Source organism: Glycine max, chromosome 17 (assembly GCF_000004515.6).
Source record: "Glycine max cultivar Williams 82 chromosome 17, Glycine_max_v4.0, whole genome shotgun sequence".
Taxonomy (NCBI): domain Eukaryota; kingdom Viridiplantae; phylum Streptophyta; class Magnoliopsida; order Fabales; family Fabaceae; genus Glycine; species Glycine max.
The window spans coordinates 39,128,802-39,237,765 of record NC_038253.2 but is presented as its reverse complement, the minus strand read 5'-3'; the positions used below and the strand labels follow the sequence as shown (position 1 = coordinate 39,237,765).

Sequence of the window (108,964 nt, the reverse complement as noted above, 5' to 3'; positions counted from 1 at the left end):
TTAATAAAAAAAAATTAATTAAAATAATTACTGCAATTAAAATAAAAAATTATTCTTAAATAATCCAAACATAACATTAAAAATACACAATATTAAAAACAAATAAATATAATATTAATTTATTCAAACTTAAATCATAAATAAATAAATTATAAAAATAATCATTTAATATAATGATTATTAAAGTTAATGTTGTAATCACTCAACAAAAATTCAAATTAAAAGTTTAAGATTTTTCAATCTCTAATAATCATCCAACATAGGGATATTTAACTACTCAAAATTTATATATATATATATATATATATATATATATATATATATATATATATATATATATATATATATATATATATATATATATATAACCATCCTTACATAAATTTATAGATATATACTTTTTCGTATTCAGCTCTAATATTACATGTAATTATCTATTTTATTTGCAGATATTTTGCAAGTACACGTAGGATTCAAATAAATTTTATCATCCCTAATGAACAATAACTAGGCCTCAACGTCACAACATCCATACAAATCAATTAGTTTATTCATAACACCAAGGAAAAGTAAGGGAAAGATTCGAAAAATATGGGCAAATTTGATTGGAGTAGTTTTTTTTATTGACAAAGTGTTAGTTTGATGTTTTTTTAACAAAAAAATTAAACTAATGACTTTTTTTTATTCCATTGTTTTTTAACTACTCAATTAATCTTATATTTTTATTCTATTAGAATAATAGAGCAATAAATTTTCACTCACCCATATATATGATAGAGTTCAGAAAGCTAATTTTAATATAATTTATGAGTCAGTATATATTGACTTGTATTTGTTTATAAATTAAATAGGAAGTACAATTGATATATTTAAAACAATAGTAGACACCTCTTTAAAACGATGTTGATGAAAGTATTTTAACTTCGCTTATCTACCTAATGTAAAACTTTCAAAGGAAGAGTATAATTTCACTAACTAATAATCCTTTTACTATTTGATCTTTAATTTTTATATTTTTTTTCCGTGTTTATCCTAATTTTTATTGATATATATCAAAAAACAAACCGACAAGACTATATAACTCCAACAAAAAGACCCTCATAGATTATTATATATTTCCTTTATGTGAAAAACTAATATATCTCGCGATATTGTAAACACTGAAGCCGAATACTCCTCTAGTCCTCTTCATAAGTTTACATACATAAATTTTGAAATTGAACTTTAAAACAATATATATTTAAGAAATCTGAATTAGTGATTTCTTTTTTACTTGAATTACACGTGTGGAATTTAATTTAATCTGTTCAATATATTATAAAATTTATAATCTCATTATAAGTTTTTATAGTAGATAATGATTTGCCCACGCTCCGAATTAAAAATATACTCTCGCTCTTTCTTTTTTTGAAAACCAAATATATAATGCAAAGGATATAGATATTACATTACTACTAATTCCCAGCTAGTGAGCTGAATCAAAGGCTTCTAAATTGGTTTGAGTTAATTAGGACGGAAGAAGCTCATTTATGTCACGTTGCGTGAAAGGAATGATATGTTGGAAGAAAATTGACTCGCTCATTATTAAAGTATGTTTAGACCTGCTTCTTTAATTAAGGGATCTGTGTCTTGTTTGAAGTGGCTGAGAGTAGCTTTCCATTTTTGTTTTTGGATTTGATGAGAGAATAACGAAAGTTAAAAATGTGCATCCAAACACCCTGAAAGATTCTATCCAATGTCTTTGTTACAAGGTTTATCAAGTGATTCTTGAAAGCGTAAGTATTTGATTGGAGATTTTATTTTATTTTCAATTATAAAAATATTATTTTATCATCTACTTAAAAAAATTTATATAAATGAAAATAATAAAAAAATATTTTCATTATTTTATACATTTTTTAAAATTAAAATAAAATAAAAATAAAGTGACGTTTTTAAAATAAAAATGAAAACACTTTTTTCTTAAATTGAAAAATATAAATATTATTTATATTTATATTTTTATTTCCTTTAAATATTTTAACATTGGATAAGAGAGAAAAATTAAAGAATAAGAAACTTAACGTATTTATTTTTCTTTTCTCCAATTTTTTAATTAATGAAATAAAATTTTTAAAAAATCTTTTTAAAGTCAAGCATAGTATGTGTGTAAGTATTAAAATACTATTATATAATTCTTCAAAAACTGCATAAATAAAAATTTATTCTCTATGAAAAAAAAACCAAAAAAGCATTATTATAAATATACACTTTTTTATTTTATTTTTTCTTCTTCTTTATCACATCATTTAATTATTGTCCATATTTCTCTCTCTCTCTCTTTTCCTTTTGTTATTTTTCTTTTCTTTTTTTGACTTCATACATAGGGTTTACAAGTGTGATCTTCCTTTTAATAATGTAATTTTGAAGTCATATCTTACAGCTTAATTTTAAATCCAGGGCGAGGGGCATAGATATATTCTCCAAATATTTAATTGTCAACCAAAGCAGAACGCCGCCTTAAGCAATTAGCAGCAGAAAGCGAGAAAGATTCTATGAACTTGGACAACACCAAGATTCCGCCAACGACGTTGGTGGCAGTTGGAAGGTAGGTGTGTCTGGTTTTGTAAACTAATGACTCTTATATTCTATGCAGCTGCTATAAACAATTTTTTTTTATAGTACTACCAAAAAAATACAGTAATTTATTCTTACATATTCTTTTTTGTCTCTATATAAAAAAATTTATCAAACTAATCCTTGCATATGTCCGGATCTCAATTTGATTGGTGATCCTGTTAATTTGTTATTATAGATATGACCCTTTAAACATTCTTAATTTGATTCTTAACATATCTTAATTTAAATCTTATATGTAAGGACTATATTATAAATGTGTTTCACATATAGAGATTACATTAAGATGGCAAAGACTAAATTGATAACTTTTATACATATAAGGGCCGACTAAATAATTTTTTTACATTTAGGGGCAAATTGAGCATCTGGTATATGTATAAAATCTAAATTGTACGTTTAACTTCTTTTTTTTAAGATTCAAATCCTCTCAAAAGGAAGAAATGCATTTTAGAAAATAAATTGTTTTTATTTATTAATTAAAAACTAATAATAGATATTATAATAAAATTAAGTATATATAATAAATTTTGAAATTAATTATAATTTAATCATTGCTTTAATAAATTTATATATATTAATATAATTTATTCTTTAAATGCAATTTCTTCTTTAATTAAAGTAGAATTTCTTCATTTTTTAGAGATTCAAATCTATCAAATTTCTACTGTGTGAAATATTTAGGGCACCGTATATAGTACAGTACTAAATAAGGGTAGAATGCATGTATAAATGTAATTGCATTTTTTTCTTTTATTAATATTCAGAGAGAGTATAGTAATAGACCACTCAATCGTATATTCAATTCACCAAGAAACCTTGCAAAGTGTTATCATAGTTAGGCATGACAACCACGCGGGGCGGGGACTCCCCGCTTCCCGTTCCTGAATCTTACCCTGCTTTCCGTCTTCTGTGATGGGATATTTTTTGCCTCGTTCCCATTCTCCGGCTCCTCGCGGGGACCTACGGAGATCCCATTTTACATTAAAAAATATAAAAAAATATAATTTTTTTTGTTTTATCTCAAATTTTCAACAATAATAAATTTAATATTTAATTCTAAGTTTAAAACATGACTAAAAATACCAAAATAAATCAATAATAATAATAATAATAAAATCATACAAGCATAAGAGCATCCAAGAAATATCCAAATACACATTAATGATACAGTATTACACAATAAAAACAATAAAACTAGCATAACATTACAAATCTTCATACAATAAATTAACATCATCATACTGAATCAAATCTTCATACTTTCATCCAAGTGCAATGAAACATCTTCAACAACAAACCTACACAATGAAACATGTAAATATGTGTTTAGAAAATATAAAAAAATCATGAATTAATATAATAAAATTTTAATACTGTTGGCATTGTTGTGTCTGCATCGTCAACTATTGAGCAAAATTCCATCTTTGATTTTAAGGAACCTAATGACACAATTATACAATCATTAAAATAAATTAATTGCTTAGAAGAAAAATTTACAAGTAAAATTAAATTTATTACCTTCAATCTCATTATCCAACCAATCTTGAAAGCACATCAATGCCTCAACAGTGTCTTCATTTAATTTGCTACGATGTGGAGTCAGAAACTGTCCACCAATGCTAAATGCAGACTCTGAAGTGTCCGTTGAGATAGGAATAGCTAGAAAATCTTTAGCAATCCTTTTCAAAGTAGGATACTTGACTCCAATATTTTTCCAATATCCCAAAATGTCAAAGTTACTAATATTTGATTGATTAAACAATACAAGCTCCTCCAAGTATAAATCCAATTCAGACTTAACACAATCACCAGAAGAAGTTTCTTGAACATATTTTAAAAAGTCAGAACTTCAATCAACCTTTCCACCATTATTATCCAAGCCAGGCATTATCGAAGATGAAGTGGAAATAGAAGTAGTCCTCTTTTCCCTAGATTGATATTTAGAAATCAAATCTTCTAATAATGTTGTCACCTTATTCAATTGATTTGCGTTTTCACTTCCATACATGAGAGGGAAAAAATAATTTAGCAACTTCATTTTCAACCTAGGGTCCAAAATAACCCCTATTGCCATGACTCCATTGATCATGCCCCAATACTTCTCAAACTTGGGAATCATACTGTCAGTCATACCTTGAATGGTGCTATTAGAAGAAAAAAATCCATTCATTCAAATCCAATCGAATTTCACACACTTTTGGAAAATAAACATTTGAAGTTGGATATTGTGTACCCGAAAATAACTCAGTAACTTTATAAAATATTTCCAACTTCTCAAAAATTTCAGTTGCCATTTTCCAATCATCATCACTTGGCAATGACTTATATTGAGGCTCTCGTTGAGTCAAACGCTTCAAAACTTCAAAATATGGCAATGCAGAAACAAACATTAAATAAGTTGAATTCCATCTAGTTCTACAATTCATCCTAAGTTTCTTTGAATAAGGAATTTCCAATTGTTCACAAGCCTCAATAAATTTTTCTTCCCTCTTAGGTGTTCCAACCCAAAAGGAAACATTATCCCTAATCTTCTCAATGGAATCATGGATAATTGACATTCCATACTTCAAAATCAAGTTTAAAATATGGGCACAACACCACATATGGAAGTAAGTCCCTCCCAAAATAAATGAACTACGTCCAAACTTGCTAAGAATTTTAGGAATCATTGCATCATTAGTACTACAGTTATTGTACCTTTCTATCTAGATTCCATTCAAAAAAATGTTCAATTATAATCTCTGCAAGAACTTCAGCAGTATGCAATGCAGGAACATACATAAACCTAAAATAAAATAATTATTCATCTTAAAACCAAGTTCTATGAATACATGCTAGTATAACTACACATATTACCAATTATATAAAATTAAAATCATAAAACTTTCAAGTGAATGATTATTTACCTCATAAGCCGACTTTGCAAATTCCAATTGTTATCAATGAAATGGGCTGTAATAGTCATATAGCCTTTGTCTTGATTTGATGCAGTCCACGTGTCTATTGTTATAGCTATGCGACTTGAATTTTTTTGAATTAACTTCATAGTTTTGGCCCTTTCACTCTCATAGAACTTTAGTATATCCAGCTTTAGTGTATTACAGGATATTACTTTGAACAAAGGTTGGACAACATTACAAAACCTTCGAAACCCAGTGTGATCAACCATAGCAAGAAGGTATTCATGCAATGCAATCATCTTTGTCAATTCCATCCTAGCAGCATCTTGATTAAAGGTATAGTTTACAACTAAAATATATTTGCCTCTATCTCCTACTGAAGATGATGATTGCTGAAGAGTTTTTAGTATTGGTTTCTTTGGACCCCTCATTGTTCGAAGTTTACAGGTTCTAATGTGATCGTGCAAATGCTTCGTATTTCATCTTGTATCACCACCAAGTTTCTTTTCACAATATTTACATATAGCTTTCCATTTTTCCTCTATTTTATTTCTTTTGAAGTGAGTCCAAGCAGCGGAAGTTAATCCTCTTTTATTTGAACTTCTTTCAACATCTTCAACTTCTTCTATATTTGGAGAATTTTCTGCTTCTTCCACTGGATTGCTTTGTGCGTCATTAGCAACTTGTTGTGTTTCTAATGAAGCATACTATTAACGGATGGATCAATAGGCGTACCCATTTTCTATACAACAAACAAGTAACAAAATTTACAAATATGAGTCATGTAAAATTGTAAATGCACAAATCTGACTCTTATTGCTAAATTACAAATTTTAAACTCAATGAATCAGTCAAACCAAAACATCACAATAAGCTAGCAGCAGAACAAAGAATTGAAAATACAACAGAAATAAATAAATAAATAAAACAGAGGAAGAATAATTCGAAGTTGCGAAACCCAGAAATGCACAGTGCAACTCGAAGAAGAAAAAGGTGCAACAAAGGCTTCTACGAGTTCACGGCTAAAACAAACATTAAAGAAGGAATGGTGAAACAAATGGTGAAGAAGGAACGGTGAAACGAATGGTGAAGAATCGAAGAAGTGAAGAGAGTGAAGACAATATTAAACGGTGAGTCGAACGGTGAAGAAGTCAAGAAGGAACGAAGGTGAAGCAGTGAAAAAGGAACAAAGGTGAAGAAGGAAGTCAAGAAACGAAGTCTGAATGTTTCATGCGATATTTTAGGATTTGGGTAATGTTTGTGTCTTTGTGACTTGTGAAATATTACTTATATATATGATAATTTTATTTTATATTTTTTACTAGTAAAATACTATATTAACCCTTATATTTATGTTATACATATTATAAGTTATGAGAGTATATAAGTAAAATTCTATATACGGGGACCCTGCAGGACGAGGAGCATAGTCCCCGCCTTCGAATTAGTTGCGGGAGGTTTTTCATCCCCATTTCCACAAAATTTTTTCACGATCGTAGGACCCCGAATGAGACAATTCCCATGAGGATCTTTGAGTTATGAGTAAAATTATCATACCTAATCATAGTCACAAAATCTCACGTTACATAAGAATTAAGGTCACAAATTATTTATAAATATTTTTTCCTTTTCAACCCACAAAAATAATCTTTATTAAAAATAAATTTGTGACAATCAATTATGTACTAAGTGCACAATACCTTAAATATGTAAAATTAAGATCACAGAATTTGAGGCCGGAACAAAAAGTTTCTTTATATGCTATTGTATTTTTCTTTTGGTGGATAATTATATGCTAATGTATATTTTTCAGGTACATGTGCATCATTAACTACGACTGACTTTTTTTTATTAAGAAATATTAGTTGTTAAAATTTTAATTAGTAATCACGACTGACTTTTTTTGGAAAATTCTTATAATAGTTTCATTTTTTTATAAGCGTATGATAGTTACGTAACAGTCAGTAAAATTGCTAAGTATGCAAATGATAATACAGAATGAGAATATTTCTCTTTCCATTTTATTATATTGTTGCTTTTACAAATTTACTTGCTTTTTCTTATCAATCGTATTTTTTATCAATTAATTTTTCTATTCAACATATGATATTGATACAAATTGAACTAACTCCTATTGAAAGTGGTGATTAATTCTCTTCGGAAACTATAAACTTACATAATATGAGTATTTTTTATTAACATAATTTATTTCACACTGAAAAATCGATTAATTAAAATTCGAATCTTGAATCATTTACTACATTGTGAAGATATTAAATTTATTTTAAAAATTTTATATTTTCTGTTAATATTTTCACCAAATAAAGTAAGAGAAATAATTAATAGATAATTTAAATCCTTTTAATTTGCATATTCACTTTGAGTCTCGTGTGAATAAAATTAAGATAGTTGCTTGCATAATTCAAATTAATGTGACTTATAAATGGTAAGGGTGAAATGTTATTTAATTTGAATATTTCAATAAAGATTACTACATTTTTTCTATGTGTATTTATAGTATTTTTTTTAATTAGTGAGAGTTTAGGAAAATTACATCTTTGTTTACGTAGAATTATATGTTTTCAGTTAAGACAATAGGTTACTGAGTTGTTCTCACTTTTAAAAAAGTTATATAAATATCTAAAATGTGTGCATTTTATCTTCTCTAATTTTGTACTTTGAATCTACTGTACCTAATTTTTTAGTCATTTTTATGATAATAATTATTAATTATTATTTTTTAAATAAATTGTCCCTTCTAACTAAAGGTTGAGACGTTCTAACTCTGAAAGTATTGCTCAACTTATGTATTTTTATTCAACATGGAATTTCATTTTCACACTTATATTTCAACATTAACTTACTATTGTCTAGAAAGCCATTGGGAACGGTTCAGAGATTAGCTACAATCATTATTTTTTATGGTCATGTTGTGCTCGAGCTCTATAAGAAACTTTCTTAACAATACAAGACTTTTGGGTTAGCCTCTTAAATAGTATTCACAGCCTAGTTTAAGTCGAGTGTCCTTATCTGCAACAATTATATGCACATTTTGTTCACTTTTAACTTTTTCTTAAATATCTTCTCTGGATCTATAAGTGATTATTCCTCAAATAACCGAATCCTGAATTGTTAATAAAATAAAAAGGAGGTTATGCTATCATGTGATTTATTCCTAATCTTACATGAAGAAGTGGAAAGTTATTAACGTGTAAACTAAAATTAGAAAATGTGTGCATCTGAGAAGGTGCATGAAGGTCCACGCGTTCAGCACAATTTAGTGATCACCATCACTGATTGTATCATGTGAAAAAACATCCTAGTATGAACACTAAAGGGTCGTCCTCGTTTTACTTTGCCCTATAACACGCAAAGTGAGTTTGGCCTAAAATTGGGTACCCGATCAATTTGCTAACAATAATAAGAGACGGTTTCTCTTGGTACTTCTTATTTTAATGCATGTGACTGCAACTAAGTAAATTTCACAATGGAGAGATAAAGATTGAATACCGTAGCAGTTAATCTGGAGTAAGTAATTGAAACGTACAAAGTAACACGGCATGCAAAGGAATTCATATTTTTTTCTTCTACATCATTATTCACCCACATGTAAAACGAAATTTCAGTTCCATTCCTTACCTAATACGCACACATGTGAAACGAATCAAACCATATACTATTGTTAAAGACACGTTGGCGTCTAGTATTCTTAAGACCATTTTTTGCATTCAATGAATGACGCGGCACAAGAACAATACTCGGAGGCATTGGAAATGCGAGAAAATTAACAGGGTCAACATTCATGTTTATTAGTATTGCATAGTGCATACAATAAAATATGTAAAAATAAAAAGTTTAAGTAATTCGAAGATAAGTAATGGCACGTGTTGTTCACATCAACACCGTTTGATTGCAATGTGTAAAATGCTAAACCTCGTTCTTATCTGAACCATACTTCATAGTTTATACACGAAACATCCTCATCCCCTCTGCACTGGCTAGTACTCCACTCAGTGTCGTCTACCTCCTTCCTTTCCAAATCTCAATTTTACTATATTTTTAATGGAAAATTACAGTGATTCTTTTTCTGAAACTTATTCTGATTATACTCAATATATATACTCACTTTCTTTAACGGAGTAATTTTAACTATTTTTTAGAAGAGATAAATGTAATCACAATTAAATCTCAAAAGTCTTTTTTTTTTTTTTTAAGGAGGGAAGGAGGAATAATAATTTTTTAAATAAGAAAAATGCCTAATGTCAATGGATTAGACCTGGAAGAGGTCAATGTAGTTTATCCTATTTTTAATCATTGACAGCAATTTCATAGAATATCAAATTTAACTTTTATTTATCTGCAGGTAAAAAAAAAACACCTTTTGTTTTTTAATGAAACAGATTCTTGTTTAGGAGTAAAAAAAAAAAGGGATGAGACATATACTTACATGCGTGAAGCGCAATACAATTTCAGTTACAGGAAATATATATAGGCACCATGCCCGTGTTTGATTCCGCGTTTCCGTGCATATTTCCATGTGAAAATTCAAAGCTATAAATACTCGTTTGGCCTTAAACGTGAAATTGACGTGATTTTCACATCAATTAGTTATAAAACCAAACAGGCTATAAGTCACTAACGAAGTTTAATTCTGCAAGTGGTTCATGATCACTAGCAGAACTTCAAATTAGATATTGAAAGTCGATATCAACACCTAACATTAGTATTAATTAAAAATTTAGAGTATAAATATAAAAATTAAATATATTTTATTGTTGTTGAACACTAAAACACATTTAAATACAAAGTAAAACAGGAGATATAAAGATTGATTCTGAAAAAAAAAAGATTTTTAATTATAAGGATTTGAATCTCTCCAATTAAGATTTTTAATTAAATTATCAAATTAATTTGTTAATAAAAAAAATACAAAAGTGAAGTGGTATTCATTGCTATGGGCAACAGAAAAAAAGGACTATATCATACCATCCATAAGTAATAAGTTGTTAGTGCGCAGTGTTCCAACAGTAAAAACGTGAACTTTTACTCTGTTCTCAATTCTCACGTTAGTAGAATAAGCGCTTTAATGCTTCCGTTAAGAATTAGGCTGCGAAAAGAAATACTTGTAAGTATCTCCTTGAATTTAAGTTAGAACCTTGTACCTAAAAGTAAGGTGAAAGTAAGTTTAAAACCTTGTACCTAAAGACTCAAGTTGAACTAAAGTGTTCAAGTGAAACGTAGATATTGATAGGTGGTGAAAGGAAAAGCTGAAAAGAACCGCCATGAAATTAGTGCAGATAGAATAAAGCACCGTAAACGTGAACTCTTAAAAAAAGGGGGATGAAGATGATGCTGAGTTTCACTTTTCAGTGACACAGAGTCAGAAAGATGCGCAAGTGGTTTGTTTCAACCGAAATACTAAAACAGAAAAACAGGCACTGCCACCACGAGTTGCCGCACTCTCCACGCGACTCTGCCGTTTCATCATGTCAAAAATTTCACGAGCATCATCACTCATAACGCAAAACCAAACCAGATCAAATAATTTCAATTTTCACAAATAAAATTACTAATTAAAATAAACAAATAAATTGAATTGAATTGCAAATCTGCCACTGTTGTGAAAGTACAACCTCAACCAGAGAACTGGGTCCGGTACGGTCCAACAAAACTTCCAAGTACTATGTACAAAATCAAATTATAGTAACTCTCAAAATTCTCCAAAATATATAGTCGAAAAATAAACTAAAAATTCAACGAGTTCATTGAAATTGGGGGATTTCGATCTTGGGAATGACGAAGAGGCGAGGCTTCTTCATGACAGGGTGAGGGCTCTCAACCTCGTCTTCTCCGACCTTGGTCGAAAAATCCGGAAAGGCCGGGATGTTGAGATCGAAGTCGCGGTGGTGGCCGTGACTGACAGTGTGGGTGGAGCCCACGCCTTCCGAGGCGACGGTGACAACGCTGTTACTGTTGTTGTTATTTCCGTTACCGTTACCTTCGTAGTGACAACGTTTGTGTCCGCCAAGGGCCTGTCCGGTGGGGAAGGATTTGTGGCAAATGGAGCACTCATGGGCCTTACCTCCGGAGGCGGAGCTGGTGGCGGCGGCGGAGGAAGTGGTGGTGCTGGGGGGTTGGTCTTCGGCGGCGCCGGCGAGTTTCCGGTGACTGGCCTTGTGTCCACCGAGCGCTTGGTAAGAGGGGAAGCTCTTGTCGCAAACGGAGCATTTGTAACTGAGCTTGGTGGAAGGATCTGGTGTCGGCTGTGGCTGTGGCTGTGGCGGCGGAGGGCTGACGTGGCGGTTGTTGACGGTGGTGGTGCCGCCGCGAGCGAGCATGATGAGGCAGAGGGCGAGGTACTCTTCTTCAGAAGGATGGTCGCGAGAACGCTTTGAACGTTTTCGTTTCGCCCATGGAATAGTTGGGTCGTCAAAGGGAAAAGATGGAGCGGTTGTTGTTGGTGAGTTGAGAGCTTCCAAAGCCATGTGTTTGGTATGAAATGATATTGAATATGATACTATGATCTCGAGATGAGAGAGAGAGTGAGAATTTTAGCTTGAGTTTTGGTTTGTGTTGAGTTGATCGAGTTGATTGAGTTTGGAGTGAGAGTGGGGAGAGGAGGGTTTATAAAGACGTGAGGAAATGAGGGAAGTTGCGTGACAAGTGGTGAGCAAGTAAGCGCGGTGTGCAAGCTAACATAAAAATAAAATATTTACTTTTTAAATAAACAGATAGAATACAGGTGGAGTAGAGTGGAGCACGTTTTTGGGTACATATTGTGGGGGGAATGAATTTCTCGGTGGCCAAGACTGACATTAAGATTAGGTCGGTCAAAGAAGTGTCACTGTGGGACTGAGTAGTGTTATTTTTATTTTGTGAGGGGAGAGTGGAGAAGGGACTGAGAACCAACGAACACCGAGTGAAGTGTGTCTGGAAGGAGACTGGTTCCAAATTCAAAGATGGTAGTCAAAATCCACAATAAAGTACAAAAGAGAGAAAGAAAGGTTAAGTTCTTTCTCTCTCTTATGTGTGTGTATGTGGAGTGAATGAACGCGGTCCAAATTACAAGAGTTCGTCTACAGCAGCCGGGCAACGTCAGGGATACTCAACCCAATGACTTTTCCTTTTCAACATCTTTTGGGTGCCGACCTTTTAAAACCCTCTACATTGTCTTGCAACTTGGAAATTTATCATCATGGATTGTTCCTTCTTCCTCCTTTGAATAAGTATCCTATTTCAAATTCTAAAACATATTTTTTTCTTATTTGAATATATCACCTTATGCATATACTATTTTACCTTCAATCCTTCGATATTCTCGGATCCTCTTTGAGATGAGGTCTATATATGTTTAATTTCTTCGTGTCATAGAGTTTGAAGTTAAGCGGCTTAATATCAATCAATTCTTATTGAATTCACCTACCTAAAGTCAAACTATATGATCCAAATACAATATTATTATATAACTTACTATACAATATTATTATATAACTTACTCTAGACCTAGAAGACAGGGATTATTGATTCTCGTGTCCTGGATAAGAAATTTATTTTAGAACACAAACCTTATTAATAGACCGACCCTAGTGATTGTTAGAACTAACAAGAGATTAATGTAAGCTTTATACGTGAAGAGATATATGGATTCTCAATTCTCATGTTCTTACAATTCTAGATGTTTTTCCGGAGGCTCTAGTTTGATGTCCAAATTTTGAGAGCCTTTTCGAATAGATGTCTTTCTTTTACCCAAATTCTAGATGGTAACACAATCTTTCGATGTCAAACCCAAGGACGATTGAGGTTAAGATATATTCGAACTATATAGATAAGCTAAGAACTCAAGAGAGTACATTTATTTGTATAGTTTTCTATATAATGTAAAAGAAAACATAAAAAGGTTAAATGTGGGGTGCTTGCTGCCAATTACATCACGCATTAAAAAAGAATGGCACCGCCATGAGGCTATGCTTTGGGTTGTTCCAAGATAGGGAAGGGAGTGATTGGAAAAGGAGGAACGAACCATCCAGATCACATGGGAGAGTTTTCTTATTGTGGGGTAGAATCTGTGCCAGCAAAAACTAGTGGAGTAGAGTTGTAGTGTGGGCTATATATTACCACTAATTTTAATTATACTTTAGGCATTCATGAAAGTGGAGCGCGTTATAGCTGTTTACTAATGCAGCAGGATTCGCGTAATTGTGTGTGGGAATATAAGGTAAAAGAAAAAAAAAAAACAAATTGTACATTTTAAAAAATTAAAATGTTTTGCATGACTGGTTACTAATTCGAAGAATTTGAAGATTGTTTATTTTGCATTTATTTTTTTACTTTTTAACCTTTTCCTTCCTCGGAACAAAGACCTTCCAATTTTCAAAAATAAAAAATCTAACTAGTATTAAACTTTAAAATTACAGGGTGCATTTAGTGCAAGTGTATCCTCTCATTTTTAAAAAAACATAAATATGTAGAATCATAAATTTGTCCCTCTAAATCGTCCTAATTTTATATATTTTAACCCCTTTCCAAAAATTTTACCACTTTCATAATAATAATAATGATTCATTTTTATTTCTTTAAAATAAATTGTCTATCTAACTTAAGGTCTTAGATCTATCATTGCATTTACATAAAATAAAATTAAAAAAAATTATTAATATCAGTTACGCATTTTAATAACTCAAATAATTTACTTAAGTTGGTCGATGTTAGTATCCTATACTATCAAAATGAAAGAAGAAATTATAAAATCGAATTTTTAAATTAAAGTGTAATAATTTTATATCTTAATTTAATACACGATAACAAAATTTAAAATTCAAATTCACATTGAAATTGATTAAAGTTAACAAAGTTTCAAAATTATGAGTATGGATCTACAAAGAGTTCATTTAACTTGCAGATCAAACGCACACTACAAGAAAAATCCTCTATAGAGACCAAAAATTCAGTAGGTGAAATAAAAAATCCCAGTCACTAGATCAATTAGAGACCAAATTAACAGATTCTGTAAGTAACTAATTTTGGAGACTGATATAGATACTGATCTAAAAACCAATATAATAAACACTGATTTAGCGACCGATTTTTTAATGACCACTTTCATTTAAGGTAGTTGCTATATACACTCCTAGTTTATACTAATACATTATTCCCTTTTCATTTTTTTCTCAATCCACCAAGCGAAACACACACACGAAATTGGAGACATGGAAGCGACTTCACAGTTCAAGAGTGGAGGCATCATGAACCATGTGGAGTATGATGGGTCTATAAGTGTCCATCTGAACCTCGTGGACGTCGAGATTATAACACATTCTGAGCTCCAATGTTGAGATCTTGTCGTCGTAGTTCATGTCAAACTTGTTGAAGACTTGTTTAATCTCAAGCGCAAGACATGCATGTAAGCACACTGACAAAGACTTGGATTGGGAGAGTGTGGCTGAGGGGATCACATCCTTTTTTTTGCTGTTGAAGAGGGATTTCAAACCCATCATGATAGAATGTGAATGTTGATGACAGTGGCAATTGGCAAACGACAATGGATGAGGGAATTAACTAGTTTGATTCAGAGCCTTTGTTCTTGGTTTCTTTGGATCGATTGGGAAGATTTTGTAAAGAGATTTAGAGAATAGTTGATGGTATCATCAATATTTTTCAAATGTGTTGCTATATTTGGAAAGACATGGAGGGGGACTGTTTGGTTTTCTTAATTATAAGGATAAGGAAAGTAAAAATAATCGACAAAGTAAATGAAACTTCAATTTATGAAAAAGTTAAATAAAACAGTTTATGTAAATTTAAAATAAAATTAATTTTAACTTGTAAGAAAATTGTGATTCATTTTTGTGATTCATTTTTGTCATTATAACCGCCTAGGATGTTTCTTCAAGAATTTCGAGATATCAACCAAACCTGAAATTGCCTCCGGGAATATCAGAAGTGTACTATATAGGACACGAAGATCCGGGGAGTAAAATCCTGAAATTGACCAAATCAAAAACAAATTACATACTTCAATGTTTCGGCTAAGTCGTTTCAAACCTATAGAAAACATATACCTGAACAAATTTAATTTCTTAATTTACTTTATTTATTTCTTTAATAAATATTTATTAACAAATTTATCCAAATTTACTATAACTCTAATATTTAATTTTGGGTTTTCAAATTAAGGTTAATTATATGAAAAATTTTCACTTGTAGAAAATTTATTTCTTTACCATGAATAAATATATAAAAAGCAAGAAAAAATAGAATTAGCTATCATGAGTTAAAAAATAATTAAAAATATAAAATCACATCTTTATGATCTGATGACTTTATGCGTCTACTCATTCTAATTTTCCTTTATGATCAGACGGGAAAAGGCAGGGCACAAGCACAACAAGTACCGGCCAATTTCTTTGCTGGAAAATTCCATGTTTTAGAATATAGTATCCAGAAAGTAGAAACTAGAAACCATATCATTTTAGAAAGCTACGAGAAGCGTCTAGTAATGTTCATTTACACGGGCTCTTTCTACCTTCCACGAGTGCCAACAATCAATGACGGCATATATATGAAATTTATGGTGAACATTAATGCTATGCTTATAGTTATTATTATAATTATATATAATTTTTAAACTATAACATTAAAAAAATAAAATCATAATATATGCAATGTGGAAAAATAATATAAATAAGAAAGATGTAAGATATAATTAACGCTATATTTGATAAAACTAACTAAAAAAATTAATTTATTAAATTACAAGTATTTAATCAAACTGACACTTAAAGAGTTAAAAAATAATAAAATTATGATTTATTTTAAAAAATAAGTAAAAAAATTAATAAATATATTAAGAAAAAAACATAAAAAAATTAGAAATTAAAACTTTTACGAAAATACCAAAAAAACTTATTTTCCAAACATTCAAATAAATTTTTTATATAATAAAAAAAATAAGAAGTTAGCTGAAATATTTTGTAAAACATAACCTAAGGCTACAAGTCCTTTAATAAAAGTAGAATAGTTAAGTTGTTAAAAAGTATTTTAAAATTTTTAAATACCATTAACTATATTATTTTTAAACTATACCATTAAAAATGGAAAAATAGTAATATATGAAATGCCAAAAAAAATAAACAAGATATATTATATGTTAGAAATTATATATAAATAATTATAAAAAAAATAATTACTTTTCTTTGTCTATCTGTTATAACATTAAACAATAGACAAAAAAAAAGGAGCTGCAATTATAGTTGTACAATGTTTCGTACTTTAATGATTATGAAATTTTTATCAGTAAAAAAATGATTATGAAATTTTTATTGGATAAAAATAATTAGTGTATATTTAAATTCATTTATTTTTTTGGAGGGAATTTTATACTTAGTATTTTGAAGATATATTTGTTTAAAAATGTTAATCGTATCTTTATGATCTCATAAAGTATAATAAAAACCGTGTCATATAAAATTTAACAATTATATATTGCTAATTATATTTAGATTTATTTTTCAATTTTACATACATAGTTTAAATAAAAACTATTTTATTTATTTTGACATGTTAATTGAATTCTTTTAATAAATGAACGAAAATTATGATTGCTATTGAATACTTCTTTTACTTTATAAAATGATATTTCAATATAATTTTAATTATATTTTAAAAAAATCCTTATAGACTTCATATACTTAACAAATTCTCTATCCACCGTATTTTCTTTCACGCGTAGAAATTTAATGTGTATATTATGAATAAATATATAAATTAAAATTTTACCTTTGTTTTAGGCTTGTATCTAAACTCCAAGCCCCAATTAACAACTTAATTGATTAGTGAATAAGTTGCTAAGCATTAATGAAAGAAATGAATTACTACCTTTGTTTTTATATACATAATTCATCTAAGACCAATAAAAATAATATTTAATAATTTAATTAACAATATCATATTTTTTTTCAAAAGTATCCATTAAATTAAATGATTTAAATATTATATTTAATAACACTACTTATTTTTTAAGAAATAATTTTTCACCAATAAATACGACTTATCTCATTAGTACTTGAGTCTTTATAATAAATAATAGTATATAGAAGAAAATTAATAATTAATATATTTAAAAGTAATAATATGTTTCTTTTATTTTTTAGAATAACAAACTTTTATTATTTTTGCCAAGATCTGTTCAACAAAACAAGAAGGCATATTGTTAAAACAGCAGGGACCAACTTAAAATTCAGTTGCCCTAGTCAATCTATGAGCACCGAATTTGCCCGTTTCCTTACAAAGCCTACACTTATATTAGCCTTGATCCTCAGAAGATTTCTACACTTAGAGACTATAACACCAAACTCAGAATTTTAGAGGGGAGTGTTTTCATTTATTTCTTATATACAGGAATGAAAGTAGTATTCTAATAGCTAGCAATTTTATTTTCTTCGTAGTATATACCTTTGTAATTTACAGTAGTTGTAGCCTTATTAATTAGCTTCATAACACATATCTAGAGCTTTTGGTTATGGCTTCCTTCTAGTTCTAGGGTTTTACAAATGCATACTTGAGAGCAACCATGAAGTAAACTTTGTTAATTTAAATACCTTTAACTGTTGAATATTCTTGAACCCTTACAATGAGAGACAGGTATAAGCCAATGTTTGTATTACATGCATCATGCATGCCTCTCTTTAATTTATTACAACAACTTTGAGATTATATTTTTCATTTATTTAAATTTTATAAAGTATTTTAATTATGAGACCTGTGTACACACACCACTATATAAGATATTTAGAACTTAAAGTCTAAAACAATAGAACTCTAGCTATATGATTATAGTTCACTTTTTGGCGTTCAAGAATTAATTTCTAGGGGTGTATGACATATTAGGATGCAATTTTATTCTGCATCTAAATATACATTTCGATCAAATAAAAATTTTAAATAATAATCTATCCTTTTTATGGGCATAATATATCCTTAAATTCAAAGGAATTGATGATATATAGATTTAATTAAAATAAAGTATAAAAAAGATGAAACCTATTGTTTTCTGAAATGTATATAAAATACTCAATCTGTATTAAAAAAATAATATCATACAACAAATAATATACCAAATGTGAACAAACATAATATTATGATGATCCATCAAAATTGCAAAGAACTAAATAATTTTTCAGACTTAACATTTTTGGATCTATATAATAAATTAGTCCAAACATCATTTACTTTTCTTTTTACTTCTGAGTACAATACACGTGCCTAAATATAATGTATTGACACATCCAATGATAATGGCACAGCACATTAAAAATTTAATGCATAATAAAAAAATAGCAATCCTAATGCACAAGACGTGTAGTGACAATTATTTCACAGATTATCAACAACCAGTCCCCATCACAATACCTCATTGTGAACGTAATTGCAATGGATATTAATTAACAAGAAAGATAATTAACAGTAAGAATGCTAATTGTTAAAAACAAAAGAAATGGCCATTTTCCACCGCTCCCAATATCAAGGTTTGATAGTGATACACACTAGCAAAAAAAAGTAAAAATACTATGAATTGAAAACTGAAAAGGATATTTTTTTCTGAAATAAATAATATATATATATATATATATATATATATATATATATATATCTATTAATATCATTTTCATTGTTAAAAAAAAATTATACCTGAGAAAGCGTAAGTCACTGCTTACCTAGTGTGTTTCTGGTCAATTTAAAGACCGCAGCCAAACGGCCCAAACCCAATCATATAATATATTACCGATACGGATTAGGTGAAATATAAAAATAACAATTTAATCAACTATAGTTAATAAAAAAAAACGTTTAATTCTCTTTGTAGAGACTTTCAGGTTGACAATGGACGATACAATTTAGTTTTAACAAGGCAAAACACGTTGAAAATTGTGATATTTTTTCAATTAGAAAAAAGACGAGGAAACCTACCTCTGTGTCCATTTCAAACATATAAATTATATGTAAACCATGCTGCTGCTTCTATTTATCACTTGGACCCAAAAGAATACAAAAAGAGATGATCTCATGAATTTACTGGGCACAGATATGTTACAAATTAATTCATTTTTGTTATTTAGTGACAATAAGCAATTGCAACTTGCAACTGGGTGAAAGGGGTCACCAACGGGGTTGGTTTTAGAGAAGCGATGGGTACACACTACACACTTCCCATAATGGGTAACGGAAATGGTGGCCTCTATTGAAGCACATATGAGGGTGACATTAGGTCATTGTCACCCTAGCCCAAATGCTACTATGGGCTGTGACAATTCCTATTATACCAAGCTGCCTTTCTTCTTCATAAGGCATCATTTTTATTCTCTTCTAATTTTGTCACATAAAAATTAAGTGCATAGTACGAATGATCAGTTTAGACTTGAATAAAAAAATAGCTAGAATCTTCACAAGTAAAATTTATTACTCAATTCAATCATATTTATAAGACTCAATTACTTAATTTATTAAAATTAAGAAAAATAATTAATTTAAAAATAATAAATGTGTCTTAAATTTAAATTTATTTTAAAAATTATCATTGTCATTATTCATTAATATTCATATTTCTCACTTTTCTAGTTGTTAATTGTCATTACAACCTATCTTTTCATGAGAGGTATTTTAGTCTAAAAAAATTAATGTAAGTGATATTATGAATTGGGCATTTTAAAAAGAACTAAACACCACTTTTAATTTAGGTCTTATAAATAAGATTGAATGAAGTATTTGAAATAACAAGGCTAGGGCTTAACAACTGTGGCACACTAAATTTATTGTGTGTTGTCAACTAAGTTATACTCACCTATTGAGTATGAGAATAATTGAAAATCCTACCCAATAATTAAAAATTGAAATACTAAAGTCATATTTGATGGTGGAATCATTATTAAAAATAGAAAAATCCCAGGAACACTCTTCTAATACATTCTTTTAAACATATTTTTTGCTATTTAATTTCATAACTTTATAATTGTCAATAAATCTTGGCCAACCATAAAGTGTCTGTTAAAAGAAATACGCTAAAAAGTGTGTTGCTAGTGTTTATATAAACTTTATGGACCAATAAAGAGGTTGTAGGTATAAATATTTAAATTTATGTCGATAAAACAATATACTATATCCATAAATAATTTTATTGGTATAAGAAAATGATATACATATTATTAGTGTAAACTCACAAACTATAATATTTAAATTAAATTTTAATTGACAAATCAAACGACTGACCTTTAACATATGATTATTTTTAAGAAATACTGAGTTTTAATGAAATGCACAATGCACAATGGGTTTTTTATTTGGAGTTTTGGACTATTGTTGTGTTGGTTGATAGTTGAGTGTCAATTTAATTGGGATGTTTCTGCCTTCACTTCACCATCACTCTAACTTTATAAAAAAAATGGGTTTTCTTAAGTTTGTAAGTAAATGGAAAAACAATGTATAAAAAATTGAAGTTATCAATAAAAAATACTGAAATATCATTTCTTACACTAGCAAATGCTTAAAGAATTTGTTAAGATGCACCCATTAATTTTTAAAAAAAAACGTTAGCAAACTTTTTTTTTATAAGAATACGTTAGCTAATTATAATTACATTTTTTCTCAAAATACATCAATGGTTTAATTTACTAGCATACTCTTTTTAAAAATATATAGGTTATGTTAAGTTGTTAACAAATCTCAAAATATAAAGCTTATTTAACATGGGATATGTATTATTTTCGTCTTGTTTTTTGTTGTGAAAGACAACACACGCCCGATACTATTCGCAATGGTCTTCCAGCTTCACGTGGATCTGGATAAGAACTTCATAAAACAGGTTTTGATTACAAATATTCATGAATTTCTTTTTCCAATGTCTAGAATAAGCTGACGCAATTACTATAACTCGTGTGCACAGTGCACTTTAGATTTGAGCTCATTACTACGATGTTCTTTGAACATGGGCAGTCCCTAAGTTAGAGCACCAAGGTGGCTTCCTAATCATTTAATGATTGTCAGTTGTCACAAAAGTCAGAAGGAGACGCCACGTGCAGTGATAAATAATGAAAAAGTGAAGAAATTGCTATTATTCACATTAGTCAATAATAACAAGTTAGAATACATATATTGCTGAATTTTATTTTACATATTTATTTTTTCTACGTAGTTGTTTTCCGTTTGTTGTTAAAAACGGTAAACGTGTCCTCTAGCCTCTTAAAGTGGCAGGGAGTTGAGATTGAGTCCAATGTCAAGCCCATTGTGAGCAAATGGTGCATACATCCATAGATCATCGGAGCTTAAAAGCTACACAGAAAAGAAAAAAAAGAGTTATAATATGATCGTACATTAACAAATGTCTCTAAATTAGAGAAAATCGCACAATACATCATTTGGGAGGAGATAAACTTTAAGTGAGATTAAATCTCAAAATAAAAAATTAATCTCATAATTGGTTAAAGACTGAAATGTGTGGAAATATTTTAAATTTTACTGGAAAGCGAAAGAGCTTAAGTATCAAGGTTATCCTAAAATAAATTAGAGAAAACAATGATCATTACCTTGATCTGGAGCTGCAAAAATTTCACGTAATTGACTGCCTCTTCAAGCATTGTGCTTATGTCAACCTACATTTACACGACCATCCATGAAATTAATACACAACTCCATTGAATTTGGCTTCCACTGACTTCAATATTAAAAACAAAAGTTACATTATATTTACCTTGGTTCCATTTGGGACAAGATTCTGTAGGATTCTTAGTCTCTCGTTTATTCTCTCTCTTCTTTTCTGCAAGATTCAAGACGTAATATATATTAAGTACCACACACAAACTGTACTAAGCAAGCACATCACATAAGGACAAAAATAAAATAAAATAAAAACTGATTTTGTATTTGAATGTGATTAATTAATTAATTAATTACATACCCTTGCATACAGACTTTGGGGATCTGTTGCTGATCCCCTACTTGCTCTTGTTTTCCCATTTGAGTTGAGAGCAGATTTAGAAGTGTTATCATCCTCTGACATGTTACTACTACAGCTTTGTCCATCTAATCCTGTATTAGTTTCTTCTGCCTCTTCCCCGTTGCTGGTATGTTTCTGATTCTTCTTGGACCATGTGTTTTTCATGCATCCTTGGCCCTGATCATGGAACACAACAAACTGTTACAAATTTCCACCTTCGGTGTAGAATAACTTAGTCCCAAATTTTAAGTCTTGATCAATTTGATCCTAAAAGTATATTAATATCATTTCAATCTTGATATTACTAATTGTTAATGTGTAATTTTAATCTTTGTTGTTGCAATTCCAAGGACTAAAAATAAACTTCATATTGTAAGATTAAGGATTAGAAAAACATGTCATTTGATAATTTCAAGGATTAAAATGATATGTTTATGAATTTTAAGGATAAAAACTGATTTGTGCTTTCAATTTTAGAAACTAATTTAGCGTACTAAGCAATTAGTTTAAGTGAAGAGTTTTTATATTTTCATTTAATTATAAATCGTCACTTAAGTTTGTTGATTTTTTATAGAATAATTACTTTAAAAATGAATCTTGTTAACATACACGGGTTAAAAAATTAAAAAGAAAATATTTATTATAAAATTTATAAGCACAAATAAAATTATGCACAACGTAATTTTAAATATCTCAATAGAATTCTTTTTACTTTTAAGTTTTTTAATCAATGTCCACTAATTAGCATTTGCCTTAAAAAATCACATAAAATGATGATTTTAGTTGGTTGAAGTGCATAGAAATTAAAGTATAATGCATTACTCTTCGAGAAATTAGAGACAAAACTTACATCTTTTGAAACACGAGCCTTTTTCTTTTGATTCTCAGATCCTTTGTTGATTTTATCTTCAGCAGGCACATCAAGCTTCCTTTTGAGCTGCAACTGCTTGGTGGGAAAAACAATAGGTTCCATTTGATTGCATTGAGAATTCTCCAATTTGTCACTCCCCACATCTTTATACAACTTGGCACTCTCTTCCGTTACAATGTCAGAAATCGATGGGACAAAAGAGGCAAAAAATTTCTCATCCATGGAATATACACATGCATTATTGTTTGCTAGCACATGATCAGGGTAACTAAAATAATAGTTTGCGTTACCCGGATTGGCAATGAAGACAGTGTCGTCACCACTACAGTTGCTACTAGTATTACTATAGCTACTTTCTTGTGAAATATACTGAGAAGAATTTGAGTTGTGATCAGCATCTAAAGAATAAAACATACACGCATTTTCACCGGCTTCAGGAGCAGCACAAAATGTGTGTTGTGTCACAATGTTCAATCCATCATCACCATCAAACAGAAGTGGAAATTGAGGTGTGAATAAATCATGCTCATGCTCCTCATCACTCGCAAAAATTCGGCGAAAGCAATCCCATTCTCCATCAGGGAAGGCTCCTACAGGTTCCATTCTATTGTTTGTGTTTAAAAAAAAAAGGCCAAAAGGGTTGGGTTGGTTGGTTATTCTTGTGTGGTCTAATGCCACTGCAAAGAGAATTGAAGCTCGAATTAAATGCTTTGCTTGGCATAAGCAAAAACTATAGACATATTTATACTCAATCCCAAGAAAAGTGTTAGTGTAAGCATTGACTTCAATTGTAAATGCCATTTTTTAAATTGTCATGATTGTGTCATGGATAGGTCCTAGTTCTCTGTAACTGAACTCAGGAGTAGTCCACTGAGGGCAAAGGACAACTCATATGGGACCAAGTTCATGCGTGATAATTTAGAATAATGTTAATTTTCAAAAAAAAATTATTAATCAGTGTCCTTAGAACATTATTAAAGAATTTTAAAAAATATTTATTGTAAAAATCATAGGATAATATTTAAAAAATTATAGATAATATAATTTTATACATTTTAATAAAAAAAATTAAAATAATTTTTTAACCAATGGATACTGATAAGCATTTTTCTAATGTTAATATTTCAATGGGTTTTAGACACCTTAAGGACTCAATTAAAACTGTGCTCGAAATGGCAACGGGGTCTAAGTGTTAATCATTGAGAGGTGACAAACCAAGATTAATAAGTGTGTTAATTAATGGTGATAGTGATGTAGTCAGAAGTTAGAACAATAGAGAGGGCTTAGCATGCGCGTTGTTGATATTGAAGAACGAACGTGGGAGTCTACAATATAATAAACGCAAAGAAATTCTGTCAGGCAATAAAAAAAAAATGAAGGTCCAAGGGCGGCCGGCCACACATCGTGGGATGAATCTCACATTCTTTAAAGTACTTTATGGACCGACAGAGCAACCGTGGAGAACGCTCTTTGTCTCCTAGGTGTAGCAAGCTCACCATTGTGCTTGAACTTGTGTATGCAGTGTATACACTAATGAACAAAACTTAGATGCAATTAGCAATTGGAATTGAATTTAGTAGACGGGATTAATCTCTTATAACATGGTGTTCGAATTTTTATTAAGAGAGATATTTATATTTAGTATTTAATCGTGTATTGGACAAACACTTTTTTTTAAGAAAGATCCTTATAGGACCTTGTGCTGGCAAAAGATTGAGATACTCTTTTTGCCAAGGTGTGATAAGTCAGTCTGTCATTGTGTCTTTCTTGTAATAGTTAAGCTCTTGACGCTCAAATTTTCCCAAGTTTTCCGTGTAATAGTTTGGTTTCCCTAACAATAGAGATAATGTCTACAAAATCACTCAATCGTCCAAGTCAATATAATAAATTACTAATAAGTGTTAAAGAATTAAATTGAACTTAAATCTCTACTATCAGATGGAACAGTTATTTTTCACTTATAACTCCAATAAACTAATTACAAGCTTGGCCAGTACAGAATAAAAAATATACTTAGATACAAATCCTTTGAAGTGTTTTTGGTGTTGGTCTCTAATTAGAACTAGAGTTCACTTCAATAACTTAACCTGATATTTAATGCAAAATATTTTTGTGCAAATAACTACGGTAAAATTTAATTTATATTAAAGAATAATATAATGCATGTTTGGGAATGTGGTGGAGGGACTTTCAATCTACATTCAGAGAAGTAACCCTATGTTACTTTTGTTCTATCTGAGCACATAAATTAGAATGAACGGATATCAAACATAGCTATATACGAATTGAATATAAAAAATTGTATCTAAGTTTTGTCCAGCAGTAGCAGGATAAGCTTGTAGGATTAATGTACAATCCAATCAATGGTTCCCATATCTTATTTATTATATAATGCCTTACATATCAATTTATTTTAATCTTGTTCCAGACATTATGCTGTAATATCTCACAGATCATGTCCTCTAGGCTGTAGGGCATTCCGAATCTACACTTCAATTCGCATATAATGGTTAAGTTGTATTCTAGGAAGCAGGATGATAATTTGTGCACCTCATATGCAAACTCATTTTCATCCACAAAAAATATTTTGACTAAATTATGATTAGATACTGTTATCAGTTTTAAACAATAATTTGAAGAATGTTTTAAAAGAATATTTTTCCTTTACCATTTACAAAGTATAAACCATTAAGTTACTAACCTTCCTAAGTTTAACGACAAAAACGGCACAGCAATTTGTGTTATTACTTATGAGGGCTTGAAATCCAATGTAGACAAAATAAAGATTGCCTCCTATTTATGTAAAATTTCCAATAATATATATATATATATATATATATATATATATATATATATATATATATATAGGTTTGTTAACATACTCTCATGTTAGAGTATTTTAGTAACCTACACCAAATTATTTGAATTAAAATCTAATTATTTTTTTGTGATAATAATTTTTTTTGGAACAATATGATAATTTAATGTTTATATTTTTAAAACTCATTTATTTTTTTCCCTCATTCATTTCTCTCCTCTTTCTAAATACTTTTTAATTTTAATTTAAAAATATAAACATTAAATTTGGTGGAGAAGAAAAGTAAATGAGTTTTAAAAATATAAACATTAAATTATCATATTATCCTAAAATAAATTTATTATTAGAAAAGAAATAATTGGATTTTTATCCAAATAATTTGGTGTAAATTAGTAAAATACTCTCCCATGAGATGAGATGCAAAGGTGAGAGAGCATCTTCGGGAAAAAGCATGAAAGGTTTTAAAATATTATTCTCATACTTGGCAGAGAGTATGATCTGGATGCGAGTTATATTATATTGATAACTCGACCCAGTGGAAAAAAAATAAAAAGAAAAAATTCTTAAACTTAGGAGCTGTTTAGTTTTAAAGACACTATTTAAATTTTATTTTATATTTTCACTTTTAATTACAATTTTTTTATATATTTTTACTATTAATTTCCCATATAATTTATAAAAATAAAAAATAAAAAGAAAAATAATGTGAATTTTTATAATTAAAAGTAAAAATATTTTCTCAAGGGAATAAAGTTGTTATATATATGTTTCACTATAATTTTATGGTCTATTTAGATAAATAGTTTAATTAATTGCTTATATTGAATAAGTGCTAATTCTATTATTTATTGGTAGGAATTAAACTTAGATACAAATAAAATTTACAACAATTCATATACATTACTCAATCAAGTTACCTAAATCCCTCATAATATAAAACTTTCATGTATATGTAAATTGTTCTTATAATCAAAGTAAAAATAGGATAAAACTATTCTTATGTAAGTTGTAAGTTATTTTCATATGTTATCCTGAACAATTAATTGAAATAAGCTAAAAATAACTTATGGCTATTTTGAACCTAGCTAGCCTATCACAAGTCCAACTCTATCCAATAGACCTAAACCGCCTTAATGTGGAGCCAATCAAGCTAATGCGCGAAGAACTATCCTAATTAAGATCTCAAGGAAGCCTCACCCCCCGTATCCTTCTACAAATAAGGATATCTTTCCACTATGGATAATAGATCATTTTTAGCTCTTTCTATCAGAGTCATCATAAGGAATGAATTGTAAATGCCACTAGAGAACATGTGACTTCAATCCCTTTTCAACCTCCTAATTAACTCTTGGTTACTTTAGTGTCAAAATTCTTGTAGGTAACATTAATACAAGAGGGAATCTTACTTGACATGCTACTCTGCTAGAATATGAGTAGTAAAGATAGAGTCATATTCTACATGTCAATACAAAAATGAAATTTATAATAAAAGGGAAATCTGTCAGACTTAAGAAATCGTGAGTGTTTAAGTGCTTCTATTCCCAAAATATCTGTTTATCTTTTTAATTTTTTCTCATACCCTCTCTATCTTTAAGTTGTTATTTATGTAAATTATTCAGTTTATATTCAATTTATTCTTTTACAACTAAATTGGAATTTTTCTTTCTATTTTAAAAAAGTTCTTATCATATTTTTTATGAGCTAGTATTCAATGTATATGTAGACCCAAGACTCAAATTTAATATTATTGGTTAAATTAGAAAAATTTTACGTCAATTAAATTCATGCACTGAATAATACATCAATTTTCAATATATTTTCATTGGCACTCTTTAAAAATAAGGTTTTCTTTTTAATTTATATCATTCTTGATGTTGAATAATAATATATCCATGCTTGAAAGAGTAAAAACATTTTTTCCATCATGTAAACACTTATCATGATTGGTTAAAGTATTTATTTATTGTATTTTATATTTTCAACATGATCTTATCTTATTAGTTTATAATAGAAGAATTTTATATTTTATTTTCATCTCTCTTTCCTCTCTTTTGTCTAGTTTTTTTTTCCATTAATTTCATAGATAATTAATTTTTGTCAAAAAATTTAACTAAATATCACTTTTAGTGGGATTTTATTTTTCAACTAATTAACTATTTTTCATCCACAAAATTTAAATTTAACACCTTACTTAAAAGATTTGAATCATGTTTTACTTTCAGTGGCATCTTGTCATTAAACACCTTATAAACATACTGAAGAACGTAAGATAAAAAAAAAAGTGTTAATTAAATATTATTTTTTATTTTTTGTAAAATATATTATTTTTTTTTATCTAATTACTCTAATTAAAATGGATGGTTCTGCCACTAGAACAAGCTCAAGAATAACTGACCTTGTGATAGCAATTATCTAAACGATAGAAAAGGTCAAGGTGTTAATTAAGATGAATAATTTTATTATCCATGATAATATATGATTAATGATAGGGTATAATATGTTTTTGGTCTTTTTAAAATTTCAAAATTCAGTTATAATTCCTTAAAAAAATTGTTCATTTTCCATCCTCCATTTTTAAAATGTTGAATTTTTTTGTCTTAAGTGCTATTTAAATATATATATTTCTCATCTCTTTAATAAAGGTTATCTAAATTAAAAGTGGTGCATTTTAAATTTAGAGATGAGAAAGTCACATTTCAAAATTAAAGAAGAAAAAACAGACAACAAATTTTTCAGAAACTAAAACTGAACTTTAGAAATTCTAGAAGAAAAGAAACATATTTTATTCTTAATGATAATATAATTAAATCTTTACACCGTAAGTGTATTATAGTTAAACTAATTAAAAATTATAGTCAGAGAGAACATTTTGCATGCACTATTTTGTTTACATTGAAAATCGATATTCCCATTGCTCCATGAAGAACAAGAAGTTTATTATCTTCCAACTCATTGACAGCAACGAAGTAGACCTCCATACGGAATTGACATTGCCGTGAATTTCTATATATCTCGCACCCCCACACCCTACAAAAGTCAAAGTTGTTAATGTATGGCCAAAATATTATCTTTGCGTTTTCCTCCAGCTGTAAGTGAAACCCTCTTTCGATCTCTACCACTGAATATAAGATGAAGCTACAATAATATACTAATATTAATTCTCTAAAATCATCATCTGTGTACCTACTTTTTTGCATTGATATATGTGTTCAAATAGAATCAAGAATTCCTGCCCGCTGTAAGTATTTATTGTAGGTTAAATATATCACATAGTTCACAAAAGAAATCAAATTAAACAATTTGTCAATGCCTTAATGGTTCCCACATTACATTACCACAAAGTATACTATATACATTACCAACAAGTTATTGAACTTGTTTTAAGTAGTACAAAATTTGATTTTATTAAATAAAATTTTGTGTTTGAATTTTATGAATAAAAAAATTAAAAATAAAATCTTACGATAGTCAAATTTTTCATAAAGATCAATCATAAAAAAAATCAGTAAATACTATGTGTCAATCACGATAATAACAAAAAATTATATATATATATATATATATATATATATATATATATATATATATATATATATATATATATATATGCATTGTGCATGACTGGGGATAATAATATCCACGAAAAAACTAAGACCCTAGCTGTGATATCGTACATAAAATTAATCAAATTGATGAAAGGATCGTACAAAGATTAATCCCACAGGTTACCTGAACAAAGGCAATTAAACACATTAAGAACTCTCAGTTCATCTATATCCATAGATTCCGCCGAACCTTGCGCTCCCATTCGTTCGACGCGTCGGATGTAGAAATGTTCATGTCCACATTTTCTTATAGCATTTGTCTTCAAACAAAGTTGGGTGAGGTCTTCGTTGCTCTTTGGAAATTGCACCGGCCATTGCACGACCTTTGGTAATGGCTTAAAGAAACCCTAAATCAGCCAACACCAAAGCTTTTTAGGAGTTGAAAAGGCCAGAGAATAAAATCTAGAAGCTCAAGATATAGGACATGAATATATATATCATTATTGGAGACCCTAAAAATCTGATTTTATTCCCTTTCCAAATTCTGTCTAGCTATTATGCCGTGGCCTCAAGTTCTAGTTTACGTTGTTCTTCAATGTTAGGGTTCGTCGTCTCCCAAATGCTAAAACGATATCATTATGTGAACTGTGAATTAGAGCATTTAACTCTATTGACAGCTTGTTATGTCTTATTAAACTACCTTACCAACCGAACTAACTTATATTATATAGCCTCTCGTCCACGCAGCGCATGCCACGTGACCCTATCACTGCTTTTCTAACATACTTATATTACTTAGTCTCTTGATTTTGGTCACGAATATATATAAACATAATGAATACTACTATACTAGTTATAATTTGTACAGATACTTTTTGTATAACTATGTCAAAAATTAAAGATATAAGCATCATGATTTATTAATTAATTGTCTCTTACTTCTTATATTCTATATCAATGGCCCAAACTCATATTTATTAGTAATTAATTATCAGTGTTTTGCTATATGAGTATGGACCAACCATTCCTTATATATAATACATAATCTCTTGAAAGAAAAGAAAAGTGTATTTATATATATATAAAAGAAGAAAGGGAAAATGTCGTTTCGAAAGGCAAAGGCAAGTGCGTTCAAGCTAAGTATTCTAACTCAAACAAATTACAGGTGAAAAAGATGGCATTAAATACTCTGAATATCTAACGAAGAGCTAAAATACTCTCTAGGATTAATAAAACATTTAATTTCCGAGAAAATTACAGAGAGACTAGAGGCTTAAGGAAGTAAGTCTCTTACATGTTTATATATGTAGGGGGTTTTATCCTATTATTTAATTTTTTATTTGATGTGCGTTAAACATGCAATAAGATTAAAATTTCATACTCTTATATTTATAATGTTGTTATCTTTCATATCCTAGCGTATTCTAATCACCCAAGAAGCTCTAAAACTAAAACACAATGTTTTTTTTTTACCGTGTCAACACAATTTTGTTGTGCATCCTCCAAGTACATCAAATCACTGCATGCCAAAAAATATGACAAACATAGCATAACTTTTATTTTTGTAAGACCCCTAATTTTCGATACTCTCACACAGCCACGCTTAAAAATTAATTAGTTATTAATTTCAATTATATACACTGTCTCATAACATATTGATTTTTGCTTAAAAACATATTGATTTTCAACAAAAAAAAAAAACTCAAAGGATCATTTGTAATAAAAATATAACCATTCTAATAAAATATTATTATTTTAAAAAAAATGACTATTAATTTTTTTAAACAGAACATCACATCAAAATTCGCTTTAGGGTTAGAAATTTATGGAGTCTGATAAACTTGAAATTGGCCTGAAACTTCAGATTGGTCGATAATCCGTACAACTTTTCACAGCACATATTAGTTAATAATACATTAAACAGATTAAAACACAATATACTAATAAAAAGGTGAAACACGGTGGGAGTTTCGATAAAATATTACAAACATGTTATCTTAAAGGTGAGGCGCACGTATGAGCAAAGAACACGGAGTGTAATTGAAATTCATTAATATTTTATTTCATATTTCAAGCTTACAGTTTTGTTTATTATTATATTTAACATGCTATATTTTAACCTTTGTGTTTACTTTAATAATTGTAGAGAATACGTATTTTATAACAACAATTTTATACATTATCTCCCTAAGAATGGGAAGATTAAAAAAAACAATTTATAACCTTAAGTGTAAACTCTAATAACATAACAAAGGATTAGACCACATAATGACATAAACAATTAATATTCTGTATAAAAAAAGGTCCTGTCTGTTGAGTGCATATATAATATATAGGACTTCTAATTCAAAGGCTCACATAATACAATTATAATATAGTTACATAATTGCTTAGGGTGGTATGATACGTATAATGTATTTCCAGTCTTTGTAACACTAACTAAGTATAATTATGGACGTGTTAAGTAAGTAATTATTGTATAGTTTTTTAAGATAATTATTAAGTATAGTTATGGACATACGTATTAAATTAATTCACTCCATGCAGACTTCGCGAAACAAATATAGAACCATTGAGACCTTTTACCACTTCATTGTCAGCCGAAGACTATGGACATAATTATTTAATTTCGCCAGGTTGCCTAATATACGTGGATGGTAGAAGGTCGATATTATGGAATGAATTGGAAACAAACCAAACGCGTTTCCCTCGATAACCAATGAAATGATGGAGAATTAACACTCGTAATATTAACCAATAGTCCATTAGTCAAAATGCAAAAGGTAATGAATGTACCAAATTAAATCGCACGATCGAGGAACAAAATGATGAGTAAGAATATCTTTTTCATAGGACTTGGGTGATAATTTGATAATTAATAACATAATTTTTAGACTATGGATATTGAAAAATATATTTTTCAAAGGAGTTGGGTGATAATTTGATAATTAATAATATAATTTTTAGACTATGCATATTGAAAAATTATAGTAACTAAATCTAAATAATAATTTACATAAAGATAAAAAAAATTAAGAAAAGAAATTTTAATTTTAGAATTTTCAAAAATACTTGTCATGCACAATAAAATAAACGGAGTCTAAATCAAGAAAAAAACATTAGTTGGAATTTAACTTCATCAAATCATATATTCTAACATGTGTAATTACTATTTTCTTATTCAAACAAATATTTGTTATCGTCAATCCACAATGTCTTCAAGCAGGTTGCTTGTGAACATCAACAGACTTTGGCGAGAATTTTGGCTATGTACGAGTCTATTACGTCGGCTTTTGATGACAACACAGAGACTAGGATGGCTAGCTCTTCTCCCTCGAAGTGGGTATCTTGTATCATGACCAAGGGTAACCAAGTGACTCTGAACGCGGATGTTCATGTCCACATTTTCTTAATGGGCTTAAGATTGCTTGGGATATGAATTTTGATGACATTTTGTGTGTGTCAGATTCTACTCATGCTTTCACCATTATCAAACAACCGCGTCAAGATTCCCACCGTTATGCTTTCATTGTTGAAGGTATCAAGGATTTTCTAAAGGAAAACTTGAGGGTTCAGTTGGTTCATACATTAAGGGAAGGAAACATGTGTGTGAATTTTCTAGCAAAATTGGATCCAAACTTGGGTGATAGTCTGACTGAGATTTCTACTCCCCCGTTGGAGTTGGTAGAGTTGCTTACGGTGGATGCTAAGGCACTGCAATCCTTAGATTGTTGTTTCTTTGTTGTTTTCTTGTTTTTATCTTACATTACCAAACAAAAAAATCAACCCACAATTTTATTCAAACATTAATTTCTTAAGTGAGACAATCGGAGTTCTTTAATTTTAGTATCAATCCCTTGAATTAGTGTAACCAACATACTTGTATTGGGAATAATGATTTTAACGATGCTCAATCCTTTTTATCCTATCTCTAAGCATAAAAATTATTAGGTGCTCCCTACAATTTGCAATTCAATCAAAATTTTCAATTATAATTGAATAAAGAGATTCATGGAATCGGGTGATCAAACAAAAAACAAGCATTAAACATAGAAGGGAAGCAATAACAATTCTTTATTGAATAATAAAATGAGTAATTAAATGAAAATAGGTTCGATTACATTAAACCCAAATGAAAGATGAAATTAGTTATGCATAGCCATTGGGGTAGAAGAAATCAATTGAAGAAGAGCCCACAAGCCTAAAAGCGTTGTGCGATTCTCTTGCTTCAAAACACTTCCCAAAACATACAAAACAAGCACTCTTTCGTGTGTCATAAATCCCCTTTAAATAGTATGTGAGTTTTCTGCGGTCTAACCTTTTTCTAACTGATTTAAGTCGTCCATGTAAGCATGGCTTAAGCCGCAACAACAATGGTCTTTTTCCTTCAAATTTTAATGACTTAAGTCGTCTCGAATATGGCTCTCTTAAACCAACTTTGCATCTTCACAAATTCATCTTTAGAGCTCCATGATAAATCACCTTTTTAGTGATATTTTGTGCAAGTTTTTGTGTCATTTTCATGCATTTTATTGACAGAACTTATGTTTGGACATTAGTTTTGTATTGCAGAAACATAAGTCACTCAATTGAGTGATAGAGTTTGAAATTACATGTTTTTCAAAATATTTGAAGACTTTATCATTTGATAACAATCATGGTAAATTTATCACGATTGTGGTAAGTAGTATAGCCATGGCAAAAGGATAATTGTCCCCTAGAACAACGTCATCTTTCTGCTGTTGGCTATGGTCAATACTATGAGGGTCATGGTCAACACCATGAGGGTCATGATCAACACAATGAGGGTCATAGCCATTCCACAACACCCCAAAGCTTCAGTGTCATAGTTTTTTACCACAATAGTGGTGGATTTCACCATAGTTGTAGTGCGCCTAATTTGAGTAATTATCTTTACAAAGCTATAAATAGGGTATTGGTGTTGTATCTAAGAAGGTATTATTTTATTTTTGAGCAGCAAGGACTTTTGAGAGACAAAACTACATCGGGGACAATTGAGGTCTTAATCTTTAAGGGTTTTCGATCTCTTTTATTCTTAATGCAATCTTGTATGTTGTTCGACTATATTATGACCATGGTTGGCTAAAACGTTAGAGCTTGGATTATGATGTAGTTGTACACATGTACTCTAGTTCATTATTTTAATAAAGTTTTCTGATGTTATTCAATTGATTATATCTTTTTACTGTTTTCTCTTCTGTAAAAACAAATAACACAAGAAGGGGGATTAAATTGTGTTTTTTGAAATCTTAAACTTTTTCTTATACTGAAAACATGTTTATCATTTGATGCAAATATAACTAAAAATAGATAAAGGAAGTTTTAATAAAACTTTATTAAACAATGAGAAAACTAGTTTTCTTGACATATAAAAAAACAAATGTAAAATCTAAAAACAAATTTGAACTCTTTGTCAGTTAACATTAGGATAAGCAATAAAGAAAAACACACAATAGTTTATATTTGTTCATCTTTACCCTGAGACTATGTCTAGTTTTTGACAAACTATCAAGATTCCACTAACTTATTACAAAGTTACAAGTATTATTCACTGTCACTTATGACTCTTACAAATGCAAGCTTTACCCCAAGCTTAACTTTAATCCAATATTCTTTGTCCTACCAAGCCATTGTTGGCTCGAAACAAGGCAACAAGGTTTGTTGGAAGATTGCATACTGACTAAAATTAGATTGTCTTACAAACGGATATATCTCTCCGCACTTTAGTCTTTTATCTCAAGGTTTACAAGGTACTTTGAGAACTTAGTATCTATACAAAGATTTACAAGAAAGAATGAAAGAATGCATTTGCACAAGATAATTTGTATGTTGTTTCTTCAAAGCTTCTTCTATTTATGACTTTTATCTTTAAGTATTTGCGTCTCACAAAGGTTGGATTCTTTACTTTGCTCTTTGTCTAAAGTCTTGAGGCCATCAGAAACTAAGAAAGAAATGCAAATTATTGAGTGGAAAATGTGGTGAACATATGCTATATTGGTATAAGCTTAAAACAAAAAGGTAGAAACTGAAAATATAACATAAATACAATTTTGGGGGTTAAAAACTGTCACAAATTACAAAATAAAAAATATTTTTTTGCAAGAATATAAACCCTCTTCTCAGATCCAAAAAGAAAAGTAGATCTTCTTCTTTGCATTCTTAGATTTTTCTTCTTCACATTCTTCAATTTGTGTCCCTTTGTTTCTCCCATGGCTGCCATGGATGATTTAACCCTTCTCTATAACTTTCAAGGCACATGACAACTAAGAGGAACAAAACCTTGCTAGTGTCATTAGATCTGGACGATAGTGGTGGTGTCGGAGGTGAGTGATGGTGATGCAAAAGGTGGAACATAGGCTCATATTTGACATATTTGAGCATTTTGTGTTTGGATCTAGATGCAAAAATTAGGAGCGAGATTTCTTGGAAGCGTGGGTTGGGGAGGTGACCACTAGAAGAGGAAGGGGAGAAGGTCAAGCCAAGCGATGTCAATAACACAAGAGGAAGGGGACAATGTTGTAGAGCTTTTTGATGATGGAGTTGAAGATAATCAAAATTTTATGACAAATTCACCCAAAATTTCTAGTAACAATTTCGTCCAACTTCGTCAATAACACATGTAAGATAATTTTCGTTGATAAATTCATCCACAAATGTCATGTAGAACATTATGTTTGCTTTGATGAAGATATTTAACATTTGAATTAAACTATTACACTTTTCACAAATTCAGGGATAAAATTTTATTTTTTCATCTTTCAAGCACTAAAATGTAGCGCATTACAAATTTAATGACTGAAGTGACTATTTACCTATAACTAATATAAATTTAAAACAATGCTAACTAGGTAAAGCTAAATATTCATTAAATAAAATATAATATGTAATTTGACTTGATTTTGATAATAAGATCAAAAAATAGAACTGAATAGCAAAAAATATGTGATTTTTTAAATTTTTATTTTTTAAGATTTCCACTTTAAGCAATTTTTGATTTTTTTTTTATCGATTTAATGGTTTATATGATTTGAATATGCTTAAGTAACATGCGGGTAGTGGACACAAATTTTTTCGAACCAGTGGGTAGCGAAAATCACACTATCCATGCCCGACCCGACCCGACCCGACCCGTTGTCATCCCTCATTTTCGGAGAAGCGCTCCAAACTCGTGGACTGCGTGCCGACTGCCGAGTACAGTCCATTCGTCACTTCCCATGGCTTCAGCGGAGCAGCCTCTGAAGAAGCGAAAGCTCTACGAGCCTTTACCAGAACCGCCACCGTTTTCGCCGCCGCAACCGCCGCCGCCGGAATCCGAAGCAACCCCTTCCTCTCCGCAAACCCTACCCACGCCGTCGTCCACTCCCCCGCTGTCTCAGGAGGAGATTCTCGCGAAGCGGCGGAACAAGGATGAAATTCGAAGCGTGTACGAAGGTTACAAGCGGATTAAGCGTTGCTTGCTTCGAAAAGACGCTCCCTCCTCCATGTCTGAACTCGAACAGAGTTATCTCGCTCTCATCACTTCTTCCAGAGGTAATAACCTTTTTTTTTCACTCTTAGCTCATTAAATAGCGTTTCTTACTATTTCTTTTATGATTTGTTTGATTGTAACCGGAATGTGATTTTGCTGGAGAGGAGCGTTTCTGTAGATAGCCATTTAGGAATGTTTCTATGGGAATCTTGTGCATAAAGTTCACCCTGTTAGGTGTTATTTATGTTTGCTCAATGTTTGGAGTATTTGACATGAAAGAAATAGTTTCCATTTTTTGTTTGGGAATTGCTTGAGGTTTCAAGTCATTTTGAAATTGTTTTGTACGTGATGACATCTCACGGTTTAGAAATCTTATTCTTGCCAGTGTTACTAGGGTTTGTGAATCATTTTATTTCAAATGTTCTTTTGAAACATAAAATGTCGCTGACATATGGTGAAGAATGCCAAATCTATAAGACGGAAAAATGTTGAATATTTTGTATTGAATTGGATTGATTGAGCATTTGAGCAATGCTCTGAGGTACTAACATAGATACAAGATATAAAATAAAAAAAGGAGAAAGGGACCCCTAAGTTTAAGAGATATAATAATAGTTTCCTATGATACACCAACCTTTCCTATGATATTGTAATCTCCTAAATGAAGAAACTATGAAATTGAGAAAGAATCAACAATATCAATCACATGATTGACAATAATCAACACTCCCCCTTAAGCTTGTGCATATGGATCAAATACATCCAGTTTGTAACATATGTAGACTATCCTAGGACTTGGTGAAGATGTTTGCCGATTGATTCTTAAAACTCACTAAAGAAGTCTTGATGTTCCTACGAGAATGCTATTGTTAAAATATGAGGAAATTTTTTTGAATATTATTCTATGATTCCAAAAAGGTACAAGTTCTAACAAGAATATATTGGTTAATCATAATAACTTTAAGAATAAAGGAGATATGTAGATTTGTGCTAACTATAGTGGTATAAAACTCTCAGGTAACACCATGAAATTATGGAAAAAGGTGATTGAGCATAAATTAAGAGAAGGGATGAGGATTATCGGGAATTAATTTGGTTTTATACCAGGAAAAGGTTTGCAACAGTAGCTTACATACGGTTTTATTGACTTGGAAAAAGCTTAAGATTGAGTGCCTAGAGAAGTGTTGTGAAAAACTTTGAAGAAAAATGGTGTTTGCATGGCTTATATCCAGGCTATACAAGAGTAACAAGACATGTATGACAGGGTAACGACTAGTGTCAGAACTCTAAGAGACGAAACTAAGGAATTTCTTATATGATTGCATCAAAGCTCAGCCTTAAGTTCTTGTTTAATCTAGTCTTGGACATGGTTACAAGGGGCTTCAAAAGATTATCCCTAATTGCATTTTTTTTGTTCATGATATAGTTTTAATTGAAGAATCAAGCGAAGCATTTAACTTTAAACTTGGACTTTGATATCTGCAGTATGAGTTTCTTTTATGCTTGTAAAGTACTTGGGTTTTGGAGTCTCCCTCCATAAGGCCAAGCTAGTTGCATAAAGCACAAGAGATTTGGGTTTCAATATCACCTAAAGTAGCCATGTCTTTACCTCGTGTGGCTTTATTGCCTGATTAAGTGCTTAATTTGCAAGTGGACTATATTCTTTGTCAATAATATTGAAGGAATGGATAGAAAAATTTCCATGATTGGAATTCTCTTTTTCCCAAAGTGAATCTTCTATAATGTGACAGGTTGTATGAGTGTACAAAGAATTGTGGCGGATCTTATTCCTCGGTACGCATGTCACTGTCCAACTGCTTTGGAAGCTGCAGCTAAAGTTGTTATTAATATGCACAACTTGAGTTTGGCCTTGATCAGCAGAGGAGAGGATTCCAGTGGTATTGCATTTGAAACTGCTAGAGCCTGTATTTGTGGCCTAGCTGATGTTTGCTGCGATGCTTCATCGGTGGCGCCTACATTAGCTGTAATTAGAGGAATTTGCGAAGCAGTTTTTCAGAATGTGCTCACCTTTTTTATAGCCTTATTCGAAGGGAAGGATGTCTTACAGATGGTTGACAAGAATTTCCTGAATATGCAAGATACTCCTGAGGCCTTTTCTGAGTTGAAACAAAAGATTTTAGATGAAGATGAATCTTCATTGACTAAACTGTCCAAGTTGCGCGTGTTATGTCTACTTCGGATATTCTTCTCTTGTCCAAAAGATTTGCTTGCAGCTTGTTTGGATCTCTTTGGCTCTGCCACAAAAGAGGCAACTAATGCCGAAGGACAGCGTTTTCTGAGCCTGGTGACTAGCACATTTGATGATGATAAGGCAGTTCACCTTTTCGAAAGAGCAATTGGTGGATCTAAATCATGTACAGATTCTACTGGGTCAGGCATCAGAGACAATGAGGCTGGTGAGGCAATTATGACTGAAGACAACCATGTTTCTGGTGGTGATTCATCTGTTGGCAAAAGCTGCTTGCTTATGCAGGTAATACTTCATAATTTTTATCTTCTTGTGTGGGTATCATTTATACACAGTATATGTTTTATATTTTTGTTCTGCAATATAGCTGTTATAACAAATTGCATACATAGACTTTACGTTTATTGTGAACTTTATTATTACTCTATTTTGATGATGTTATCAAGTAGACCAAAACTGACCCTGTTATGAAGTCAGCAAATGGCAGGGACCTACTTTTGAACATTTTTTCATGTAGGGACTAAATTGTAAGGTTATATCATATCATATAGGAACTAAAATGAAAAATGTTGCCAGGCGTAGAATGAAATTAGTAATTCAATTTTCTTTATATTTATTGTGGTTATGTTGGTTCTCTCTACTCTCTCTTCCTTTCCTGGTTTTATTTGTATAATATAATACTAAATAGTACTATTATAAAATCCACATTAAGATGTGAACCATACATCATAAGAAACTTTCTGATTTGTATCAAATACTTTCAATTTTGGTAGAAATTTATGATGTTGTAATGTACAGCTTGTCAGTATTGCTCCTAATAATTCTTTGTTTTCATCAAAGGGAGATTACTTTATACATGACACTTGATTGTAAAGACATGATGTGATGCGATTTTCTTTTTTGAATTTTACTTTGAGTCATGATTGAGCCTTTTGCTTTTAGGTTTTATATTTTGTTAGAAATGCTAGCTTATTGGTTGCTGGTGACACTGAAGAATGTTTGTTAAAAACTTGATACTTTTTGCTTAATTTTTCTTAATTAAGAATTTTAGTTTTCTTACTAATTAAGAAACCTTTTCATGACCATTCTCTATACAGGTCCTTGACAAGGATCCCTTACTGCGGAAATGGATGTTGTGTAGATGTAAGAAGTTGCTTGACTTGCTCTCTGATGTATCACTGGAAATTACGTCAGTACTGCAAGGAATTCTTGGAATGTTTCCTCGACAAACAGATTTGGAGGACTGTCAAGCAGATAGTGATGAAGATAAATCTGATTCTTCAATTTACATGAATAGGAACTACATGGTTCCTAGGATCTCTGAGGAACATGAAAGCATTGGTGAATCATCTGGAAAAGGCAGCAGTTTGAGAGTTCATGTTGGTTCTTCTGATGGTTTTACTGATAAATATGTGATGGATCATAGCTCAGCAGTTCCTCTTGACCATGTTCCTGTGTTAAAAGTGGGTTCACATTACGATAATGGAGTCTCAAAGCCCATGAGCATTGGGGTGGGGGAGGAAGGGAATATGCCCACACCTAGGGACTCGGTAAGCCATCAAATGTTCTCACCTGCTGTTAGAACACCAGTAGACTTTAGGAGCAATTCATTTGAAGGTAGAAATGATTTCCTGAATGTAGAGAAAAATCATGTCTTAAATATGAACTTCAATTCACCTCCGCTGAGATCCTCTAGTGGATCTGTTAGTAATTCTTTGGCATCTCCTAATCATCATTTTATGTCACCAACTGCTTCAACAAAAGGTCAAATTGTCTGGTGCTGTGATGGGGATCCTGCAGCCATGGATATTGTCTCTGCTTCTAAGCAGTTATGGATAGGCTATGTAGGTCCTGATGTGCCTGAAAATCATATTAGGTTTCACTTAGAAAGATTTGGTACTATTGAACAATTTATTTTCTTCCCAGTAAAAGGATTTGCCTTGGTTGAGTACAGAAGGATCATTGACGCAATAAAAACTCGACACTGTTTACCTGGATGTTTTCCTTGCCGTGTAAAATTCATGGATATAGGACTTGGAACTAGGGGTGCAATGAATGGTGTTGCAGTTGGCTCTAGTTCTCATATTTATGTTGGAAATATTCCTAGTCAATGGGCCAGGGATGAGATCATGCATGAAACAAGGAAGGTGATCCACAAGGGTCCTCTTGCATTCATTGATCTTAGCTGTGAGTTTGCATTACTTATGGAATTTGAAACTCCTGAAGAAGCTGCAACTGTCATGTTGCATTTGAGACAACTACGAAGAGAAAGAAGTAACTACAACCAGCATTTTGGTCCAGGAACAGTTAATGTTGGAATTGGGCATGCTTATATGGATGGTGGAAGGCCTATACCTGCCCCTCCCCCTCCCCCTCCCCCTCCCAATCTTGACCTTAAAGTTAACAACCCTGCTGGATCACCTCATGCTCGAACTCTATCAGGGAGCCCCGCCGATAGCAGTCGAACAAGGATGTCTCACTTGTCTACCTTACTTGCTTCATTGCGCACAAAGTATAATATTAATCAAAACCTAGGTCTCAGTGATAATTATACGATTGGAAATAATTGTCCTCCCATGCGTGAAGAAGATATGGTGCCATCCAGCACTCTGTGCATAACTATTCCACGTAGTAGCTCTTTGTTCCTCACAGATGATGAGTTAATGGCCATTTGCAATCTTGCCATTGGAAACTCTGGATCAATTGTGCAGTTGACACAAACAAACTTGCAGATGGGATGTAGTTGGTTTGTCGAATGTAGTAATGTTGATGGTGCAGTTTCTGTTCTAAAGAATCTCCGTGGTTGTCCAGGATTGTTCTTCCAGATAGAATTCAGGTATATAAGGTTGATTTTTATAATGTATACTCACACACAAACACAAATATATTTGATGACTGAAGAGCATGGTTCTTTTTCTTTTTTTCCCATTTGGAAGCATATGCCTTAAACTTCAATGTCTTCTCACTCTCTCCTAAGTCCCAACAAAAGGCACCAAAATAGATCTGCATGTGAACACATGCTCCACTTTTTCTCAATTTTTTAAATGTATTTTCAGTTTGACATGTTCACTAGATGGTACATAAATATATACTCCTAAATTAGCAAATTGATGATTAACTAGTGTCATTTGATTTAAGTGTAAAATATACTGAATTCGACATTGAGTGAAGCTAATGGTTTATTTCTTGTTACAACTAAATTTATTTAATATTTTAAGTGTTTTCAAATGCACCACTGTTTGGGACAAATAGTCTCAATATGGAATCTGAAGGTAAATCTCAAATGCATGAGTTTTGGGAAGAACATGAAAGCTGAGACGGAGAGTGACAATGTTATCAAAACCAGGCTCCAAAATCAGGCCTTGGCAAACAAAGTTTACTCTTCTAGGGTGGGGTGCTCCTCTGACCAAAATATCGAATATCTCTAAAATAAGAAATCTCATTACCATATAATATAATCAAAAGCATCTCAAGTGTTTACACTAAGCTTATTTTTTATAGACCTAAAATAGCCAAATACCCCAAATAATTATTCCTATTTTAATCTAAAACAAGATAATCCAAAATAGAATAAAATCCCTAAACCAAAAATGAAAAAATAATCCCAAACTAAAAATTCCTAATTTTGAAATTTAAAACCCTAAATAAATAATAGAAACTAATAACTTAATCTACATTAGTTCTCCAATGATAAAGTTAATTTTATTTTACACCATTGTCTGTTGATCATGGATTCTTTAATGTGTGGTGGGTGGCTAAGGATTGCTATTTCTTCCAAGGCCAACAGCTTTTACGTTGTTTCATAGTAAGTCCTCAGAATAAGTCATTAGTGTTTAATAACTTACATATTGTTCTCCTTGCTTTATACAGCAAACCCGGAAATCAGATTGCTGTACCATTTTCAGTTAAACCAGAGAACAATTCAATGGAGCTTGTATCCCCCAGAATAAATTCAGAAAATCATAATCTGCCTCAGTCAAACTGGCACTTTCCTGGTTCTAGGGAGATGTCAGAGCTTGGAGCAAGAAAACCTGATGGTTATGATAATTTGTCACAGGATCCTCATCAAGGAGGTAGTGCTCTATGAATTCTTTGTTTATGCGCATGTCTGTGGGTACAGTTTTTTCTTGGTTATGGAATTATAAATTGAATAACTAAGTTAGATTTATATACTGCTTTCTGGCGAACAATTATGGTGTCTTTTTTTGAAATTTAGTCCAACTGCACCAGGTATTGTTCCGCATTCACACTCTGGAGCACATGGACCTTCCATTCCACCACCACAACAAATTCAGTCTTCTCCTTTTGTTCGCCCTGTTTATGTTCCTCCTAATGGTCCATGGGATCGTCGGGGAATTAATAATCATTTACCTGTCAGCCAATTCAAGACAGGAGTAATGCCAAATAATTTTCATGGTAATGCTGTTGTCAGTCCTTTTATTCCTGCTTCAGTAACTCCACTTGCTCAGATACAAGGAACTCCAATGCATCCTTATAACCAGCAGGTGCCTCCATCAATTATACCACCACCTTTATCATCCTTGCCACCTCCTCAGCCTGAAATGCCACCTCCACTTCCTCCTTCTCCACCACCTTTACCCCAGGTTCAGCCACCCTTGGTCCCTCCACTGCCTAGTTCTCCTCCTCCCCCTCCTCCTCCACCACTGCCTGTTCAAGAAGCAGTCGATATGGAATGTTCAGGGCAGTCCTTGCTGTATCAATGGCAGGGGAATCTCTGTAAAAGTGGGGTTAATTACTGTACAATTTATGCATGCAAAGCAGATTCAAATATTTGTCGATATTCAAATGCCATACCTGAGCCTGCCGAGTAAGATATCAAATTGTTGTTTCCTCTTGGTTGGAATACTATTTTCTTCAAATGGATTCCCATTTAGATTGCTTTTCTCTGATGCAGGTGGCCCTCAAAATTAGACATGACAAAACGAACAGATCTTCGACATGTGAAATCAACATTTGCTGCTACTCCATCTCATAGAGTGAGTTTTCAAACATCCTTTGGCTGCTCCCCCTCTCCAATCATGTCATGCTCAATTTGTCAAGAAATGTGTGTAATTTGTAATTGATGCCTTTTCTCAGGCTATTACATTAGATAAGCATTCTTTGATTATATTATTGGGTTTACATGGCTCAAAATATTATAGCATGCACAAACTTAACCAGCATGCTTTGGTCCCCATCTATGCCCCCATCTACAATCTATAAGAGCTTGTTGTGTAGTATAATTACCATAATTCGGACAGATTTGATTAGACTTGGTTTGTACAATTTTTATTCTCTTGTATTTGCTTTATGAGGTTAGATGTAGTCTATATATATGATTTGTAATCATCCTATGTAAATTACTGAATTAGAAATAAAATTCAGCCTCCTTTTTCAAGTTGGTATCAAATCTCCAGATCCTGGGGAGGCTTTGCTCTAAACCTTACTCAATCCAAATAGTTAGCTCATGAGATGAGGATTGCCCAAATCTTCAAGTTCTACTTTTGCTATATCTAGGTTGATATGGGATCTCATCACCTCTCCCCTATGTCCAAGGTTGGACATCTAGAGCCTGGAGATTGTAGGACTGACCTAGGAAAGTCGTGGAGCTAGGTAGGATTTTTTTTATATTGCATTGAGAGCTGCAAGACTGGTAGATTTTGGACAGTTGCAAGTGAAAGAGTGAATCTTTGTTGATGAACTCAATGTCACAGTCCTGTCCAATGCATTATAGTAATGAGGATCTATTCTCTATTACCATCTTGAATTTATGTTAGACCTAACTCAATTTAAAAAGCTAGCTCATAAGATGTGGATTGTGCAAGCCTTTATAAGCTCTACATTGGCTATGTCAATAGTGGATGTGGGATACCAACAGTTATCATCCAAAAAATCATTGTGTTGGTCTCCATAGATGTCACCTTTCATAAAACAGAGTCCTTCTACACTAGTCCTCACTCCTCAGCTTCAGGAGAAGAGTAGTCTAGAAGTTGAGTCTGTTGGGTTGTCGTCCTTTCCCCTTATTCAGGATATGACATCTTCCTCTAGCACACTAACTGGGAATGATGACACACCTACTAAGGAGGACAAGGACCTTGAACCAGCGTCAATACTAGTGTAGGATAATTAAGACATCAATATGAAAAATACAATAGCTTGATGGTGTGTGCTGTATACCAAAGATTATAGATGTAAATTACATTATTTATACTACATAAATAAATGCTTGAAAAAATCAAAGTTAAAGACATATTCATCATTAATAATCAAAAGTCAATAGTGTAGACTCCCAATCACCATCAAGTCAATAACAAAAGTCAAGGAACATGGGGGGGATTCAGAGAGGATGAAGTAAAAAACATGGAATTATAGTAGGAAAACAGAAAACTATGAATGAACTCATGAGATCATAATTTTTGAGCTGTGAAGTATGCAACTCAGCGAAAAACAGAAACAGAGACTTGCATGAATCAGACCTGTGGTAAAGGAGGGAGCAATGAGTTCTGTTGGAACCAAACCAACAGGGAACATACATGAGTTGGCAGAGGGCTAATGGTGATCAGTGGGTTGATTAAAGATGCTGGGTTTGGCTGGAAAAAAAATATAGCAGATGGTTGAACAAGTGGATTCATCAGAAAATCACCAGGTTGCATGAAAATCACCCCAAAAACAAGTGTGCTGCTGAATGTTGGGAGGTTTATTTTGCCTGGTAGTTCAATTTTTGTTAAGACTTTAAGGGACAACAGAAAGAGTGGCAAAGTTAGGTTTTTATACCGTTGATCGATGTAGCAGTGACACAGTAATAGCAAACCCAAATGACTGTCTTTCTTTTTACTCTTCTCTGCCCTTGAAATCTAATTGAAAAGGCATAATCCTAGCCAAATTTAAATAAAAAATGTTATATTCACGTTATGGTAATGATTCATTCACTACTTTAAGAAAATCATGAAGAGTTTTGTAGACAAGGCAACATTGTTCTGATACTGAGACAGTTGTATTATATGTGTATCAATATCCAATATTATTTGAAGTATTTGAGGTTGTCTGCATTGCATAACTAAGCTTAATAGTGTTGTGTGATTCATGTAGCCTACCTCACCTAGTAGGATAAGGCTTGTTGTTGTTGAAGGTTGTCTGCATTGCCCTTTCATTCCCTGAATCTGACTTTATGGTATTGATTTCTGGTGCAGAGGGAAGTGTGCCGTTTGATTCCATCTTCCTCTAGTGACCACAAAAGGGTATGTTTTCTTTTCCTCACTTATTTCTGAGTGCAAAACGGTGTTGTCTCTCAGAACTGAGCACTGAATCTTAATGTTGATCTATTTTACCTGTCGTTTCTGAGACTTCCAGGAGCAACTAAATTATCTCAAGTTCTAGTATATTTTGTTTAGATTCCTTTGACAAATGGTTGCTTATGTTTTGGATGAAGACTACTCTCGGCTAGGAATTAGGACCAACTTATAACCCCTTGCTGAGATGTACTTCATATAATCTTAATTTGGTACTAAATAGAATATATCACCTCTCCTGGTGCTCTATATTTTCTTTTAAAATCCTCTTATCATTATTATTCATTCCAGTTTGTTTGAATTGGAATTTGCACTTACGTATTTATGAATAAGAATTGGAATTTCATGTTTGTGTCCTGTAACACAGTCCATTCCTCTCGTTGATCCTATGTCTGTCGACCAGTTTCAGGATTTCATATCATACTTGAAGCAGAGGGATTGTGCTGGGGTTATTAAAATCCCAGCTTCAAAATCCATATGGGCAAGGTTGCTATTCATTCTCCCCCACTCACTTGAAACGTGCTCTTTGCTTTCTATTGCACATGATCCATCAGATTGCCTCATTGCTTTGGTTCTTCCCAAAGAAACAAACTTTGAGTGGATATGAATATGATAGGTGTCCTTTATCAAAAGTAAAATCATATAGCTAAGCCAGCGGTGGAGCTGAAGGCATATTTTGTATGCCCGGAATATATGTAAATATTTTATGTCGTTTGCTTTTGTAAAGTTTCTTTCTGGTGAGTAGCAGACACGGAAATTTGGGGTTTGCCCAGGTGCATTTCTATTGTTTTGTTGTAGATCTAATGATGCCGATGTAAAATTTTTTGTTGTAGATCCTAGATTTTTCCCCCCTCCCATTTTGGTCTACAATCTGCCAAACTCTTTCTTAAGCTAAATAAACTCAAATTACTGAATTTAGTCTTCTCAATCGTATAGGTTTTTAATTCTTGATTTTTTTAGGGGAATTCTTGATATTTTAAATATTCTACGTTAATTCTAAATTTTATAAAATTTCATTCACTTTATTATTTACAAGTTGGAACCAAGCACTAAGTGCCTCAACTACTAATTCTTTTATTTTTTTAGTTTTAAATTAAAATAAAAAATAATTAAAATATGTAAATAATTGTCACATTGGAGGATTTTTTTTTAATAACTGTATTTGAGGAGTTTTTTTTTAAAAAAAAATTGTTTGATTCAAAAGTGATTTTTAGAATTAGTTAGAGGGTAAATTGGCCTGACAAAATGTTTGCATTGTCTTTAATAGTTATAGATTAGTGTAAAATGACAGTAGAAAAATAAAGTATAAAATACTGAAATAAACGATTTTTTATAAAGTCATTTTTATACAATCTCAAGGTCTAATTTATAGATTTGCTATGAGAAATCATTTTTACAAGTTTCAAGGACTTTTCTCTTGTTTGATGCTTGTATATAAACTGCAAGCAATTTAAAGATACATTTACTCCTTAATTTATTAAACCATTCCATCAAGGGTGTAGCAAAACTTAAGATAGTCCTCTCCACATATCGCTAGGCACTGTGATTTCAAATGAACGTGAAAATTGGCAAAGTATATATTCAGATTACCTATACTCAGATTATAGTGACTAAATTTGCAAAAGCTATGAGGACAAGTTAGATCTTGACTTTGATATATCATTAACTATGCAATAAAACGAGGTGCGAGTACTTTCTTTCATTTTTTTTTTTATATATTTTGGGCTTTTACTCTTGATCCTTTTAAAAAAGAGAATCAAAATGCAAGACTCTAGCTCTTCAATAATTTTTCTTTGAATGCGATTCTTTTTTTTTAATTTTCATAATTAAGTTTTGTGTTAGTGTTTCTCTACTTCAAAAAATCTTTATAATGTAAATTTATCAATTTTTTAAACGTATAATTTACCAATCAGAATAACACATAATACTTTAAAAATATCAAATTTTCTTTGTTTAAAATTTTAACCTCGTGTTGTCTGTAAATCTTGAAGTTCTTACCAAATATTTAGATTCAGGAATGTTTAAATAATTTCTCACCTCAAATTCTTTTGAAATCCTTAATTATTTGAATAAAAAATGACAACTCAAACGATGAAAAATAAAAATTGACAATAAAGTGTCTCAATTTTGGCTCATCCTTGAACAATTGTTGATGTGCTGTCATGCACTCAAAAATCACAACAAAACCTTATTCCAGTAGGTAGAGTTGATTACATGGATTATACAATATCATTTAACTCGATTAAAAACCTAAACAAACGGATATTTGGAAACAAAATGATTTTATTAAAGATGGCCATTTCATACAACCTGCTAATCTCGATTGTAAATCAGATTGGACAAGTGAGCCGGATGATTGTAAATCAACTTCGGGTTCCTGTGTTTTCTTTGGACCCAATTTAGTGCCTTGTTCTCCAAGAAGTAGCCTTTTGCGAGTCTTGTGACTTGCTTCTATGTGATAATTTGAGTGTTGTGCTGCTCTCTCACAATCCTATTTTACATGCAAAAACTAAGCACATGGAAATTGGATATTCATTTTGATTGTGAGAAGAAAAATCCAAGGCTCTTCAAGTTCAAGGCATATTATTGCAACTTCTGATCAACTTGTTACGTTTTAACTAAACCTCTATTGTCTACTTCCTTTGCTGACATTTGAGCCAAGGTAAAAGTGTTTCCCTCTCAGCAACCACCTTGAGCTTGTAGAGGGATATCAGTGTATATATATTTTTTGATATGTAGGAATAAAAAACAAGTACCAGTAACAACTTATGCACCATGTTCAACCAAGTGAGCTAGACCTCTTTAGTAGCTATCAGTGTATATGATTACATGTAAGGTTAGCCATAAATTATTGTACAACAGAAACAGTTAATATCATTGAGTTAGTTGGGGCAACTATGTATTAGGTGTAATATATTTCCGATTCTCTTTCTGCTCTGAGTTCTAATACCCTAACCTAACATTCAGCTAGAATCTAGTTTAAAGGTAAAAAACAATATGTTCCTATGATGATTACATGAAACAAACTTCTAAAAATTAGAAGGTGCAGCCGCAACAAAAGTAGAAAAAAGAGAGCATGAAGACCAACACAATGGTGTCAAACGCGGACATAATCTTAAAAATCACATAGTCCATGAAGGAGAGTGGCGAATAAAGCTTCTTCCCTTTGAATGCAGACCTCAAAAGCTTCATTGTTCTCAATGCTTGCTTTCTAAGCCTCTTGAAGAACCATCTCTTCATGCCCCACATGTCCTGTGCCATCTCTCTAATAATCAATGTGCGAGTCCTCTCCTCTTCCCTCTCTAATTTTCTGTATTTTTTTCTTGGTGGTGCCTCACATAGCTAGCAATGAGTTAAGTTATTATATCGAGGAGGGAAGAAAGAGTAATTAAAGGCTTGATACTTGAATGCGGCTGATGATTTTTGACCAATATAGCATTCGTATTCAATGAGTTGAACTAATAGTAAAAGATGCCTTGCATACTAAAAACTAAATATTACGTTGAAATTGAGATTTTCACTGTTCAAAAATGACTAATAATAACAGTAATGATCTTAAGCTTATCAAAATGGCGTGATATAATTGACATATAATTATATTTTTTAAGCATGTGCTCGAAAGTTTAATTTGAAGTCAGTGCATAAAAAATAATTTAGTGGAAGAAATCATAGCTCTTAAAATTAATTTGCCTATCTTGAATGATTATTCTTTGTTTATGGGCTGAAAATATCCTGAACCATCAATAGAATGTTAATAAACTTCTTTTACTTGAAAAGACTGTTAACTGATTGGGTCAGCTAGTATTTCATGCATGGAATCTACCGAAAGCTTAAACATAAAACTTTTAACTGTCGGTTTAGCTATTCTATTCAAATTGCAAAAAGTCTAGGGATTTCGGTTTGATTACTTAATACAACATACAATTTTTTCGTAATAAAGAATATTGAATTGTTGACTCTTTCGATATTCTTTTAGTAATCTTTTATACTCTTTTGATACTTTTTATTGTTAAAAAAATGTGAGCCTTGTTAAATTAATATATTAATTCATTCTTTGTTAATGGAGCTCGTTTAAAATTGCGCATGGAATTAATATATTTCATGCAAGAATCTACCGAAAGCTCCAACATGCAACGTTAGTTATTCCATTTATATTGCAAAAAATCTAGGGATGCCTTTAGTACGAACGGTTGATTACCTAGTCCAACATAATTCTTTTTCAAGAATAAAGTATGTTTCTGTTTTGTTTTTAAAAGCATAAAAATGAATAATAAATAAATATTTAATAAATATAATTCTGAAAAGTATTTTTTTTAAAATTAATATCTCCTTTTCACCTTTTAAAATCAGAAAATTAAACCAAAATACCTTTTTTTGGTTCCTTATAAGTACCCTCTTTTGAAACCAAAGCCGCACTATGGAACATCAAGTGAGATACATTTTTCATTGATGAAGATTCAAAACTCGATTCACCACATTGCAGGAGATTAACTCCTTCATTTCCATTAGACTCAACTATACTTAAGATGTTTTACTTTTATATTTTCTGTTTTCTATTACTTTTGTTTTTGCTTACACTTTCACGTCCTTTTTCTCACTACTAGTTTATAAATATTGATTATTTTTTTATATAAAAAAGTAATACATACACTAACAATGTAAAAGTCTTTTACAATGTCATTAGATCACAAAACATACATTATGTATGTTTAGTTTGTTATTTTTACACTAACAATGCACGTATATTAAACTCTTTTAAAAGTTATTTTATAAAATATCTCTTTTTTTTAAGAAAAAAAAAAAGCTTAATCAACCACACATGATCACTCTTTTGATATTTTTCCATTATCTTTTACACTTCTTTATAGTGGTTCTTATAAAAATAAAAATAAAAGACCAAACATCACTTCTTATTTGAATCTTATAAAAAGAACCAATGAAAAAATATTTTTTAAGAAATTGTTTTAAGTTCTTTGCCGTTTACAATGTTGAATGATAGACATCTTAATACAGTCAATCATTTTTCATTTATTGGTCAATGTACAATTTTATTTTATTTTTATTGGTAGGAATTGAATACGATACCAAGAAATCTACAACACTCAGGATGTGTTTGATTCGCTAAAAAATAAGAGATTGGACAACACAAAAATATTTGTTCAATGTTTGATTTAGAAAATGACCGAGGGACAATACAAAATAAAGAATGATGGACGAGACAAATATCCAAAAACTTGTAACTCACTAAACTCTAGTATAACTTTTTGTCCAATGCCTAATAAAAGTAAAAATATAATACTATCATTATTTTCTGACTTTTCATTATCCCACACCTTTTTTCTTTTTCCATATGCACCTCCTTTTCTAAATCTCCCTCTCCAAACGTAGTAACTTGGCAGTCAACGAGGGCTGCCTTGGCTGCCGACGTGGGCACCTTGGTTGCCGGCGAGGACTGTATGGACTATTGTTGTTCCTTTTTTGCTCATTATTTCTTTCTTTTCATTGTTAATTTATTCAAATTAAATGTTCATGTCGTCATCTTCCTCCTTCTCGTTATGTTTTTTTTTCTTTGGGCCAATTCCAACGAGGCCGCATCATGTCGTTGCTACCATCGTCATGACCATGTGGTAGCCTCACACTGCTAGGCCTCCGCTTGATGGCGTCAAGGGCTCCTCCGTGGAAGTGTATCTCCTTTGTTGTGCTGTCAAGGTGTTGTTAATGCACCTAGAATTTTATAGTAAAATTTATATTGTTTTGTTCTTTATATAAGCACATCAAACAAAATATAATATAAAATTACTTGTACTGTGCATCGATCACCAAATAACATATAATACAGAAAATTATCCTGTGAGTCAGTTACTTGTCCAATACTGTTATGTATATCCTATCTTTTTAGCAAATCAAATACACCCCCATACACCATGTTCAACTAATTGAGCTATACCCTCATGATTGTACAATTTTACTTTAAATTTATGCTACAGGCCTACAGCTAAATAAAAATAGACCTTTATTTAAATATTCGTGACTAGTAGAATAAACAAGGAAAGGCTTACCTCAATTTTTATTTGCTTGATGTTGGAGGAATAATGAGTTCTTTATTAGGACATGTTGTCCGATATAAGCTTATGACTTGGTTTATATAAGGTGAACCTAGGTTAGACTTTTTTTTAAATAAACTAGGTTAAGCTTATGAAAGGCTATTTAATTAAAAATACTAGGTTTGGTTGTAACGCCTCAAATTTAAAACTAAAAATATTGTTTGAAAATACTTTAATTTAATTTATTTTAGAAATACATGTCACTTTTTTTAATTGTTACTTATAAATATTAAAAACATCTTCCTATACTATTTTTTTAAGCAAAATGCGATAGTCAGAAGATGCTAAATAGTTACATCAAATTAAAATAAATGTATAGTAATTGAGTTTTCATACTGATAATTGTTGTGCATAGGTATATTTTATGATTAAGTCATATAAAAATTGTTAGATTTCCCATCTTTTATTGCTCCTTTTTGTGTGAATAATTAAAATTTAACATCATCTAAGTTTTTGTCCAGTAGGTGTTTAAACTAGTGAATTTATATTGTTTTGGTTTTATATTTGCTGTAGAAACACATAATAAAACTTGAAAGAGAAGTTAAAAATCTGAAGACTCTCGTTCCGTATGCAGCACTCGCTCAACACAAAGAAGTCACATAGAGAAGCTAGATATCATGTGAAGACGCATTTAGCGCGAGTCATGCGCTAAGCGTGTGACCATCAGACTCACTCGCTAAGCGCAGGGGTCACGCTTAGCGTGAGATTGCATAAATTTTAAGCAAATTTTACCTATAAAAAGAGGAGGAAGCAAAGGAAAAAGATACATAACTAGACACTGAATAACCACGAAATTAAAGTTTCCCTCAGAGAGCAAAAGCAAGGATTCGTGCAGGAATAAGGGAAACCAACCTTTAGGAGTCATTCCTTCCATCCTTCTTCATTCTTCTCTACCTCCTCTACTTTCCATTATCCTCTTGCAATTGTAAAGTTTCTCATGACAATAAAAGGCTAAACCCCCATTATTGGAAGCCTAACAACCAAATGTTCGTGATGTAATTTCTTTCCTACTATCTATTTAATGTTATTTTAATTTTTATTGTCTCTTTTTTATGCTCAATTTCATTGATTGTGGTCTGATTACCCATATTCATGTATGTGTTTTAGGATTTAAGCATTGGGAAATGTTTATCTTCTAAGAACTAGAAAATAACATCTAAATGATTAATATCTAAGGATAGAATGATATTATTTAGCCTATTTTATGCATCTTTGTTCATAATGCAATTTAACTAGTTTATTTTCTTAAGGGATTAGGTAAATTATGGTTAAAGTATATGAGTGGATGTAGGTGATAATCAGAATAATATTAAATAGAAAAAAATCATTAACATTACATCAAGAGTAGTTTTGGTAAGTTAGGCCCCAACATATCCACATTCTGAATCAACCTAGCCTTCAAGAGTTTGTTTTTCTTCCCTTGCATATTTTAATTAGTTTAATTTTATGTCAATTTATTTTACTGTCATTTTCACAAATCTTTAAATCAATTCATTAATTTCTTAAGGATTGGGTATACACCAATCTAAGTACAAATAAAGTCCATGTGAACTCGACACTTGGACTTCCATTTTACTTTACTACTTGGGATAATTTGATGCACTTACCAATGAGTTAACACATACATAAATAAAACAAAACTTGTAGTGTCACAGAGAAATATACGGATACAACTCATAATAATGTGATAATAAACAATACATTTTTCATCCTTGCTACAACGAAATACATGTTTGTGGAGAAAATTTCTCAAAATACATCAAAACAATAAAGAAACTAGGATCAGAGCAGACCACTTATCACACTAGAAGTGCAAAACTAACTATGATGTGCCCTCGAAAGAATCGTCACTCTCCTCCTCAAACGTCGATTCCAACTGCCTCAGTAGTTCCCGATACTCCTTTATCTCCTCAGACGATATGTCTGAATGGTCACCTCGGTCCTCTGTAACCTACACTAGGTGTACTCGATGCACGTTGTATCCCGTCTATTAGCTGGCACTATGTGGACTCGAGTATGGAAGGTGTAACGTGTAGTTCGTGTTACGATGCAGGACCATACCCGTTCTCTTTGTAAGCTACACTGAGCCCGCAGACGGCTCAATGTACTCGACATTGTTAATACCTGAAAGTTGTTGTTGTAGGAGTGAGTCCTCCGTTCCTCAAACTCCACAAACAATAGGCAATTGTAAAACAAAATTAAAACATACAATCTATGTAACCACTATGTGTGGTTATCTAAACAAACAACACTTTCGCATCCCAAGCATGTAACTATCACACTTAACTCACAATAGGGTCCAATCACCGCCACCAATCCTCCCAGGTCTTGATGGTCTTATAAAAATCATGTCGATGACAGTCGGGAGTGATCGCTAGATATGGATACATCGAACATCGACCCCTTATCTTCCAACTCAAAAAGCATATAGTCTCGAAGCCTATCAAGATTAGCAAAGTGAGGCATGTGAGTTACTCGCACCAAATGTCAGGTAGTCACCACTCGCTAATTTCCCTAGGTTCTTCGAACCTCTCCACCCACTACACCCTAGTGTGCCTTTGTCCATCATCCACTTTCTCAACACAACCTCACATTCTCACAGAAGTAAACAGAACCATTGGTTCTTTTACTCTCTATCCAGTCCTCTTAAATCTTGTCACCACATATGTGCAGTCCTCCTACCACATACATCAACGAACACATATAAACAAGCAAACAAGAAAGAAAGACGAGACTCAAGCCTATGTATTACTCTCAGGGAACCATTCATGGCCCCTTAAGCAATAGAATCACTTGTCACACACCAACAATTGGACAACATAACAGTTGTAATTATAGCTATCAAACCAAACATAGCAAACAATTTGTCAAGAGTCAAACACTCCCAAACCCAAACCACAACCCGTACAGTTAAAAAAATGATACTAAATTTGATTTTCTTAAGATATTAAAATATTAAATTTAATCTATGTGGATGAAAAACATATGATTGAGAGAAAAAAATATCACTAAAGATGATCAATTAGATCTTCTAACAAAGATTAATCATCGACAAAACCGATAAATATTCTATATCAATAATAAAGTAAAAAAAACATTATGATATATTTAGTTTAGGAAAGAAATGAAAAGAAAAAAATGAAAAACTTTTAAGATTGTTTAACAAAACGAGAAAAGAAAAGAAAAGAAAGATAGTTTTTTTTTTCTTTATACTTGTTTATATAAAAATAAAAAGAAAGAAAAAAATATTCGCATAAAATAACATAAATATCTTAAATGTAAACAAAATATAACATAAAATAACAGTACTTTTATTACTATATAAAAATTGCATCCTTTTAGTTTGTTTTCTTTCAAGTCCGTTCGATATGGTGAAAGAAAAAGAAAAAAATAAATTAAATACAAATTTTAAGTTAAAATAAAATATAAAAATGTCATCTCATCTTATTTTACTATTTATTTCTCCTCAAACTAGCTACCCTTACCAAATACAGAGGGATTATAAAAAACCAGTGGAAGCCATTATTTCCTCTGTCAGCTGCACCCCAAATGAAAGGAGGAGGGAATTTTTGTCATTTGCTTCCTTGATTTATCCGTCCGAAATCCATTAGTTGACATGACTCAAGGTTTCGGTTGTCAGTATAGGCCTCACCGTGCCAAATGTATCTAGCTTAATACATATGACATACAGTTTTAATCACTAAATTATTGACTCAGTTTGGTCTTACGTGGATTACAGGTTCATTGGACTGGCACAATATATGTATTTTCTATAGAATTAGAAAATAAAAATGTTAATTTTAAATAATTCATTAGATTAGGACATTTAAACTAATTCTATTAAAAGAGATTGCTAAAATTAATCGACTTAGCTTAGATACTAAACTAAGTTTCAATTGAAAGTTCAAAACAGATTGCTTTTGAAAGTTCATTCTTTGTTAACAGTGTATATGCAAGAGCGATATCAAATAAAAGTATTTTTAATTAATATTATTCAAACAAATTTTATTTTATCAACATACTTTTGAATAAAAAAATATATTTAAATATAAATCACTAGTAAACTCTTTTTTTTTTTTTTATCAAACTTGTGTTTATAAGTACTTTGATTCAAACTTATATTTACAAACTTTAAAATACTTAAATTTTAAAAATATTATGTTAACATGTATCTTTGACTTTGAGTATATTCTAAGAAAATTAAAATTCTAACTTATTAACACATTCTTAAAAATTAAGTTGACTTATAATCTCTTATACGATAATATTTAAATTTTAAACTGCATTAACATCTCATTTTAATAAAAATATGTTTAAAAAAGAGATAAACAAGTTGACTTTGATATTTTTTAGCTTGAGGACGAGTTCAAAGATGATACTCACTACTGTGGACTACCCAACGGCAAATTTGTGTTTTGTTAGCATAACCAGCACATTTTATTCTAGTAAATATAATATTTCAGTCTTTACACATTTTCACACTCTAGTCAAAGTTAATCTTTAAAAATTTATTGGTTATTTTAGGATTTATATCATATAAATACACAATTGATGTCAATAATTTAGAAAGAAAAAAAGAGGGCCCAAGGGCCCAAGACTAATTTGACAAGTTATAAAAGGATTTAGGAGTAAAAAAAAAATTAAATATATTGTTCGGTCTCTTAAATTTAAGTCACTTATTTTTAGTCTCCTAAATTTAATTTCTTTTTTAGTTTTTGAATTTCGGACATAGTTTTTTTCGGTCTCTGTAAAAAAAAATTCTCAAATTAATTTTAGAGTGAGTGAAATGTTTATTTTTTTTCATGGAGACTAAAAAGAACAATTTTTTAAATTCAAAGAATAAAAAAATAAATTTAAATTTGAAAAAAAAAACATATTTAAGTCATAAAATAACATTAAAGAAATGAAACTAAACCGTTACGTGAAATTCTTATAATGAACTTTTTAAATAAAGAATTTAACTACTGTATTTGTATAGTATGAAGAATTATGATTTTCCATATAAATTAATGAATGAAAGTTGTATTACATTATCATGTAGCTTGCCAACTTCTGGGCTCCAGCCGAGTCCTCTATGCGTCGACTACCTTGACTCTGGAAGGTCTTCTTTCTCAAGTCCACTTTCAACCACAGAAATTATGGTTATGGACCACGGTGACTTTTTTAACTTATTTATTATTTTATTTTGCCCACCTTAATAGGAATTTTTGTTTAAAGATATTCTTTAGTTCTTTTACAGAATGCTCCCTAAAAGAAATTATAATCGATGAGGACTATAACATTATCTCTATTTGTGCAATTATGATGAAGTTGCTTAACTCACTTTTGATAGGTCTTACAGTTCACATGAGATTTAAGAACTCTAACAACTCTTCAATAGCACAGCCTATAAAAACTTAAAATAAGGCCTACAACTGTCTTACAATTCTTAAGAACCGGTAGCTTATACATGAAACTGTTCTTATATAAGAACTATCATGTCAATATATTAAGGGAAATATGCTTACACAACTTCAATCTGCACAAACCGCTTCAAGAAGTTTGCTAATATTTCTAATCGTGCCTGGACTACAGCTGAGTGGATTTCCCACCAAAACAGTCCATAATAGGGTCAGGGTTAAAGGATGTGAGTTTTATGTAGATGGGAGATGGTGATGCTGCTCACATACTTGATTTGTTGTAAATTTGATTTACTGGCTATTACATTTTTCTTCAAAAGAATTTAAACATTATCTCTGATCTTGGCATGTCATTGGTATTAGCTAACAAGGGATACCCTTCAAATATATACAGTTAAGTGTGCATGAATTATGCAACATACGGAAATGTCAACATGCTCAAGACAATTCAAAAACTTCAGACAATAGTCAGAAGATCAGGATAAATAATTGCTTATATTTTTTCAAACTAGTTTTAAATCAGATGCCATAAAAAAATTTAGATTAATTCCTAGTGACAATGCCTTTCTAATCTCAAGCTGTCCAATTAATCATTTGAAGATAATAAGAAAAAAAATACATCAACTATCTATATCAATTTTCTCAACTTTCTTCCTTTCGTTGAACTTAACTGAAGGAAGGTGTGACAATATAACTTAATATACTAACTCAACTTATGAACCCATTAAGGCTTGAGCAATAGTGTGAAACCAAACTTGGGACTCTTGTCCAAATCCTTTGTTTCAAAAGCACTCGAGATTGTCAAGAATGACTTACGTGTTAGCTCATGCTGCAATAAGGCCCCAAGGTTGCCGTGATTGTTCAGCTTTGCCTTCAAAGCTGTCTGAGAATCAACCACATATAAACATCCAACTGTCAATGTGTTCTCATTTGTAGAGAACCTTCTGCTAATCTCTCCCACAACAGCTCCCCCATTCAATCTTTCTAGCTGGTATAAATATGACACCTTCATGGAGTCTCCCTTATCACCTCTTAAAAATGAAAAGTATACTATTATATACCAAAACATAAATTTGCCAACACTGACATAGCACACTAATTTATGCCCTCAAATTGTAGGGTGCATCTCAACACAGCCAATGATGCAAGTAACAGACATTCAATAACTTTTCCGGAGTCAACAACGTCTTAAAACACCAACATGAAAAAGAAAAATGCTAACAATACACTTCCTAACACATTTCTTCCAACACATTTTTCATTATTGGCTAAAATTAAGTTTAACTCCTATTTAATGATGAGTCTTCACTCATGATCTTCGTGATTTTGAACTTTCCACAAAATTTTAACCAATAATGGAGAATGAGTTAGAAGAAATGTATCAGAAAGTGTGTTGCTCCACTCTCATGAGAAAAAAAATCTGAAAATTGTTAAAGAACATCAATAAATACTTGGTTTTGCAAATATGCATTTGAAATATTAATTTAACATCTGACAATTAAAAGCACATGATTACAAAAAATTAACTACTTACAAAATTACTTAAGCATTGGAACTTGGCTTTTATCAAGCACAGACCAACCTTTGTATTTTGTAAACTTGCCCATCCTTGTGGAGAAGCTGATTTGTGCTCCAATGACAATGCTGGGAGTACCCATCATCCCAGAAAAATCAATAGCTGGGGAGCGGTTTAAACCAAGGGGTGTGTATCTCAACACAACCAATGCAAATAACAGTCATTCAATAACTCTTCCAGAGTCAACAATGTCTTAAAACACCTTTACGAAAAAGAAGTCCAAGATAACAGACTTGGACCGAATATTCCAACCTTTTATCCCAAGACAATCTCAGTACCTTGCCAGAATTGTAATCAGGCAAACGAATCAAAGCAATGGTTTTCACGGATGGCACTACATCAGAAACAGTGAATGTCGTCAACACCTAAAGAACAAAATTCAATTACTAACCGAAGCAGGAAACATTATATTTTCAAATTTATGAAATGGAAGAAGATATAGAAAGAAAGAGAGAGATAAATACATTTGATTCAGTATCAACTTTGACATTAACCGCTTTATTCTTATACTTAAATGCCGCAGCCACATCACCAGAGGAAAGTCCTCTACTCTTCACCAGTGTTGACTTCAGGTCCTGAACTTGTAACAGGTAACAACTTCCAATTACTACTTCTCTCAAACAAGATGAAAATGAATTATTATCAAATTAAGGTCCTGTTTGGATTATCTTCTTTATAAAGTATAAACACTTAGAAGAGAAGAAAAAAAAAAGGTAAAACGAAATGAACTTCTCCTATTAGTTAAAATCAGCTTATGCACTTAACATTTATGAAAGTTCTCTCATCTAATTTCTCCTAAAACTAAAAGTATACAAGTTGATTTTAGCTTACACTTTACTTTATTTTCATCTTATAAGTGTTTATGCAGAAATTCATCCAAACAAACCTAACTTTTCTTAAGTTGCAAATGAATGACGTAATTAAAGTTATCACAAAATGATTTCGGAACGAAATAAATAAATATATAGCGAATAATAAAAAGAGAGAAAAATAGGGATCGGAAAGTGAACGTACGAGACCGGAGTTGGTGGAGGAGGAGGAGAAGGTGAATCTTTGATCGGAGTTGTAATCCTTCATGAGGATATCTGCAAGAAGCGAAATCTAAATTTACTTAGTTACGAAAGCAGCATATAATAAAAAGTGAAAAAAAAAAAGTGAGAATGAGAGAGATAGTTTCTTACCTCTGCCTATCTTTCCGATCGCAGAGAAGAGACCAGGTCCTTTCCCTGACATTTTCGCCTCTGCACAGAAACACCACCACCAACAACGTGTAAATCCTTCCTTTTCCATGGATGAAAAATATAGAAAAATATAAAATCTAAAAAAAATGAGAAATCGAAAAAATCAATTTGCTCTCGTTGAGAGTCGAACTCAAGACCTCCCGCTTACTAAACGGGTGCTCTAACCAACTGAGCTACGAGAGCTTGTTGTATATTCGCTTTTACTTTGTAATCAGACTATTAATTGTCAAACTTAGTGCTGTTTAATTTCACTTTGGATTGCCTATATGCTATGTATAGACTTATGCAACCACGAGATATTTGTTTATTTGAACATAATTATTGACTTTAGGTTGATAATTGATTTTAGATATATTTTTAAATGTTTAACTTTACATTAAATAAAAATTTAAAATTAATTCTAACTTAAAACAATTTTGAATAACTTTTACATTTAATTCAAATATTTGTAGTAAATTTATTATTAACTTGATTTTATAATAAAAACATTTAAATATAAATCACATCATTTTAAAATTAATTCTATTTAAAATTAATTTTATCAATGATTATTCAAACACAAACTTAGAATGTGTTTGATTTAGATAATGAAATTATATTTTTTTTAAATTAAAATGGAGTGTAAAAAATATGGATTTTAAAAGTTCAAAATTTTTCTCCTCTCACCCTGAGCTAAACATATTCTTAATGAAGTGTTATTTCCATTACTTGGATTTTATGAATTTCACGACCTTTTTAGTTTGACAAAGTCCTTTTACTTGTTCAAAAACATAATTGAAAATTAAAGAGCGTGTTAGATAATTTTTGGTTAGTTCAAAGTTATGCATGCTGAGAGTGAGAGGTGAGGAGGTTTAGACCGTAAAGTTTATAGGAAGGAACAGAGAATAGAGAGATTAGAGACAAAAACTCTTTTGACAAAAACAACCATGAAATGAAATTAATGGCCATAAGTTCAAAAGTTGATACCAACGTACAGGTTCAACTTCAACCGGACATATAGATAAATCTAAGAAAATTTATTACACAGAAATCTCTCTTTTAATGAATGTCTCTACATCAGTGATCTTTATGTCAAAATGCTGTAGGAAATGGAGAAGCCTTAAAAGAGAATAGGGATGGATTAAGAGAAATTGTTCAAACCTCAAAGATAACATAATATCTAGATAACTAAATAGTATAATAAGAATATTATAGCAACAATCATTTCGAATTAGTTATAAGTGTTTTGATACAAATAATTATGGTTATCCAACTCTCGAGTTAACTCACTAATTTTACGAATTTACGAGTTCACTTATCCTATATGATTAACTCATGTGTAAAATAATAAGCCAAATATCATTGATTCAGCCTCACCAACATTTGGATTTAGGACTTACATAGTCCACCCTCATATGAGTAGAAATTAAGCAACAAGGATTCTACTAAGTAGACTATAATTTATTCAGAATTGGATAATCTATGGAGTACGTAGCCTTTAATATATGAACTATATAACATATTTATTAGTTTTGTTTAGTTACAATTTAGTCACCCGCATTTTTCAAGCAACCCTGTAATTCAACCTTTCCCACAAGTGACCAAAACTGTGTTCAGTCCAAATATCTCTGAATTTTACGACACAGGTATATACATTAAATAAAAATTTATTTAATAATCTCAATTATATAATTTATATATTATACTCATAATATTGATTTTTTCTTTCTGTTTTTCCTTATAGATTGGCTGAACTATACCGTCAAAATGGGAGCCAAATAAAATATCTTCCAATAACCCAAACTGCATCTACATCCACTAACAGTCACACTGATGATAATTTGTAGACCTAGGCACACAATTCTCTCCTTGCATCTCACTTGATCTTTTGTGCATGCTATTGCTATTACTAATTGGCCCTTACTTTACCACATGCTTATTGTATTTATAGTTTTACACGCATATTATCCATCTTTACTTGCACAAAGCAACTGACTATGTTCTGCAATCTAACATGTTTCTTTTTTCTGGATGCACATGCACATCTATATTTTGCATCTAACACTAGCTTCACTTTTTTTTTTGGCCAGTTGTTGCTGATTGGAGGTCATGTTGATGAGCCTCTAAATACGCTTGAGAAGCAATGCTGTAATTCAGCCTCTGTACTCCCAATAAGGTATATATATATATACATATATCCCATTTATGCTTGAGTAAGATTCTATATTTTACTCAATGCTTTTTTCTTATGTTTAGTAAATTTACTAATGTACGCACTTGCAGAGTAACGGCTGCTCTCTTGGAGCGTTTTGATGGAAACAACTCTCTCCTGCTTCGTAGCTGCTTTCAGGATATGTTGAAGAAGGATCCAGCATGTAGTGATGCCTTAGCAAAACTTATCAAGATACACCAAAATGGTACTTTCATTCTGAATCGTGTTTCTTACATCATTTGAATAATTTATAGCTATTCCTCTGCTACAGACAAAGCAAAATCTTTATATGCTTAATGATACATTAGGCATGTGTCGTTAATTGGTTTCTTCTTATACTTTGCAGGAGACTATAGTCTTGAATCTCTGCTGGAAATATATATACCATATTGAGATGCAGAATACAATACATGGAGGGTGTTCTCTCCATGTTTCTTGAGACTATCTTCCTAGATTTTTATATATCACTCGAGCTAATTTAAAAATCGGTTATTTGTTATTTTCATTTACTACACTAAAAGGCCATTACTACCTAGTGAGATTCTAGGTGCTTTGTCAAGGAGGAAAAAAAAAAGGACACAAAATATAGATATGAAAGAGGCTTTTGGTCTATGTCTTAGTTGGCTAGCTGCTGCAGATTGCTACAATTGGAGTAGAAATTCCTTAAGGAATAAAGTTGCCTTGCTTATTCTCCATTTCGAATGATAAAGGTTGTAATGATAAAGTGTCTCTCTATATATATATATTGTGCCTTAATTTTGTTTCATTCTATTTTAGTTTGAATAATGAGCATGAAAAAATGATGGGTAATTTTGTCTTTAATAGATTTTACATTTATAATTTATTTCTCTCTCTATAAAGACTTATTTATATTTTACAAATAATACTCTTTACATGGTCACTTTTCAACCTTTTCTTTTTCTATTTAATTTATTAGAGAATGGAAATGAAAGGGAAGTATTTGTGTATATTAACAAATGTAATTATATATGTTGTTGATCATACAATAAATTCCTTTAATTTTTGGTTTATAAATTCATGATAATTTGCATGTGATTCTTTGTATTCTGTTTGCCTCAAAATATCTTTTATCCTTTTAGTTTTTTTTTTTCTCTTCTTTCTTTTACTCAATTCAAATCTTGAACTCATCTAATATTTATTTTTGTTTTATTTTCTCTACAAATTTCAAGGGTGACTAACCTTGGATTTGATTGGAGTAATCGTCGAGTGACAATTGAGGTGGGTACCAGGGTTTTTTTTATTTTTTTTTATCTTTTTTTCATTTTTATGATTTGTGGGGGTTCTCTTTGACTTATGTTGTGGTTGAGTTTCTGGATTTTGGGTTGTGAGTTCTTTTTTTAAAATTTGTGATATCCAAATTCAGGATGATTTGCATATGACTCTTTAATCTTTGTTTCACTATTTTTTTTCTCCAAATTTTTATGCTAAACATTATTCTTTAAATTATTTATTTGTATTTTGTACTTACTCTTTTAAGCTTGAAGAAAAGAACCTTGACCCTTTTTATTTCCCTATGTGAGCATTTAGTGGTTTTTTTACCCGTATTTCAAATATTTAAAGTGTGATGATATTTAGTTTTTTTTTATAATTTTCTCTTTTCTCTTCTATTTTTTTTTCATGTATTTCTTCCATTTAAAATATTTAACTTTTAAATTTTATTTTATTTTGTATCAAGATAATTTTTTCCTATATCTTAAATATAAAGACAAAATGATCCTAAAAATTGTATGTATCCCTATACCTGCATATGTAACAACTTTAAATAACAGATTTATTTTGTTCAAATATTAATTTCTAAAAAATTAAATTATTTTGTAAATATTACTTTTCTCTTTAGATATAATTATTTATATGAATTAATTATACATTTTATAGTATTGAATTATTTAATTTGTATTTTAAATTTGTACATAAATTAGAAAAAATTTACACAAAACATATATCATAAATCAATAATTTATATTTTTTTTGTCATATTTATGATAACCATCATTCCTATGTCCATTAAAACTTCAATACACCCAACTAAGGCCTACATTACCTATTAAAAAAATTCATTCCTTAATCTATTCACAATTTTGCTATCAAGACAAAAAAAAAAAACAAATATAATGAAATAACACGTATTCGTGTGCATGAGTTATTATTTTGTAAAATCAACAATTAGGTCCAACAAAATCACACTTATTTTAGATTTCTACATACCTAAATAAACATGACCCAAAATATAAATTTGAGCTAAAGTTTAACACTAATTATTACCAATGTCAGATGATAACTATATTTAAATTGGATTCAAATTATTGTCAACTAAAATCTATTAATTTATCTTAGATTCTAATTTTTCAAACATTAAAAAAAATTACTTTTTAATCGAAACACAAGTTGGATACTAAAAAAAAAAAATGAACAAAACGAAGCGGTATGCACGAGTAAGTAAATAGTTTAACTAGAAAAACAACACGCTTCATGGAGAAACGATGGTCGTACGCACGCGTTAAAAGGAAGTAAGAAACAGTCCTCGCACGTGCTTGTAGGGTTGGAATTTGGTAAAATGAATCTCCATAAGTGCACGTGTCACCCCCAGAGGCCAATTTTGGGATACACATGTAAAAATGTTATCTCACTGCCCTCCTCCCATTCATATATACTTCCCTTTTCGCAACTCGCCACCAGCTTCCTCTTTCTCCCCGAACCTCAAACCCAAAACCCGAACCTCCGCTTCGGATCCTAATCCAGTAATCCCTGATGGGAACGGAAGGCTACACTTACATGGGGCGCAGTTTGAGCGAACTCCGCATCAACGACGATTCCTCTTCCTCCGCCTTCAGCGACTGCAACAGTGACAGATCTGGCGAATTCGCCACCGCTTCTTCGCAAACGCGGCGGTTTCTCATCGCCTGCGCCACCGAAAATTCCGACGACTTGATCCGCCAACTCGTCGCCGATCTCCACTCCTCCTCCATCGACGATCAGAAGCAAGCCGCCATGGAAATCCGATTACTCGCGAAGAACAAGCCGGAGAATCGCATCAAAATCGCGAAAGCCGGCGCAATCAAACCGCTAATTTCTCTCATTTCCTCGCCGGACCTTCAGCTCCAGGAATACGGCGTCACCGCGATTTTGAACCTCTCGCTCTGCGACGAGAACAAGGAGGTGATAGCCTCCTCAGGCGCGATCAAGCCGCTGGTTCGCGCGCTGAACAGTGGAACCGCCACGGCGAAGGAGAACGCGGCGTGCGCGCTTCTAAGACTCTCGCAGGTGGAGGAGAACAAGGCGGCGATCGGGCGGTCCGGCGCGATTCCGCTTCTTGTGAGCCTCCTGGAGAGCGGCGGGTTCCGCGCGAAGAAGGACGCGTCGACGGCGCTGTACTCGCTGTGCACGGTGAAGGAGAATAAGATCAGAGCGGTGAAGGCGGGGATCATGAAGGTGCTGGTGGAGTTGATGGCGGACTTCGAGTCGAACATGGTGGACAAGTCGGCGTACGTGGTGAGCGTGCTGGTTGCGGTGCCGGAGGCGAGGGTGGCGCTGGTGGAAGAAGGAGGCGTGCCGGTGCTGGTGGAGATCGTCGAGGTTGGGACGCAGAGGCAGAAGGAAATCGCGGTGGTTATTCTTTTACAGGTTTGCGAGGACAGCGTGACGTATCGCACCATGGTCGCTCGCGAAGGTGCGATTCCTCCTTTGGTCGCTTTGTCTCAGTCCGGCACCAATCGCGCCAAGCAAAAGGTATTATTCTTCTATTCCATTCCCATTCCCTTCAACGCCATTTCCATTACTCTGCTCCGCTTGCTGACGTGGCACACATCCCTTCAATTAGAACTAGTAATTGCATATAACTTTTTTTTTTTTTTTACATTGATTTCTATTTCTATAACATCAGTATTATTCTTATGTTTATCACCAGTAATTTTGATTTTTCTATTTTTTTTTTGCAATCTATTTGTTAATTTAACATTAAATCATGGTTTTAAATTGTGACTGTGGAAGTGTGTTTCTGAAAATTTATATTGTGAGAAAAATGTAATTTAAAACCATACATATAACAAAAATATTAACCTAATAACACATTAAAATGATAATGTACCGATGTGACAACATAATTTTTGAAAGTCATTCTTTATGATACAAATTTTTGTAAAAAAAAAAAAAAGTAGTGCCACGTCAGCTTCGTTGCCCAGTGGACCTCCACCCACCGTAAAATAGATTGCTTAATGTGTAATTAATTAAATTTGTTATAGTGAACATCGACTCATGTATTCCCATTGCATCGTTGATGCCAATCTTATTGGTTGGGTTTGGGAATATTTTAATTATCGGGCTTGAATTAGTGCTCCATGCTTGAGAATAATTAAAATTTACGAATGTTGTTGGTGTTGAATTTAGTTTTGTTTCTTTGTTTTGGTGTGTAGGCGGAGAAACTAATTGAGCTTCTGCGGCAACCAAGGTCCGGCAACGGCGCTGCTCGAAGTACATCAGAAGTGGTGGCGTAGACGCCAGCAGTAATAAATTTATTCACCTTGGTGGTGTCTCACCGTGCGTGAGTGTGTACAAACACCACGTTTAAAAATTGTGAATTTGGTTAAAAAAAACACAACGTGCGTCCTTCAAGAGAGACGGAGAGTTAAACTTTGTAAATATCTTCGTAACGGAGAAGAAGCTTTGTAAAGTTTGTGGTACAAAATGATACGAGTTTGAGTTTGGTTTGCATTTTGGGCTATGCAAAAATAATGCACTCCCCCCCAACAATACCACCGTTTTTTTCTTTTATTTTCATTTTATTGCTGTGTGAGTGTGAGGACTGATGGTATCGCTTTTGGGTCCTTCTTCTACTACTATTTATGTAATTATTGCCGTTATAAATGTGCCAGTAGTTTATTTTGTTTTAAAATTACAAGATTACTCTTAAAAAATAATACAAGATTAGTCGGACAAGAAAACATAGTTTTGAAAAGTAAAGAGTTCTTCTAGGTTTTCTAGCAAAAAGTAACCAGTGTTTGTTATTTTTTTTGTACTTGGATTAGGTAGGATGAGAGAGAGGATAAATAAAATCAAAATGTCTTAATAAAGGTCAGGACTATTTTTTTTAAGAAAAAAAAATTGTCCAATATTTTGATTTTATGAAAAGAATAAATAAAATCAAACTATTGGGGAAAATCAAAATCTCTTCATAATTGAGTTCGTGTCATATAACTACAAAAGATATATATCTGGAATACGGCCAAAACGCAGGAGATTTTTTTATTCGGTGGATATTTATTTTGAAAATTTTATTTTAAATTGAGATAAATGGAAGGATAGTTTGAAGTTGCATTAAAAAAATAAAGAAAGTGGGGACGAAAATGATGGTTTGAGTAGAAGGCGTCCACATGGTTAGCGTGGAAGAAGGGAACAAAAAATTGAAAAGGAAAAGTGGGTTAGGAGTTAGGACTTTAGGAGCGGGGAGGCGTAAGCAGCTTTGGTTTGTATGGCTATAATTTATTATTGTATTAATGTTTTCTTTTGATTTTAATTATTATTATTTTCCTTTTTCTGCCCAAATGAAAAGGCATAAAGTAAAACAAAACTAGCACGAAATTGACACGTGTCCTGCATTCCGTTAAAGATTAGCGGTTAGTCGTTCGGTCCCTTCATGGATTAAGTGCAGGTCCCTAGTTGACGGCTGGTAGACTCTTTCTTTTTACTTTTTATTACGTTCTCTTCTTACTGCAAGCATTTTTATAGTAATCACCAAACATGGTAGAACAATTTGTCTGTGATTATTTGAGTTTAATAAGAAGTTTTGACTTTGAGTTTTTGCATGTAAAGACACTTATAATTCAGATTTTTTTTTTTGTTTTAAAATATTATTTTGTTCTAAGGGATGAAATATTTATTGGAATAAGTGTTCTTCCTTTTAAGTATAAATGTGATGAACCATAACATTTTTTATGCTGATCTTAGCGTGTCTGAATGAGTATCGATAAAATTAATTTTTAATTAAAATTAATTTTAAAATATATAATTTATATTTGAATGTTTTATTATAAAATTAAATTATGATTAAAATTTAATACATAATTTTATATCAAACACAAAAAATTATTCAAAATTTCTTGAATTCAAAATCAATTTTAATCCTAATTCTAAATTATTCTCGAATATGAAACTAAATATATATAAAATCAATTCATCAACATTAAACCAAACAGGTACTCTATGATTATAAAGAATGGCAGAAAGTAAAATTAGAGTGAATGTTGATGATGAGTTATTTGTGCTTATTTTATATCATCACTTCTTTGTTGGCAGTGGTATCAACTATCGTGAGTGCATGGTAAATACACATGTGCAGGATTATATTCCGCGATTTTTGGATACTCATTAGGAGAAATTTTTGCCTAGAATCTTGTGCAATACGAACGTATTATTGCTCGCCATGTTGTGTTGGACAAAGGATGATTCTTGTCTATGCATGGTCCGAATTGAGTTGTTCCTGTTTTTTTCGGAATCATGAGCTGTTCCTGTTAATTCTTGCCCTCGGTCCCAATTGAGTTGTTCCTGTTACCTATGACAAGAATTTTACAGGTGTTCATCAAATTAAATCAATCCAATTAATCTCAAATTGAATCAATTAAATTAGTTAAAAAATAACATTTATTTAAATAGTTACAAAATTTCACATCAGTTAAGGGTCGAGAGTATGAATTATTTATAAACAATATTTGAAATAAGATGAGTTTGAGATCTTGAAAAATTGAGATTGGAACAATATTTTTTTCAAAAGAGAATTAAGATTTTTTAGTCTAATCGGTCCAAACTAAGAGTGTGGTTGAATTTTGGGTGGAAGGATCCAAAAACATGTTTGAGATAAAAAATGAGTTTGAGATTATGTTTGGTTACTCTCCAAAAATATGTTTGAAACTAAAATTTACTTAAAAACTCAAATTTAAAGAAGTAAAATTTAGAATAGTTTTTGCATACTTAGTTTACAAACTTAAGTTTAACCCAAATTAAGGATGTATTTGGTTTTTCACTGGGAGGATCTAAAGTATATTTGAAAGAAAAATAAGTTTGAAATTATATTTGATTACTTTTCAAAAATATGTTTTGAGACTAAAATTTTATCTAAAAACTCAGTTTTAAAAAAAAACAACATTAATTTAGAATACTTTTGCAAACTTAATTTACAAACTTAAATTTAACCCAAACTTACATTTACAAACTTTAACCATGATATTATCCTTCCCACTAAGTCAATTAAGGCAATGATGAATTCATCTAATTGTATGCGTCATTCGGACTGTAATTGGGAAGCTTTAGAAATATTGCCTATAGCGCAAGTTAGTTGTAATGACGAATGAAAAAATGTGACTTCTCCAATTTCTTAACTGTAACCTAGTTCCGATCTCTGAAGAGCATTACTCAAGAATGTACTAGTTGTTTCTCATTCCTTTTGTCTTCGTGACCAAGACTTATATATCGGATGGCTATATATGTTTGATCCTGGCAGAATTCGAACGTGAGTCTTTTCACAAGATCTGCATAAGCTATTCCTATTATATATCTTAAAAAACTTATCAAAATAAGATATAGACATCTTATGGACCAATTATAAGATATTTTTTAAGCACTTATAACATCATTGGTTCCTCCTTATAAGATATAAAAATAAGTTCAAATAATTAATTATAAACTTGTATTCCTTAGTTTGGCTAAAATTGGTGAGCATTGGTTCCTCCTCCTCCTCCTCCTTTATGGTCATTAAATGCATCATGCCCTTGACATTTCTTTCCAATTCCTCTTACAATATCTTAATTCTAGCTTTAATCACGGGCCCTCCATATGCTTGCAATGCATTTCCAAGTTGATATTCAAGTCCTTCCTTAGACTTCCCTTTTAGATCTCCATCACTTTCGATTTCCGAACGGGCCCTATTAAAGTTGCATAAATAGACAGCATAACATACATTAAATTCACATATTTTAAAGGTTTGGAATAATTCCCTTATTGAAAAAAAAAGGTGTTACTTTCCAAATTTGAGACACTTTCCATCTATATACAGACTAAATTAAATATATATTAACACTTACTTTTTTTTAGAATAATATTGACACTTACTAGTTACTAGTCCTGCATACAATCATTTCATATGTCTGCAAAAACGATCGATTTGTAATGAGTGCGTAAAAAAAAATTATGATATGTTAATTCTAACAAGTTTACTTTCCTATTATAACTTGTATGAAACAATCGCGAACCTTCTGACTTTTAGATAATAAACTGGTAATGACAAAGCATCATAGTTCATAAAAAATAGATTAAAAATTTAAATTAAAGTAAAAATTAAAAAGAATGCTAGAACGTGGTTAATATCAAATGCGGTTCAGTAAAGAATTCGCTCTATAATAATATTAATATAAAGTCGTTTACTAATGTTTAACACTAACGTGGCAACGTAAAGTCCAATACTTAATTGTGGGAATTGAAAAAAAATTAAATAATCTAAAATTAATTTCAATTCTAACATCATTTGTTTTTAAAATTATGTTCCTTAATTTTACAAGAGTCTTAGTTAGTTGTTCGGTCGCATCAAGAAATGCCAACTTTCAGCCTTTTGCGGTTTGATAATATCGAACAAACAGTTGCGTAGATGAACCTGCATTGACCATTTCTAGTGGATGAAAAAAGATAGATCAATTGAAGAGATATTCTCTCTATGTCATATTATCATTTTATCTCGTATTTCTCTTCCCAATTTTTCTTTCTTTATTATAAATAAAAACATTATAAAAACTGTACAATTATAATTAATTTATAAAAAAATATAAGGCATATGCCGGGTTAATTACCACAGTTATATATATATATATATATATATATATATATATATATATATATATATATATTGATATTTTTATGATAAAATTCATATATATTGTTGCTAACACACGCTATCGTTTTTGTTCACAGGGTGTCATCATTTCCAGTGAGATTTTTATCAAGGACATGCCAAATTATGGGCAATGAAAAAAAATCAGCCACCAAAATTGACCAATTCAATGTCAATCATCAACTATAAAATCTAAATCCAGACACATGCATTTGGCGTGTGCAGGGTGTACAAATTTCACCAAAACAAGTAAAAATCGTGGATTCTATTTTACTCATCGTTTTGATTGAGATCCACAGTATACAAGAACAAAAAAGTGAAAGTTGTGGCATCAGAGACAACTTGTAAATACAGTAACTGAATCAGTATGTATGATTGTGGGGGAAGCTTAGGTAGAAGTGCAAGACAATTTTAGGCATGTAGTTAGTTACGAACAGTCAAAAAATGACAAAATGTATACATTTTTTCACACACGTGCAACGTGGAACTTAAGAGAACAGCAAGAGAATGTTGGCTCCGTGTTAACTGAAGTCACTTGAGTCTTGAGGCATGCATGAGTGCTTCTAAAGATCTTAATTTGAACCCTAGTCTCTTATTTTCTTTGAAAGCATGATTTGATGGAAAAAGTAAAAAAAAAAAAAAAGAAGAAGAAGTTTTTATATATGTACATCAATTAAAGAAGAGAATTTTTAAGTACAAAATTGGTCTTCTTAGTTATCTACAGAAATTAACTTTTTAATGTTAATTAATAATCATTAATTAGAGTGAGGATGGTAAAATAAAGGTTGTCCTACGATGAAGCAACCTAAGAATGGCTTCTAAGCTTATATGCAAGATTACTAGCTGTTTTAAATTAGTGTTTTAGTAATATTTGACTTATAATCATTAAAATATTAACTAAAACTCTAGTTGAATTGGCCAATTCTACTTGTAAACAAGTTTTTCACAAATTTGAGTAGACTATATGTATGATATATTATATAATTAAATTCATGAGAAAGTTGAGAACCAATCTCCCATAGCGAAAATACATACTTTCTAGTTGCTAGCAGTCCGCAAATTTTGAACCTTAGACCTCTACCAATCACTAATTATTAATCATTAAAACATTAGTTAAACTCTAAAATTGGATTTACTGTAGTTAGAGAAAGAATGTAAGAAGAATATGTACTGTTAATACATTAAAATATTAATAAAATATAAGCTGAAAGTAATTTGGCCCATTAGATTTTGACTGCAGAGTCAGCTATCACATAACGGATTGCAGGGAATCCTGATCCTTAAAATTAAAACTCCACTTGAATCGGCCAATTCAACTTGTAGACTAGTTTGCAACAAATTTGAGTAATATTATATAATTAAATTGATGAGAATCAATCTACCTAGCAAAAATATAAAATAACACTCCATGGACCTCACCATATATAAGGGAATGACTTACCACTGAGTCATCTACATGCATGTTTAATTATATATATATATATATATTCTCACGTAGTTCAATTAGTGGATGACAAGGAAGAAATTCCAATTGTAAAGGATACTAGAGTTTGTAGAAATTCAACCATGAATTGCCAACAACGATGTATCAATAGAGGAATTCATCTTGGATCAAATGCTACCGAGTACCTCTTTATCACTTCATGCATGGAAGGAGGAATTCCTCAAACTTCTTGTATATATGAGTTTTAAAAAAACACATGTAACACTCAACTGAAATATTATATTTTGGGTTGACTACAAAATTAATTTTAAATTTCCTTTATAATTTTTAAATATATAAATTTTAATAAATAATGATTTTTAAAATTATTTATTATATTTACAGATATAATTAAATAAATTTTTATTTTAAATAATAATAATCTTAACCATTATCATAATAAAAACACACACAACTAATTTTATATAATTTTACTTTAGTTATCACCTTAACTATTGGCCTAATAACAACACAACTAATTTTTCCCAATTTTACATTATCTAACTTTAACCATCATTATTTTACACTATATAAAACTTTACACAACATTAATCTAACTTTTATATATATATATATATATATATATATATATATATATATATATATATATATATATATATATATATATATAAGAATAAGAAGTACCAGGAGAGGGGCTACGACCCCAACATGCTCCCCTCTATCTGGCACTAAGTATTAAATGTCTTTCATATATTCAAGATATTAAATACATTTGTTTTTTATTTAATATTTTAGTTTGTTGAGTGCGTATGATAAATGGTTATTTTATATAACTAAAATTTATAATAAATAATTAAATTTTAATATTTAAATTATATTCTAACTAAAATTCATAATAAATAAATATTTTGGAGATAAAATTTTTATTTTAAAATAGTAAAAAAATATTGTGATTCAAAGTCATTTTAAATTATTTATAATATTTTAAAAATATGAAAATTTCATTTAGAAATAAAGATAAAAATGATAGATTAAAAGGATTAGTGGTTAAACTTAAAAATGCTCTGTTGAAAAAATATTCCTAAAAGCACTCTTTTAAAGAATATTTTTATTCAAGATATATATATTCTAATATATACACGCATAAACCATTATATATATATATATACACACACACAGACGCATAAACCATTATCTATCTTATTTTTTAATTTAAGTTTAATAATGATAAAGTGTTCTGGCTACTTTTTTTTGTCTTTCCCTATCATCTTAAGCGAGGAGTCCTGCTTAATTGTATTAAGAATTTTCTGTTTGTAGTCTATCATTAGGCTGGGCCTTGTTCTTTGGATTTTGGTTGATCCATTTTTTAATTAACGGCCTTGTCTTTAGTTATCCATTGAACTTTTGGACCAAAACAAAAATACTACTAACTAATAAGGTAGAAGCCACCAAACAAGACAAAATAATTAAAAAAATCATATTAATGTATTGTCTTAAGAATACTATAAACAAATCAAAATCTAAAAACGATTTAATAAAAAAATATTATTTAATATATTAAAACATTAAAATATGAATATATATATATATATATATATATATATATATATATATATATATATATTTGTTTAGTAGCAAAAAGTTATTAAGAAGTTTTAGGAAGATATAACAAGAATACGTTTAAAAGACAGCCCTATATTATAAATTTAACTTTTTAACTTTTAAAAGAAAGTATATTTAAAAATTATTTTCTTCCTTATCAAATCATGTAACTTCTCTTACATTAAATATCTAATTATTTATTAATAATATTTTTTTATCTTTCAAACACTATAACTTTATTTAATTTAAATATAATATTATTATAATTTTATTCACTCAGAACTTGAATTTAATTTTTTATTTTTTATTTTGTTACACCAAAATAATAAAAATGTTGTATTTTCATTCAAATAATTTATATATATATTTTTAATATTACATTTATTATATCTTTAATTATTTAACCAAATAACATATTCATTATCAATAATAAAATTATTATTATTATTATTTTTTATAATTTATTTTAAATTTAAAAAATATTATAGTTACTTTTTGTTAATGTTCAATAAATGACTTGATGGCATATGTTAAACATTAGCCGATAACAAACCTCAATTACGGAAACCCAGCATTTATTCAAAGATCTCCGATCTAAAATCTGATTCTCAAGTAGGACAAGCATCCGATACCTACCTTATGAGGGGTTTAATGTTTAAAAACTACTTCTTTGTCTGAATGATTAAAAACTACTTCTATTCACATTAAAATAAAAATTGAAATTAGCTTAACGAAATTCGTGTATTATTCAAATAGGAAAGAAAAAGAACAAGATTCTGTCAATTGGCATTAGGGGAACTTTGACAAATGATGTGTGTGTGAGTTTTCTTTCTTTCTTTTTCTTTTTTCTCTCCAGCCGCAGCACTAAAAAAAGTTATTATAGTTTACTTATATAGAACTTTATAGTGACATTATAGTGCATGATGAACAACCCTTGTCCATTATATGAAGATAAAATGCTTAATCGATCAAGTGACAAATACGAAAATAAAATGGACAACTATTGTCATGTTGTGAAGTTGTGTTTCTCATCCACGCAAAGCACGAGAACGATGATCTTGATTTTACTCTTGTTGAGGGACTCTAACCTATATTTCCACTTGCAGATCGAGTTAAGTCTAAGGTTAGAAAAAATGATGGATTGGAAGAGAAACATGATCACTTGCGAGCTAAGTTTTACAATTGATTTGGTGTTTCATTTGGGATAAATTGATTGGTTGATCGAATATCCAAAATAGTGTGTATTTTATCAAGATTCTTTTTCCATTTACAAAACTGTTGTTCTAAGCTCCTAAGTAAAATGGGAAGAAATATAGAGGTAAACAAATCTTGGAGTTAAGGAGAAACATTGGTTCAAGTCTTCAAGATTTACCTGTGATGTCAATGTTTGGAGATTGTATTTACTAAATTCCTTCACTACTTCCCAAATGTTTGCAACACCCTAATTTAATGTCCCCACTCAAGAAAAATTGATATGCTATATAATGCGTAAAAAACTCAGTTCTTCAGTTTTAAAAAAAAGTTCTTAATTTGTTAATATTTTAAAAAATATGGCTTTTAAGATTTAGGGTTTGTTTAAATAGTTATTTATAATTTCATTTTTATCCTATAATATAGTCATTTGTCTTGAAAGAATTTTAAAAAATTCCTTTGTCATATATCTATCCAAGTTGAATTTACTTTATTTCAATAAGTGCTTTAAAATAGCTTATAAAAACAACTTACAATTCTTATGAAAACAAATTAATTTAATTTTTTCTTCATTTATAAAAACACTTTATGCATAAGGGCTTACATATATAGTATAAGTCTTTATTCAATAAACACGTTAAATTGTTTACCCATACAAATCCTAATATATCACTTGAATGTCATACCTTTTACTAAATTAAAGCCCATACATCTAGCAACTTTATTTTCAATTATATATAGAGAATTTAATTTTTTCTATAAAAAAAGAAGACATAATTTAATTATGTGTGTTTATATTATAAAAAAAATTACACTTTTGATATAAAAATACTATTAGTATGACTTGCCAAGTATTTATCACAAAAAATAATAATTTTTAATAATTTATTTTTGATTGACAATATAAAATATTATTATAATATCATTATATTTCAATTTTATATATATATATATATATATATATATATATATATATATATATATATATTATGCATTAAAAAGTTAATTTATTAAGAAGTTAGCTTCTTACCGATCTTGTATAGTTGCGCTTTCAGTCTATGTTAATTCATAGCTTTTTTTTTTTCGGGAGATAGGGGAGACAAGAATCTTAAGTAATTGCCTCAACATTTTTTTTTGGTGTAGTAATTATCTCAACATTGATGCTCGCACAAGTGTTTTGTTTATGACATTGTTCTTTAAACAGATGTTTTTAATATTTTATTATTGGAATTTGGAAAATATTAACAACTTTAATTCTTTTTTATAGAAACTTTAAATACTTTTTTTGGTGATTAATAAACTCTCATATTGTTGATTCCAGTAGTAATCGTGGCATCCAACTATTTAGTAGAATCGGCATATAATATTTTCATTAGAAAATATTAATAACTTTAATTTGTTTTAATTTAACTAAAATATAATCTTATGTTGATTCCATTAGTATGAGTGCATCCAATTGTTTAGTAGAATCAGCACGTAATAAAAAAAAATGTGTTACATATTATATGCTATGATTACATTGGTGCCTTACCTAGTACTATTGGGATTTCATCTCCACAATACCACTTTTGAGATAAAAGAAATACAAGTTATCCTAAAAAAATCCTCTAATTATTTTACTATATTTTTCTCGCTGTCTATTTTTTCAATAAGCAAATGAAATTGTTAATTTCAGGAGGACAATAAGTATTCAAACAGAGAACAAAATTCAGAGTACATGTGATTTGGGAACATTAAGCATTATTTTATACTAAATGGCATTCTGGCTTAAACATATAAAAAAATTAAGCATTATTTTATACTAAAAAACTCCAATATCTCATTTTTCTAAAATCTTAGTAATCTTAACATTAAGTAAAATTTTATTTTGAAGTCAGATATATAATGGTTTCAAAATGCTAAAAATAACGATATTAATTAACATTTTATTTTTAAAAGATAAAAGTGACAATTTTTATGCAACAATTAATGTGAATAATTTCAAATGAGTCTCAAATTAATGTTACACTCTTTTGTATTTTTCTACATAAGTGATTGTGAAAACATAAAATGAGTTGAATGATTAAACAAAAAAGAAAAAATGTGTTGGAAAAAAATACACTCATATTTTTATTATTAAAAATCACATAATCAACCTAAAATATATTACTATTATGCAAAAACAAGATTGTATTAGCCCTTAAAAAAAGGAGCAATGGTCATCGATCCCAAGATTAAACCCTTTTGTTTATTGCTATGTTTTTCATTGCAAACTCTTTTCTTTTTCTGATTCTTTTTCATTATGAAAATCCAGAGCTCAAACCCCGACCTCTCTAATCCCTATTACCTCCACCCAAATGAGAACCCATCACTAGTTTTAGTATCACCTCCTTTGGACGAGAAAGACTACCATTCATGGGCCATAAGCATGAAATTATCTCTCATTTCAAAGAACAAACTGAAATTTGTTGATGGTTCTCTTAGCCAACCAAGTCTTTTGGACCCATTCTATGGAGCATGGGAGAGGTGTAATACTATGGTCTTGGGATGGTTACACCATTCCATGTTTGTTGTGTGGATAGACCAAGCCACTGTTGTGTGCAAGGATTTACATGATAGGTTCTCATAGGGAGATTTGTTGTGCATCTCTGATCTACAAAAGGATTACTATAAACTCCACCAAGGTGACCTCACGATAACATATTACTTTACCAGACTTAAGACTATATGGAATGAACTAGAAAATTTTAGACCTTTTCTTTTTTGCAAATGTGTCATTGCTTGTATTTGTGGAGCAGTTAGCATGATTAAGAAATATAGGGATGAAAACTATGTAATTCGTTTTCTTAAAGGCCTTAATGAACAATACTCGCATGTGAAATCTCAAGTTTTGATGCTTGAACCATTGCCACCATTAACAAAGGTTTTCTCCATGGTTGTGCAACAAGAACGCCAAATGAATACAACAGTCATTGCAAATTCCATTTCTAATTCGAATTTGGCATTAAATGTTGTTGCAAATTAAGTTCCAAAGGAAAATTATGGGAAAGGAGCCTTTGTTGGTAGAGGTAGAGGCCGAGGTAGATTTGGAAGGGGAAAAGGCCAACAAGGCTCCAAACTTTGCACTCATTGTGGTTTCAATAACCATACAGATGAGGAGTGTTACTTTTAAAATAGGATTTCCTCCTAGGTATCGCTCCAAAAACTCAAAAGAATAATGATAGTAGCATAAACTTAGTTGCATCTTCAATGGACGTGTCTACCGATCTTGGTCACAAAAGTGCAAGCGAATTATTTACTCCCGACCAATATCAGAGCTTGTTGGCACTTATCCAACAAAATCATAAGCCTTCTTCTTCAGATGTTCATGCATCCAACATGGTTCAATCTTCAACTAGTAATTATGTTCTTGAAAATTTCCATATGATACCTTCGGGTAACATAGTTTCTTAGTGGCTTCCTGACACTAGAGCCACCGACCATATTACATTCCATCCTTTTTCTTTTACACAATACTACAAAATTAATCCTATATCTATTATGTTACCAAATGGAAATTCTGTTTTTGCCTCATTTGCTGGAACAATTGTTTTTTTTCCTACCTTGACATTGTTTGATGGTCTGTATGTTCCTGATTTTTAAGATTAACCTTATATCAATAAGAAAATTGTTAAAAATCATTTCATGCAATCACTACTAAAAAATTTATTTTTTACGACACACATTTTAAGACAGTTATACGAAACCCGTCTTAGAATGTGACGCGGTAACATTTTTGTAATTAAGATCACTGTATTTTATTTTTATGACGCACATTTTAAGACGATTTTAAAATAACCGTCTTAGAATATGACATTGGCATTTCTATAATTATTGAAAACTTAAACTACAACGAGTTTCAAGAAAGGACCGTCTTCGTTCCCCAATAAATAAAGGAAAAAATGTTTATTAAGCTTCATCATTTGAGTTTAGAGTAATATGAATGCCTCCAAAGCAAATAGGGTGGATTGGAAGAGGAAAAGGCCACCATAGATCACAGGGTTAACCCTTTTATTCTCCATTGGATGTTTCCCCACGAATCCAACCTGTTTTCGCTCAGATGTAAGACCTCAGGTAATCCCCCACGAATTTTCAATTATTATCAATTCTTTTTCAAATTTAGTTTATTAATTCAACTAGGATTTATTATCTAAGTGAATAAGGTTGGGGTTTGCGATGGCTCCGACGATGATCCGAAAGGCGATTGGGGTGGTGAAGGACTAGACCAGCATAGGAATAGCCAAGGTCGCGAGTAACATGGCGTCGAAGATGGAGTTCAAGATTGTGAAGGCGATGAGCCACAACGACGACCCTACCAACGACAAGTACATAAGGGAGATCTTGAACCTCATGTCTCACTCGCGCGGCTACATCCACGCGTGTGTCACCGCCGTGTCCAAGCAATTGGGTAAGACGCGTGACTGGATTGTGGCACTCAAGGCGTTGATGTTCGTGCACAGGCTCATGAACGAGGGTCCTCCGCTCTTCCAAGAGGAGATCCTCTATGCCACTCGCTGATTTAAAAAAAAAAATACTAAAAGGAGATCCTCTATTCCTATTCTATTATTTTCAACACAATTTTTTAAAGTTTAAGTATCTTTCCTTTTTACATTTTTTTTGGGTGATTTATTGTTGCTTAACTTGCACAGTTAGGAATCCAGCTTGCTTTTATAGTTGCAAAGAGCAGTGAAGACACTACAGAACACAACACAAACACAGAGAGAAAGAGAGTGAATAAATCCAACATTGTTCTGTTCTCTGCAACATTCTTCACTCTCAACCATGGCTTCAAAGCTTTTACTCATAACTGTCTTCGTTTTTTATTTGATTGCTTTTGGACTTGCCGTGGCTGCTGAGCAAAGAAAAAGCATTGTGAGTTTTCTCATTTCAATTCACTCTTTCTTTCTCTCTAAATCCAAAAGAAAAATCTGGGTTTGACAAGAATCATGTGATCAATTGACCATTGTTGGATAAAAAATCTTCTTTTTTCTCTTTCTTGATTGTTGATGAAATGAGAAAATACAGGCAAAGCTTGAATCTTTAATCTTTTACATTTCTTTTTATGAATTAAAGTTTGAAAATTTGATGTCGAGTGCCTTTTATTTTTTTTGTTCTTTTTATAAGTTCCCAGTTTGTGAAAATGTAATGGTAATCCAGTTTTTAGAGTTAGGAAATGTATAATCATAATTCAAGGTCAAAGGAATAAAATGGTTTTTTACTCCTTGCTGCATTTTTGGCATTGAGGTTTGAACCTATAATCTCTTCTAAATTTTCAAAACCCTTCACCAGTAGTTCACTCTTAATGACTTATAAGTGACCATTATATAAATATAATGCAATCAAATTTTTAGGCTTTACCTTTTTACCTCCTCCTTAACATAATATTTATCTTTGTTTAATTTTGGCAGTCTAGTGTTGTGACCGACAATGAATTTTGGCAAGTCGATGCTTCTGTTGCGGGAAGCCTCTTAACCCTGGAGGCTCAAGGGCCTGTGCAGTTGTTCTTTTCATAATATGTGGTACATTATCATTCTTCATTGAATTACCTATAGTGATATCAAGTCTTAACACTTAACCAACGATACAATATTCAGACATTTTTATATCTTGCAAAGCTAATTAACTTCATTTAATTTCCATACATGATACACCATGATAAAATTTTGGTATTGAACATTTTAACTAATAAAATTTGTTTTGAAACTTTCTCCTTCAGGGTGTTTTTCATCATAGCAGAGGTGTGCTTGTTGGCTGGATCAGTGGAAAATTCCTATCACACCAAGTACATGACAATCTTCGGGGAGGTTGGTATAAATTTCTTTTATATATGTATAATTGGGGAAAAGGAAAACAAGTAATATGATATGCATATATTTGCAAAGTCAATTTTAAATCTGTTAGTCTTAGATCCCAAAATAAAATTCCTAGACTATTATAATTATTCGAGAGGAGATTCAGGAATAGGAAACAAAAGGCATGGGTCAAAGAAAGAATTCAAAGGGGAGCCAAAGCCCAAAGTTTATTTTGTTTTGGAAACTGGTATAATTTTCTTACAAAGACTTTGATTATTGACAGGTTTAATTCAATTGATTGAGTAATATGTGATAGTTATTATAAATTTTTTCAATATAATTTTCTATTAATATGTATAAAAAATAGATATTTTACTCAGCTCTGAAACATAGATAAGTAGTGTGGAGATTGGAGAGGGAGCTTCCAAAGCAATGATATTTTGCTCTTTGAAAGCCTGATAAGCTTTGGAATTTGGATATATAGACCTTCTAAACCACAGAGAAATATCAGGGAGCTTGTGGAGCTGTATGAAGTAGAAGTGTTGTCCAAATCAACACGAGAAAAGGGACCCCAAGCCCAAATCATCATTTCACAACTTGCAAGTTTTCTTCTATGTTTTATTGTTAACAAATTGTGAATTACATTTAATTGAAAATATCTTCTTTTCTGTTTTTTTCTTTAATTATACAGGGAGAAAGTTAACATTTCTCCTTTCAAATCCTTCATAACAATACAAGGAGAAGGTGCAGATAAGACCATTGTTCAGTGGGGTGACACTGCTCAAAGTCAGCCATTAGGAACCTATGGTTCTGCAACTTTTGCTGTGAATTCACCTTATTTCATAGCCAAGAACATCACATTTAAAGTAAGTGACAAGCTCCAATCCAATCTTGCTCTATTTGTGTGTTTTACAAGCAAATATAAATGTGCAAATTGCATACAGAACACTTCTCGCGCTTAGCGTGCCCAGTTTGCTAAGCCAAAATTCACTTACTCTCGCTTAGCGAGCCAGTCTCGCTAAGCGAGCCTTCAAAAGTTGAAACGTCCAAGAGCCTTTAAAACACTGAAGTTGGCGAAAACTAAAGGAGGAGTAAAAAAACAGAGCAAAAATGGAAGCTGAAGCGACAAAGAGAGAGAAGTTGAGGAGTCGAAAAACAGAGCAAAAAGGGAAGCTGAAGCGACAAAGAGAGATAAGTTAAGAAAGCTTAGGTTAGAGGAGTGAAACTAGGGTTTTAGAGGTTGTAGGAGACATCCTCAACCATTCTTTGCCTTTTTCTTTCACCAAACTCTGTTCCTTCTTGTATTGAGAGCATATTTCTTGTAATGGAAGGCTAAGCCTTTTGGTTGGGAAGTTTTGTTGAACCCTTGATATTATACTCTTCCATTATCTATTTAACGTTGTTTTTCTGTGTTCATTGCTTCTATCTATGCTTATTTTTGCATGCTTATGGCTTGATCACCCATTTGTGTGTATAGTTAGGATTTTCAGTATTGAGAAATGTTTTAAAGCCTTAGAACTTGGTAGAACAAGCTAGAAATCTATATGTCTAGGAATGGAGTACAGTGATCTAGTTCATATTATGATGTAGACTTAATGCAACTTTTTTAGGCTGAGTTTGTTGAGGGATCAAGGACGAGGTTTAAAGAGAGTTAGGCTTATTCACCAGAGGCATCTTGGTTTGAGTCATTTATCAGCATAAGAACACTAGGATAACATTAAATAGAAAAAAAATACATAATAACATTAAGGAAAATTCAAAAGAATAACTCGACACTTTTACTTGACTATTTTCACTCCTAAGTTTCTAGATATTTAGTTATTATTCACAGAGACTGTGATACAAAATTCAACTTAATATTTACTTTGCTTTTAGTTTATACAAATGTTTGCATACTAGATGTATAGTTTCTGAGTGAAACAAATTTCCTATGAACTCGACACTCGATCTTACCATTTTAATATACTACTTATGTGAATCGGTACACTTGCCAACACACTAGCACCCACACAAATCCACCATTGGCTTCTTCAACACTCTTCTCTCTCTAATCACCAAGCTGCAATATCATTTAGCTATGACACCAATTGTTCGGGTGAAAAATAACACGCTCATATCTTTATTACTAAAAAATACACAACCAAGAACAAGAAACAATATCATAAACAAAATAAAAAAAGATCACAAATTTGTTTAACGTGGTTTGAATTCTCACCCCTAGAGGACTTACTTAAGGATCTAATAAGAGTCAAACTTGGATTTGAAAAAAAAACCTTCACATCGTAATCTTAATAGAAAAAAAAATCTCTAATTTACAAAATATATCTTTAATTGTAAACAACATTCTAAAAATAAGATAATATTTTTTTTAATCTAAATAATATCCTAAAAATTTAAAATTATAAATTTAAATTATTTTTCCAACAAAACAAGAAATCATATGTTGAATCTCCTCTTATAATAAATTTAACATTTTAACAAATTAATATTTATCAAATAAAAAAAACATCAACGTCGTGCTATAATGACCTAGTTTTCAACAATTATCTCTGAGTGAGGATTCTAATATGGGTAATTGTATGTGATCATCCAGATTCCTACAGATTAACATGTTATAATAAGTTTCAGTTTTAATGAATTTTAAAAATTAACTCCAATGTTGTTGCATGTAATTACATTTACATGATCTAATGGCTTCTTCTTCCATCATTCTCTACTAGACTGACACTGCCATAAATTCTGTCACTACCGCTACTAATTAAGACGCAGGTTTATTGTCTACTTCCAATTTGATTCAATAACTTCCGTTTTCGCCATTCCAAAATCTTGCTTAATGCAATATCAATACCTTGTAAAATTCTTTTTCTGGTTCCCATTTTTGCTAACTTAGGGAATAATTTGAATCAAAGTTTGAGTTGGATGAATGACTCTCCCTGTTGGTGGCAAAGGATTTTGTTGAGCAATAAATGGCTGGCGAAGATGGAATTGTGTTTGGATATAGAGGCTGTGTTCTTGGTTGTCTAAGTGTCCTGAATTTTTTTAATTATTTCAGAATTTGTAAATAATAATAATAAAATTAAAATATAATTTTCGTTCTTCTATTTTTTTTAAATTCGTAATTTTAGTCCTTCTATTTTTAAATTAAAATATTTTATCATTCATTTTTCAAAAATCTATAATTGTCTTTTTTTAATTGAGATATTTCGTCTCTTATTTTTTTTTAAAATCTACTATTTTAATCTTCTTTTTCAATTTTAGACTTAACAATGTAATTTTTTATTTTTTTAATAAATTAAGCTTGTTAGTAATTAAATAATTTTAAAAAAATATTTATCATACGAATAATAAATAAACATGTGTCAGTCAATATTTATATTATATATAAATCAACGTTTAAAGTTAATTACAAAAATTAAAATTGTGGATTTTTTAAAAGTGAGGAACGAAATGTTTAAATTAAGAAATGAAAAACTAAAATTGCAAACTCTTTAAAAGTGGAAGATGAAATGCCTTAAATTAAAAAATAAAAGGATTAAAATCAAAGATTTGATAAAATAGGAAGATAAAAAATGCATTTTAACCTCTTAATAATAAAAAGAATAAAGTTTTGCAATGGCTATATTTCTGTAATTGGAATTTGACGGCATCAAAGGGAAATGGACGTTTACCTAAAGTTTAACATCGTGTTCGTGTCAACTACATTGTGAAGGGAAAAAAAAACTATTTGGTTAAAAAAACTACAGTTAAACTTTTTAAAAACTTTTATTTTTCTTTTATAAGTCACTATTCTTTTATCTATTTTGACTGATAATTTAACATCATCACATTTATGCTCCAAATTATAGTTGGTCATGCTAGAACTCTCCGTAATGAAGTAGTAATAAACTTTAAGTTTTGAGGAAGTGTTTAAAAGTATTTATACAAAGTTATTTCAATTTATAAAACTAATTTTAACTTTTTAATCTTATTTTAACATATTTCCTATAGATACTTATTAAAACAGTTTTTTAAATTACTTGAATATGATTCTTCACCTTAACATTTATAAATAAATTTCCACCTAAAGTTTATACTCAATAATCTAACCTCAAGTTTAAAGTAAGGTTAGTTTGGTCCAAATAAATAATTGGAGTTAAAAGATAAAAGACAGCAAAGAAGAATAGAGGGAGCCAATCCAAACATGGAACAAAGTAAAAAGAAGGAAAAATCTGAATTAAGGCCAAAGCCCAAAAATAAGTGGGCCAGTGACGTTGTGGAAGAAGATGGTATAGCGGATAAGCCATTTGTAAAACCGGAAAGTGCCGTACGTGAGTCGCGTCAAATAATTGAAAATCATTTCATTTTCTTTTCAGTTGTCTGGCCTCATCAGTGCAAGTAAGCAACAAACCAAACCAGAAAGGAGAAACACAAGCAAGCAACAACAAAACCAAGACCTTCTGTGATAATAATAATAATAATATTAATAAAAACAAACAATCACACTAACAAACAAGTCTCTCTAATTTCTTCTCTTTTTTTTTTCCTTTAAAAGGAGAGAAGCACAAGAGCAATAATAGTTGATTAATAATACTAAAAATGGCCACGCATCACGTGAAATCCACGTGCAGATTCTTATCCTTAAATAAAAATCCCAGTCAAAGAACCAACACCCACACGTTATTCGCCAGGTGTCCAGTTTCGGAGCCTTTCGTACACTTGTTGTTGTTGTTGTTGTTGTTCTGTAGCAGTAGCTTCTAGCCTAATCTGGTAGTAATAGTACTAGTAGAGTTAATTACTTAATTAACCACCAGAGCCACGCGCCTAGACTTACACGCGCTACTGCGAGAGCGCAATCTCTAGCTGGCGAGCTAGGTATGAAGGAGCACTAAGGTGGGGGAGGTGCCCCTCCGTGTCGAGCCACTGGATGGTGCTCTTTCCGGCGATGTGGTCCCTCATGTAGGTAGCCACGCTGGCCGGCACGGACATGTCACGTGCCGTCTGCATAATACAGCAGGGGACGTTCACCAGGCCCAGAATCCCCCTCAGGTCGCTGTTGAACACCGTCCGCGACACGAAGAGCGAGATGTCAGGGCGCATGTTGAACAGCGTCCGGGAAAATTCCCTCACCGCCGCCGGTACATCCGCCCCGACCGCCAGCGGAGCGAATCCGTTGACCCACGCCTCGTAGTTCGCCTCCATTGCCGAAAACACCTGCTCGATTTCTCCCTGCTCAAATCCCCCGTGGTAGTCCTTGTCGTTCAGGAATCTGAGAAATTCAAGCGCTAATTGCTCCTATTTGCTCGCATAGAATAGAATAGAATAGAATAGAATTGAGGAGGGAGAAGAGAATTACTTGTTGTACCTAGGGGAGGCGCCGATGAGGATGAGTTTGGAGAAGAGGTCCGGGCGGCGGATGGAGGCGAGCATGCCGATCATGGCGGAGATGGAGTGGCCGACGTAGGCGCAGCGGGGGACGCGGAGGGCGTCGAGGATGTTGAGGAGGTCGTCGACGTAGGCGTCGAGGGTGGTATAACGGCGGTAGTCGAAGTGGTCGGGGTTGACGCTGCCGGCGCAGACGAGGTCGTAGAGAATGACGCTGTAGTTGCGGGTGAAGTAAGGGAGCACGCGCTGCCACGCGGATTGGTCCGTGCCGAAGCCGTGGGCCAGGACAAGGTACTTGTCGCCGGAACCTTCCACGCGAACGTTCAGGGCGTCGAGAATGGAAGTGCCCATAACTATGGAGAAATTTGTGGCGGTTTTATTTTATATTTTTCTTTTTTGCCGAGCCTTTCTTCTCTTTGGCTGCTATTTATAACCGCTACCACCACTTATTCCATCATTCACTCTGTCTCCAACTCTCACCTCTCTTTACTCTTTTTTAGGGTTTTTTTTTTTTTTTTTTTTTTTTTATAAGTTAGGGTCTGTTTGGATGTACGTGGAAAAAATTGATGTAGCTGGTGTTAGGTTACAAGTAAAATTTAAAATAAAATTTTAGCTCTAACACAAAAATTATTTAAGGTTATTTTATTTAAAGTTAGTTTTAAATTTAGAATTAATTTTATATTTTTATCCAGCACAAAACTAAACATGTAAAAAATATATTCAAAATGAGTTTTATATTTAAAATTAATTCCATAACATCAAATCAAGATACTTAGTATTTGAAGTCAAATAAATTATATAATCCTTTATTTAATGAAGAAATATGTTTCATAGATATTCATTGTGTTATTTAACACTTAGAGAAAAAGAGAAAAAATAGATAAAAATATAAATATGATAATATTTATAACATATATGATAAGAAGAGAGATAGAAAAAAAATATATATTAAAAGAATATTTAAAATAATAAATTATAGCTGCATCATTACTCTTTAATGAAATAAATGTAAGTTACTTTGGTTAAGTATACTCTGAGTTGGGAGATTTCTTCTGGCTTGTGCAGGGATATTATTCTATTTATTGAAATTTTAACTTAAAAAAGAAAGAACTTTTAAGTTAAATAAATCTATTTCAGAGAGTGGAATTTCCCCATACCTTCTTCGATTTACAAAATTTGAATTAGAGGTCTTATAGTTATTCAGGGGAAGACTTCATATTATTTAAACAAATAAAAGTTGATAGTATAATTTTTTTTTCTTGTGTGTGTGAGTGTGTGTTTATTTGAAAAATAAAATAAAAGGTTTTAAAATTTATAAAAAAAAAGATATTGTTTTTTTCCTAAAGTAAACTAAATGGTACATGTACTGAAGTACTATTTCATTATTGCAAATGCCGTATGGAAGCAACTAGAAAACCGTGGAAAAAGTCTTCTTTATATTTTGTTTATTTTTCCCCTCCTGCTATATTCTTTGGAAGTCATTCATTCAGTTTGAGTGTTTGGCGTACCGTGGGGTATTAAAAATGGGTGAAAAAAAAATTCTTTCAAATATTTTATTAAAATAATATGTTTCAAATAAATATTTGGTGACTAAAAAGTTTAGCTTATTTGATTAATCAGTGTATTTGATTTGTGGTAAAGTTTATTATATTTAAGTTTGATTTTTGTAGATAAAAAAATCTCTGGTGTAAAGAAAAAAATAAGGATGAGTTATAAATAGTTTTGTAGTAAAGTAAATGAAAATAAAAATATATGAAAAAGAAATAATTAGTTAGTCTTGGTGACTACACAACTTTATTTCTCTTGGTTTCTATGTTATTAAACACACATTTTTTTCACTTTTTTTTTCTCATCACCATGTTTCTCCTTCACCAAACAAAAGGGAAATTAAAGAAAAGAAAAAAAAATGTATGTTGTCTCATAAAAACGAAAATGAATGAAAAACAAGATAAAATTTTCTTTTATTTAATTATATAAAAAGTAAAAGAAAATAATATATAGTTTAAGTGTGTAGGTAAATATTCAATTTAAAATTTCACTTTAGCATGATGTAGTATTTTGTTTTTTTTTTTACAGTCAGTATTATTTTTTAAAGTAATGTTATTCTCACAACAATTTATATAGTAAAGAGAGAAATACAAAATAAAATAATTGATCTAATAAAAAGGAATAAAACACTTTATAAAATTATGAATAAAAATAATATAATTATTTTTTTTATTACAAGTAGTTTGCCTTAAAAAATATAAGTGGTTCATTTTTTCTTAACAATAAGTCATTTAAAACCGCTTGTAAACAAAAAAGTCATTTAAAATCATCACTTATCTTTTGTACACTAAAATATTCTCGGTATACAATTTTCCAAAGCATTAAAATTAGAATTTTGTTATTAACTAATTATAAAATTATTATGGTAAGATAAACAAATTTTCAAATTAATTAATAATGTAAAAGAATTACTTTTTTTTTTAAAAAAATATTCTTTATACACAATCAAAAGTTAAAGTTTAATTAGTAAAAATAGGAATTTTAATTATATGCTAATTATGGTTAGTAAAACTATCATTTTCAGTAAACATTTCTGATTGAAAAATCCAGTGGCAGTTAGTCCAGAAACTTTGTGATTTGCTGTGATTTTACTTTCTGGCAAACGAATTTCATATGATTAGTTAAAAGCTTCAACTAATCAGTAATGAGCAAAGCAAATGGTAGATTTTTGAAGGAGATGAGATGAGGGAGGCTTCAACACGACAATGATGATGACTTTTTGTCGTGCCCAATTAATTATCCCATTGTACGGCACAAGAAAAATTCACTCTCCACTTCTTCCTTTTTTTTCTTTTTTTTTTTGACTTTTCACATATTCAGAACTCAACTAGCATCATCATTATTTCGTGAATTGTAAACTTACTTCTCATTTAGGTGAAATTTAAATTATTTAAATGAAATAAAGCTAATAATGCTATATAGATGAATTCGGGTAATTATCTTAAATAAAAAGTAGAAAATATAATTAATTAAGATTTTGAAAATCATCGAGTAAATTTTATAAAATTGAAGAAAAATGAATTACAAAATATAAATGAATGAGATGTGAGAAAAAACAATTTATAATATAAAAATAAAAAGGTAATTAAAACCAAGATTTGAGAAAAAAAAATTGTAATGCATAAATAATTCTAAAAATAATTAAACATTTTTTTAAAAAAACTAAGTGTCAGATAATGATGAAGTCACATGCTATATAGTAAGATAAAATATACTACTAAAAAATATCATTATTTTTTTAGGAGTAAAATATCATTATATTTAAAAATGAGAACTTAAACTAGTAACGTAATAACTTACTAGGGTATTTCCTTACTATTAACGTTTGTTAAAATTCAAAATTCAAGCTTAAAAATAATTTAATGGTATATTAAAAATGATTGAAGAACAATAATATCATTTGTTTACTACACAGCTGCTCACCTAAGGTTCCAACTTGATATTATTATTATTTTTTATTGACATCATTCTCAAAAGTTTTTTTCAAACACATAACTCAAGGATTAAATCCATAATTACATATTTAAGGAATAAAATTATTTATCAATTATATCATATCAAATATTCAATTTCACATATTAAGCTCAAACAACCCCTACCTATATATTATAATAAATAATAAATGTAAAAATCAAAATTTAAGAGAATGAAATGTGAGAAAATCAGATTTACATAAAATATAGATTAATTATACTAGTCATGTTTTTCGTAGATATTTTTTTGGTAACGTTACACAATATAGATATGTTCTATAGAAAGTAATTTCATTGAGCTGGTAACATCAACGGCATAATTGAGTTACCTTTTTCTCCATGATTTTTTTAATGTCCATACATAATATTCAAACCTAATACTTTGATTAAAAAGAATTAGATAAATATTACATGAATTAATGATCTCTTTTGAACTCGAAACCTCAATGTTATTATTTTTTTAAAAGGATTTACTATTTTTTTTTTGTTTTGAACTCTAAATAAAATTAAAAAAACACTATAAGTTGGTCCATCAGCTACAGTGGTCAATTGTTGGCCCACTGCCTAAACCTAAACAGATTGTTACTGTTAAATAATCCAAGAAATTTAATTCCGAACCTGTATTTTTGTCGGTTTGGCTGAACTGCTGGTTCGTACCCAATACCCATTTCAATAATATTATAAAAAATCTCTCCAATAAGGAACTAATTTCATCATCCATAGCAAAAATTAAAGAAGTCATTAAATTTCAACAGTATAAAAATAAATTAAACAGATTATAAATATATACAAAAAATAATATGACTTAGCTTGTAAGGTGAAAGCAACAACCTCATCACACCACATCACCTCCAAATGTAGCGGAACGAGCAGAAAAACGCATCAACTAGCGCCTCTCAAAAACAGTTTCACAAACATCTCCAAACGTAGCCTCAGCAGCACAAAACCAGCCTCACACAACAATGAAGGTTGTCTCCACGTTCTCCTCCATTTTATAGGCAAACCAAAGCATGAGTTGACACCTCGATTTTAACAGGAGGAAGCTTGCCCCAGCCTAGTGCCTCCTTTACATGGTTGCCTTGTTAAGGTGCAGTCAAACTACACACACCCCTTGAGACACTTCCTATCACCTTGGAAAAAGCCCTTCAAACCAGAATGCATGGACGACATTATCCAAGAAAAACACATTCATCTCTTTATTACACAATTAAAGAAAAGAGAATACATTATAACCAAAACATAAAAGATCACAATTTTATTTAACATGGTTCAAGTCTTATGGTTGCATCCTTCCTGGTTATTTTATTAATGCAATTCAGGCTCACATTCTTACATCATCTATGACCTCAAATTTATTTAACATGATTCTAACCATCATTCATATATTTATGATTTTCTTACATTAAATTTTTGGGACAAGTTGAATAAATTTAGAAACTTTCCCTTCACATAATTTCCTCTTTCATTATTTTTCAATAAGCATTCCTCTCATTGACACATCCCATAGGTAAGTACGTAAATATCTGAGTGATGTCTCCTTCACCGGCATCACACTTGAGGTGGTGCCAAACTCTAAGGTGACGCTTCCTACAAAAGACATATTTTTAATGCAAGACACTATCGTATGACTAGCTTCCTAAATCCTACGTGACAAGAATCACCCATGACAAATAAATATTTTTATGAAACACCAAAAAAGATAAATAATTTTGCCAAAATACCTAAAATGGCGAAAAAGTCGAAAGTCACCTTCGGTGGTAAAGCATGATGGTATGCAATATTGCATCTAGTTGAGATGGATCGTTGCTTGAACAAGGAGGCATAAGTAAAAAAAAAGACGTTGAGAAGGAGAAAATTATAAAAGAAAAAAGGAAAAAATCCCATTAGCCTCGAGTATATAAAGCTTTCAACCTTGAAAACAACATTAAACTCGAGGATATAAAGTTTAATCCAATTCATTTCTATTATAAATTATATTATGTTAAAAATACATTTAATTACATTCAATCTAATCACAATCATATTGACGAGTGTATTATATTTATAAATAACACGTCTCTTGGAAATAGGGTATGAAAATGTGATTATTAGAGCACTTGCACAAAGAAAATGGTGACGCTGATTTATGACGATAAAAGGATGACAGGAGATGATGAACATATATGGTCGTCCATGCATTCAAGTTCAAGCCACTTAGAAAAACAAAACAATCTCCACCATATATATCTTTCACAATAAATATCCCAATCAAATTGTCAAAGCTAGGCAACAATTTTCTGTAGCTGGGTGTAGACGTTTCAAAAATAGATAGATAGATATATAGAATCTGCATGCAGTTCCAGATGAGAACAGGGAGATAGAAGGGAGTCGTAGGGTCAGATAGCTAGTGGAATCGGATTCAATGGAAGTAGCCTTCAGAAAGCTTTCCTTTTCACCTAGCCTCACAAAATTAAAATAAATTATTATTTTTATATATAAACTTCTATTGTCTATATATCCTATGCTTCTGCATGGTCCATTAATTTCTTTTTTCTTGTTTCCGCATCCAAGTTACTGGACACAGATAATACCGAATTCACACACCGCATGAAAAACAAAAACGAATATGGAATCGACAAGCCTTCGCTTTTTCTTTGGTCTATTTATTTCATTATTTTTTTTTCTTTAATCTACTGATTCATCAAAGTAAAATTGATTTTGATTAATCTAAAGTTTGATGGAAAAATAAATAAAGTATGATAAAAAAATTATTTTTATCAAAGACTAAATTTGGATAATACCTAAACAAATTAATCTTAATTTTAACACATTAATCACTTATATTACTTATTTCACAAACTATCCGTGACAAAGTTGTATTATTGTACCCTAGCCATATGCTACTCTAAGCCTGATTTTAGCCACTAGCTAAATGCATAAACAAGCAGCTTATCTTTATTACTAATTAATTTACGAATTGTGCTTTCCTTTTCTAGCTATAGCTTTATACTCGCTACATCTTAGCGAACTCAACTTGAAAAAATTATACATTTTTCGCTCCCATTAAAAAAGGATGGAAATAAATTAATAATCATATAAATCAAAACAATTATCAAGTCATTGATCAGAGTGACATTAGACACATATTTTTAAGCAAGTTGCGGATGAGAAAAGCATAATTAAGAAAAAAAACTTCTAATCAAATAAGTTTCTCGATTGATATAATAATTGATAAAATCAGTAAATATTTCACATTAATATCATCATATAATATATATATATATATATATATATATATATATTATTGATTAAGTTGTAAATAAAAAATAAAATAAAAGGAGTTCATCATTGACCTAGCTAGGCTTCGGATTTGTGGTCCGACAAGGTGTATAAAGTGATCATCAAACAGCCTGAATATAATCTTTCTTTCTATTGCGGTCTTGGGGAAAAACATATTGTGCGCGTGTTTTAGACCACTAATCAATTGTTACTTTTCCTCATGTGTCTAATTATTGTAAAAGATATCCACACATGATAAATTTATAAATACATATACAAATTAAACTAATTTCAATGCAAGAAATGAAATTAGTTTTCAAGAATTTCATTGAAATATACTTTTTTTGACAGAATCATTAGACACCGTTTTCCATAAATACTTATTAGAGAAAAGAAAAAACCATCAAGATTCGACACAATTGGATAACATAGTTTATTAAACATGTTGATACTGATTTGATTTTCTAAGTGTTCATATGAAAAAGACTTGCACATGTTTGGGTACATTGCAGTTAGAGTTGCTGTTGTATGTATTCGCAAATCCAACATACCAACATTGAAGTAACGGATTCAATCCGTTCGCAAACGTATTTTGAAGGCATTTAAACATTTACTCAAATATACCTTTTTTTTTTAAAGAGACAAAACTCACTTGGTGGTCTTTAGACCTTAGAGGATTAATCTTACTCTTATGGATTCAAATTATGTGGATACCTTGTTTACAAAAATAAAATAAAAAGTAAAAAATGAATTTAACTTTTTTCATAAGTTGAACTTTATTTTTTATTTTATTTTATAGAAGTTCTCTTGTGTAATTTAGAGTAAAGTTGGTGTGAATAAATTGTTGTAACTTATAAGAGAAGTTCTCTTGCCTAAATTGATTTATGATTGTTTAACAATAATATGTTTTGCTAAGTGTGCATAAAAATTAATATTAAATAGTAAATATATTGATAATATAAAATATTTTTGGATTTTTTTTGCTGCAATATGATTGTAAAGAAGTATTTCGGTAGATCATTAAAATTTTTAAATTCCTCCAAAAAATCTGTTGGCACTCATGAGTGGATTATCCTCTTCCAACAATGATTTTTCCACAAGCATCAAGAATCAAACTCTTAATCACTTGTTTAAGCAATCCAAGTCTCAATCACTCGAACTAATCATTGCTAGTTTTTTTTTATTATTATTCAACCACAATTGGCGTGCATGATAAGTTGATTTTTGTAAAAATCATGTGAAAAATTATAATAACAATAATTTCTAATTGATTAGTATATGCAAATTAAATTATTTTTAATTGAAAAATAATAATAGAAGAGGAAGGTGTCAGCTGTGAAGGTTCTGCATAGCATATATAAAGCCAATAATTTTGCACCTTAGACTTGAGAAATGCAAGATAAGAGCATGTGTAGGCAAGCTATCCAAAAAGCAAGTGGATAAGTTTTGAATGTTGGGGCCCCAAACCCAAACTGGCATATTCACTGTGACCCCAACCATAACGAGAGACAGTGCAGGTCTTCCAAAGTTCCAAAGGTTCTATTATATGATGTTGGCACAAAGGAACAACCTAGTTGGGACAATTGTTTTTTCCATGTTTAATTCTTCTGTGCTGACTCATAACTCTCTCATCTGCTACCACGTGTTATTTCTTTTCAAAACCTTGACTTTTTCCCCTCTCTTTAAAAGTTGTATAATGCGTTGTGATTTAGCACCTTCCAATATTCTTGAGGGTATGTAAAGCTACCATGAGAGAGATATATACCTAATCCGCATTTCATTAAAGGTGAAAACATGTTTAACACCATGTAAATCTAAATTATTTTACATAATTAATTAATTAACAAAATCAATAATTTTTAGTTATATGTTAGATTATGATTCAGTGATAATATAAAAATCCTTTACAATATTGTTTATGTATTCTAATTAAATTTTTATAAAAAAAATCAACATTAATTATATTATACATTTCAATAGTGTGGAAAAATCTCCGACCATTAATGTAGTTTTAATTCATTGTGTGGTCATGCTACTGCTAGCTGGATTCTAATATAAAAAATCCTTTATAATATTGTTTATGTATTCTAATTAAATTTAACAAAATTTCTGCATTATTTACTTTATATATTAATTTCAATTGTGCGGAAAAACCTACGACCATTAATGTATTTTTCAATTCATTGTAGAGCCTGCCTCAAAAAAATTCATTGTGGAGCCATGCTAGACTTGCTAGTTGAATTCCGGTTATAAGAGTTAATAGCATTTTATGTACCAAGACAAGAAAAGAAAAAAAAAGACATAAAAAACCACAAGAAAAAAAGTTAGAAAAATGTTAACTTCATCTAAGTAGAGTAGTAGACACGAACAAAATTGAATCGGCGATTTTTTTCTTAAAAAAAACAAACGCATGTTATCAATTACTGAAATCCTTCAACCCGATTTTTTTATAATAAATAGAAAAAAGTATATCTATAGTAAATAAGGATATTTTTCATATTTATACTCTTTTAAATTGGGAAGAAAGAATATTAAAATAAAATTCACACATATTTTTCCCTTACTTCTACATGTCCTTAATTCCAAATGGAAGAAGGATTAGACTTTTGCATTTTTTACTTCTTTCATGAATCTTTTGGCTACTTTTCCGCCAGAAACATTTTTTTTAATTATGTTATTAGTATAAAATATTAACTTAATATATATCTTAAAAATGAGTAGTGGAAAAAAGACAAAAAATAGTAAATATTATATATTATATGATGATTAAAGAAGAGAAATAAGAAAAAAAAATGTGATGAAAGCATAATAAAAGACAAAGTGAAATTTTTTATGAAAAAGGGGACACAAATATCACCCATAAGAAATATTCCAACAAGATTGACACCCTCCCTCCTACCAATCTAAACTACAACCCCCAACAAGGTTGACACCCTCTCCCAACTATCCGAACTGCACCCCCAAACTTCATTGATTAGAAAAAAGATATATATAAAAGGAGCAACAAAAGGCATGGGAGGCATAAAATCAAACCCATGTGAATAAAAGATTATCTAAACCTGTAGTTAGGAAATCTTGTCCTATTTTGTTAGATACTCTAAACTAATAAGAACAAAAGCGGCAATTTTATTCCCCAAAAATTATCTTCTCTATAGACATGAGAGACTCTAAATACAAAGTGAATATACATAATAATAGAGGAGTGTTAACTACAATAATAATATTTAACACATTCTTTTGAATATATATTTTTTTATTAATTTAAATTTATTCAAAGTTATAAAATTATGGTAGAATGGTTAAATAAGATGCATTGCCAACAAAAAAAAGTGATTTAAAAAAAATTTCAACCAATTAGAGAAATTTCATTTAAAATGTTGTTAGCATTTCTAATAATAATAATAACGAGACTTAAATGTATTTTTTATCTTTTAAGATCACAGTAATGTGATCTCACAAGTTTCAATTGATGATTTTGATTCTCACAATTGTGCCATTTTGGTTCTTCTATTAATCTTTCATTGAAAAATTATTATTTTTTGCCTTACATGAAACTGATAGATGAGATATATTAACTTAATGATATGACACTAATGTAATAAATAACACAAATTTTAATATATTGGTTATATGACATAAGATGTGACATATAAAAAAAATACTTAACCATTATGCTAATAGATTCATTAATATATAAATCACAATTATTATTAGTATTAAATTACTAATAATATTATTAATACTAACAATCTATATAATGCTAGGAAGAGAAAAAAAAACTATTGCAAAAACTAATGACTTGTTGTAATTAGTTTTTTGTTTTATCCATTGAGAAAATGATATTGTAAAAAAAAAAACCAGTAAAAATTAAATTGTGTAAAACATGTATAATTAAACAAAAAAACTCAATCTTTTTAGTAAACTAGTCCCGTCTTTTGTAATTTTGTAAAGATAAAGATAAAGAATTAAACTTATTCTTAACTTAACTTATTGTCATATCTAACCCTAGTTAAAGGATCAGAATTCAATTTTACTCAAATCAATCATATGCTATATAACTATTAGTGTATCCATTACTCGTTGACAAGTTCTAACTATTATATTTATGAAAATAAAAAAAATATAAACTTATATGAACAAATATGTGTTATCTTAAGGAAAAGTAAGAGTTGGTGAATGGTGATGCTTCCCTAGTCATGAAAAAAAAAGTCGTAACATTGGATTCGAATCCTATCCATTGCTCTCCTTCGGTGATCTGTTCTCTTTACGACCAAATGATGGTTGTTAATGTTGAGGGCACCCAAACCCAAGCGTGGCAAAAAGAAAAGCTGCTTCCTCCCTCCTTTGCGTGGAACTTCCGTTCAACTAAACGAAACGATTCTCATTTATATATATATATATATATATATATTATGGCACGTGTCTCCCCCACAACCAACAAAATCTTTGTTTAATCAAATCTTTTACTTAATAATAATGAACAAATAATAATAATATGTGCCATGGCTGGGGCACGCTGGTTTGTCAATGATTTCACATTCAATTAATACATATTTTTTTTGTGGAATTATTATATTCACAATATTGTATATTATGCTGATAAATAGTTTTACTAATAAAAAATATTTATATGTATTATTAATATATTATTTACCCTAATTTTGGATGGAAGTAAAAGTAAAAATGAAAGAAAATAAATTGTAGAATTGCTATTGTTCTACTTTTATTTGTATTTTATTTCCCTTCATGCAAATAAAACACTATTGAGATTGACACACAAAGTATGTATCGGTGAACACGCTGTAATTTACTAGAAATGACAGTAATATTCTCTGAAATGGTCAATCAAGAAATTTATATATCAACTTTAATATTAAATATTATAATAAATTTCATTATTGTTTTTATTGCATTGTAGAATTTATTATGTGATTATTGTATCAATTTACAATTATTTTTTTGACATTGTCAAATAAAAAAAATAAAAAAATCGGAAATTGTGTATAATCAAATTCCTCAAAAATGTTTCAATATTTTATTTATTTTATATATAACATTACAAGTTTGGTTTTTCATAAATGAAAAATAAATAAATAATAAATAAATAATAAATGGTTGTAACTAAATATAAATAAAAACATCAATATTTTTTTAACTAAAATAAATATTTAAATTTATTCTCTTCGGTCTCAATTGGTTAAAAATTTAATTTGGGAGTATATAAATTCAATCTCTTACAATGTGCTCTACTTTTTTTTTTTTTCTTTAAAAGTTTCATTATGAATTTTTTGGTTAAAGAAGAAAAGCACATTATCCTTGAATGACAAGACATATTTTTTTTGATATTGAGAATCAAACACACACGCTTTTATACAAATTAAAGTAAGTGTTTCGATACTTATCAACAGAACCAATAGGGTTTGGCTATATATAGAATTATCCTTTGCTATTTCCGAGTGGTCACCGAAATCGTATGGAGTATCTAATCCACCACAAGGAATAATACAAAGATAAAATGGATGATAAAGTCTTTCTATTGTATTATTACGGACGTGAATTGTTCGAAGGGGTTTTAGACATAATCATTAAAATCCACTATAAAACATGAAGTCCATTTCACTTTATTTATCTTTGATTCATCCTATACATGACTGGTATCTAGTCGTGTTCCTTTTTTTTCCCCCTAGATTTCCAACGTGTATCAGGATAAAGAGAAGTATGTAATAATTTTCCTTTTTTCGCACGCGTATAGCCACCAAGCTCCCACTTCGTTGTGGGTAGAAAGTCTCTACGTTAAGAATAGGGTTTTGGATGTGACTTTGGTGTACCATATTTTGACTTTGATCTGCATGATATGTACTTGATCAAGTTCAATTCAATTACTGGCTCGGGCTTCACCATTGTCCTTCAATCAATCCAAAATTATCTTACTAAGCTAAATTTGTTGCGCGCGTAACCAATGAAATATGCACACCTGCGACCCAAATTTAATGAAGATCTCATCCAAATAAACATTATACGTTTTCTAAAGCAACTGTATTGAAGTTAAGTGGTCAAATTATTATACTTCGTTTGTTTCAATATAAATTTTATGCAGCGGCTTTTATCTATTGGAAAACTGTCATCTTAAGGCTACTGTTAGTGGTGTTTCATGGGTTTATATTTCAATCTATCTTATTCAAAATTTTGATATGTGAATTTAAATTTGATTTAATTAATAAGACTTGATAATATATTAAATAAAATCGGATCAATTGAATTTGTTAATATATATAACATGTTAATTAAAGTTTTCATTCTCATCTGATATATATATATATATATATATATATATATATATATATTTGTATATTTTCATAAACGTTTTTATATAAAAAAATATTCATGTTTGATATAAAATTAATATTCACGTGATTCAGATAAAAATAAACATAATTCATATCATATTTTTTTGAAAGACAAACTAACATACTATTAATATGGGAATGGAAAAGAGCACACGATGTACCCTTCCACCCGAAAACAAAGTACAAAAACGCAGCAAGTAAATTCCCGCATAATATTATGATGCATATTGTATGCTGCTATAGAATAGTCATGAACTTAACTTGTATGGTTATTGTTCCTATACCCGAAAAGTTTCACATTGTCTTTTATAATATATTTTCATCTCAATTTATCAAGACATCATTTTTTTAGAATAAAATTGTGACGATGAGTCTATCAAATGTCTAAGTGAATAATATCTCACATACAAAAATTCTAACAATGTTTTAAAATTTAGAGTTCTATTGAATACTCGAGCAAATAATACCTCAATATGCCTGTGGATTTAAGGTGGAAACAGTTACATAACAGCTAACATTACATCCTTGTAGAACCTATTTGGTATTTCCATATGCTACATGATGACACCAGCAGCAAAGGCACCGTGGTCCCCAAAACACCAAGTATATATGCAATCAAGCTGGACCCCTTATCACCAAGAAGTGCCTATATTCAAATAGCTAGTAGCCAACAACCTGCATGCAATCGTCCTAGTACCAAGAAGTGCTTATATTCAAATAGCTAGTAGCCAACAACCTACATGCAATAGTCCTAGTAATACAGTTAACACTGCTTTCCCTGCCCTAATCATTTGTCGCAAGACACGCCATAGTCCTAGTAATACATTTTACGCTGCTTTCCTGTATTTAAGGTCCTTAATAAATGATAAAATTTAGTTTTAATTTTTTAATATTTTTTAATTGTCTTAAGTTCATGATATATTAATATTTTTATTTTAAATTTCTACCGATAGTTAAATCATGACACAACATCACTTATGTATTATATATAAAGGGAGGGTGGAATGCAACATGGATTAGTAAGATAAAACTCCTATTTTGATTCACGAATAACACTAAAAATACTTGTACTGTCTTAGCATATCTTATGCTATGGTTTCATCTTGTTATAATAGATTCTTTTTTCTTATATATAAAAAAACTAAAAATACTTATTGTATCTAAGAAAATATATTTTGATGAATAGTGACTCTCGTAGATAGGAAATTCCTGTAGTATATAGATGTAAATCGTGGAGTTCAAACATGCTCTCACCACTAATGTTAGAAGAAAATTTGTAAACATAAAACCTGATTAATCAATTTATAATCGTAAAGTGGTGATATGATGTTTCTGAGGATTAAATCTATGGAATTACATTTTGTTTTTTTTTTTTTGAAGTGTAGATACTTAATCCGGAAAAAAAAAAAAGGAGAGTTGGCCTGGCCTATACAAAATAATTAAACGCATGTAACATTAACCTCAAACTCAAATCACTTGTAATTGAACTTTGTTTGTTGACCGTGCTCTAAAGAGCTAGAAACAATGCAAAAAAACTCAAAGAAGTGTATGTACACGACTGTAACTCAATTATAATAATGTTAAGTTTATAAGAAAAAAATCTGATTTTGAATTTTGCATAATACATACACTCTTGGAAAAGAGATAAAAGTTTTAAAATATAACTAATCCCGACTTAAAATTATTTTCATAACCAATCTAAAGAATCAAATTTTGTAAAAATATTTTAAAATATCAATGAAAGTGTAAGATTCTAATTATAGGGCTCCCAAATCAAAAACGAGTGTGATGAAAAGGTTGTGCAACGTTTTAAAACTTTGACACTTTGGTCTTGTGATTTGACGTGGATGATCCCACAAAAATTGACGTTATAAAATTGGGGAAACTATAAATTGAGGGAACAAATAATGGGATAAGTTGGAAGAGATAAGGAGACAAGGGACATGGGGGGTGGGACTGGACATAGGTCACAACAAGCAAATGAAGCAATCGAGTGTGATTAGATATGGACTGCACGCGTGTGTAAACATAAAATACAACCACAAATTTCCCCTATCATTGGTATTTGGCTCAGTTTCTTATTCTCCATTCGAGAGATTCTTAGGTCAGTTAGGTACTTTATAGGACAGTTTTATATATATATATATATATATATATATATCATTGAATTTGAATGTCTATTGTGTTAGCCATTATTGTTTTTCACCTTAATTTAATATTCTGTAATATGTAATTAAAATAGTATATTTAGTAATTACATGTTGCGCACTACTCTTGGTTCCAGATTTTTCTAAGGAAATTCTACTTAAATCAAGTTGTTAAGAACAAAGATGAAGATGGATTGAAGGTATAAGATCAATTTGATGATTAAAATGAGAAGAGAAAAGAAAAAGATCATAAATTTAAATTATTTTCATTAATTAAAATTAATAAATTAACAACTAGTATTTGATATTTGATGATAAAAAAAAAAGACGAGGGTTGATTTTTCAGGAAGACCAAGTGAGACTGAACTTTTGGAATTTGGGTTGTGACTCACTTCAGTCACTTGATAATGATTTCCCCAAGAAAAGTCGAAACTTGAGAAAGTTGAACCATTTAATTCTACAAAGAAAATGATGGGGGTGGTAGAGTGGTTATGCTGGTGCTTACGACTATGAGCAACTGAAATTTAGGTACATGTGACAAAGTTGTAGACTCAAATGATAAGGATGTTTCCCTTGATGAAGACCCCCATCAATCACTTGCATGTATACAAATGAAAGGTTTGCTGGTAATTAAAGAAGCTCTTTGCCTTGTTTTCTGTATTCGCATGTATCTTTCTTTGAGAACAATTATGTTTTGAAATATGATCCAAAACTAAATGTAGACACTTTTCCTAAGGAAGATTCTAACCTGAGTTTCTTATGTTAGAAGATACTAGTTTCTTATACTAATATTCAACTCTGCCTTGTTTACCATTAGTAAATTGATGAGATATTGGACTTAAAGTTCTATATATATATATATATTCTCATGAGGAGTTACACATGTATAGGAATTAACGACACGGGATGTAAAGAAAGAAAAGTCACTATTGATTAACGACAACACCATAAAGCCATAAAAGAAACACTGAAAACTTCCGTTATTAAGAGTAAATTGAAGAAGCATTCTACTGATCACTGAAAGAAAAATGCAGGCACGGTGCTTTAACAAACCAGACATCAAGAATAATAGTAATTTATATAGGGCATGTCTGGTGTACACAACAAATGCAGAGCATAATTAACAACATCAAATTAAAAGAACACTTTATGAACATTCTATGTTAATACAACCCAAGCATGCTTCTTGCAATAAAATGCGCTTGATTTGACCTACTTTTCATGTACTCATTTTTATGAGAAATTATTAAGTGGTCGCAACTATTATAGATCCCATTAGTATCCAAATAGTACATATTAAGTATTTTTCTTCTTCCGTAAATTGAATAACTTAAGTATGCATTACATAGATATTAATTGGAACCATATACATATAATAGTCCTGAACTACTTAATAATTTCTCAGAGGCTTCCTTTCATGGGAATCAAGTAAAGCTTCAAGAAATCATTGTCAATGTTGTTAGGACCAGGAGAGTACTTGCACTCCTATTCCTTTCCAACACAAGCAGATTCCTCTCCTTTCCGTTTTCATTATCCTGAACACCATCACTCTTGAAAGACCCACACCATTACCAATCCCTTGAGCATCTCTCCAACTCACACAACTCTTGCAATGAATAATGATTTTATATTTAACAAAGCAAAACGGAATTGTGCAGCTGTAGTACTCACCAAGTTTCAAGCTTTGTAATGGACATATGAAGAGCGTCCAGACAATGAATTTTCTTCATAAAAAAAACAATATGGTAAAAGTCAAAATAATTACAAAATGCACGGGTAAAGTTAACAGTAACAATGTTCCCTATGTCTTCTGATTCATAAGTTGTCTCAGTTTATTAGCCTTAACCACTTCCAAGTATACTTGCTTCATCAAATCACATTATGTGTTTTATTTCTGGAAGTTGCAGAGCCACAAAAGCAAATTAATCATCATCAAATTTCTATGACAAGAAAGCGTGATTTACTGGAGAATGGAGACAAAACAAATACTACAGGCAATTGCTTGAACATGTGGAGTTTAAGCTTACGGTGGCCTTTAGTTTTTTGAGACCAGGTTGTCAAACACTTCAAGTTATCGTTCTACTATTAAAAGAAACAAAATAATTTCAAGACATATAAATACCATTTTAAATACAGTGCTAATCCAAAATGCATGATAAATTAGATTTTGTAAGCACTAAGCAAACCATAGCCCTCTGATCAAAGTCATAGTTCATAACACTAAGCACTTAAAAAGTTTGACAACACACGACAGAAAATAAGACTAATGCAGCAATTCATTGATGTCAAAATCATCACAACTATCATCTTCCATGTAGCTTCCATCTCCATCCATGATATCATCTGTTGCATTACTTGCATCATCTTCATCATCAACATCTGCCTCATCATCAAATTCAATATCATCATCAGGAGTCTGGAGGTCATCTACATCAGCACTATCATTATTAACATCTTCTCCAACTTGGCCTTTGAGCTTATCGTCTTCATTTGGAACATAGAAGACTATGCCGTCTAACTCTGACTCTTCATTGTTAGATGAACTTTCATATTCTCTGTAATCTATGTCGTCTAACTCTGACTCTTCATTGCTAGATGAACTTTCATCATTCTCTGTAATCCATTCATCATCCGAAGAGAGATCGTCTATGCTATATTCAATGGCTTTCCCAGCTTGGTGCCTTTTGGCCAACTTTGAATTAGACATCACTAGCAGTACATCATTCCATGTCTGTTGTCTCATACGATTTCTTCTCTTCATGTGTACCTAAACAAATAAAGAACCAAATAAATAAATGGCTAAATAGTTAGTTTTAAAAGTGAAACTAACAAATTTTACCATGTCAAACTCAGTATTGGTTGCCAAACTCAGTTATCCGCACCCAACAGAATTGGTTGTCAAACTCAGTATTCGTATAGCAACATGTTCAATCTCAGGATATTCAAAACCATAAGAATCCCACCAATCAGTTGGATTTTTGGTTATAATTGCAACCTTGGCTAATTCATTACCAAAATAGTTTCTTGCATGCTTGAAATCTTCAAGAATAGGATCAACCTTAGGCCAGTCTTGCTTTGTTACCATTTTGTATATAGACTCGTGCAACCCATGTTTAACTTCAAAATCTTCTTTGAAATTAGGATTATAATGAAACTGAGGGTTAAGATAATAAGCTGCAGCATGCAAAGGCCTAAGAATTTTTCTGTCCCATCTTTCATCTATGTTGTCCCATAGAGGCATATAACTAAAAAATAGAAAAAAAAAGCACTTATCAGATGTAGCTTTCAAACAAAAAACATATACAATGGTACAAATCAAATTCATATTGATGTGAGTTAGTGAACAATAAAAGTTTACCGTTTCTTGACAGATTTAAAGGCACGTTGTATCTTCACTTTTGCTTGCTTCATTTCCTCATAAATGAAACCTATGGCTGGTTTGGTGTCCGAACTCACCAAATGAAGCAGCTTGATCAAAGGATTAGCACCTTTCAAGCAAACCATAATACTTTTCCAAAACTTATCACCCATAACAATACTTTTAGCAACTTTCCCACCTGTTGTTCCAGCGAAAAAACTGGATTTCCATTGTTTGGATGAAAACATCTTCTCCCATGCTCCCTTTTTATCATAGAGACCCTTTAGAGTTAGATAGCATGTGGCAAATTTAGTCACTCCAGGTTTAACCAAATCTTTTCCCTTAGCAAAGTGATGCAACAAAGCAATCAAAGAACTCCTTGAATACATATAAGATGCAATTCTCCTCCCATTGGCAACAGTGTCTCCATAGATCTGCAACTTGTTCACAAAATCCTCCAACATCTAATTAATGCTGTCAATAACACAAGGCATCCAAAAAAGTCTCTTTTCTCCATCAACATTTTCCCAGCAGCTTTATAGTTAGATTCATTTCTAGTATCAACTTGAACAACATTTTCTTCACCAACTTCCTCCACAATGTCATCAATCATTTTAAAAATGCCATCAACAGTTTTGCACATGTCAGATGCATAAACATATTTAAGAAAAACAGTACCTTTGGAGCTGTTAAGAAAGAAATTGCAAATAGTGACCCCTTCGCTATTAGTCCAATCATCAATCAAGATACAGCACCCTGTTTTCTTCCACGTAGCTTTATGCTCCTCAATTGATTCCATGATCTCAGCCACTTCTTGCTTCAAATACTTGCCCCTAAGTTCATCATAAGTGGGTGGCTTGAACCCAGGGCCTCCAATATGATTGCACATTTTTTGAAATTCTTCACTTTCTACAAGTTTCAAGGGAATTGCGTTGATGTAGAAAAACCTAGCAATTTGCTTACAAGTGTCCTCCCTCAAATCCATGTTGCTGCTGGATTCAATGCCCTTGCTTCTTGTGATGTCCAATTCGTCCACTTTTCTTTTTGCCATTTTAAGTGAAATCGAAAAACGTTTCAGGATTTGCAGTTTCACTTCACACGCAGGGTGAAGAAGCTAGGGTTTCTGGATGGATGGAATTTAGGTTAAAGGAGAGAGGATGATGTATATCGGGGTTCGGTTTGGTCTCTAATAATAGGCCATTCCATTTACCAATTGAAAATTACAGTTTTAATGTTTGGTGCTTAATCGTAAGAATAGTACGATTCTACGATCCGGGAACGCGATTTAGATCTCGATTTTGACAACATTTGAAGCGGTTGTTGCAGTTTCTTGTGATGGTGTCAATGATGTTCCGGCAATCCATGAAGCAGAAATTCGTCTGCATTCATCTAGAAATTTGAAAACCATCACTTGATTTTTTGTTTTAGATATTCTCTGTTAAGTCCTTTTTTTTTTTTTATGGGGATGTAGATTGATGGATTTATTGGTTATTTCCAAATGCAGCTCATAGACATTGCGATAATCAATCTCTTCAAAGCTTAAGGTATATAAAATGGAAAATGCAACCATTTTAATTAGTGTGGACAACGATTTATGAAGTCTTGAGTGGAAGAGTTCCATACCTCATTTTTTCTTCTTCTTATATTTATGAATTTGTAGAAAATGCTTAGTTTACTTTCATTGAGCCACAGAACCTCCTAAATCCTAATGATGAATTGATGATATGAAAAAGGTCTTGTATTGGGAGGGAAGGAAGCTTCATCAATAATGTAATGTGGAAGAATGAATATCTTGGGGCAGTCTATGTATCAAGTTGTCATAATCTGGTTCCTCCATGGAAGTGTAGCTTGCTTGGAATCTGATTTGAATTGACCACACTCATTTTCCAACTCATTTGTGTTTTGTCTGGTAAACTTAGAACCATTTCAGCATTGGACTTAAGTCAGTGTCTTTGTCTTTCTTGTGCATTGATATGGTATTGGAACTGAAATGACAGATAGAAGCATTGGTTTGGACTTTGGTAATGCTATGAATAGGAGTTGGAAGGCTAAGTAAGTTCATTGATTTGCAAATTATTCCATTAATGGCTCTGTGCCTCTGACAAATATAGGCAACTCTTTCTAATGTATCTCAAGTTTAATCTCCTTCTGCCTTCTGTAACTTTAGAATTGTCTTTGCAAAGGACATTAGAACAAAATTAGTTGAATATTAAAATAAATTCAGCTCAGTTCATCTCTTAGTCATCCGAATGATACAAGTAAGAACACAGAAAAAGGGTCACCTGATTAATTTAGATGCACTGAACATACATCCATATGCGACCATCCTGTCCCACCAATTTCTCCGGACCAAACCATTGCTGGCGCCATACATCAGACATGAATAATTAATGCCTCAAACTCTCCAAGTTTAAGCTCAGACAGCAATATCAATCAGACTTATAGATACTTGGACAAATTATTTGTATAAAGTATTACCGAGTCTAAGTATGGATAATTTTTTCAAGAAGTTTATAAGTTTCGGTATGAGTGTGCATTAGTATTATATTATTCCTACTCATACTCACATAATATATTTATTATATTGTAATTTATAATTAGATTTGAGAAGTTTTTGCCACCCAGCTCCACATTTTGCCACCGAAGATTTGGAGCCTTGAAGGTAGGGTTGGAAGTACTTCTAGACCTATTTAAGGTCTGACATTGTTTCAGCTCATTTAGTAAAAAAGTTAAGTTTTTTTTTTTTATATAAAAAAACTAAATAGATCAGGTCACATACCTTGAGAAAGTCATATTAAAC

At 30.9% G+C, this 108,964-nt stretch overlaps 7 protein-coding genes, 1 long non-coding RNA gene, 1 other non-coding gene and 1 pseudogene across 11 annotated transcripts; 3 read left to right on the top strand and 7 right to left on the bottom strand.

The window, feature by feature from the left end:
* Positions 1–11,061: 11,061 nt before the first annotated feature.
* SCOF-1 (scof-1 protein) lies at positions 11,062–12,208 on the bottom strand. Its single transcript, NM_001248684.2, has one exon. It carries the CDS (start codon positions 12,002–12,004, stop codon positions 11,282–11,284), a length of 723 nt encoding a protein of 240 aa, NP_001235613.2. The 5' UTR covers positions 12,005–12,208; the 3' UTR covers positions 11,062–11,281.
* Positions 12,209–21,596: 9,388 nt separating this feature from the next.
* Positions 21,597–24,084, bottom strand: LOC100780907 (transcription factor RSL2). Its single transcript, XM_041011503.1, has 5 exons — positions 23,354–24,084; positions 22,465–22,680; positions 22,258–22,323; positions 22,094–22,159; positions 21,597–21,839 (listed from the first exon to the last, which is right to left on the bottom strand). Exons 1-5 carry the CDS (start codon positions 23,975–23,977, stop codon positions 21,750–21,752), a joined length of 1,062 nt encoding a protein of 353 aa, XP_040867437.1. The 5' UTR covers positions 23,978–24,084; the 3' UTR covers positions 21,597–21,749.
* Positions 24,085–28,951: 4,867 nt separating this feature from the next.
* On the bottom strand, positions 28,952–30,522 carry LOC121173891 (uncharacterized). Its single transcript, XR_005889435.1, has 2 exons — positions 29,922–30,522; positions 28,952–29,219 (listed from the first exon to the last, which is right to left on the bottom strand). It is a non-coding gene; the product is annotated as an uncharacterized lncRNA (long non-coding RNA).
* A 6,319-nt stretch (positions 30,523–36,841) lies between these two features.
* On the top strand, positions 36,842–47,556 carry LOC100780367 (uncharacterized). Its single transcript, XM_003549331.5, has 8 exons — positions 36,842–37,288; positions 38,978–39,720; positions 40,533–42,271; positions 43,306–43,508; positions 43,666–44,263; positions 44,351–44,432; positions 46,626–46,673; positions 47,128–47,556. Exons 1-8 carry the CDS (start codon positions 36,973–36,975, stop codon positions 47,329–47,331), a joined length of 3,933 nt encoding a protein of 1,310 aa, XP_003549379.1. The 5' UTR covers positions 36,842–36,972; the 3' UTR covers positions 47,332–47,556.
* An 11,147-nt stretch (positions 47,557–58,703) lies between these two features.
* LOC100798082 (mitochondrial outer membrane protein porin 5-like) lies at positions 58,704–61,217 on the bottom strand (annotated as a pseudogene).
* Positions 61,154–61,227, bottom strand: TRNAT-AGU (transfer RNA threonine (anticodon AGU)). Its single transcript has one exon. It is a non-coding gene; the product is annotated as a tRNA-Thr (tRNA).
* A 4,337-nt stretch (positions 61,228–65,564) lies between these two features.
* LOC100797550 (U-box domain-containing protein 4) lies at positions 65,565–67,963 on the top strand. Its single transcript, XM_003550260.5, has 2 exons — positions 65,565–66,982; positions 67,666–67,963. The coding sequence occupies exons 1-2, from the start codon at positions 66,005–66,007 to the stop codon at positions 67,744–67,746; spliced, it is 1,059 nt and encodes a 352-aa protein (XP_003550308.1). The 5' UTR covers positions 65,565–66,004; the 3' UTR covers positions 67,747–67,963.
* A 12,342-nt stretch (positions 67,964–80,305) lies between these two features.
* LOC100779832 (uncharacterized) lies at positions 80,306–83,586 on the top strand. The gene is made up of 4 exons (XM_014769633.3): positions 80,306–80,454; positions 80,536–81,252; positions 81,815–81,905; positions 82,096–83,586. Exons 2-4 carry the CDS (start codon positions 81,163–81,165, stop codon positions 82,236–82,238), a joined length of 324 nt encoding a protein of 107 aa, XP_014625119.1. The 5' UTR covers positions 80,306–80,454; positions 80,536–81,162; the 3' UTR covers positions 82,239–83,586.
* A 3,022-nt stretch (positions 83,587–86,608) lies between these two features.
* D14 (alpha/beta hydroxylase D14) lies at positions 86,609–88,002 on the bottom strand. 2 transcript variants are annotated; one of them, NM_001360147.1, is made up of 2 exons: positions 87,514–88,002; positions 86,609–87,417 (listed from the first exon to the last, which is right to left on the bottom strand). In NM_001360147.1, exons 1-2 carry the CDS (start codon positions 87,882–87,884, stop codon positions 86,988–86,990), a joined length of 801 nt encoding a protein of 266 aa, NP_001347076.1. In that variant the 5' UTR covers positions 87,885–88,002; the 3' UTR covers positions 86,609–86,987. The 2 variants fall into 2 exon arrangements, with proteins under 2 accessions (NP_001347076.1, NP_001347075.1); NM_001360146.1 differs by having other exon boundaries at positions 86,610–87,417; positions 87,505–88,002.
* A 16,811-nt stretch (positions 88,003–104,813) lies between these two features.
* LOC102662137 (pheromone-processing carboxypeptidase KEX1) lies at positions 104,814–107,091 on the bottom strand. Of its 2 annotated transcripts, XM_041011500.1 has the most exons (3): positions 106,165–107,091; positions 105,646–106,051; positions 104,814–105,573 (listed from the first exon to the last, which is right to left on the bottom strand). In XM_041011500.1, the coding sequence occupies exons 1-2, from the start codon at positions 106,626–106,628 to the stop codon at positions 105,679–105,681; spliced, it is 837 nt and encodes a 278-aa protein (XP_040867434.1). In that variant the 5' UTR covers positions 106,629–107,091; the 3' UTR covers positions 104,814–105,573; positions 105,646–105,678. The 2 variants fall into 2 exon arrangements, with proteins under 2 accessions (XP_040867434.1, XP_040867436.1); XM_041011502.1 differs by lacking the exon at positions 106,165–107,091 and having other exon boundaries at positions 105,646–106,129.
* Between the last annotated feature and the right edge of the window lie 1,873 nt (positions 107,092–108,964).

What these genes read in the sequence shown, in the direction of transcription:
- D14 (NM_001360146.1), bottom strand. Translation starts at nt 87,884, where the DNA reads ATGGGCACTTCCATTCTCGACGCCCTGAACGTTCGCGTGGAAGGTTCC. An exon ending in GCCTCCCCTAGGTACAACAA is followed by an intron (nt 87,418 to 87,504) that starts GTAATTCTCTTC and finishes TGAATTTCTCAG; the next exon opens with ATTCCTGAACGACAAGGACT.
- LOC100780367 (XM_003549331.5), top strand. Translation starts at nt 36,973, where the DNA reads ATGGCTTCAGCGGAGCAGCCTCTGAAGAAGCGAAAGCTCTACGAGCCT. An exon ending in TTCTTCCAGATAGAATTCAG is followed by an intron (nt 42,272 to 43,305) that starts GTATATAAGGTT and finishes TGCTTTATACAG; the next exon opens with CAAACCCGGAAATCAGATTG. An exon ending in CTGCTACTCCATCTCATAGA is followed by an intron (nt 44,433 to 46,625) that starts GTGAGTTTTCAA and finishes TTTCTGGTGCAG; the next exon opens with AGGGAAGTGTGCCGTTTGAT.
- LOC100797550 (XM_003550260.5), top strand. Translation starts at nt 66,005, where the DNA reads ATGGGAACGGAAGGCTACACTTACATGGGGCGCAGTTTGAGCGAACTC. An exon ending in CCAATCGCGCCAAGCAAAAG is followed by an intron (nt 66,983 to 67,665) that starts GTATTATTCTTC and finishes TTTGGTGTGTAG; the next exon opens with GCGGAGAAACTAATTGAGCT.
- LOC100780907 (XM_041011503.1), bottom strand. Translation starts at nt 23,977, where the DNA reads ATGGAACCTGTAGGAGCCTTCCCTGATGGAGAATGGGATTGCTTTCGC. An exon ending in AGGCTCGTGTTTCAAAAGAT is followed by an intron (nt 22,681 to 23,353) that starts GTAAGTTTTGTC and finishes TTCCATGATCAG; the next exon opens with GGCCAAGGATGCATGAAAAA. An exon ending in TTGTCCCAAATGGAACCAAG is followed by an intron (nt 22,160 to 22,257) that starts GTAAATATAATG and finishes GTGTAAATGTAG; the next exon opens with GTTGACATAAGCACAATGCT.
- SCOF-1 (NM_001248684.2), bottom strand. Translation starts at nt 12,004, where the DNA reads ATGGCTTTGGAAGCTCTCAACTCACCAACAACAACCGCTCCATCTTTT.
- LOC102662137 (XM_041011500.1), bottom strand. Translation starts at nt 106,628, where the DNA reads ATGTTGGAGGATTTTGTGAACAAGTTGCAGATCTATGGAGACACTGTT. An exon ending in TTTAAATCTGTCAAGAAACG is followed by an intron (nt 106,052 to 106,164) that starts GTAAACTTTTAT and finishes TCTATTTTTTAG; the next exon opens with TTATATGCCTCTATGGGACA.
- LOC100779832 (XM_014769633.3), top strand. Translation starts at nt 81,163, where the DNA reads ATGGCTTCAAAGCTTTTACTCATAACTGTCTTCGTTTTTTATTTGATT. An exon ending in CTGAGCAAAGAAAAAGCATT is followed by an intron (nt 81,253 to 81,814) that starts GTGAGTTTTCTC and finishes CGACAATGAATT; the next exon opens with TTGGCAAGTCGATGCTTCTG. An exon ending in TTTCATAATATGTGGTACAT is followed by an intron (nt 81,906 to 82,095) that starts TATCATTCTTCA and finishes CTTTCTCCTTCA; the next exon opens with GGGTGTTTTTCATCATAGCA.